Below are 144179 nucleotides of genomic sequence, written 5' to 3'. Positions count from 1 at the left end.
TTTAACTGTTGCGCGATCGGCTGTGACTGTTCAGCAACACTTGGCAGAGGAACCTTGGCGGGATCCATGGCCAGATCTTACTGTAACGGTCTGAGAAGTGGATCACTGTACCACTAGAGAAAGCCGCACCAGGGAGCGGAGTCTAAGGAGCCACTGCTTTTCACCAGAGCCCGCTGCAAAGCGGGATGCACTTGTTGTGGCAGGCGAACTCCCAGGTCGCTACTCCTGGTACAACTAAACCACAGTGGCGGCCGAGGTGAGCAAGATACAATTTAATAAGGAAACTCAGAGTCAGGGTCAGAAAGGAAGGTCAGGGCAGGCGGCTAGGTACGTGGTCAGGAAATATAGAAGAAATGGAACTGGTACACGGTATAGACTGGACACAGCAAGGAACGCTTTCTCAATGGCTACAAGGCAGCTGTCAGAGGAAGCTGAGGAGCCAGGAGCACGGAGAGGTAAGTAACTGCCGGGTGAAACAGTGCGCCCACAGCCTGACATGCGAGCCACAGCACTGCCCGTCCCTGAAACAGGACAGGGAAATGGGTAGAGAGTGCGCCCCCAGCCAGCATCACCAGCTGCGGCACGACATATAACAATACATAGGGACAGTTTCTGAATAGTTACACAATGAAGTACACCAGAAGTTTTATGTATCAGATAAAATAAAAAAAGAAGTAAACATATGAACCACAGAAAGTCTTAAAATTAGGTAAATACAACCTCAGATGAACAACACATGATAAATTACAATGTCACAATTTATTTAACAAAATCACAATTAATTTAACAAATGCTAAGCAAAAATGCAGAAGCAGTGTGTGAAAAATGTAGTACACCCTTACTGCAACATTACAAATTAAAAGGGTAAGTAGCAGCCAGGTGCCACTAAACAAATACCCATGATTAACTGATCAGCAGCAAGTGTGACCACCTCTATAAAAGCAGATGTTTGAAGCATTCAGGCAAGTGTTAATACAATGCCAAAAAGGAAAGTATCAGTAAGATCATAGACAAGCTATTGTTGCTACACATCAATCTGGAAAGGGTTATAAGTCCTTTTCCAAACAATTTAAAGTCCATCATTCTAGAGTGAGAAAGATGATTCACAAGTGAAAAACATTCAAGACAGCTGACAATCTTCTAAGGAGTGGACATCCCAGCAAATACACTCCAAAGTTGCACTTCATGGAACACAGAAAGAAAAAACAAGAGCTACAGGTGAGACTCTACAAGCCACAGTTAGCATTTAAAATGTTCAAATTCATGACAGTAAAATTAGAAAAAGACTGAACAAGTATGGCTTGCTTGCAGGGCTGGTGCAAGGATTTTTGCCACCCTAGATGAAAGTTAATATTGCCGCCCCCTTGACCCCGTCCATTGTGTCACGCTCCACCTTCCTACTTGGGTGACACACTGTAACAAACCCCCTCCACATGTAATCACCTTTCTACTAGGGTGACACACTGTAACTACTCCCCCCCCCATGTAATCTTCTTACTCTTAGGGTGAAACACTGTAACAAACCTCCTCATGTAATCACCCTACTATTATGGTGACACACTGTAACAAACCCCCTCCTCATGTAATCGTCGTTGGGAGTGGTGCTGGCTGTGAGCGGGTGGTTCAGATGCTGGCTGGCTAAGTTTCTTGCAGCAGGCAGAGCAGCACCCCCCTCAAGAGGGCGCCCTAGGCGGCTGCCTATCTTGCATATAGGCAGAACTGTCCCGGCTTGCTTGGAAAGGTTGTACCTGAGCCCGTACACCAACGCCAAGGTTTATCAAGTGGCACGGGACCTAGCACTAAACCTACCTGTGCTGTATGGGCAATACCAGGGGCCAGTTTGCAATTACAGCGACATTAGGTCGGATTCATAGTCTGCTCCCAGTTCACTCCAGTGTGGCTAAGCACACATACAGTGGGAGGAGGGAGGTATGTGTGCTTAACCATACTGGAGGTAACTGGGAGCAGGCTATGAGTCGGACCTAATGCTGCTGTAATTGCCCATATGGCACAGGTAGGTTTAGTGTTAGGTCCCGTGCCAGTTGAGAACCTTGGCATTGGTGTGCGGACTCAGATATGTCTTTCATATAAGGATATACTGGCTAATGTCTAAATTTTAACATCATTTTGAGGGTTAGTCATATGTCACTGTCTACATCTACCACAGTAGTGCACTTAAATTTATGTATTATTCTATATGTTACACATCCACACTTTTCATCGGGTGTAGGATGCCATTGTGGCACTTAAAGTCTGCTGCAGGCATCCCCCATTGTATGATGCTGGGGATTGTATTGTATGATGCTGGAGACCACAAGGGCAGGATCTGCTCCCCCAGTATAAATGCACAACTGCATTTGGGGTTTAGCATTTCTTGCCATTTGAAACCATGTTTTTTTCTTGTTGGAAAGGTTGGCAAGAGAAAGCCTCTTTTCATAAAAAAAAAAAAAGAACATGGCATCAAAGCTTAAGTTTGTACAGTTAAACCTAAACAAAGCACTTAATGTTTGGAACAATGGAGGAGATTTATCAAATGGATGCAGAGGGAAAGTTGTCCAGTTGCCCATAGTAACCAATCAGATCTCTTCTTTCATTTTTGAAAAAGCCTCTGAAAAATAAAAGAAACAATCTGATTGGTTGCTATGAGCAACTAGTCAACTTTTAGTTTGCACAGGTTTTGTTAAATCTCCCCAATGTCCTTTAGACAGATGAGACCAAAGTGGACATGTTCGGCCATAACACACATTGGAAAGCGGTGATGGCTTGGGCTTGTTATTTAGCCCCAAAACCTGGGTATTTCACAGTCATTGGCCTGAATTTATTAATCTGCCTGAAATCAAAACTGTTTTGCCCATGACAACCAATCGTAGCTCAGCTATCATATCTTATTGAGCTTTGGTAATATAAAAGCAGATCTGTGATTGGCTGTTATGAGCAAAAACAGGCAGTTTTGGCTTCAGGCAGATTAATAAATCTGGGACATTGAGTTAATCATGAATTACTTTATATACCAAAGTATTATAGAGACAAATGTGAGTCAATCTATCGCTAGGCTCTCTACACCCATGTGCACATGGCCTAAGAGAGCTGAGCATAAACAAATGTCCACAAACTTCAAAGTACTAAAGCAAACATTGTAAAGAAGAATGGGCCAAATTTTTTTTAGTATAATGTCAGTCACTGATAAAGTCATACTTAAAGAAGTTACATTCTCTACATAGGAAGCTTTATTATAGCATTGGACTGTATTATAGCAGTTATATTCTTGTATCTATGACACAATATTATACTAGTTACATTCTTGCAAATTTGGGACATTAAGTAGTTATAGTATTGTACATAAGAGAAGTATTCTGTATTTTTGCACATAAGGGACATTACATAGTAATTACATTCTCGTACCTATAGGCAGTATTCATGTAGTTATATTCTTGTTAAAATGGGGCAGTATTTTATACTAGTTATATTCTTGTCCCTTTCCTGTAGGCAGTACTGTCTGTTGGGTGGCTATTTATTGACATAGAAAAGTACTCTGCTACCTGCCCTTGTTGTGGCAGTAGGTTACCCATCGTGTAGACAGCTGTGACTTCCCATACATGAGTTATGCTTTCTACATCACCTTACCAAGAAAATATTGTATGGAAACATCAAAGACTTTGTGAAAGGAGCAATATCTTGGCCATATGAAAAGAAGGGAAAGTATCTGAAGTCTGACAAGGAAAACAAGACAGACTGGGCCAATTGGTTCCTATTTTCTGTCACTTTCCCTGTCGCAGGCTTGTGGATGCTGCAACCCTTGGTAAGACAGCACTCCTTTCATCTTGGCTGTATTGCCAGCTGATAATAAGCGCCCAAGAGAGGCTCCATGAATCCAAATGAAACATCCTTATTGAGATAAATCTACATACATGGCGCAGACATCACAAAAGGTGGGTTATCCTACTATGAAAAGAACAGAGAAGGAAGGCTTTCAACAGCGTATTTATTTTTATAACATGGGCCCGAGGGAAACAAGAATAAGAGAAGGAATAAGAGCTGTGAATAAGAATGAGGTCAGCAATAGAAAAATATAGGCTGTTAGCACCGTGTACTGGGCAGCCAGGATTAATTTGATGTATGAATTAACGTGAAGAAATGCCCTTATTTTTACATAAAAAGCAAATGCTGAAAGACGCAGAGCAAGGGAGACATTCTGATAATGGGGACTGGAGTCTTGGATGTGTTGTTTCAAGTCATCTGTGGTTGGTGTTAGAGCGCCCTCTTGAGGTTATTCATACAAATATATAGTTTCTTTATAAAGTGTCTCTTCCTTGTCTCATGTGAAAAAACAAAGACATACTTTATAAAAACATAAGTACATTGTCAATTCTTCATCCAGGTTCTGGAATATCTGAAAATAAGGCACTTGTTTCCAGTATGGAACTGCGATATGAAGTGGAATTTTACAAGATTAGAAACAGAAGTCTAAACAAAGACAATGGATTAGGTCATATCAAATCTGAAGGTTTTCCTACCGTTACAAGAAAGATTTATGTACTTTTGTATTGTTGTCCAAAAGTATGGCTACAACAAAACAAGAACAAAATATTTCTATATTTATAGGTATTATACAAGTACCACTTTTATATATCACTATTTAAGTCTATTTTTTTAGTAAACACAGTCAATGTATAAAAAAAAGTCTATAAAGATATCAGATCCCAGTGTAGGAGGATAAGTGATGGTACAAGGGGAACTGGATGAGCTCTGGTAATTACATGCCATATTGTGCCCTATATGTGACATGAGAGGTCTGAACACTGCAGGTATTATAATTCAGAAATTGCTCACCTTTGTCAACTTGCTGGCAACTCTAACATCTGATTTAAAAAATGACAACTACTGGCAACTTACTATATAACACCGGTATGGCAACATCTAACTAAATCTGCCAATCGCTGATAACATCTAACATTTCAGATTGACAACCTCTATCATGTAATTCAGAGGTCGACAACCACTGATTTAGAGATTAACAACCATTGACATCCCCTATGATCTAAATCAGAGATCAACAACCACTGACAACCTCTACCATCTAAATCATAGATTGACCCCTTAAGGACCCAGCCCATTTTCACCTTAAGGACCCGGGCTTTTTTTTCACATCTGACCACTGTCACTTTAAGCATTAATAACTCTGGAATGCTTTTACGTTTCATTCTGATGCCAAGATAGTTTTTTCATGACATATTCTACTTTATGTCAGTGATAAATTTTTGTCAACACTTGCATCATTTCTTGGTGAAAAATTCCAAAATTTTGCTTTTTTTTTCACTTTGAAACTCTCTGCTTATAAGGAAAATAGACATAACAAATAAATGATAGATTGATTCACATATACAATATGTCTACTTTATATGTGCATCATAATGTTGACATGCTGTTACTTTTGGAAGACATCAGAGGGCTTCATAGTTCAGCAGCAATTTTCCAATTTTTCAAAACATTTTCAAAATCTGAATTTTTCAGGGATCAGTTCAGATTTGAAGTGGATTTGAAGGGCCTTCATATTAGAAATACCCCATAAATGATCCCTTTATAAAAACTGCACCCCTCAAAGAATTCAAAATGACACTCAGAAAGCCCGTTAACCCTTTAGGTGTTTCACAGGAATAGAAGCAAGTGAAGGAAAAAATTCAAAATCTTAATTTTTTACACTCGCAGGTTCTTGTAGACAAAGTTTTTGAAATTTTACAAGGGGTAAAAGGAGAAAAAGACCCCCAAAATTTGTAACCCAATTTCTCTTGAGTAAGGAAATACCTCATATGTGTATGTAAAGTGTTCGGCGGGTGCAGTAGAGGGCTCAGAAGAGAAGGAGCGACAATGGGATTTTTTTTTTTCTGAAATGTTTTTGGGGGGCATGTCACATTTAGGAAGCCCCTATGGTGCCAGAACAGCAAAAACAAAAACATGGCATAATATTTTGGAAACTACACCCCTCAAGGAACGCAACAAGGGGTCCAGTGAGCCTTAACACCCCACAGGTGTTTGACGACTTTTCGTTAAAGTCGGATGTGTAAATTTTTCACTAAAATGCTGGTTTTCCCCAAATTTTACATTTTTACAAAGGGTAATTGGAGAAAAATCCCCCCAAAATTTGTAACCCCATCTCTTCTGAGTATAGAAATACCCCATGTGTGGACGTCAAGTGCACTCCGGGCACACTACAATGCTCAGAAGAGAAGGAGTCACATTTGGCTTTTGGAAAGCAAATTTTGCTGAAATGGTTTTTGTGGGGCATGTCGAATTTAGGAAGCCCCTATGGTGCCAGAACAGCAGAAGAAAAAAAAAACACATGGCATACTATTTTGGAAACTACACCCCTCAAAGAACGTAACAAGGGGTACAGTGAGCCTTAACAACCCACAGGTGTTTGACAAATTTCCTGTAAATTTGGATGTGAAAATGAAAAATTTGATTTTTTTCACTAAAATGCTGGTGTTATTTCCACAAGGGGTAATAGGAGAAAAAGCCTCCCAAAATTTGTAACCCCATTTCTTCCGAGTATGGAAATACCCCATATGTGGATGTAAAGTGCTCTGCAGGCTAACCACAATGCTCAGAAGGGAAGGAGCGCCATTGAGCTTTCGGAGAGAGAATTTGGTTGGAATAGAAGAGGCCAGAACAATGGACCCCCCCACATGTGACCCCATTTTGGAAACTACACCCCTCACAGAATTTAATAAGGGGTGCAGTGAGCATTTACACCCCACTGGCATTTGACAGATCTTTGGAACAGTGGGCTGTGCAAATGGAAACATTTTATTTAATTCTGTGAGGGGTGTAGTATCCAAAATGGGGTAACATGCATGGGGAGGGGGGCTTTGTTCTGGCTCTATGGGGGCTTTGTAAGCAAACTTGGCCTTCATTCTCTCAAAAAGCCCAATGGCGCTCCTTCTATTCTGAGCACTTTAATTCGTCTGCAGAGCACTTTACATCCACATATGGGGTATCTTACTCAGAAGAAATGGGGCTACAAATTTGGGGGAGCTGTTTACCTCTTCTCCCTAGTGAAAATGACAAATTTAGGGAAACACCAGCATTTTAGTGCAAAAATTTTTTTTTTCCATTTTCACATCCAACTAAAATTTGTCAAACACCTGTGGGGTGTTAAGGCTCACTATACCCTTGTTACATTCCATAAGGTGTGTAGTTTCCAAAATGGGGTCACATGTGGGTATTTATTGTTTTGCATTTATGTCAGAACCACTGTAAAATCATCTACCCCTGTGCAAATCACCAATTTAGACCTCAAATGTACATGGTGCGCTCTCTTTCCTGAGCCCTGTTGTAAGTCTGCAGAGCACTTTGCGTCCACATATGGGGTATTTCCGTATTCAGGAGAAATTGCGTTACAAATTTTGGGGGTCTTTTTTTTTCCTTTTACCGCTTGTGAAAATTAAAAGAATGGGGCAACCTCAGTATGCTAGTGTAAAAAAATTAAAAAAAATTACACTAACATGCTGGTGTAGACCCCAACTTTACCTTTTTATAAGGGGTAAAAAAGAAAAAGCCCCTCAAAATTTGTAACATTATTTCTCCCAAGTACGGAGATACCGCATATGTGGCACTAAACTGTTGCATTGAAATACAACAGGGCTTCAAAGCGAGAGCGCGCCATGAGGCCTATTTTGGGGATTTGCTTCCGCCCCCAAATTACCCTACGGCAGTGTTTCCCAAACAGTGTGTCTCCAGCTGCAAAACTCCCAGCATTCCTTGACAGTAAGTGGCGATCCGGCAATACTGGGAGTTTTCAACAGGTGAAGGCTCTGTTTTGTAAACAGTGCCGTACAAGACTTTAAAAATTTTTTATTGGGGGGGGGGGGGGGGGGTACTGTGTAAGGGGGTTTATATGTAGTGTTTTACCCTTTATTTTGTGTAGTGTAGTGTAGTGTTTTTAGGGTACATTCACACGGGCGAGGGTTTACAGCGAGTTTCTGACTGGGAATTTGAGCTGCGGCGGAAAATTTGCGGCATCTCAAACTTGCAGCAGAAAACTCGCTGTAAACCCGCCCATGTGAATGTACCCTGTACATTCACATGGGGGGGGGCAAACCTCCAGCTGTTGCAAATCTACAACTCCCATCATGCGCTGACAGACTATACATGCTGGGAGTTGTAGCTATGCAACAGCTGGGGGCACATTGGTTGTGCAACACTGAGAGTTTGTTACTTAACTCAGTGTTTCGCAACCAGTGTGCCTCCAGCTGTTGCAAAACTAGAACTCTCAGCATGTAGTCTCTCAGTGCATGCTGGAAGTTGTATTTTTGCCACAGCTGGAGGCACACTGGCTGCGAAACACTGAGTTAGGACACAAACTCTGTTTCACAACCAATGTATCTCCAGCTGTTCCAAAACTGCAACACTCAGCATGCATTGAAGGGCATGCTTAGAGTTGTAGTTTTGCAACAGCTGGAGGCACACTGCCACAACTCCCAGCATGCCCTTTGGTAGTCTGTGCATGCTGGGAGTTGTAGTTATTCAACAGCTGCATGCACACTTGCATAGAAAAAAATGTGACTCCAGTTGTTGCATGACTACAACCCCCAGCATGCACAGACTACCAAAGGGCATGTTGGTAGTTGTAGTTGGAACTCCAGCTGTAGCAAAACTACAACTCCCAGCATGCCATTTGGCTGTGCATGCTGAGAGTTGTTGCTAAGCAACAGCAGGAGGTGAACAGGCCTCACCTCCTACTGTATCCTGCTGCCGGGACCGCCGCTGCTACTGCCACTGCTCCTACCACCGGGACCGTTGTCGCCGCTCCTGAGGGGACCCCCCCAAGCCAGGGAGAAGGTAAGAGACCCCTGCCAGCCCAGAACACCGCTCCGATCACCGCCCAGCAGGGCAGTAATTGGTCGGTCGTTCCGTTTTTTTGCGGGTCACCGGAGATCCGATTGACCCGGAATTGCTGCAAATCACCAGTCTGAATTGACCGGCAATTTGCGGTGATCGCCGACATGGGGGTTCTGAGTTTGCACAGGGTGGTTCGTCAGGGACCGAAATTCCCACAGGCGTACAGGTACACCCCGGGTCATTAAGGGGTTAAAGGGGTATTCCAGTAAAAAATATTTTTTTTTTATATCAACTGGCTCCAGAAAGTTAAACAGGTTTGTAAATTATACAAAAAAAGAGGATTGCAGCAGCACACATTGGTCAAAAAATTGAGGCTCTTAGCGTACTTTTTGATCAAAACGTGTACCCCATCCACCACGGGGAAGTGGCCTCATTATGGATGGGAGCCTAGCACAAATTCTGAGCCTAACGCTCATATCCACTCACCTCTGCAGGGCATATAGCCTCTGACTGGGTGACATGCTGGATCCATATACAATTTAAAACCCCACCTGTGAGAAAGGGGGAGGGGTGCACAGCTAAAGAGGGTGCCATTCCCCCTGAGTTGTAAATACAAGCAAAAAGAAAAATAGCCAGCACAACAACCTAATACAAGGGTGCACACTGCTGTGGCAGATACAGAGTATACAAAAATGAGGATTGCAGCAGCACACATTGGTCAAAAATGTAGGCTCTTAGCGCACTTTTTGATCAAAATGTGTCACCCATCCACCACGGGGAAGTGGCCTCATTTAGGATGGGACCCTAGCACAAATTCTGAGCCTAACGCTCAGATACCAACTCACCTCTGCTGGGCATATAGCCTCTGACTGGGTGACATGCTGGATCCATATACAATTTAAAACACCACCTGTGAGAAAGGGGGAGGGGTCAGAGGCTATATGCCCAGCAGAGGTGAGTTGGTATCTGAGCGTAAGGCTCAGAATTTGTGCTAGGGTCCCCTCCTAAATGAGGCCACCTACCCGTGGTGGATAGGGGACACGTTTTGATCAAGATTTGTAAATTATTTCTATTAAAAATCTTAATCCTTCCAGTACTTATCAGCTGCAGAAGTTGAGTTTTTATTTTCTGTCTGACAATAGTGCCCTCTGCTGACACCTCTGTCTGTCTCAGGAACTGTCCAGAGCAGAAGAGGTTTGATATGGGGATTTGCTCCTACTCTAGACAGTTCATGAGACAGACAGAGGTGTCAAGAGTTTTTTTTTTTACTGGAATACCCCTTTAACCTTTTCAGGACACAGGGTGTATGCATACGTCCTGTATCCTGAGTCCTTAAGGACGTAGGGCATACAGCTACACCTGTGGGAATTCCGGTCCCCGACGCTAGTCGGTCGGGGATTGGACCAGGATGCCTGCTGAAATCATTCAGCAAGCATCCCGGCACATCGCAGAGGGGGGTCCTGAGACCAATTCAATTCAGACCGGCGATCTGTGGCGATTCTAGGTCATACGGGTCTCCGGTGACCCGGTGACCAGGAAAATAAGGGAGATCAGGGGTGCCACCCCTCCTATCCCTGCTATTGGTCGGTCAGAAGCGACCAACCAAAAGCAGATCGGGGGCGGGAGGGGGTTTAAAGTTCGGTTCCCCCGTTCCGCCCACCCACGGTACAGGGTACATTCACACAGGCGGGTTTACAGTGAGTTTCCTGCTTCAAGTTTGAGCTGCTGCAAGTTTTCCGCCACAGTGCAAACTCCTAGCGGGAAACTCACCGTAAACCCCCATCTGTGTAAATGTACCCTAAAAACACTGCACTATACTAACACAAAATAAAGGGTAAAACACTACGTATACATCCCCTTACACTGCCCCCCCTCCCAATAAAAATGAAAAACGTATCGTACGGCAGTGTTTCCAAAACGGAGCCTCCAGCTGTTGCAAAACAACAACTCCCAGCATTTACCAGACAGCCACTGACTGTCCAGGCATGCTGGGAGTTTAGCAACAGCTGAGGCACCCTGATTGGGAATCAATGGCGTAGAATACCCCTATGTCCACCCCTATGCAATCCATAATTTAGTCCTCAAATCCGCATGGCACTCTCTCACTTCAGAGCCCTGTCGTATTTCATGGAAACAGTTTAGGGCCACATATGGGGTATTTCCATACTCGGGAGCAATTGCGTTACAAATTTAGTTTTTTTTTTCTCCTTTTACCCCTTATGAAAAGGAAAAGTGTGGGTCAACACAGCCTATTAGTGTAAAAAAATAAGAAAATTTACACTAACATGCTGGGGAAAAAAAAACCAAAATTTGTAATGCAATTTCTCCTGAGTACGGAAATACCCCATATGTGGGCGTAAAATGCTCTGCGGGCGCACAACAAGGCTCAGGAGTGAGAGTGCACTATGTACATTAGAGGCCTAAATTGGTGATTTGCACAGGGGTGGCTGATTTTACAGCGGTTTTGACATAAATGCAAAAAAATAAATACCCACGTGTGAGCCCATTTTGGAAACTACACCCCTCAGAAAATGTAACAAGGGGTATAGTGAGCCCACAGGTGTTTGACGAATTTTCATTAAAGTTGGATGGGAAAATGAAAAAAAACTTTTTTTTACTAAAATGCTGGTGTTACCCTAAATAAGAGAAAATAGGAAAAAAAGCCCCCCCAAATTTGTAACCCCATTTCTTCTGGGTAAGAACATACCCCATATGTGGATGTAACGTGATCTGCGGGGGAACTACAATGCTCAGAAGAGAAGAAGTGCCATTGGGCTTTTGGAGAGAAAATTTGTCCGGAATTGAAGGCCACGTGTGTTTACAAAGCCCCCATAATGTCAGAACCATGGACCCCCCCCCCCTCCCACAAGTGAACCCATTTTGCAAACTGCACCCCTCACGGAATGTAATAAGGGGTGCAGTGAGCATTTACGCCCCACAGGTGTCCGACAGATTTTTGGAGCAGTGGTCCGAGAAAATGAAAAATGTAATTTTTCATCTGCACAGCCCACTGTTCCAAATGTCTGTCAAACGCCAGTGGAGTGTAAATGCTCAATGCACCCCATATTCAATTCTGTGAGGGGTGTAGTTTCCAAAATGGGTTCACATGTGGGGAGTCCACAGTTCTGGCACCACAGGGGGGCTTTGTAAATGCACAAAGCCCCCGACTTCTATTCCAACCAAATTCTCTCTCCAAAAGCTCAATGGTGCTCCTTCTCTTCTGAGCATTGTAGTGCGCCTGCAGTGCACTTGACGTCCACACATAGGGTATTTCCATACTCAGAAGAGATGGGGTTACAAATTTTGGGGGACATTTTCTCCTATTACCCCTTGTAAAAATGTAAAATTTGGGGGGAAAAATGCATTTTAGTAAAAAAAAAAATTCATTTACACATCCAAATTTAATGAAAAGTCGTCAAACACCTGCTAAGGCTCACTGGACCCCTTGTTACGTTCCTTGAGGGGTGTTGCTTCCAAAATAGTATGCCATGTGTTTTTTTTTTGTTTTTTTCTTTTTTGTTTTGTCACCATAGAGGCTCCCTAAATGTGACATGCCCCCCAAAAACCATTTCAGAAAAACTCACTCTCCAAAATACCATTGTCGCTCCTTCCCTTCTGTGCCCTCTAGTGCACCCACAGAGCACTTGACATACACATATGAGGTATTTCCTTACTCGAGAGAAATTGGATTACAAATTTTGGGGTCTTTTTCTCCTATTACCACTTGTAAAAATTTAAAAACTGGGTCCACAAGAACATGCAAGTGTAAAAAATGAAGATTTTGAATTTTCTCCTTCATTTTGCTGCTATTCCTGTGAAACACCTAAAGGGTTAGCACACTTACTGAATGTCATTTTTTAATACTTTGAGAGGTGCAGTTTTTATAATGGGGTCATTTATGAGGTATTTATAATATGAAGGCCCCTCAAATCCACTTCAAAACTGAACTGGTCCCTGAAAAATTTAAATTTTGAACATTTTTTGAAAAATTGGAAAATTGCTGCTGAACTTTGAAGCCCTCTGATGTCTTCCAGAAGTAAAAACATGTCAACTTTATGATGCAAAGATAAAGTAGATATCGTATATACTCGAGTATAAGCCGAGTTTTTCAGCACAATTTTTCGTGCTGAAAACACCCCCCTCGGCTTATACTCGAGTGAACTCTCCGCCCTCAGTGGTCTTCAACCTGCGGACCTCCAGATGTTTCAAAACTACAACTCCCACAACCTGCGGACCTCCAGATGTTTCAAAACTACAACTCCCAGCAAGCCCGGGCAGCCATCGGCTGTCCGTGCTTGCTGGGAGTTGTAGTTTTGAAACATCTGGAGGTCCGCAGGTTGAAGACCACTGCGGCCTTCGACAAGGGGATGATAAGGGGATGATGAAGCGGGGGTGTGGGATGATAAGGGGATGATGACAGGCGGTGATGATGAAAGGGGGGGTGGGATGATGACAGGCAGTGATGATGAAGGGGGGATGATGACAGGGTGATGATGATGAAGTTGTTAATGACAGGGGTCTGGATGATGACAGGGGGGATGATGTATTTCCCACCATAGGCTTATAGTCGAGTCAATAACTTTCCTGGGTTTTTGGGGTGAAATTAGGGGCCTCAGCTTATATTCGGGTCGGCTTATACTCGAGTATATATACGGTATATTGTATTTGTGAATAAATATATAATTTATTTGGAACATCCATTTTCCTTACAAGGAGAGAGTTTCAAAGTTAGAAAAATGCTAAATTTTCTAAATTGTCATGACATTTTGGAATTTTTCACCAAGAAAGGATGCAAGTAACAACGAAAATTTATCACTAAAGTAAAGTAGAATATGTCACAAAAAAAACAATCTCGGAATTAGAATGAAAAGTAAAAGCATCCCAGAGTTATTAATGCTTAAAGTTACAGCGTTATGATTTGCAAAAAAGGGCTGTGTCCTTAAGGGGTCAAAAACACCTGACTACCTCATGTCATCCAATTCAGAAATCGAAAACCACTGATCACACCTATCATATAATTCAGAAATCAAAAACAGATAACTACATCTATCATCTAATTCAGAGATCGACAACTGACAACCCCTATCATCTAATTCAGAGATCGACAACCACTGACAACTTCTGAAGACTTTACTTTTTTACAGGAAGGTCTGATTTACATTTCGCTCTCCTCGGTTCTGCCTGCTATCATTAAGCCAAAATCTAATCCTCTACTCCCCAGTTGCCTGGGTTAATCTTCACACAATTGAAATAAAATGCCTTAAAAACATTTGACCTCTTCCTGCCGTCCACAAATTAGGTTTTCCTTGCAATGCTTTCATATGGCTGCTGTGATAGATGATGTATCTTTCTAATTGTTCTCAGAAACCCAAAGATAACAAAATTAATTCACTAGCGATTCAGTCACCATATTATTTCCGACAAAATGCAAAAATATTGCACATTTATCATACTTACTGTCCTGTGTCATTTGCTTTCATCATTTAATGAAATTCTGAGCAGGTTAACTCAATGATCTCTCTACTATCTGAACTAGAACAATTCTACTTAATTGTTGTAGTGTATTGCTGCTCAGACAGTGCTAAGACTTTTTTTTTCTTTTAAAGGGCACCTTATCCAACTGGCCTCTTATCTGTGGCTGAGGAAAGAAGGTTTCTACTGCAGCAAACCACCTCCCAGCCAGAGACAGAGCAACCATGTCCCTTGTTTTAAAGTTCTTGTTTCCTATGTAGGGATGAACTGGAAATGGAAAGGGACTCAAAATGGATACCATCTCAAGAAGACATAGAAGGCCTGTGGTATAGGAACAGAACAGGATAAGGCACACAGAATATATCGGTCATGACCGACTGGGAGGACAGGGAGAGTTAGCCCTAAACTGACCCTAAAACATCTCTCCCTGCCTACTTGCCCTTCCATCCTAAACGATGGATCGACAACAGGGCGCTGGTCCCTTCATGCGCTAAAGTGGAGTGGTGTAAAAACACATAGGCCCTCATTTACTATACTAAACCCGACTTGTTTTGTCAGGTTTTTTTTTTGGCGCATCTTTGTCTGAAACATTTTTTCCCGACGGACCTGATGTGGATTCTCCCAAACCCGAAAAAGGGGCGTAACCCGACATTTCTGAGCTTTCCCACGTATTTATAAAGGTTTCCAACCAGAATTTGTTGAATTGTTGTGGATTTTTTCCTGACAACTCAGAGGAGTTGGAAACCAAAACCAACAAAACCCACATGCGACAAACAGGACACGACATAATAATAAATACCAGGGGGAAAAAGCAGTCGGGTAAGAAAGCAAGATAGACTTACAACCCGATTTTCTAAGTAAATGAGGGCCATAATATACATAGTCGGTCACAGACCAGAACAGAAACAGAAAACTACTAGACAACCAGACATACCAGACAGAATACAAATACTAACAGGGCAGAATATAAACTCACAAACAGAGCAGAAGATAGTGAATTAACAAACAGTTCATAAACTGGATATCAGATAAAAGGCAGACATGATAAAATGAACAAGACTAGGCATGATAAGAGTATACAGCAGAATCCAGGAGATGAAGGGGATTAACAGAAGAGCTGAGAGCCAAAACACTAAACTGAACAGGTAACATAGGACACTGTTCACAAACAGGTACAAGTACAAAGGACAAAGATCAGATCAACCAAACAGGATATAAATATAGGACACTGTTCACACTGGGAAACAGAACATACAAACTGGACTCCCCACTCCACTATAGGAGTAGCCATTTATAATAAAGCCAAATAGGCTACTGGCCAGCAGACACACTCCATCATGTGGACAAAATGCTGACCCAGTAGGAAAAGGAAATATAATACATGAAACACTAGACTAGAACCGGATGAGTCTGAATAGAATCCAGAATACCGAACAAGAATATAGAGTATAAGAATACGAATTACAGAGCACAGGGTACAAGCTAGACTCAGACACAGTGTGGACACAGACAGAGCAGAATGAACAAACATATCCTAAAACCGACTAATGAAACACAGACTAAAATACAAGGAGCATGCTATATAACCATGGCTAAAAACCCAGATAAAATGACAAGGTAAATGCTCAAGCAGACATAGTAGTATTGCACTCAATAACCAGCACCAGAATGCAGGAGAACTCTGGCTAAATAACTCCACCCGAGTTCTCATTCGTTCAGAGCATTAACTATTCCCTATTCAGGTAAAATAGCAAACTGCTCTGAACAATCTAGTGTGTGAATACACACCTAAACATAAAAATATAATAACAAATAAACGGACATTACAATTTCATGATAAGTATTGCTACTGTCACAATCGGGGGTGGACAGGGAGAGTGAACCCTAAGCTGTCCCTAGAAACACTCTCCCTCCCTACTTTCCCATCCGCCCTAAACGGCAGACCGACAACCACGGTGCTGGTCACTTCCTGCGCTAAAGTGCATTGGGCGTAAAGGTACTGTTACGCCGAGCGTTCCAGGTCCCTGCTCCTCCCCGGAGCGCTCGCGGCGTTCTTCTGTGTGCAGCGCTCTGGTCAGACCCGCTGACCGGGAGCGCTGCACTGTTATCGCCGGCAGGGATGCGATCCGCATAGCGGGACGCGCCCGCCCGCGGGTCGCATCCCAATCATCTCACCTGTCCCGTTCCCCTGCTGTCATGTCCCGACACACGCGGCCCCGCTCTCTAGGGCGCGCGTGCGCCGGCTCTCTGAAATTTAAAGGCCCAGTGCACCACTAATTGGTGTCTGGCCCAATCAGTTTTAATCACTCCCATCCCATATAAAAACCCACTTCCCCTTCCTGTCCATGCTGGATCTTGTTGCCTTGTGCCCTGTGAAAGCGTTATATTGTGTTCCCAAGCCTGTGTACCCAGACCGTCCGCTGTTGCCCCTGACTACGAACCTCGCTGCCTGCCCTGACCTTCTGCTACGTCTGACCTCGCCTCCGTCTAGTCCTTGTGTACCGCGCCTGTCTCAGCTGTCAGTGAGGTTGAGTCGCTATCGGGTGGAACGACCTGGGGGTTACCTGCCGCTGCAAGTCCATCCCGCTTTGCGGCAGGCTCTGGTGAAAACCAGTAACCTCTTAGACTCCGTTCCCCTGGTACGGCCAACGCCATCACCTCACTGACACAGAGGATCCACCACCAGTGTCCTCTCCGCATACCAGTCCGGATCCTGACAGGTACACAAATAATACTGTACATTGTTGGGGACAGGCCAGAAACATAACGGGAAAACAACTAAACCACCAGATAAACCAGAACAGATATAAATATACAAACAAGGCAGAATAAAGCGTACTAACATACAGTTCAGAAACTGGAATCAAGATAAACGGCATATATGAATAAATGAACAAGACTAGATATATAATAAGTATACAGCAGGAACCAGGAGATGCAGGGGATAAACAGATAAACTGAATGTAAAACACTAAACAGGTCAAGAAACAAAGAACACTTCACATTGGACACAGATCACAACAAACTAGACTCCCCACTCCAAACATGGAGGCACCTCAATCCTAATGCCAAATAGACTTCTAGCCAACAGGCACACTCCTCCGTTTGATCAGGATACTGGCCTAGAAGGAAACAGAAATATAACACACAGAATACTATACTAGAGAACCAGATGAATCTGAATAGACTCCAGAGAAAACATTAAAAGCCAAACTCAAAACGTGGAGGAATACAGGTCAGGACATTAAACAGGAATAATACAAACCCAACCTCCAAACAAATGAAGAAATACAAGCAAGACTCACAGTGTGAACACAGACTAAGCAGAACGGACATACATAATCATAAAAACTGACAGATGTACTTAAAAAACAATCAGACTAAAATCTATCATAAACAAGACTATTAACCATGGTTAAAACTCAGATATATCACAAGATAAATACAAGGTGCTAGATAAACCAGACATGGTCAGAATAGCACTAAAACTGCTCAGACATAAAAACTAGTGTCTGAACAGACCCCAAGACAGAAAAATAATAAAACACAAAAACAGACATTACAGCTACTTTTTATTTCAGTAAAGAAGCCCTCCATGCAAAACTATGAGACTGTGTCGTGCCCTTACTCTATTTGGAGACTTTTGGCTCTTTAGGAGAAATGTATCATTGTTCAAAAATGGGTGAAAAGCTCACACACATTCCTATGTTCCTATGCCAGCTGGCCACTGAAGTACAATTGTGCCAAAATTTGTGCAAGTATTAAATTCGGTGTACCAACCAGTGCATCTGCTAACCACACCTTCTGGAAGCGCTCAAGAAAAATTATGAATCCAACAAAAAAATTTAAAAAAATTGCACAAAATTGATTAGCTTTGGAAAAAAAAGCTGCAACAAAAAGCTTTTGCTGCAACAGTATCATGTTTATGTCAAGAAGGACCAGGATATAGAGACTGGTGTGGGACCTGTAAAGCATTCTGAATGGGGGCAATGGGGATCAGTAAAGTAGACTGTTTAAATAAGAAATAAAAAGTGCCACCTAGTGGTAACTTGTGCTGATGTGAATACACCTTTTTGTCAATAATTTGGAGGGAGATGCATAAATCTACATTTCCCGTAATGCCACCATCACCCTCACCCTCTAAACTAATTTATGTCTGCTTTCTAATTCTGATACTCTGGACTATCTTCAGCACAGCTCATACTATCTGCAGAATAGTTAATTCTCAATTGTTTTCCTTTCCCTCTCTTTAGAGATCCCTAAGGACAGAAATGCTAATATATTTTCTATGAAACAACTGTAGATTTTTTGTTGTCACTTTTTCAGATCTTCAGTTCTCATCTCATCTATGACAAGCTCTGGAATAAATCATAAATCCTCTATGCATGGAATCGCATTCCTGATCCGCACCCACTGCTGAGCTATTTTTCGCAGCTGAAGTGATGAGTAATAGAAGATTTATCGGTGAACACGAATAAAACACAAATGACGTCACCTGTCACAGCAGTTGTGCCTATCCATTAAAGAATATTTAATACACAGCATCAACAGGTCTCTATATCAGTAGGTATTATGATTTATCAGTATAAAAGATGTTATATCGCGGGGATCTCGCCGCCGGTAACCGCCGCGATCTCTCCTGCAGCACCCCATTTTTCAGCTGCACAGAGCAAGGATCGCTCTGTGGTTGATGAGGGTCGGTGCAGGGGACGGAGTATTGTGACGTCACCGCTACACCCCCTCGTGACATCACCCCCGCCCCTCAATGCAAGTCTATGGGAGGGGGCGTGGCAGCCGCCACTAACCCTCCCATAGACTTGCATTGAGGGGTTGGGGTGTGACGTCATGAGGGGGCTGGGCCATGATGTCACAATACTCCGTCCCCTGCACCGCCCGTCATCAACCACAGAGCGATCCTCACTCTGTGCACCTGAAAAACGGGGGTGCTGCAGGAGAGATTGCAGGGGTCCCCAGCAGCAGTATCCGTGCGATCAAACATCTTATCCCCTATCTTTTTGATAGGGGCTAAGATGTTTAGCACCGGAATACCCCTTTAAAGATCCGAGCAGCCTCTTTAATGCTTACATTTTCTCATAGTAGCGAATGACTTACGTCCAGTACTTACAGTCGTATGCAAACTTTGGGCACTCCTGACAATTTGCATGATTTTCACTGATAATAATTTTCATTTATAATGAAAATCATTATATCCGGATATGGGTCAAAAATAAGCTGACCGGTTGGCTCATTAAAATAAATGGATTTCAGCACTAGTCTGGCTGGGGTACGGGAGCACCCAGTTTTCCCCTCCCCCAGCCGGATTCGGCACCTGTACAGTGAAAACAAGGTGTGAATGCAGCCTTACTCCTCCAAATATTGTGCACCAACTGATGGGGCTACTGCAATGGGCATAGGTTGAGTTGAGAATGGATGATGTTCCCCACCTTGTGGAATCAGTTCCCTGACATCTGCAAGCTGTAATCCCCAAAAAGGTGAACCAGCCTATTATTGAGTAAGTGATAGTTCAGTGTATCTTACATTGTTCACTTTTTCCTAAAAATCAGAAGTATATGAAATGTCTTATCCAAAAAAACGTATGCTTCATAGTCAATTGGGCACTAGGTAGCACTGTTTCAATGCGATTTATGGGGTATATACAGTCTTCCTGGGTCAAGCCAATAGTATAGCAGCTCTAGCCCATACAAATAATAAAATAATATACAGGTAATATTGTTGTCACCATGATGTTATAAATGTATTATATTCAGTTCTTCAGGGCTTGATCTGCAGATATTTCCCTTGGGATTACAGCAGGCAGCAACTCAGCAGAAAAGAAATTATAGATTGGACAGTAAGAGTAGTACATGCTAAGAGTAGTAGTTTCACAACAGCTGAAGAGCCACAAATTGCAGACTGCAGGTCACTTTATATAGCGTTTGTCAGGAAGGTAAGAAAGCAGAATGTGCGACTTACAGGTTTTTCATTTGACGTGAGTGAACTACCTAGTATGGATTTAAAGTGAATGGCATAACCTCAGCCATTTATATATGTGCAGACAACTCAATAGAGTGTTGTGACCGGAAAAATGTGTCATCTGCTGCTGAGCTTTCATAAAATAAAGTGATTTATTTTTGGCAAATGTGTAACTACCACATTAGGAGGTCAGAACAATTTCTAACATGATTCACATAAAGAACACCAGAAATATTAAAGAAGTCCTGTCATTCTCATATATAGCTGTGTCACAGCAAGGACAATAATAGGTAGCTTGTCATGGATGATGTGGAAATATAAGTAACATCATTCCGCTCTCTACCATGTTTCATTTATCTCTCACATCCTGGTATTCATAGGACAAAAGAGACATGTCCTCCTTAGGCAGGGTTGTAGCTCAAGTAAAGAGTAGGTGGTTTTTAAGTGTCTAGTGCAGACATGGCTGACCAATGCTCAGTACAAGTTCAAGCAAAGACACTGTGGAACCACAGGTAACAGCATTCTATTGATAGGCCATATTTCCTCTCACAGTACTGTCTTTAATAGGTAGGGTTGCTACCCAGCCAGTAATTTACAGGCACAGCCGATATTTCAACCCTGCGGCCGGTAATTTCATAACACTAATGGCCGGTATTTTACATTAAGGAGCGCCACATGGCCGTCCCGGCTGGCAATAATGGAGTATTCCCCTGTCGGCCATCCCTCGGGGCAGCGCAGAAGCCACCGTCGCCGCCACTCACTGTGCTAAGTGGCCGCAGCCCAAGATTCCCTCTGCAGTCAGCGTGCGCTGCGGCCACTTTAAGGCTAAGTTTCCACTTGGTTTTTTTCTCTGGCAGCTTTTGGAAAACTGCCACTGCAGTTTTTGAGCCAAATCCAGAAGTGTATTCAAAAGGAATAGCACATATAAAGAAAGGACTTAAACTTCTCCTCCCTTGTGGATCCACTTCTGACTTTGGCTCAAAAACTGCAGTGGCATTATTCCAAAAACTGCCAGAAAAAAAACAAGTGGAAACTTAGCCTAAATGAGTGAGCTGCGGCCTGCGGCAGTGAGGAGTGATGCCCTCTTGCGCCGAGGAGCCGCACGGGAGGACGTCACACGTAACTGAAGGTGCCGCCCTCACCACCCACCGGCACCAACAGACTGCAGTGTGCTGAGAGAGAGGCTGCCTGCAGTGAAGAGGTACAGGCAGCACTCTAGACCGTGGCTCCAGCGGGTAATGAAGGAGGGAGGGGGGTCAATGTCTTTATGGTATTATGGTGAAGTGGGGACCGGACTGTGAGGATGGTGTTGTGGTGGGGTTTAATCAATTAAAATAGCACAAGGGGATCAGGGGGGTTTAAATTGAACCCCCCCTGTGTCATTTTAATACCTAGGGGGAGGGGGGTCAATTAAAATGGCACAGGGGGATCAGGGGCCAATTAAAATGGCACAGGGGGGATGGTCAATAAAAATTACAGAAGGGGGAAGGGGGATGTCAATTAAAATGGCACAGGAGGATCAGGGGTGGGGGGTTCTGAAATCGCACAGGGGCCCTGTGTCATTTCAATTCCCCCCTCTGATCCCCCCCATGCCATGTTAATTGACACCCCCAACCCCTTCTGCCATTTTAATTAAACCCCCCTGAATCATTACAATTGCCTCCGTCTGATCTCCATGTGCAATTTCAATACCCCCTGTGCCATTTCAATCCCCCCTCTGATCTATCTGTGCCATTTCAATCCCCCCCCCCCCTTTATCCTCCTGGGCCATTTTAATGTTCATTCTTTTGATGGAATCTGCTCAGACATGCATTGCCATCAATGGAGACAGCGCACGTCTGAGCAGTCATAGCACCGCCTGATGAAATTGATGCTTGCCATGCACAGAACATCCACCTGGAACACTCCTGCGCGAATATACCATCGTGTGAATGGGCTTTGAATGTCAATATATTGTCAGCATTTTTGGAATATTATTTATATATTTTTTTTTAAATAGAAACTGACTGCACAGTTGTAGAAAAGGCAACTTGTAATGCACTTAAAGTGATCATGCAGTCACTCAGCTATCCACAGATCTTTATGGGCATATAAATATACAAAGTTAGGGCCTTATTACATGGTCGACGCAGGCTGTAAATGATCTTGTAGACAAAGCTGTGCTACAAGGCTCAACTATCATGCCAGAAAGACCACAGGGACAATTGCTATCACATGGTGAAATGTGTGGCTTATCAGTGGCCCTATTACGCTGCAAGATATTGGCCTATCTCTATAATATCCTGTATAATAGGGCTCTATTAGACTGGGTGATCATCAGCTGACCAGGCTAGCATGCAAAAAACTCGACAGCTGGAACCTCATGTTATAGGGGATAGTGCAGTGAACTAATGATGTCAGCAAAGGGCCGCATGAACAATTCAATGTGGCCCTTTGCTGACCCGTTCCAGTGGCCCGTCCTGCATGACAGTCAAGTCTTGTAATTGGCTCTTTAAAGCAGTATTCGGCTGCTAGACATCTTATCCCCTATCCAAAGGTCTGATCGCAGGAGTCTTGTCGCTGGGGCCCCCCTCTTTCTCCCGCAGTGCTTGTTACATCCCCTCCAATAGACACGCATGGAGGGTGTGTGTCGTGGCACCATTGGGGCGTGGGCGTGATGTCATGATCACGGCCGCCCGCTCCAATCGTTCTGGGGTGGCCGTGATTGTGACCCGGGGCACGGGATACCCCTTTAAACAAGCCTCAATCTAAGACAGAGGTGTCCAAGTTTTTCTGTAGTGGGCCACTTCATCAGAAATGTATGTGTGTGGGGGCCACATTCCTTTTTTACCGACAAAAAATATGGAAGCTGTGTAATGCATGTTAATACCCTACAGAAAAGCTCCACAGCCATACAACACATATTAAATTTTTTCAATGCTATAAATACTTATTAGGAGTGGGAAATGTATATTGATATATCCCTTTCAAAATTGTTACACATAACATGCCATTATTTGCATATACTTGCATGGTAAAAGTATATGGTCATTGGGGCACTCACTTTAAAATATAAAGTGTAAGATCCATGTACTATTTTAGTTTTTTAAAGTTAGTGCCCTAAGAACATTATGATGAAAAAAGTATATGGTTCTTATACTATTTTAAATAATATATATTTGGCTAAGTGCTCCAATGACTAATATAATATGGTTGTTAGAGCACGCACTTAAAAAAAAACTATAAGGTCGTTGGGGGCTGTATATGGTCACTGGGGCTATCAAAATAATTTAAGACATTTTTTTATTGTCAATATACTTGGGGACTCTCTCGTTCATGCTTGCAGAAGGCAGCAATGTGAAGGGCAGGGTCACACACATGATGTCACATCATACGTAGCTTCTTTCACGTGTGACACAGCTGTTCTCATGTGAAGATGTCTCACACAGCACTTTGGGCATGCTACTCGGGAAGGCAGAGCTACATCATCATGCCCATGTTGCTGAGATGCTCTGCAGCAGTCAGTGCAGTGTCTCTTAGTGCGTTGTGTTAGAGGAGCAGTTACTGCTGGAGATCTCAAGCGGGCTGTGGGAAAATGGTTAATTGGGCCATATTTGGACATTTTCACTTAGGGGTGTAATCATTTTCGTTTAGACCAAGGTTTAGACATTTATGGCTGTATGATGAGCTATTTTAAGGGGACACAACATTAAACACTGTTATACAGGCTGTGCACCCTTTACATTGTAGCAAAGTGTCATTTCTTTAGTGTTGTCACATTAAAAGATATAACAAAGTATTTTCAAAAATGTGAGATGTACTTATTTGAGATACTGTACATGTATCGGTCTTCAAGAGTTTGTTGCACCTTAGCTATGAGGGAAGATTAATGGAAATTAATGACATTTGTTTAGTCTTTAGAAGAGACGTTTTAATGGGGTATCTCATTAACTTATTTAAGTATATAAATGTGTCATCAACTTATTTAAGTATATAAATGGCCAATACAAAAAAATGTGAGGACAGGTAAAATCATCTCAAAAAACAAGGCGGCATTCCCTCCGTGTAGAAAAGAAAAGGAAAAGAAAAGGTTTAGTCTCAAGGGGCGACAAGTCTTCTTTACCATAAGAACTGTGAATTTATGGCACAGTCTACCTCAGAAACTGGTCACAGCAGGAACAGTTGAGGTCTTCAAAACAGGGTTAGATACATTCCAAGAACAAAATAACATTAATACTTACGCAGAAATATAGAATACCTTCCATCTTTGTTTACCCATACCCCTTCTCTTCACCTTGGTTGAACTTGGTGAACATGTATCTTTTTTCAACCGTACTAACTATGTAACTATGTATGAGTTCGCCAATGTAAAGTAGTTATTTAAAATGACTGTTGGACACAAGTACAAAAATGAGTAAATTAATAATCTGTCTCCTCATAAAAGAACTTGGCTTTAGTACAAATCTATTTCCATCACACAGGGCATCTAATGGAATTCGTATGATGTGATTTATTACATAGCATCAAAATCAACATGATGTGATCATTGTCGGTGTATGAAAAATGTCTACTCTTCTGCCTTCTATAATGGTGGCTGGAATACACACAGATGACTAAATTAAACATAAACATAGACTCAAAACAAGACTTGCAGGGAAACTCGAATCAATAATAGTAAACCTCCTAAAAACAATTTTAAATATGGAATTTGTACATGTTATTTTATAATGCAACTCCAATAAAGCATCTCATTTTCTTAGGGTCACAAATGTGAAGCAATACGTTTTGCATGACCTGTCAAAAGCACTGGGGGAAGAAAAGTGACAAATGCTCTGATATAATTCTAGATTACAAATGTGGTTGTCTCTTTTAAGACCTTTTAGTTATGTTCGTGACAACCAGAAAAACACTATTTCTACTGTATAACTACCCCTAAAAACAAAAACATAACTAGTATTATGTAGTACTGCCCCCTACTGGTGCTGAGGTTCTGTCTCACAATTCCAGGATATTTTGAGTATCTTTTCATGTCTTTAGGATTTTGCAATACTCCTGCAGTGTTCCGAGAATTTGTGAATGACATTTTTAAAGACTTACTAGATTTCTCCATAGTGATTTACTTTAATAAAGTTCTAATATTCTCCCCACATTTATAATACCACCTATGCACCTTGCATGCATTGTACTTGCATGCCTCACACAAAACTAATTTTATTGGCTTTAAATACAAGGTCATCTTGTTGAGACGGAAATCAAAGTTGATGCAATCTTCTGTTTCCTTCGATTGAAGGCTAACTTCCACTCATCTCCCTCACATATAGAGATAGGATTATAGGGCACCACGAAGATTCAGTGAAGATCTTTCTTCCTTGAACACGGTCAATTAGCTTGCAAGATGAGTGGTACAGTGTACTAATATTTTACTGTAATCATTTATAGGCCTCTGTATTCGGCCGAAGAGACCCATCTTTCTTAGTAACAAAGAAGAAACCTGCACTGGCAAGAGACTTAAAAATGAAATTCGCAAATCCATAAACCCTGCCTCAGGGAAAAGTGGTGCCAGGCAGCAAATCTATGGGCCACTCATATAGGCAATGCCGAGTCTCTTCTTGCTTCTTTCTGAAAACACAGTCAGCATACTGTTTAGGGAGGTTAGCGTATTAAGGTGGAATCAAGCTAGCAGGGTTTCACTGAATTGCAGAGATACTTTACTGACAAACATTAATATAAATGCAATGAATATGGCATTTACTAGTGTTTATGGAGAGCAGAGTTTGGAATTTCTTGATCTGCGGCTATTCATTGAAGATAATCAATTAAAAGCTCAAGGCTTTAGGAAAGAAGTGGTGAAGAACGCTTTATTGCATTATGGGAGCTCTCATCCTGTGAATGTGAAAAATGTAATTCCATATGGCCAAATATTGCGCCTAAAGAGAGATAATTGCAAGGACTCTGACTATGTGGATGAAGCTGAGGACCTTTTAGAAAGATTCAGGCAACGACAATATCAGAATCATGTCCTATCAAAGGCTTACACAAGAGCAGCATCAAAAGACAGGGCGAGTCTATTGTATTATAAGAAACCTGTGGTTGCTACGAACGACAACAGCCGGAAACAATTCGTATTTGCTTTCAAGAATGGTCCTTTAAACAATACGATCAGAACAGCCATTACGCGGAATTGGCACTTATTACTAACTGATCCGGATATTTTATCAAATGCAAAAAAACAGACCTATAGTGACATTTTGAAAAAAAAAAAACGCACTATTGCGGACCATTTGAAAAAAATAGGTACAAAAAAGAAAGATTATTCGAACACTTCATGGCTTTCCTCTAACACCCAGAAGGGAAATAAAAAATGTGGCTTCTGTCCCCAATGTCCCCTCAATATAAACACTCCAGCAGGTAACTTAGGAGGATTTAATTATACAGTAAGAAGTCTTATAACGTGCCGTAGCTCTTTTGTTGTCAATTTCATGATTTGCGGCTGTAAGCTTTTTTATATAGGAAAAACGGAAAGCCAATTACGACTGAGAATTAGAGAACACCTCTACTGAGTTCGTAAAGGAGGTGGTTCTCCAAGATTTTTTAACCACATGAAACTATGTCATAACAGTGACTGTAGTTCTCTAAGGTTCGTAGGTTTAGAGTTAACCCCCAGGGATCCAAATAGAGAAGATAGGCGTCGGGCATTGCTACAAGCTGAAGCCCGGTGAATCCTTCATCTGGAAGCTCAGGGACCGTTAGGCTTAAATGACCGGCTGGACCTCTCCCCTTTTCTATAAATGAAAAATCAGTTAAGTCTTACATAGGTAGTTATAAGTATAGATGTATGTTACAGTGAGCACTCCGGTCCCCTCCTCTGGATCGGAGCGCTCGCTGCCTCTGCCCCAGTCTGCGGCTTCCATGCGTGTCCCGGTCAGACACGCTGACCGGGAGCGCAGGGTTTCCTCCATCGGGGATGCGGTTAGTGTGGCGACTAGTCCCCGCATCCCGTGTCCACTTACTCGCAGTCGGCCCCGCTCCTTAGGGCGCGCGCGCACCGGCTTCATGAAATTTAAAGGGCCAGCGCACCATTGATTGGTGCCTGGCCCTTACTGTCTTATATAAATCTCCAGCCCCTTCCTGCCCTCGCCGGATCTTTGTGCCTCGTGCCTCAGAGAAAGCGTTCCCATTATTAAAGTGTTCCCTGCCTGTTGCCAACCCTTGCCCGTGACCACCGCCTCTGAACCTGTGCTGCCTGCCTAGACCTGTTGCTAGTGACTACCACTTCTGAACCTGTGCCGCCTGCCCTGACCTTTGCTACGCAACTATCTCAGCAACCAGAGGGGTTGAGTCGCTATCTGGTGGAACGACCTGGGGGCTACCTGCCGCAGCAAGACCATCCCGCTTTGTGGCGGGCTCTGGTGAAGACCAGTAGCTCCTTAGACTCCGTTCCCTGGGTACGGCCCACGCCATCACTCCTCTGGTCCAGTAGATCCACCTCCAGTCACCTGTCCGGACCGTTACAATGTACTTACCAGTAAGATGCCTCTTCACGTATTTGGTATGCGGTATAAAGATCTTTTTTTTGTATGTACTAGCTCCGGTGTGAGCTCACCTATGGTCACATGATCATCAGCTGCACTATATTTTTCGCACAGCGCGATGACGTAAACGAGGCCAGACAAAGCGCTTTAATTGCGTGAAACCACCGGCAGTCACCTCTGAGCGCACCACGCTGTCTTGAAATCCCCACAGGTGGAGCGGCCCGAGATGGGAGCCGAGTGACCAGATCTTACACGGTGAGTGCAGGACGCCTGTCCTTTTCTACAGTATTCGTTTTCCTGACTTCTGTTTAAATGTCCTATCACCGCCGTGTTTGGTATTATCTGGTTTCCTTCCTAAGTGAGTATATCCATCTTGTGGTTCTGAGGGCTATTGGTATCGGTGCCACTGTTTTGTTCTTTGGTTTGGAGACTATAAATAGTATTTATAACACTAGCACAAATAGTGAAAAAGATGTGTGTCCAAACTGCAGCTATTTTGTACGTATGAGTCCCTGTATCTCATTAAAAAACTGTGATATACACTATATAAAACAAAGAACAAAATGCGCTGGATGGGACTTACAGTATATGCAATATAATTATAGCATACCTGGAAATGGTAGTGAAGTTGGCAGCTGGAAATAAAGTGCATATGTGACTTCATGGTTTTCTGAGGCTGGAAGAATATTCGTAAAATTACCAAAGAGTGACATAAAAAGTATAAAATAATGATTTATTATATATTTATTTATATATATATATATATATATATATATATATATATCTATATCCAAAAAGAAGCAGGGGCACCCCCGTTGATTCAGTGCAAAGTGATGTCTTTTATTCACTCCACCGTGAGCTCACGGTGGAGTGAATAAAAGACATCACTTTGCACTGAATCAACGGGAGTGCCCCTGCTTCTTTTTGGATATATACTTTATTGGACCTCTTACCAAGATTTACAGCAGGAGGCACCCACACACCTTATCATTCGGAGTGCTGCTTTCCTCTTCTATATATATATATATATATATATATATATATATATATATATTTAAAAAAGAGGTGCAAACCTGGCATATAGAGTGCATAGTATGGCGCAAGGCTGATATAAAGTGCATAAGATGGTGATGGTACTGAAGCCTAAATGGAAAACAATAGAATAAATAAATACGTATTATCCTAATGGCGTATTATAAGCAAGGTATTGCCTAGATGTTTCTAACTAATGTAATGTGGGGAACCAATATTTTATATAAATCTTGCTGCAAGGCATATAGTATATATTGCCTTGCTATGGTACGGCTCTATACTGTAATGAATAAATCCTCAGTAGGGCCGGGTTATGTATAATGTGCGCAGCAGTGTGGGCCTAGAGACAGTCAGTGTAAGTTCATAACAGTTAGTGTGCGCGCCAATATACTTGCCAGTATGTTCATCCAAGACCGGTCTGCAGATAAGTTTTCCGTTTGTGCGCAGTCCTATAATGCTGTGATGTTCCCAGTATTTTTCACATGTTCTCCCAGTCGTACTTTAAGGGCCCTTTTGGTGCGGCCTATATATAAATATATATAGGCCGCACCAAAAGGGCCCTCAAAGTGCGACTGGGAGAACATGTGAGCAGCATACGGAAGGGATTTGAGGGCATCCCCTATCCCACCACTACAAAGAAAAACACACACAAAATCTCAGGGGTACCCATTTTTTTGGTATAGAAAAAATTCATCCCCATTGGCGAGGAGGGAATTTTATATCTCGAATGTCTAGGGCCGAATCCAAATGGATTTTTTTACCTAAATACGATGATCCCACACTGACTGAATGCAGAGTTTTTGGTCCTCAACGATCCCTGTAGGGACGTCACTACATAGCCGGAAACATTGGGCAAAATTCTCAAGCCGGAGATACTTCGGTAGAGACGCCACCGGCCGGGGCGTACTTCCAGCCTCAGAAAACCACTAAGTCACGTATGCACTTTATTTCCAGCTGCCAACTTCACTACCATTTCCAGATATGCTATAATTATATCGCATATACTGTAAGTCCCATCCAGCACTTTTTGTTCTTTGTTTTATACATTATTTGGAAGACTGCCCAAGTCTATCCAGTTGCATGGGTACCTGATAAAAAAAAAAAACAAGGAGGCTAAAGTAATATCTGAAAATGTTAAGCACGTCAAAGAGAAAAATGTCAAGGTATGTGGGCAGGTTAATCAAAACATGTAGAGAGGGAGGTAGATCATGGCCAGTGAGATTATCCTAAAAGCAATCCAAGGGGACCTCCCAGAAGGAGGCTACCAAAGCTTCATTATTGCTAGCTACATTGAAGGCCAAGGTGAGAAACAGAGAGGTATAATAACTCATGGTGCTAGTACCTTAGCACAGACATAGTGTAGACAAGACAGCAGAGGAGGCTCTACTTGGTTCTAGACTCTGCAAAAGATAATTGCCATAAAGGCATTTCCAGGAACCAGGCTTCACCAGAGAGGAGTGAATCAATAAACATTTAGGAAAATATTTATTAAGACCAACATCATCGGTTTGAATCCATCTCCACCTGTGTAGGAGTTCACTGGATTTTTCATGGCACACGCAGAAATTTCATTATAATTTATGCCTGCCCAAAGCCATGACTTTGCCATAGGCCATGCCCACTTGGCAAGAACGCTGTAGACTGCCTAAAAGTTGCAAAAATTACGCAACGTTAGGGCAGTTTACACCTGGCTTAGGCATGATAAATACTTCCCTAATGTTAAGCACAGTCCATGTGAGAGGACTTCAAAATGGCTGGTGACTGAACACAATGAAAGGCTATGCATCATCTGTAAAAGCTGTTCCTGGCAGAACGTCTGATGATCAGCAGCAAGTTTGTGAACTTTAGGCATGAGCAAACTCTAAAGGTATGTTCCCACAAAGAAACTACTGAGCGGAGTCCACTAGAAAAATTCTGCTTGGAAATTCCCAGCATGCTCGGACATCCTTTTGGCTGTCAGGGCATGCTGGGTGTTGCAGTTTTGCAATAGCTGGAGGCACCCTGGTTTGTTGGAAAACAGAAACACAGAAACACTGGGTTAGACACTATAAAACACATATATAACATATTTTACATGTTCAAGAAAATGCACATTACATAAAAATAAATGTATTAACATTATTTATATATTAAAGTATAATAATAAAAGTATTAAAGTATAAGTATATATTAAAAACACATAATTTACTATAAATATCTACATAAAAAATACAATAAAAATAACCAATATGACATGCTATACATGTCATACATTCATGCAGCATTCCTTCATTCATTCCTTCAACATTACATCATGTATTAATAAATCTTACCTGTCTTCCAATGTTCCGATCTTTGCGGCTCTCCTCTTTTCCGTGCACCTGCTCTCCATAATGGTCCCCTGCTTCTAAACGAAAAATAATTTTGTTTAAAAAAAAATTTAATTTGTTTCTCACAATTTCGTAGGCATGTACAATTTGTTTTGTTATAAATTCGGATTCATTCAGATGAAAATATTTAGGAACAATTTGGACAAAAATTAATTTCTTATGAAACTAATTCCACATGTCTAATAAAGACTCCCCCTAAAATTGATAAATTTGTTCTGCTCCTTGGAGTCACTAATACTTATAAAGTAAATTAAAACCACAGCGATGGTTTAGTGATATATATACACCCGGGTGTGCTTCTCTCACCAGCTACACCCTTAGTGTATTGGTCACAGTGGAGTTTCATTTTATTTGTGATTTATAATCTGCAATCGATATGGCACTATAATGGCTTCTTCCACACTTAAAACTGCCAAAACAACCTCCTAAAGCATCTGCTGCTAGTTAAAAAAAACTGTATACCCTCCTCGACGTTTCGCCGACATGTCAGATTTGTCAAGGGCTATGATGCTGTGGATCCACACCAAAGTGCAAAGTATAAGGCAGGGTTCATACTAATAAATCTCGGTCCGAAAAAACTCAGTCCGGAGATTCAGCGCATGCTCAGCAACAACTGAATCAGTACATGCTAGGATGCTAGGGCATTGTCATCACCATAGACAGAAATGTATTCAGCTTGGACTCCCCCTAAAAAATGAGCAGGATCTTTCTTCTGATGGTGAAATTTTAGTGGTGGAAGGTCCGCCGCTGGAATTCCGTAGTCTGTACCATGCAGTGTATCCCATTGACAGCAATTGCATTCTGAAGCACCAGAATTTCCAGGCACAATTTCTAGGCAAAATTACGCTCAGAAATTCCATAGTGTGAATTTTTCTTGAAAATGAAATATTTCACACAGAAAAGGATTGCAGTAACACATGTGTTGCTATACACATGTTTATTCCCTTTGTGTGTATTGGAATTAAACCAAAAAAGGGAGGAAAAAAAGCAAATTTGACATAATGTCACACCAAACTCCAAAAATGGGCTGGACAAAATTATTGGCATCCTTAACTTAATATTTGGTTGCACACCCTTTGGAAAAAATAACTAAAATCAGCCGCTTCCTATAATCACCAATAAGCTTCTTACACCTCTCAGCCAGAATGTTGGACTACTCTTCCTTTGCAAACTTTTCCAGGTCTCTCTTATTGGAAGGGCGCCTTTTCCCAAAAACAATTTTAAGATCTCTCCACAGGTGTTTAATGGGATTTAGATCTGGACTCATTGCTGGCCACTTCAGAACTCTCCAGCCATCCATTTCTGGGTGCTTTTTGATGTATGTTTGGGGTCATTGTCCTGCTGGAAGACCCAAGATCTCAGACGCAAACCCAGCTTTCTGACACTGGGCTGTACAGTGCGACCCAAAATCGGTTGGTAATCCTCAGATTTCATAATGCCTTGCACACATTCAAGGCACCCAGTGCCAGAGGCAGCAAAACAACCCCAAAACATCATTGAACCTCCACCATATTTCACTGTAGGTACTGTGTTATTTTCTTTGTAGGCCTCATTCCGTTTTCGGTAAACAATAGAATGATGTGCTTTACCAAAAAGCTCTATCTTGGTCTCATCTGTCCACAAGATGTTTTCCCAGAAGGATTTTGGCTTACTCAAATTCATTTTGGCAAAATGTAGTCTTTCTTTTTTATGTCTCTGTATCAGCAGTGGGGTCCTCCTGGGTCCCCTGCCATAGCACTTAATTTCATTTAAATGTTGACGGATAGTTCGCGCTGACACTGATGCTCCCTGAGCCTGCAGGACAGCTTGAATATCTTTGGAGCTTGTTTGCGGCTGCTTATCCACCATCCGGACTATCCTGTGTTGACATATTTCATAAATTTTTCTCTTCTGTCCACGCTCAGGGAGATTAGCTACAGTGCCATGGGTTGCAAACTTCTTGAAGATGTTGCGCACTGTGGACAAAGGCAAATCTAGATCTCTGGAGATGGATTTGTAACCTTGAGATTGTTGATATTTTTCCAAAATGTTGGTTCTCCTGTCCTCAGACAGTCCTCTTCTCCTCTTTCTGTTGTCCATGCTTAGCGTGGCACACACAGACACACAATGCAAAGACTAAGTGAACTACTCTCCTTTTTATCTGCTTTCAGGTGTGATTTTTATATTGCCCACACCTGTTACTTGCCCCAGGTGAGTTTAAAGAAGCATCACATTCTTGAAACAATTTTATTTTTTCACAATTTTGAAAGAGTGTTAATAATTTTGTCCAGCCCATTTTGTGGAGGTGGTGTGACATTATGTACAATTTGCTCTTTTTCCTCCCTTTTTGTTTTAGTTCCAATACACACAAAGGGAACATGTGTATAGCAAAATTTGTGTACTGCAATTCTTTTCTGTGAGAAATACTTAATTTTCAAGAAAAATTTCAGGGGTGCCAACAATTACGGCCATGAATATAAATGAAAATAATATAGGGCCAGACTAGATGGACCAGTGGTCTTTTTGTGCTGACGATCTTCTTTGAGATGTGGTCATTCAGGCAGTAGGTCAGAGCTGAGAGAGTTCATACAGATAAAGAAGGTGGACAACAGGACAGGCACAGTTCAGAGCAGGAGAATGTCCAATAGGATACAGCACCAAAAAAGAATAAGCAGATTCAAAGCACACCTTCACAAATCAAAAGCTGGGTGACGTATGTAAAGTGCTATTATCTGGCCTAGGTTTTAATGGAATGAAGGCTTGGTTTGTAAGTGGTGCCTTTCATGCCCTTTCAAGGCCACTCCAAGTTTTTTAGATGACCAGATGAGCACAAGTGCTGAAGACAGCTTATCACTGGGGGGTTAAAAATAGGTAAGAGTCAGGCTGCAATTCAGTCTGTGAGTAACCTTTGATGGGAGTTAGAGTCCTGAGGTGGAAAGCCTCAAAGTATGTATGCCTGGCATGAGTAACACATTGTTTATGGATGTTTTGTTTGTTGGTAGTAAGATACCTGTATACTTGAGGAAGATTCCTGTTTAAATAGCACTGGTGTTAGGATCCGCGCTCCGGCCACACATGCTGGCCGTGAGCGCATGCCCCCGTTCCCTTCTGCTGCCAACAGGGCTGGGATTCGCATTGCGGGATGCGCCTGCATGCAAATCCCAGCCCGTCACTCACCTCCTGCTCCTCCTCTGTTTCTATGCTCCGGCATGCGTGCGCCCGTCCCCTAGGGCGCGCACGCGCCGGAGTGCTGAGATTTAAAGGGCAGGTGCCCCCCATTTATTAAGTAATCACCTGTGGCTCAGTTAATAAATTCATCCACCTCCCACACTTCCCTGCCAGATCTTTGTTGCCCTAGTGCCTGAGAGAAAGCATTCATGAGTATTGCCTTGCCGTGTATCGTACCCTTTGTTCTGTGACCTGACTTTACTCCTTTGCCACTTGCCTACTGACCACCTGCATTACTGTGCCGCCTGCCCTGACCTTCTGCTATCCTGACAATAAGTTGCCTTATCCTTCCTGTGCATTGAATTTCCTCAGCCGCCTGTGTGGTCGAGCCGAGCCAGGGGTAGTGACCTGGGTGCTGCCTGCCGCAGAAAGTCCATCCTTTGCGGCGGGCTCTGGTGAAAACCAGCTGTACCTTAGACTCCGCTCCCTGGTACGGTCCGTGTCATCTGCCACACAGGTCCAGCGGATCCACTACCACCAGTGTTCCTGTCTTCTGAAACGTGAGTGTTACTTCTGGACAAGCAAGATTTATTTTGTATTTGTTTATGCCTGAATCTTAAGGCTGTATTTTGTTTTGTGATGGAAAAATAAAGACAGCAAAAACACTGTTTGAATTATACATTTGCCTGGCTCTACATAAAGTGCTTTGGATGCAAGCAAAGAAACTTAATGGGGTTCTCTGCCCCTAGACATCTTATCCCCTATCCAAAGGATAGGAGATAAGATGCACCCCAGACATCCGGTGCACAGAGCAAACTTCACTCTGTGTCGGATGACTGGCGATGGGGTGGTGGAGGCTCGTGACGTCACGGTCATGCTTTGCTCGTGATGTCACGACCATGCCCCCTCAATGCAAGTCTATGGGAGGAGGCGTGACGGACATCATGCCCCCTACCATAGACTTCCATTGAGGGGGCATGGCCATGATGTCACAAGCGAGCATGGCCATGACGTCACAAGCCTCCGCCCCGCATCGCCAGTCATCCGACACAAAGCGTAATTCGCTACATTCACCGAATGTCTGGGGTGATGCAGCCGAGATTGCGGGGGTCCCCAGCGGCGGGACCCCTGTGATCAGACATCTTATCCCCTATCCTTTGGATAGGGGATAAGATGTCTAGGGGCAGAGTACCCATTTAACTCTGTACCATAGTGGTAGGATCGTCTTTTAACAGGTGATAGGTGTATTTATCACCGAACATTTTCCACACTTGATGTGGCCCTTTGTCCAATATAACCACTGATGCGACTTTGTCAGAAGCTTTTATTAACTATATTCTCATTAAATTGTTACTGTAGAAAAGAAACGCAGTCCATGTTCCAGCAAAGCCAGTTCCTTCTCAACCTAATGTGATGACTCTCTCTTGCAAATAGGTGCGGTTACAGTATAGAGGCAAGGAAACAGTACTTTTCAAATCAAAGTTCATTGTTTTATTCACACTTGGCACACAGCAAACAGTCTTTAAATGCAGAACCAAAGAAAACGTAACAAAAGTCCACCTGTAATCCTTAGGTGTTTGCTCACACCTGGGTCCATGGCATGCAGCATCAAGCAAGTCTTTTCCAGGCCTCCAGGCAGACTGTTTACCAGCTTCCAACCTTGGAGCAAACACAGGGAAGATCTCTACATACAGCTCTCTCTGGCAGTGTGAGCTGCAACTAGCAAATCCCCCTCAGCTGGTGAAACAGGTTGCCTTTAAGGCCAACAAATGGCGGCTGGATTGTGGGGAATGACCCCCACCCTGCACTTGGTCATTCCCAGTAAGAGCCGTGCCGGATTGGCCTTCCAGCCATACTATGGCCAGTGTCAGACTGCATCGCAGCACAGACACTGAATAAATGCCGGCTCTTACTTCACCAACGCCAGGAGCCTTGGTGACACCCATCCATCACAATGCCTTTCACCTTCTCACACTTCACAAATGTTGAAAGAGTCCATGCAGGGTGCACGAGAATTGGTAGGATAAAAGTTCTCGTTTGGGACTGAGATCTCCTCACTGAAGATGACTGTTCCTCTACTTTGTATGCAGATTCTGTAGCTCCACCAGTTCCATAACAGCTAGTTGTTTTTTAAAGGACAAATGTGATGGATTATCCATTACTCCTTTTTAATGTAATTTGTATCTTTTTACTGGATTATCCATTGTACTAATCTCATTAGTAAATTATAGGAAATACTGCTTTACTGTGAGAAGTCTTATTAAAGGATTGACATCCTATAGAGTTTGAGATGTCAATTTGGTAAATCTGGTAAAAAGTTCAATCCTTTAGCCAGTAAATCCAAATGGTCTTTGGTAAGCATGGTAGCTGAAATATTAATCACTGTGTAGGTTTTACTGTCTATTAGGGATGACATGCATTCCTGGTCTGCTATATATTTTGTGTACCTCTCTTTGTGTTTCAGTTCTGCCTTCCTTGTTTTTGACATTTTCTTTTTACTTTGGGCATTGCAGTAACTATTACAGTTTTTGACTGGGTACTACTCTGTGTGGCTGACACGGACACTGATGGTATGTAAGCAGCGCCATCATCAGATTCCTCTGACTCCTGTTCTGTAAGTAACTGAAAGACTGTTGGGTTTATACAGCATTTTTTTCAAGATAGATTTTAGTTTTTTTTTTTTATTATTTCTTTGTTTGTTTGTTCATCCAAATATACATCTCATCATTATATTCTGAACAGTCCTGAGCAAATGTATTCTTTTTAGTGGTAGTAATAAACTCTTCAAACGTATTCATGTTCCTCTCTATTTGCTCATTCAGCTTTTTATAAACATACTTTGTGTGTATTGATGAAGAGATTGTTGTACGTCAATTTTAATTTGCAGCTCATTCAGATTTTTTTCCTTATTTGTCATTATAATACAGATTAGCCTGAGGGAGCTTTCATATAATTGGAATTCATCATCATATGCCAAAGTTGGAGTTTTCTGTATGAACAACCCCCCAGGGATCATATTCCTATTCGAATAGTTAAGTAATGATGTAGAATCTCGCCACACACGTATTGATGACTCCTGTATAGTTCCAATACAGTCATTAAATCTTGTATATTTACATCAATAGACATAGATTCCTCAGCGGGACTGCAAGAAAAATATTAGACACTTTCTGAGCTCTAGTTTCCACCTCTAGTCGGTCTAGGGCCTTTAAACAGATTAAAGCTTTGGAAAATCTAAAGCTATAATGGCTTAAGTATTCTCAAGAGTCTACCTCTAGGGGACCTAAGGCCTTCAATAGGAATGAAGCTTTGACAACTATAAAAACTATGAATGCTGAAGAGGCACATCCTGAAGGACCAATGCTTATTGAAGGATTACATCTGTGTCACACTGAATGACATGGAACTTAAAGGGGTTTTCCAGGAATGGAAAAACAGAGATAGTTTCTTTGAAAGACCGCTCCCTGTGTGGTGGATGAGCGAAAATGTCTATTTGAGAACATGCTTGCTTAAAAGGCCACTCACCCCAACCCCCCCCCCCCTCCTCTGCACTCACTAACTCCGCCTTCCCATCGAGTATGAAAAAAATGTAGATAAGATAGCACATACGGAGAGGACTATGCCCCGGATGATGGGACCCACCTGTTGGACGAGGAAAGCCTACAGAGAGAAGAAACCAATCACAAACACATTTATTTATGATGTATTAGCTTTGCACACAGCATATTGCTGCTCATTATAAGACCCTTGTAACAGGAATATACAGGAAGTATCATCTTCTGAACTTGTCTCAGTGTGATTTCTTTCTCTCGAGCATATGCTGATTCTGACACCTAATTAGGAAGGGGGCAGAAACTCATCTCATACTGGGTCAGGTTGCGATCCATTTTAAGTGGCACCCCAGATGGGACTCCGGGTTGTGAGCCGACAAGCAGCTGTTAGATGAGTCACCGGGATGGATCAACATCGGACGCAGAACGAGAATGATCAACTCCAGAAGTACGATAGGGCAATTCCAGTTACCTAACCAGTACATGTCTTGTAAAAGCGTCAGAAACGAACACATGGGCAAGTGTTTTCTTCCAGATCCAGATAGTCCTGAAGGAATTCATAGTCTCCAGCCTGGTGATTGGGTGGTGATGAAGAGACACGTCCGAAAATCTTTTGGCTCTGATTTGATGGCCCATAACAGGAGTTACAGACTAACAGCACTTCTGTAAAGGTAGATGGAAAGGCTGGTCTTGATGCAGTGGTTACAATTAACTAATTACAGACAGTGATGATTGCTTTGCAGAAGTAAGCGCAGTGTGCCCATAGGAAGTTCCGACCCCCATGTCTATATAGCTGCTATTGGAGTCCCAAGGGGGGTGCCTAATATATTCAAAGCTAGTGGAACTGAAGAAGAACTCAGGTATAGATGATCCATGGGACCAGTATTTTAAATTGGATAAGCGGGTGGGAGAAGGTCCTGGCCTAGACAGTAAAAACCATACTTGTAATTTTGATTATTATATTGCTCTAATTATTTGTTGTGTCCTACCTTGCCTAAAGAAACTCTGCGAGAAGGCCATAGACAATACCACACCAGCCCTATTCAACTTTGCTATTAACTTGCTGTTAAAATTCTCAACTTTTATATGTTTTTAATGTGATTGAAAAATATGGCCACTAGGTGGCTCTGTTCTGTTCCCTGCCGCAAGTCAAACAGTTAGTTTGGTCTCCTCCCGGCCTAACAGGAGACCAAACTCAGGAAGTGTGTGTGGGGCATGGTGAAGCACAGCTCTCACAGGCTTCAGTGACGTTGCGCCTGCTGGGGAACGCCCACTTTCTCCTGCCAGGAGCTCACACAATGAGAGCAAGGGGAAAGGTATGATACAGAACTTTTTAAAGCTCGGCAAAAGGGCAGGAGGGGTGTTAGGAGTAGTTAGAGAATATAATCTGACTTAGTTTAGAAAATATAGTTTAACCCCCTGGGGACGGAGCCCATTATAACCCTAAGGACGGGAGCATTTTTTGCAAGTCTGACCACTGTCACTTTAAGCATTAATAACTCTGGGATGCATTTTACTTATAAATTTGATTCCGAGATCGTTTTTTCGTGACATATTCTACTTTATGGTAGTGGTACATTTTTGTCGATACTTGCATCATTTCTTGGTGAAAAATTCCAAAATTTTATGAAAAATTTGAAAATTTTGCATTTTTCTAACTTCAAATACAATATGTCTACTTTATATTTGCATCATAAAGTTGACATGTTTTTACTTTTGGAAGACATCAGAGGGCTTCAAAGTTCAGCAGCAATTCTCCAATTTTTCACAAAATTTTCAAAATCTGAATTTTTCAGGGACCAGTTCAGGTTTGAAGTGGATTTGAAGGGCCTTCCTATTAGAAATACCACACAAATGACCCAATTATAAAAACTGCACCCCTCAAAGTATCCACAATGACATTCAGTAAGTTTGTTAGCCCTTTAGGTGTTTCACAGGAATAGCAGCAAAGTGAAGGAGAAAATTCAAAATCTTCATTTTTTACACTCGCATGTTCTTGTAGACCCAGTTTTTGAATTTTTACAAGTGGTAATAGGAGAAAAAGCCTCCAAAAATTTGTAACCCAATTTCTCTCGAGTAAGGAAATACCTCATAAGTGTATGTCAAGTGTTCGGCAAGCGCAGTAGAGGGCTCAGAAGGGAGGGAGCAACAATGGGATTTTGGAGAGTAAATTTTGCTAAAATGGTTTTTGGGGGGCATGTCACATTTAGGAAGCCCCTATGGTGCCAGAACAACAGAAAACCCCACATGGCATACCATTTTGCAAACTACAACCCTCAAGGCACGTAACAAGGGGTCCAGTGAGCCTTAACACCACACAGGTGCTTGACGACTTTTCGTTAAAATCGGATGTGTAAATGAAAAAAACTAAATGTTCACTAAAGTGCAGTTTCTTCCCCAAATTTACCATTTTTACAAAGGGTTATGGGAGAGAATGCCCCCCATAATTTGTAACTCCATCTCTTCTGAGTATGGAAATACCCCATGTTAGGACGTAAAATGCTCCGGGGCGAAATACAATGCTCAGAAGAGGAGGAGCGCCATTGAGCTTTTGGAAAGAGAATTAGTTTGGAATGGTAGTCAGGGGCCATGTGCGTTTACAAAGCCCCCTGTGGTGTCAGAACAGTGGACCCCCACATGTGACCCCATTTTGGAAACTACACCCCTCACAGAATTTAATAAGGGGTGCAGTGAGTATTTACACCCCAGTCGCATTTGACAGATCTTTGGAACAGTGGACTGTGCAAATGAAAAATAAAAATTTTCATTTTCACGGACCACTGTTCCAAAAATCTGTCAGACACATGTGGGGCGTAAATGCTCACTGTACCCCTTATTACATTACACGAGGGGTGTAGTTTCCAAAATGGGGTCACATGTGGGGGGGGGGGGGGTCCATTGTTCTGGCACTATGGGGGCTTTGTAAACTCATGTGGCCTTTAATTCCGGACACATTTTCTCTTCAAAATCCCAATGGCTCTCCTTCTCTTCTGAGCATTGTAGTGCGCCCGCCGAGCACTTTACATCCATATATGGGGTATGTTCTTACTCAGAGGAAATGGGGTTACAAATTTTGGGGGGCTTTTTTCCTATTTTCCCATGTGAAAATGAAAAATTTAGGGTAACACCAGCATTTTAGTGAAAACATTTTTTTTTTCACTTTCCCATCCAAATTTAATGAAAATTCGTCAAACACCTGTGGGGTGTTCAGGCTCACTATACCCCTTGTTACGTTCCGTGGGGAGTGTAGTTTCCAAAATGGGGTCACATGTGGGTATTTATCTTTTTGCGTTTATGTCAGAACCACTGTAAAATCAGCCACCCCTGTGCAAATCATCAATTTAGGCCTCAAATGTACATGGTGCGCTCTCACTCCTGAGCCTTGTTGTGCATCCGCAGAGCATTTTACGCCCACATATGGGGTATTTTCATACTCAGGAGAAATTGCGTTACTAATTTTGGGGGGCTATTTTTCCGTTTACTGCGTGTGAAAATAAAAAGTATGGGGCAACACCAGCATGTTAGTGTAAAATTAGTTTTTGTGGAGGCACACTGGTTGGAAAATACTGTTAGGTAACAGAACCTAACTGAAGGTTTTCCAAACAGTATTTTCCAACCAGTGTGCCTCCAGCTGTTGCAAAACTACAACTTCCAGCATGTACTGACATACCGTGCATGCTGGGAGTTGTACTTTTGCTACAGCTGGAGGCACACTGGTTGGAAAACCTTCAGGTTCTGTTACCTAACTCAGAATTTTCCAACCAGTGTGCCTCCAGCTGTTGCAAAACTACAACTCCCAGCATGTGCTAATCGCCGAAGGGCATGCTGGGAGATGTAGTTATGCAACAGCTGGAGGTTACGCAACTACAACTCCCAGCATGGCGAGACAGCTGTTTGCTGTTTGAGCATGCTGGGATTTGCTGTTTTGCAACATCTGGAGGGCTACATTTTATAGACCACTGCACAGTGATTTCCAAACTGTGACCCTCCAGATGTTGCAAAACTACAAATCCCAGCATGCCCAGACAGCAAAGAGCTGTTTGAGCATGCTAGGAGTTGTAGTTTTGCAAGATCTGGAGGGATACAGTTTAGAGACCACTATATAGTGGTCTCAAACTGCAGCCCTCCAGCTGTTGCAAAACTATATATTCCAGCATGCCCAAACAGCAAACAGCTGTCTGGGCATGCTGGGAGTTGTAGTTTTAATTTAGCCAAACAACAAAACGGCAAAACAATAAGCGCCGTATGTAGGTCCCGGGGGTACCGATATATAGCCAAAAACAAAGAGACCCACAATACTAATATTATTTCAAAAAGTATAACAATCTTTATTAGACAATAAAAAACAAACCATTTAAAAATAATAAAAGGCAGAGGATGACCTTACGCAGGAGACAACAAGTGCCAGTGGACCTGGTATGGGCGATATAGGCATTCAGTCAAGAGCATACATAATGTAAGACTGGCACGGCTGCACACTTATGATATCGTAACAATAGATATAATATCTAACATACATTGATGTAACATAGGGAGCAGCAATGCAATATAACAAACATAAATAGGGACCCAAGATGGGTGATACCTAAAGAGACTACCTGTCATATACCCAAAGGCCAGGAACACCAAGCACCAACACCCCGTGTAGTTTTGCAACATCTGGAGGGCTACAGTCTCAGACTGTAGCCCTCCAGATGTTGCTAGGCAACTTACCGGCATCTGTAGGATCCAGGGAGCTGTCTTCTTCTACCGCACGCCGCCCGCGCCGATCTCCGTCGCCGCAGCCTCCAGAGGGGTAAGTGGACCTTCGGCGTTCGGTCCCTGTTGTTTCCCCTGTCCTGCCCCGCCTATTGTGGGTGGGCAGGACGGGGAAAATGAAAGTAAACCCCTCCGCCCCCGATCTGCTATTGGTGGTCGCGTCTAGACCACCAATAGCAGGGATAGGAGGGGTGGCCACCTCACTCCTATCGCTTCAGGGGGATCGTAGTTGTCTTAGACAACCGCGATCCCCCTTCTATTCCGGGTCACCATAGACCCGTAATGACCCGGAATGGGCCCAAATCGTAAGTGTGAATTCACTTGCGATTTGCGCCGATCACCGACATGGGGGAGTCTAATGACTCCCCTGGGCATTTGCACGGGGTGCCTGCTGATAGATATCAGCAGTCACCCCGGTTCGGTCCCCGCCCCGCGTGCGGCGGGGACTGAAATTTCCACGGGCGTATGGATACGCCCTTCATCCTTAAGTACCAGGACGAAAGGGTGTATGCATACGCCCTTCGTCCCCAACAGGTTAATGACAGATCCTATTTAACCCCTTAAGGACCAGGGCCATTTTGGCCTAAAGGACCCAACCAATTTTATTTTTGCATCTTCGTTTCTTCCTCCTCGCCTTCTAAAAATCATAATTATTTTACATTTCCATCCACAGACCCATATGAGGGCTTGTTTTTTGCGACACCAATTGTACTTTGTAATTATATCACTTATTTTACCATGAAATGTACGGCGCAACCAAACAAATATTATTTATGTGGGAAAAATGAAAATAAAACTGCAATTTATAACATTTTGGAAGGTTTTGTTTTCACTCTGTACACTTTCTGGTAAAAATTACATGTTTTCTTTATTCTCTGGGTCAATACGATTAAAATGATACCCATGATTATATTTTTTTCTATAATTGTACCGCTTAAAAAACAATTTCAAACCATTTTAACAAAATTTGTATGTTTGAAATTGCCCTATTTTGACCACCTATAACTTTCAAATTTTTCGATATATGGGGTGGTATGAAGGCTCATTTTTTGCGCCATGATCTGTAGTTTTTATCAGTACCACTTTTGCTTAGGTTTTACTTTTTATAAATTTTTTGGGGAATAAAATGTGACAAAAAAGCAGCAATTTTTTGATTTTTTTTTACGTTTATGCCGTTCACCGTACGGGATAATTAACAATATATTTTAATAGTTCAGACTTTTACGCACGCGGCAAAACAAAATATGTGTATTAATTGGTTTTTTTACGCTTTTTGGGGGGTAAAATGGGAAAAACGTGCATTGTACTTTTTCTAATTTTTGTACTTTTTAAATTTTTCAAATTTTTGTACTTTTTTATTTTACTTTTTTTTTTTTTATGTTTACACTTAAATTGTCCCCATAGGGGACTATTTATTGCAATCATTCAATTGCTAATACTGTTCAGTACTATGCATAGAGCATAGCACTGATCAGTGTTATCAGTGATCTTCTGCTCAGGTCTGCTCGATCTCAGACCAGAGCAGAAGATCCCAGGAGACAGTCGGAGCTAGGTGAGGGGACCTCCGACTGCCATGTTGGATGATCGGATTCCCGCGGCAGCGCTGCGGGTGATCCGATCATCCAATCAAAGTGCCGCAAATGCCGTGATCTGTATTGATCACGGCATCTGAGGGGTTAAAGGGGTACTCCGCCCCTAGATATCTTATCCCCTATCCAAAGTGTGACGGACTGACTCCGCCAAAAGTGACTTCTCCTTCCGGATGACAAGCCCCAGCATATCACAGGCAATATCCCCAGGCAGAACTAGAGATTATTGCATCCTTGTACCCAAAGAACCAGTCTTCAGGTATAAAATCAGAACTCTTTATTGTGGAACAAGTGTCTTCTTTTATAGGAAGGACATCACAGGAGGAAGGGTCAGTAAAGACAATATAGGTGACAGTGAGTCTGGGAGATAATCCAATAAAGGTGATTAGCTCTCCCTATACAGTGCCTTGAGTGCAAAAGGTGGAGATGTGCAGAAGTTGGACTGTGTGCAAAAAGGAGAAGCATGTGTAGAATTAGTGCATTGTACAAAAGGTGAACCGTGTGCAAAAAGTGGACCGTGTGCAAAATGTGAACCATGTGCAAAAGGTGTATTGTGTAAAGGAGGTGGACAGTGTGCAAAAGGTCGACACTGTGCAAAAGGTAGACCATGTGCAAAAAGGTGTATTGTGCACAGAAAGTGGACCGTGTGCAGAAAGTGTAGGAAAACAGTAAATAAAAGTATTTTAACTCTGAGCTTTATGTCACTGGACAACATCAACTGAGGGGTACAAATAGTGATGTCCTAAAGTCCATCAAAGTAGTTAGGGTGACTCTAGGATCCGTCACACAAAGGATAGGGGATAAGATGTCAGATCGCCGGGGTCCCGCTGCTGGGGACCCCTGGATCTACCATGCAGCACCCACCTGTAGCGGCTTCCAGAACCGCTGGAGGTCCTCAGGCTGAGTCCATCTCGACCACCGGGACGGAAGATCGTGACGTCACGACTCCGCCCCCGTGTGACGTCACACCCGCCCCTAAATGCAAGTCTATGGGAGGGGACCTAACACAAATAGTATTTTTTGGTTGCGCCATACATTTTATGGTAAAATTTGTGATGTCATTACGCAGGACAACTGGTTGCGGAAAAAACAAGCCCTCATACTAGTCTGTGGATGAAAATGTAAAAGACTTACGATTTTTAGAAGACGAGGAGGAAAAAACGAAAATGCAGAAATAAAATTGGCCTGGTCCTTAAGGTCAAAATGGGCTTGGTCCTTAAGGGGTTAAGGAATGTAGATTCTTCTAAAGTTCATTCTCCTCAGTCTAGTGCTGACTAGTTGATAGCTGTGCCCATAAGACTATGCACAGCTTTACTAAGGTGGAGTCTTCTATAGTTGCCTTTATAGAACACAGAGGATACCTGTAGTTCCTAAACTGGAAAAATGGCTAATCAAAGTCTTGTCTGAAAACTTTCTAATGTTGTATTAGGGCTTATTTTTTGTGGGACAAGTTGTATTTTTAATTGCCGCGCTTTATTTTATCATATAACGTATTGCAGAGCCAGAAAAAAAAACGGGAGAGAAAAAGAGTAGAAACGGTGCTATAGTGCGGTTAATCCCAGATGATATGGGATGCAAGTATAGGTAAATTTCGCTCACTTTAGCGTGTTGAGCGGGCATATGCACTTGTACAAAGTGTTCCGATGTCGGGAGGCAGTTGGCCATCGGTACCGCTGGGGCAGCGGTGCAGATGCAGAAGGGAACAGCTGGAGAGAGGGCAGCCTGGCAGGGCTGACCTCTGGACCAGGGAGGAGAATCCGACTATATGGCTCAAATAGTGCACTCCCGGAGACTTCAGAATTGAGAATCAATGCCAAGAATGGCAGTTTTCAGTAGGACAACGCATTTCAAAGATTACAACTTCTTCAGGTCCAGCTGTTCCCTTCTGCAGAGACAGAAAAAAATATATAAGGCAAAATTGAAAAAAACAAATATGGGATTGTGCAATTTTTAGGGGCAAGTTTACAATACGGTAAATCTGGCATTCTAATACTGCATGGAATTCTGCATGAATTTATAGCCAATTCACTTTAATGGAATTCCTACAGCGGAAATTCTGCAGCAGAAATTCTGTTGCGTGAATAGGACAGCGGAATCCCATTGCAGTGCATTGGCTATAAATTCATGCAAAAGATCCATGCAGAATTCCATGCAGAAATCCTGGCATGTAAACATAACCTAACTTTATTCTATGGGTCAGTACAATTCCAATGACACCAAACTTGAATCTTTTTTTGTTTTTGTTTTTTGTTCGTTTTTTCTAGGACGTGATGTGACCAAAAATCAGCAATTTTTTTGTGCTTACGCCATACACCGTGCAGGATCAGTAACATTATCATTTAATAGTTTGGACAATTATGCACATATTTGTTTTTTTTTTTGCATTGTTTTATTTGAAAAATGGGAAAAGGGGGTTATTTAAATTTTTATTAGGGGGTGGGGTTACATTTTTAAAAACAGTTGTTAACTTTTTGCTTTTTTACCCATTTCTGGGCTGTTTGGAGTGCAGCAGTGACAGGACCTGGGGACATATTAGGGTTGCCACCTTTCTTGCAAAAAAAAAAAATTACCAGCTAATTTGAATAAATAATGATATATGCGTAACATCACAGGATACACATACTTTTTTATTTCTCCTTATACGGGCTTTTACGAGGAATCATTTTTTGCTCCCCGATCTGTAGTTTTTAACAGTACCATTTTTGTTTTGATGTGACTATTTGATAGCTTTTTTTTATTACATTTGTGAATTGTAGTTAGTTGCTAACTACAACTCCCAGCATGCCCTGATACAGCCTGTGGCTCAGCAGTTGCCCCAAACGAAAACTACGACTCCCAGCATGTTGGACTATATAGTAGTATATAACTATATATAGTATAGGTCAGTGTTTCCCAATCAGGGGTGTCTCCAGCTGTTGCAAAACTACAACTCCAAGCATGCCCGGACAGCCTCCGGCTGTCCGGGCATGCTGGGAGTTGTAGTTTTGCAACAGCTGGAAGTGCTTTGGTTGGGAAACACTGGTATAGGTTATGGTGCAACATTCCAAGAGTTGGAGGATTGGTTGGATACATTGCATTGCCGGTATTTTAATATAAAAAATACCGGCAGGTTGGCCAAAATACCGTCTGTGCCAATAAAATACCAGTCAGGTGGCAACCCTAGAACAGATAGAAGACCTCTTAGGTGTCGGGGGACCACCACATCTTCTGTAGTGACAAGTGTCACACAGTAACTAGTTGTTAGGGTGCGTTGTAACAGTAACTAGTTGTTAGGGTGCGTTGTAACAGTAACTAGTTGTTAGGGTGCGTTGTAACAGTAACTAGTTGTTAGGGTGCGTTGTAACAGTAACTAGTTGTTAGGGTGCGTTGTAACAGTAACTAGTTGTTAGGGTGCGTTGTAACAGTAACTAGTTGTTAGGGTGCGTTGTAACAGTAACTAGTTGTTAGGGTGCGTTGTAACAGTAACTAGTTGTTAGGGTGCGTTCACACTGCGGAATCTCCGCTCGCTGATTCCGTCTGGCGGCCGCCCCCGGAAATACTTTGGCTCTAGGGCCGCGGGGCACTGAGCCATCACCATTAATGGCTATACAGTGCTCGCGGAATCCGCGCAAAGAATGAGCATGAAATTCCGCAGTGTGAACGGGTCTCACGGAAGACCCATTCACACTAATGTTAAGTTCACACCGCGGAATCAGCCAGTGGAATTCAGTCGGAATTCCGTAGTGTGAACGTACCCTTATGAGGATTTTTGCCTCTGTGAACAGGAACCTGCGCAAAGAGATAGAGGGGAAGAGTGGTGCTGTTGCCCATAGCAACCAGATTGCTTCTTTTTCATATTTTAGGCTTTTAAAAAAAAATAGCAATCAGATTGGTTGTTATTGGCAACTGCACCACTGTTCCTTATGTTTTAATAAATCTCCCCAAGAGAGAGCATTTTAGGGGTAGAGGAGGTCTATGGAAAACGTTCCTGCCGATCGCCTGGCAGTGAAGGGGTTACTGACCTGTATATACCGCAGTTTCCCATGTGGCTTTTACGTCTACTATCAGCCCCATCATCCTTTCATGGGAACTGTTTATGCTTCTCACGCTCGCACATGTTTTCACGTAAACAAACTTCCGAGGAACTTGGTCTCCATGGCGACAGATTGACGTTTAATGATTGCGACGCCGCCGATGACGTTGCCTCCTAGAAGCCGGAAGTGAGTTCTGTTTGGCCGCACACGTGACCTCCCAGAGATGGACCGTGAGTGTGTTCCTTCCCGGGTTATGTACTGAGTGAAGCGACTACAATGCCCAGCGTCCTCTCCTGATGGGCATGCTGGACTTTGTAGTTCTACTGTGTGTAAAGCAATGCTTCTGTACGCCCAGAATAAAATGCCTTTACATTTGTAGTTATAACTCCCTACGGTTTTTGAGGGGGGCATGCTGGGACTTGTAGTGGTGCAGTTATTTTCATAAGAAATAGCTTGTATAAAGACCAGACTTAAAGACTGCATTTTTGCTGATGGTGGTGGTTGTAGTTCTCCAGTGTGTGCAATGCTAAGGCCCCTTTCACACTATAGAATTCGTTATAATCCGTTAACAAAACCCTTTAAAAACGATTTTTACATTATATGTTTTAGCCTATTATTAATAACGGACTTTATTTTGTGATGGGAGAATAGTGCATGCACTGGCTACTATTCCTGCTGTGCATTATGTTATCATGCTGGGACCTGTAGTTCTGCACTCTGTAATAGTATTTTCCTACCCATATTCCTCCATGTTGTAGATTTGCAGCAGTTGGAGACACACTGGTTAATGGAGTAACCTTGTAAAGATATAACGTATCCGGTATTGATCCGGAGTTACTGTATTAGGGTTCACACAGGTCAGATTTGATTAATCTGTCCAGGAGTCAAATCCGACAGATCAGCCGGCCATTGTAAAAGAAAACGATATATCTTCTGCACAGCTGTGCTGATATGTCCCTATATTGATCAGAAATCATTGTGCTTGGTCCTAGCGCTGACGACATCAGCCACCCTCTGCATCTATGCCCCGAATACATCTAGACGAGATTTTGTAGTGTGCATGGGCCACGAGAGTTGACCAAACAATGACACACTCCAATGTGTTTTGCACCTCTGTGAACCACACATGAATGGCCTGGTTTAGAACAGTGTTTCCCAACCAGGGTGCCTCCAGCTGTTGCAAAACTACAACTCCAAGCATGCCAAGACAGCCTTTGGCTTGAAGTTGTAGTTTTGCAGCAGCTGGAGGCACCCTGGTTGGGAAACACTGGTTTAGAAGAATGTCTTTATTTACTGACAGCAACCAGAGGTCTTGTTGGTCAGAATGTTTTATTAGAGTTTATCAATCAAAACATTGTTATGAAACCTCTTATAAGAAACTTGTTCTTTAACCCGTACAGGACCTAGGGCGTATGGATACACCTTCTGTACCTGGGTATTAAGGACCCAGGGCGTACCTGTACGCCCGTGGGAATTTTGGTCCGTACACCCGTGGGGGACCGGACTGGGGTGACTGCTGATATCTATCAGCAGGCACCCCGTGCAAAAGCCCAGGGGGGGGGTCATCAGACCCCCCCCCCCCCCATGTCGGCGATCGGCGCAAATCGCAAGTGAATTCACACTTGCGATTTGCGCCGATTCCGGGTCATACAGGACTATGGTGACCCGGAATATAAGGGGGATCGCGGTTGTCTAAGACACCCACGATCCCCCTGTAGCGATAGGAGTGAGGTGGCAGAGGTGCCACCCCTCCTATCCCGGCTATTGGTGGTCTAGACGCGACCACCAATAGCAGATCGGGGGCGGGGGGGTTTACTTTCGTTTTCCCCGTTCTGCCCACCCACAATAGGCGGGCCAAAACGGGGAAACGACGGGGACCGAAAGCCAAAGATCCACTTACCCGTCGGTGGAAGCTGCGGGACGGGATCGGCGGCGGTGATCGGCGCGGGCGGCGATGTCGTGCGGCAGAAGAGGACGGCTCCCTGGATCCGGCGGAAGCTGATAAGTTGCCTAGCAACATCTAGAGGGCTACAGTCTGAGACTGTAGCCCTCCAGATGTTGCAAAACTACAACTCCCAGCATGCCCAGACAGCTGCTGGGATTTGCAGTTTTGCAACATCTGGAGGTCTACAGTTTAGAGACCACTGCACAGTGATCTCTATACTGTAGCACTCTAGATCTTGCAAAACTACAACTCCTAGCATGCCCACACTGCAGTTTGCTGTCTGTGCATGCTGAGATTTGTAGTTTTGCAACATCTGGAGGTCCACAGTTTGGAGATCACAGTGCAGTGGTCTCTATCTGTAGCCCTCCAGATGTTGCAAAACTGCAAATCCCAGCATGCCGAAACAGCTGTCTCGGCATGCTGGGAGTTGTAGTTGCGTACCTCTAGCTGTTGCATAACTAGATCTCCCAGCATGCCCTTCGGCGATCAGTACATGCTTGGAGTTGTAGTTTCAACAGCTATAGGCACACTGGTTGGAAAATACTGAGTTAGGTAACAGAACCTAACTGAAGGTTTTCCAACCAGTGTGCCTCCAGCTGTTGCAAAACTACAACTCCCAGCATGCACGGTCTGTCAGTACATGCTGGGAGTTGTAGTTTTGAAACAGCTGGAGGTTTGCCATTCACACAGACAGGTTTACAGTAAGTTTCCTGCTTCAAGTATGAGCTGCGGCAAATTTTTTGCCGCAGCGCAAATTTCTAGCGGGAAGCTCACTGTAAACCTGCGCCCATGTGAACGAACCCTAAAAACACTACACTAACACATAATAAAGGGTTAAACACCCCCTTACACTGTCCCCCCCCCCCCCCCCCCCCCCAATAAAAATGAAAAACGTATTGTACAGCAGTGTTTCCAAAACGGAGCCTCCAGCTGTGGCAAAACAACAACAACTCCCAGCATTTCCAGACAGTCACTGACTGTCCAGGCATGCTGGGAATTTAGCAACAGCTGGAGACACCCTGTTAGGGATATTCTACGCCAGTGATTCCCAATGTCCACCCCTATGCAAATCCCTAATTTAGTCCTCAAATGCGCATGGCGCTCTCTCACTTCAGAGCCCTGTCGTATTTCAAGGAAACAGTTTAGGGCCACATATGGGGTATCTCTGTACTCGGGAGAAATTGCGTTACAAATTTTGGGGGGCTTTTTCTCCTTTTACCCCTTATGAAAAGGAAAAGTTGGGGGCTACACCAGCCTGTCAGTGTAAAAAAATTAAATATTTTACACTAACATGCTGGTGTTGTCCTTTACTTTTTATGTTCACAAGTGTTAAAAGGAAAAAAAGACCCCCAAAATTTGTAACGCAATTTCTCCTGAGTACAGAAATACCCCATATGTGGGCGTAAAATGCTCTGCGGGCGCACAACAAGGCTCAGGAGTGAGAGCTCACTATATGTACATTTGATGCCTAAATTGGTGATTTGCACAGGGGTGGCTGATTTTACAGCGGTTCTGCCATAAACGCAAAAAAAGAAATACCCACATGTGACCCCATTTTGGAAACTACACCCCTCACATAATGTAATAAGGGGTACAGTGAGCATTTACGCCCCACAGCATTTACAGCCCACTGTTCCAAAGATCTGTCAAACGCCAGTGGGGTGTAAATACTCACTGCACACCTTGTTAAATTCTGTGAGGGGTGTAGTTTCCAAAATGGGGTCACATGGGGGGGCTCCACTGTTCTGTCAACACAGGAGGCTTTGTAAATGCACAAGGCCCCCGACTTCTATTCCAACCAAATTCTGTCTTCAAAAGCTCAATGGTGCTCCTTCTCTTCTGAGCATTGTAGTGCGCGAGCAGAGCACTTGACATCCACACATTGGGTATTTCCATACTCATAAGAAATGGGGTTACAAATTTTGGGGGTTATTTTCTCCAATTACCCCTTGTAAAAAGATAAAATGTGGGGGAAAACCAGCATTTTAGTGAAAAAATTTTTTTTCATTTACACATCCGACTTAAGCAAAAAGTCGTCAAACACCTGTGAGGTTTTAAGACTCTTGTTGTGTTCCTTGAGGGGTGTAGTTTCTAAAATAGTATGCCATGTGTATTTTTTTTTATTTTTTTGCTGTTCTGGCACCATAGGGGCTTCCTAAATGCAACATGCCCCCCAAAAACCATTTCAGCAAAATTCGCTTTTCAAAAGCCAAATGTGACTCCTTCTCTTCTGAGCATTGTAGTGCGCCAGCAGAGCACTTGACGTTCACACTTGGGGTATTTCCATACTCGGAAGAGATGGGGTTACAAATTTTGGGGGATATTTTGTCCTATTATCCCTTGTAAACATTAAAAAATTTTTGGGAAAACTAGCATTTTAGTGGAAAAAACTAAATAAATCATTTACACATCCAACTTTAACAAAAAGTTGTGAAGCACCTGTGGGGTGTTAAGGCTCACTGGACCCCTTGTTATGTGCCTTAAGGGGTGTAGTTTCCAAAATAGTATGCCATGTGTTTTTTTTTTTTTTTTGTTTTTTGCTGTTCTGGCACCATAGGGGCTTCCTAAATGGGACATGCCCCACAAAAACCATTTCAGAAAAACTCACTCTCCAAAATCCCATTGTCGCTCCTTCCCTTCTGAGCCCTCTACTGCGCCCGCCGAACACTTGACATAGACATGAGGCATTTTCTTACTCAAGAGAAATTGGGTTACACATTTTAGGAAGATTTCTCTCCTTTTACCCCTTGTAAAAATTCAAAAACTGGGTCTACAAGAACATGCCAGTGAAAAAATGAAGATTTTGAATTTTCTCCTTCAATTTGCTGCTATTCCTGTGAAACACCTAAAGGGTTAACAAACCTTTTGAATGTAATTTTGAATACTTTGAGGGGTGCAGTTTTTATAACGGGGTCATTTGTGGGGCATTTCTAATATGAAGGCCCTTCAAATCCACTTCAAAACAGAACTGGTCCCTGAAAAATTTTGATTTTGAAAATTTTGTGGAAAATTGCTGCTGAACTTTGAAGCCCTCTGATCTCTTCCAAAAGTAAAAACATGTCAACGTTATGATGCAATCATAAAGTAGACATGTTGTATATGTGAATCAATATATCATTTATTTGGAATATTCATTTTCCTTATAAGCAGAGAGCTTCAAAGTTTAAAAAAAATGCAAAATTTTCATTTTTTTCATCAAATTTTGGAATTTTTCACTAAGAAATGATGCAAGTATTGACAAAATTTTACCACTAACATAAAGTAGAATATGTCACGAAAAAACAAGCTCGGAATCAGAATGAAAGGTAAAAGCATCCCAGAGTTATTAATGCTTGAAGTGACAGTGGTCAGATGTGCAAAAAATGGCCGGGTCCTACTGTGAAAATTGGCTGGGTCCTTAAGGGTTTAAAGGGATTATTGGCCTTTTGGCAATTGCACAGTCATTTTAAAAAACAAACCTTTACTCTCCAGCATTCCCGCCGTGACTCCGGTGTCCTGCTCCGGTCTGCTTCCTCCCAGAAATTGAGACGTCTTGGCCCATAGTGTCATACTGTCTGTCCCTCAGCCGATCACTAGCCGCGATGATATCCTGCCTTGGCCAATGATTGCCTGAGAGCAGTTTGACACTCTGGGCCCAAGCATCATGATTTCTGACATGAAGAGGATTGGGGCCGGGGACCAGAGCAGGAAGCCAGAGGCACCGTGGGAACTCTGGAGGGGAGTAAAGGTTTGTTATTTTAATTTACTCCCTGCTGGATAACCCCTTTAAGGAAATGATAATGTGAACATTGTTTAGTGTTCTTGTGACGATGATGAGGCTTGTAGTTCTACAGCACATCAAGGTGTTCAGGTTATACATGCTGTTTCTTGTGAGCAGAACTTTGGGGTCATCTCTTATACCTGTTCCCTGCATAGTTACCAGGAAAATGGTCAAAACAGTGCCAAGTCCACTTATCTTACAATTAGCCAGCATAGATTATTTATAGAAACAGTACATGTAGAAATGAATCCTGTGTCTTTGTGCTGCCTAGCTAAATGCAGAATACTGCTCTCTGTTTTTAGTCATTTCAGATGGGTGGGAAGTCTAAAGGTGCCCAAGTGCATGACATAAAAGAAGGGAGAACTAGCCAGCTGTCTCATGGTATTTTGACTGTTCCCCCAATGGCAGATGTTTGGAAAGAAGGCCATGTTGGATTTCAGGATGCCTGATCTTTGTTCCCATGGTTAATAAACTGCCGCTCGAGTCTTATGATTCCCCAGTCTTTAGTGTAAAGGAATAGCTTTTGGGTGGACATACTTTTTACTGATGCTGTTGTATGTGGATAAGCAGCTTAAAGGGGTTATCCAGGAAAAAAAAAAATGTTTATATATCAACTGGCTGCAGAAAGTTAAAGGGGTAGTCCAGTGGTGAAAAATTTATCCCCTATCCTAAGGATAGGGGATAAGTTTGAGATCGCGGGGGGTCCGACCGCTGGGGCCCCCCACGATCTCTCTGTACGGGGCCCCGGCTCTCCGCCGAGATAGCGGGTGTCGACCCCCGCACGAAGCGGCGGCCGACACGCCCCCTCAATACATCTCAATGGCAGAGCCGGAGATTGCCGAAGGCAGCGCTTCGGCTCTGCCATAGAGTTCTATGGAGGGGGCGTGTCGGCCGCCGCTTCGTGCGGGGGTCGACACCCGCTATCTCGGCGGAGAGCCGGGGCCCCGTACAGAGAGATCGTGGGGGGCCCCAGCGGTCGGACCCCCCGCGATCTCAAACTTATCCCCTATCCTTAAGATAGGGGATAAGTTGTAAACCACTGAATCACCACTGGACTACTCCTTTAAACAGATTTGTAAATTACTTCTATTGAACAATCTTAATCCTTTCAGTACTTATGAGCTGCTGAAGTGGAGTTGTTCTTTTCTGTCTATGTCCTCTCTGATGACACATGTCTTGGGAACTATCCAGAGTAGAAGCAAATCCCCATAGCAAACCTATTTTACTGTGCAGTTCCCGAGACAAGCAGAGATGTCAGCAGAGAGCACTGTTACCAGACAGAAAACAACAACTCAACTTCAGCAGCTGATAATTATTGGAAGGATTAAGATTTTTTAATAGAAGTAATTTACAAATCTGTTTAACTTTCTAAAGCCAGTTTATATATAAAAAACGTTTTTTTCCTGGAATACCCCTTTAACTCTAACTCTATTGATTTGTCTTACAACCAAATGCTCACTTGTAGCTGCATGTACAGGCAATTGTTATATTTGTCTGGAACACCACAATGACTGGAGACAATTGAAAATGACTGGTAAATTTCTTCACTCCAGATATTATCTACAATAAGTTGCCTCAAAGAGATGCCAAAGAGCTGGGATTAGAGGTAAGAAATTAATAAAAATGAAACATAATCTAGTAATACCTTGACTAATGTTCTGAAATAGAACTAAAGCTTCATGTAATGTTTGTCTAACAGTTGTCTCACTCGGTCACTACTGAATGGCAGATCTGCCTACTTTGCGTTTACATCTCCTACTCGCCTATTCGTGACCATCTTAGTTGTCCTCACATGGCAGATAAACACTCACAAAACACATAATTGCATTATGTCGTATAATCCTAGAATTCAATTCATTCATTCCTTTTCATAGATTCAAAGCACAAAGAAATCGGAAGCGTTCGTCAATGCCTTTCTTAAACGCTGCATCCCCTCTTTGAAGACATTGAACGCAGAGGAGTTTTTAAGCAGGAGGGCGGTGGTGCTGGAGCATTACCAAAAGAAGAGGAAACGGAAGTCACACAAGGCAAAGGGCTTCACAGCCAAGGAGCGCAGGGAGCTGAGGCTCTTCAAGATTAACCCAGATCAGCAAAGGTGAAATATCTGTGTGTTGTGTTCTATGCCAGGGTCACTCCATCACCATGCCCAATAATTGCCATCTGCTCCCTTCCTCCCATACAGGTATAACATGTACCTCCCATTGCATGAGCTCTGGAAACAATATATTAGAGACTTGTGCCATGGACTACGACCAGACATGTGAGTATGCAGCACAAGTGATGAATTTCCCCTGTATTCATAACAGCTTTTCTGACAAGTTGTTTTGTTCAGATTTTTGTATAACAATAAAAAAGTTGCTAGTATGGCTGGCACTATAGCTTCCAAAGAAATTGTCACCCAGCTTTCCCTTACTCCTGAATAGCCACCTTGTCTGTTATGCAGAAATGTATTTATAACTCTGTATTTTTCTCCCCTCTTGTGGTTGTAGTGTTACCATAATCTCATCTTTTATTATTAATATCAATGTTTTAGGCAACCACAGATGATCCAGAATAAGCTCCTGAAGGCGGATCTGCATGGAGCAATGATTACAGGTGAGAGCATGGTCCCATCATAAATATCCTAACATAACAATGTGTGATTGAGCCTGTGTATTAAAGCCTGAAGAATGGATATAACCCTAAGGCTGGGCCAATTTTAATTTTTATGTTATCATTTTTTTTTCCTCTTAAATTTTTGCTTTATTCTGGTAAAAATTGTAATATGGGCCTGCTTGATTTATTTTATTTTTTAATTTCCCCTTTGGGGGGGGGGGGGGGGCATTGCTTGGATCAGTTAAATCTGTACTCTAGTACAGCTTACCTGAGGCAGGCTTTATTAGCACATTTAACAAGGCAGACAGTAAAGGCCTCCAGCACGATTATTAGTGGTAAGTGTTGGTTGATAAGTCATTGCTTGTTCACTATGTATGAAGCATGCTCCGCTTCTAAGCACGCTTTATGCACCCAAGCATGCATCCACCATACGTGTATAATAGATTTGGCAAAGGAGATAAACCGCACTCTCTTGTACAGAAATGGGTGCAGGTGCCCTGTTAGACCTGCAAAAGTAAGGGGATATTTTTCACATAAAGAGAGTCTGCAGGTGGAAATACTTGTTTAAATCTTCCGGCAACTATGCAGGCAGCATAGGACTTCCTGCAAGGAAATTTTTCAGGTTCTGGATGCTGCAAGAACCAGAGGGAGCATAAAACGGGCGCAAAACACCTGTCACCTGTGTACACACTGGCATCCATGCCCATTCATCTGCACGATGTTAGCACGTCATTTTAAATAGTCTGTGTCCCCTTCACTAACTTATTGGTACAGGCTGGTAGTGCGGGTGACACTGATGATAATGATACTTGCCTATCCCAGATCTGTGGTCCCGTTTGACAGTTATTCTCCTCGTTCGGGCAGGATGCTTGGTGGATTTGCGAAGCTCCGGGAGCATGTTGACCTCACCACTGCTGCTTCCCCAAGCCTGCTCGCACCTGGGCTGAATGAGTAAACTGTAGCGGTTAGGTGCAGTAAAAAATAAAAAGCAAGCATACTCTCCTGTCCCAAATCCCACAGCTGGTGTTCCAATGGTCCTCACTGCTCTCTGCAGGAAACGGCAATAAGCATTGGGCAGCATTAAGCATTGGGTAGGCGAGTATAGTTGTTTGTGAAATATAACACATTTTACATTGTATTGCTGCTATAGAGAAAAATGGAGGTTCTTAGCTTACCATTTGGCCAAATAGTGTGTACCATCCTACCACGATAAGGTGACCTCATTTGGGACTGATCCTACTCTAGAGTCTGCCCAAATGAGCACCTTATCGTGGTGGGATGCTACACACTATTTGGCCGGATGGTAAGCTAAGAACCACTGATTTTCTCTATGGCAGTATTGCAATGTAAAACATATTTCACATACCTTATAGCGCTAGCAGTGTGCTGCTGTAATCCACTGTTTGTATGTGCTAGTGAGAAGGTCTGTATGTGCTGCCAAAATCAGTTAGTGTGGTTGACCCTGGTGACATTAATGAATCACCACTTTGTTACGTGTTTTTACTAACATACTACGGCTGCAGGTAAGCGAGAACTTTTAAAGGACAACTGCAGCAGAAACAACTTATCCCCTATGCTGCAGATAGGGGATAAGTGTTTGATCGCGGGGTTCGACCGCTGGGACCCCCGCAATCTCTTTCACGGGGCCCCGGCATTAGCGCTCAGTGTGAGCGCTAATGCGCGTAGCATCGACCTAGAGAGGTCGAGGGTTACGCACCCTCCCCATACAGTTATAGGAGGCGTGACGGCCGCAGCATGACGTTGTGGCTGGCATGCCTCCTGCATGGGAGAACCGTGGCAGAGCCGTGGCCAGTGCAGCAGATCACGGGGGGTCCCAGCAATCAAATAGGGGATAAATTGTTTTCGGCCACAGATGGCCTTTAAGAAGAAGAATAACTAGCTAAAGCACAGGATTTCATAATGGAACTTTTCATTTGTTTTAGGAAATGATTACTTCATGTTCCAGATTACAACCGTAGAGTAATGTGGCGCAATTTTTATAGTTATCGAAATCATTCTGAGGAAAGTTTTGTGTACAACCCAAGATCACCAAACATTTAGTACCTCCTAGGCTGGTGTATCTAAGCCTGTCATGTGTGATACAATCTCCTAAACCAGCATATATCAAACCTGTTTATGAGTGCCTCAGAACTACGTTCGGTCATATATATAGCTTTGAGTTACTTTTGACTCTCACACTTTCTTTTGTTTTGTCCATAGTATTTAAATCAAAATGTCCATCGTATGTAGGACTTACAGGAATCCTCCTACAAGAATCGAAACACATCTTTAAAATAATCACTAAAGAGGATAAATTAAAAGGTAAGAACAAATAAGTCAAGAAATCGTCCATTTAATGCTCATCCCTATGGCCATAGACGGTACATTTAATCTCTGATCATAGCTCAGTTATCCTGTATCTGCGAAGTTGAGGCACCTCCATTATCAATTTGTTAATCTCATTGGATATTCTCTCTATTGAGCTCTTTGTAGGGGCATGGGCACTGCGCAGAGCCACAATATTTGTTCTCAACAGAGGTCACCCCCTCTTTAACTAAATATGCCCCACCCCAAAAAAATTATGGTTGTACTCCCTCCTCTCACTTTAAAGTGGTGTTAACACCTTAATGTTATTGGAACAAAAGTTGCAGTCTGATGATTAAGCTTGACATAACTGGAAACTCCCTTTTAATGGCAAAGTCTAAGGAAGCACTGAGTCTCATGTAAGGGAACTTTGGGTTAGGCTTATTATGCAGCCTAGTGGCCGGTTATCCGCCATGAGGTGATTTTAGTTCTTACCTGTTGCATTTTGTTCCATGCTTGAAAGTTTGAGATCACTTTCCTTCCTCCCACACATCAGCTACCCCACCCATTGTTTTCTAACCAGGGGGCCTACAGCTGTTGCAAAGTTGAAGCAGGATAAGCTCCCTCCTATCACCTGATTAGTGATGTCAGGCTTCAATGCATTGCAATCTGGGAAATCCCAAGAAATTATTAGTAATTTTGTATGCTGTTAAAAATAAATATTGATAATCACAGAAGAATTGTCAGACCACCATCACACACAGGTACAGACACTTTATGAATTACACTAACTTTACAGCCCCTGTAGCATAGTCAAATAAAATACCCCTTTTCTAAAATACCTCTTTAATAATTTGGGATCTCAGTGCCTGGTGCAAAGATAGGCTAAAAAAAATATCTCCCTGTAGACTGCACGGGCTCCATTAATTTCCAAGTACAGCACTTGGACATCATCGACACTCTCATAGAAATGAATGGAGCACGTGCTGCGCTCCTCACTGAGGGAGCCGGGGTCCCAGTAATCAGCTTCTTATGCCCTATTCATCTTTGCTGGAGTTCTCCTTCAAAGATGGTTGTCCAGACCTAGAAGAAAGTAACTAACCCAGGGTAATAGAAAAATAAAAAAAGGAATCCTACTTACCTGCCCTGACTTCTAACAGCTGCTGGTCTGAAGTCTCCCGGTCCTGTCACCCAGCGCTGACATTGAACCCGCTCAAACTGTCCCCTTAGCCAATCACTTGCCGAGGCAGGTCACTGCTGCTGGTGACCAGGAGCGAGACAATCCCTTCTCATAGGTTACCTGTTTACAAACTATGCTACACTTTAGTGTCTAAGATAGAAGCAGGGAGATGTACACTGCAGACAAGAATGCAGAGAGTTAGGGGGTGATTACAATATTGGTTCCAGGACTATCATTGTAAGTTGAAAAAATTGTATCTTGGGACTGTAACTAGTAATTGGTTCTGAAGCTGCCCCCCCCCCCCCCCCCCCATACAGTTGCAAGAAAAAGTATGTGAACCCTTTGGAATTATATGGATTTCTGCACAAATTGGTCATAAAATGTGATCTGATCTTCATCTAAGTCACAACAATAGACAATCAGTCTGCTTAAACTAATAACACACAGAAGTAAATGTTAACATGTTTTTATTGAACACACCGTGTAAACATTCACAGTGCAGGTGGAAAAAGTATGTGAACCCTTGGATTTAATAACTGGTTGAACCTCCTTTGGCAGCAATAACTTCAACCAAACGTTTCCTGTAGTTGCAGATCAGACGTGAACAACGGTCAGGAGTAATTCTTGACCATTCCTCTTTACAGAACCGTTTCAGTTCAGCAATATTCTTGGGATGTCTGGTGTGAATCGCTTTCTTGAGGTCATGCCACAGCATCTCAATCGGGTTGAGGTCAGGACTCTGACTGGGCCAATCCAGAAGGTGTATTTTCTTCTATTTAAGTCATTCTGTTGTTGATTTACTTCTATGCTTTGTCCGTCCAGGCCCTGATGCAGCAAAGCAGCCCCAAACCATGATTCCCCCACCACCATACTTCACAGTTGGGATGAGGTTTTGATGTTGGTGTGCTGTGCCTCTTTCTCCACACACAGTGTTGTGTGTTTCTTCCAAACAACTCAACTTAGGTTTCATCTGTCCACTGATTATTTTGCCAGTACTGCTGTGGAACATCCAGGTGCTCTTGTGCAAACTGTAAACATGCAGCAATGTTGTTTTTGGACAGCAGTGGCTTCCTCTGTTGTATTCTCCCATGAAATCCATTCTTGTTTAGTGTTTTACGTATCGTAGAGGCGCTAAAAGGGGTGTTAGCATATACCAGAGACTTTTGTAAGTCTTTAGCAGACACTCTAGGATTCTTCTTCACCTCATTGAGCAGTCTGCGCTGTGCTCTTGCAGTCATCTTTACAGGACGGCCACTCCTAGGGAAAGTAGTAGCACTCCATTTATAGACAATTTGTCTTACCGTGGACTGATGAACAGCAAGGCTTTTGGAGATACTTTTTATGACCCTTTCCAGTTTTATGCAAGTCAACAATTCTTAATCGTAGGTCTTCTGAGAGCTCTTTTGTACAAGGCATCACTCACATCAGGCAATGCTTCTTGTGAAAAGCAAACCCAGAACTTTTTTTTTTTTTTTTAATAGGGCAGGCCAGCTGTAACAAACACCTGCAATCTCCTCTCATTGATTTAACTCCAGTTGGATGACACCTCACTCCAATTAGCTTTTGGAGATGTCATTAGTCTAGGGGTTCACATACTTTTTCCACCTGCACTGTGAATGTTTACATAGTGTGTTCAATAAAAACATGGTAACATTTTAATTCTTTGTGTGTTATTAGTTTAATCAGAGTTTGATTGTCTATTGTTGTGACTTAGATGATCAGATCACATTTTATGACCAATTTGTGCAGAAATCCATATAATTCCAAAGGGTTCACATACTTTTTCTTGCAACTGTATGTCAACCTAAAATAGGAAAATTGAGGATTAAAAGAAAAATAAGCAGATAACTAATGCAGATAAAGTTAGTCCTTAACCAATTAAGGATACCGCCCATTTTGGTCTTGAACACAGCCAATTTTAATTTCTGCGTTTACGTATTTTCTTTTTAAGCGCTATAACTTTTATTTTTCTATCTACAGAGCCATTTAAGGACTTATTTTTGCACAACCAACTGTTCTTTGTAAAGGCACCTTCCCCTTTCCCCATAAATTGTACGACACAACCAAAAACCTATTTGTGAGGGGAAATTAAAAAGAACAACATTTTGAAGGGTTTTGTTTTTACACAGTGTACCTTACGGTAAAACTGACAAGTTATTTGTATTCTCTGGGTCAATACAATTAACCCTGGACATTACGTGGGCCTGCGGGTCAGGTCATCTGGCGGTAATGATGGACATGGATGACCGTCATTAAACTGGTTAAATGCTGCTATTCCCTGGTGTCTAGTGGTCCCATTAATAAACCCTAACACCTCCATAGGTGGAAAAATAAGAAAGTTATAGAGGTCAAAACATGCCAATGAACAGTTTTTTTATTTATTTATTTTTTTACCAGTAAACAAAAAAAAAATGATCCACGTTTGATATAATTGGAATCATACTGACCCATACAATAATGTTTGCATGTTAGTTTTACTTTATGGTGAACTCTGAAAAAAATTTTGCCCAACAAAATTGCTCAATTCCATATTTCTTAAATTTTTTTCCCCTACATACAATTTTCTTTCTGGCTTCATAATACATTATATGATAAAATTGCGTACCAATGAAAAGTACGAAAAGTACGAAAAATAAAAGTACGAAAAATAAGCCCTAATACAACTTTATCAGTGGAAAAATAAAAAAATGATGGGTCTTAAGAAGCTGAGCAGTAAAAAAAAAAGTGAGCCAGACATCAAAATTTGCTGAGTCATGAAGGGGTTAAAATGGTTAACCATGTTTACATAGCTTTTCGATTATTGTACCGCTTTTAAAGAAAAGTCTAACTTTTCTACCGAGATAAGTGTTTAAAATTGCCCTATTCTGACCTTTCTAACTTTTCTGTATACGTGACTATTTGAGGGCTCATGTTTGCGGCATGAGTTGTGTGCATGTGTGACTTTTCAATCACTTTTTATTTCATTTTCTGGGATGTGATGTGAACATAAATCAACAATTCTGGTGTTTTTTTTTATTTTTTTTTGTTTTTTAACGTATACATTGTTAATCATACGGTATTATCAATATAATATTTTTATAGTTTGGACACTTTATGCACGCAGCGATACCAAATATGTAATTAACATTTGTAAAATGGGGGGAAAAAGGGGTCGCATAGGGGACTATTTATAGCACTCTTTTTAGATGCCGCAATATAGATCATGGCATCTAAAGGGTTAATGGAAGGCGTCAGCGTAATCGCTGATGTCCGCCATTAGCGGCAAGGCCCAGCTTCTGATAGCAGACGGGACCTGCCATCTACGAAGCGAGCACAGCTCCTGCACTTGCAGAGTTGGGATGCCTCTCAGGACATAACTGTTCATCCTGGTGCGTTTGGGTTCTCCTGGCACCAGGACATGTGGCATAAATGTACAGCGCTGCTTAGCACACAGTTAAATAGTATGGTTGAAAAAAGACATACGTCCATCAAGTCCAACCAGGGAATTGAAGTGAAGGGTGTAAGGGGATAAGGGGAAGGGATGTAGTTTTATAATTCTGCATAAGCATTAATGTTGTTTTGTTCCAGGAATGTATCCAACCCTGTTTTTAAAGCTGTTAATTGTTCCTGCTGTGACCAGTTCCTGAGGTAAGATTCAAAATGTGTTACCCATAATCCGGGACACAGAAAATGGGGATTTGATTCCAAAGCGCTTCTCCTCCGGTTAGTAAATGGTAAGTCCAGGCAGGAAGATTCTTAGGTATATAAGGAATTTATTGCTTTATTAGCAATAAATTCCTTTTATACCTAAGAATCTTCCTGCCTGGACTTACCATTTACTAATCGGAGGAGAAGCGCTTTGGAATCAAATCCCCATTTTCTGTGTCCCGGATTATGGGACACACATTTTGAATCTTACCTTGATACTGAGCGTTTAGGACACTCAGAGGGGATCCTGGAGCAGCTGACCTCACGTCCATTGAGTGATTCTACATGCCTGCATAGGTGTTGTGCCCTCAGCACAACGCCCTCCGGTAAGCCTTACACTTGGTTTCCTAAGGGGCTCACCTATTCTGACATATTACACTAGGAGCGCATCTCTTTCCTTTTTTTCATACACAGTTCCTGAGGTAGACCGCTCCATAAATTCACAGTCCTCACGGTAAAGAAGGCGTGTCGCCCCTTTAGACTAAACCTTTTCTTCTCCAGACGGAGGGAGTGTCCCCTCGTCCTTTGGGGGGGTTTAACCTGGAACAGTTTTTCTCCATATTTTTTGTATGGGCCATTAATATACTTATATACGTTTATCATATCCCCCCTTAAACGTCTCTTCTCAAGACTTAACAATTGTAACTCCTTTAATCGCTCCTCATAGCTAAGATGTTCCATGCCCCATATTAGTTTAGTCGCGCATCTCTGCACCCTTTCCAACTCCGCACTGTCCCTTTTATGGACAGGTGCCCAAAACTGAACAGCATATTCCAGGTGAGGCCGTACCAATGATTTATAAAGGGGGAGTATTATGTCCCTGTCCCTTGAGTCCATGCCTCTTTTGATACATGACACTATCCTGCTGGCTTTGGAAGCAGCAGCCTGACATTGCACGCTATTCTGTAGTCTGTGATATACAAGTACACCCAGATCCTTCTCTACCAGTGACTCTGCCAGTTTAATCCCCCCTAAGACATACGACGCATGCAGGTTATTAGTACCCAGATGCATAACTTTACATTTATCCACATTGAACCTCATTTGCCAAGTGGATGCCCAGACACTTAGTCTATCAAAGTCATCTTGTAACTTATGCACATCCTCTATAGACTGTACCGTGCTACAAAGCTTGGTGTCATCTGCAAAGATAGAAACAGAGCTGTTAATGCCATCCTCTATATCATTGATAAATAAATTAAACAGCGGGCCCAGTACTGAACCTTGGGGTACACCACTAATAACCGGGGACCAATCAGAGTATGAATCATTGACCACCACTCTCTGGGTACGGTCCATGAGCCAGTGTTCAATCCAGTTACAAACTAAAGTTTCCAAGCCCAAAGACCTTAACTTACCTGTCAGACGTCTGTGAGGGACAGTATCAAACGCCTTGGCAAAATCCAGAAACACTATATCCACAGCCATTCCTCTGTCAAGGCTTCTACTCACCTCTTCATAAAAGCAAATTAGATTGGTTTGACAACTTCTATCCTTAGTAAACCCATGCTGGCTATCACTTATAATACAATTATCCCCTATGTATTCCTGTATGTAATCCCTTATAAGTCCTTCAAACAATTTACCCACAATGCACGTTAGACTTACCGGTCTATAATTGCCTGGTGAAGACCTAGAGCCCTTCTTGAAGATTGGTACCACATTAGCCTTGCGCCAGTCCCTTGGCACAATACCAGACACCATAGAATCTCTAAATATCATGAACAGGGGTACAGATATTACTGAACTTACCTCTCTAAGAACTCTTGGGTGTAGTCCATCCGGCCCTGGAGATTTGCTTACATTTACTTTACTTAACTTACCTTGTACCATCTCTACATTAAGCCAGTTCAGTACATTACATGATGTGTTACCAGCACTGACCTGGCCAATGTCAGCTCCTTTTTCCATAGTGTATACAGAACTAAAGAACCCATTCAGTAGCTCCGCTTTCTCTTGATCGCCTGTGACAACCTCCCCATGATCATTATTAAGGGGTCCTACATGCTCGCTCCTTGTTTTTTTTGTATTTATATATCTAAAAAAAATATTTAGGATTACTTTTGCTTTCTTTGGCCACCTGTCTCTCATTTTCAATTTTTGCTGTTTTTATTACATTTTTACAGTGACTTACATTTAAGGCGCAGCTGTGACACGAGTGCAGGAGCTGCGTTCGCTTAATTTGTAGCGGGTCCCAGCGGTTGTCAGCAGCCGCGGACCCACCGATAATGGCGTACATCAGTGATGTCTGCTATTAACCCCTCAGATGCCGTGATCAGTACAGATCACGGCATTAGCAGCAGTGCAGCATTTAAAATGGCTGATCTGATCGCCTGCGGCACTTCTGTGGGGATCAGTCAAGATGGCGGAAGGAGGTCCCCTCACCTGCCTCGATCCATCTCCTGGGGTCTTCTGCACTGATATGCCTTTCAGCAGACCAGAGCAGAAGATCGCCAATAATACTGATCAGTGCTTTGCCCTATGTATAGCACTGAACAGTATTAGCAATCTGATGATGTCCTTTGGGGACACAAAAAGTGTGAAATAAATGTAAAAAGAAAATTTTAAAAAGTGAAAAAGCCCCTCCCCCAATACAGTTTTAAATCACTCCACCTTTTCCCCATATTAATACAAAAAAGCGTAAAAAACGATAAATAATAAACATATTTGGTATCGTCGTGTGCATAAATGTCCGAACTATAAAAATATTATGTTAATGATCCCCTATGGTGAATGGCGTAAACATAAAAAAATAATACTGCTTTTTTGTCACATCAAACTGCAAAAAGAAAATTTATAAAAAGTGATCAAAATGTCACATATATACTAAAATGGTACTAAAACAAACTATAGATCATGGCTAAAAAAAATTAGCCCTCCCACATCCCTGAATACACAAAAATTATAAAGTTAGAGGTGGTCGAAATAGGGCAATTTTAAACATACTGATTTTGTGTAAATAAATAAATATAAAAAAAATTAAAAGTTTGAGATTTTTTTAAAAAGCAGTACAATAATAGAATGTTACCATGGGTATGATTTTAATCGTATTAACCTAGAGAATAAAGAAAACATGTAATTTTTACCGTAAAGTGTATTGCGTGAAAACTAAACCACCCCCCATTAGCAAAATTATGAATTCCGTTAAAATTTCTTACAAATATTTTTTTTTTTTTTTTTTTACCATAGATTTTAGGGTAAAATGAGTCATGTCATTACAAAGTACAACTGGTTACGCTAAAACACAAGCCCTCATATGGGTCTGTGAATGGAAATATAAAAAGTTATGGATTTTTGAAGGCGAAGAGGAAAAAATGAAAACACTAAAATTGGCTGTGTCCTAAACTTTTCTAATATACGGTACTTCATAAGAAAATATTTCCTTTTTATAGAAATCATGGCTTTGTCAAAGCTGAAACACAGGTATGGGCAAAGTCCAGTGAGTGAGCATGGACTAGCACTTCTGTGTTCTGTCTGATAATACTCCTCTGTGCTCTCTCCTATCTGATAGTACTCCTCTCTGCTCTCTCCTGTCTGATAGGACTCCTCTGTGCTCTCTCCTGTCTGATAGGACTCCTCTGTGCTCTCTCCTGTCTGATAGTACTCCTCTGTGCTCTCTCCTATCTGATAGTACTCCTCTCTGCTCTCTCCTGTCTGATAGGACTCCTCTGTGCTCTCTCCTGTCTGATAGGACTCCTCTGTGCTCTCTCCTGTCTGATAGGACTCCTCTGTGCTCTCTCCTGTCTGATAGGACTCCTCTCTGCTCTCTCCTGTCTGATAGGACTCCTCTCTGCTCTCTCCTGTCTGATAGTACTCCTCTGTGCTCTCTCCTGTCTGATAGGACTCCTCTGTGCTCTCTCCTGTCTGACAGGACTCCTCTGTGCTCTCTCCTGTCTGACAGGACTCCTCTGTGCTCTCTCCTGTCTGATAGGACTCCTCTGTGCTCTCTCCTGTCTGATAGGACTCCTCTGTGCTCTCTCCTGTCTGATAGGACTCCTCTGTGCTCTCTCCTGTCTGATAGTACTCCTCTGTGCTCTCTCCTGTCTGATAGTACTCCTCTGTGCTCTCTCCTATCTGATAGTACTCCTCTCTGCTCTCTCCTGTCTGATAGGACTCCTCTGTGCTCTCTCCTGTCTGATAGGACTCCTCTGTGCTCTCTCCTGTCTGATAGGACTCCTCTGTGCTCTCTCCTGTCTGATAGGACTCCTCTGTGCTCTCTCCTGTCTGATAGTACTCCTCTGTGCTCTCTCCTGTCTGATAGGACTCCTCTGTGCTCTCTCCTGTCTGACAGGACTCCTCTGTGCTCTCTCCTGTCTGATAGGACTCCTCTGTGCTCTCTTCTGTCTGATAGGACTCCTCTGTGCTCTCTCCTGTCTGATAGGACTCCTCTGTGCTCTCTCCTGTTCTATCAGACAGGAGAGAGCACAGAGGAGTCCTATCAGACAGGAGAGAGCACAGATGAGTCCTATCAGACAGGAGAGAGCACAGAGGAGTGCTATCAGACAGGAGAGAGCACAGAGGAGTGCTATCAGACAGCACAGAGGAGTGGTAGCCCACCCTCACTTACTGGACTGTGTCCATGTCTGAGCTTCAGCTTGGACAAAGCCATGATTTTATAAGCCATGATCTCTATAAAAAGGAAATAAAATGTTCTTATGAAGGTTAATGTTTTGCCAAGCTGTAAAACATAAAAAGTTTTTGTATCTGACCGTGTCCATTTATGGGGTTAAATATGAGAATTAAAAAAAAGCTGCTATTAGCTGTAAATCGCAGTCTATGTAGAGGACAGGAGTGTCTTTAGGGTCTTGTATACTATACAGTTTCACAGAAAAGTAAAACAAAATGATCCACCTTACCTGTCCAAGGTGTCAGCTCGCCCAGGTAAAGGGGATGTATAAGATATTTAGTACCGTACTGTAGACAGCCTGTCAGTGTATGCAGTTCAATAATAAAGGGGTTTTACCAATCTGGACTGGCCATAGTATTGTATGTAGAATATGGTTTCAGGTTACAATGGTCCAGAAAAGACCATTGTATGCTAAAAATATTGTAACCTGAGGGATCACTGTACGTGGATACAAGCCTGTATTACTGCCAGTATTTTGCGTTGCCTTCCACTTTAACATCTGACTGTTCACTTTATTACTAAGAACCTCTCTCCCTCTCTGAAAATTGATATTCATCCATTAAATTAATCTAGGTTTTATCTGTGGCCCAAGTAAAAGGCTATAATAATGTTACCTTGAAGAAAACCATAACCGAGCCATTTCTCACCATGATCTCGGCAATATCTCCAAAGACACTTTTACTGGGGTCTCATTTCCCACATCTTAATTTACGGGAATCTCGCTCACTCTTTTTTCTTTTCTTCCTGACAGTTGTTCCCAAGTTGAACTGCGTCTTCAGCATGGAAATTGACGGATTTATTTCATACATCTACGGGAGTAAGCTTCAGATGAAAGCCAGTGAGCGATCAGCCAAAAAATTCAAAGCAAAAGGAAGTATAGACTTGTAACTGTGTCATAAAGGCAAAACTGAGTAGATTTGAGTTATTTCAGACGTTATTTTCAATTTGATTTGACTTTACAATTTTTTTTTTTTACTTATTTTTTTTTTCTTTTTGTATTTTATTTTTTCAAATTTTATTTTTTTCATATGAAGATATGTGGAAAGCCTCAGATAACCAGATAAAAATCACCAAGTCGTACGGGAGTGATATCGTATATATTGCGGCTTTTGGATGCGTTTCAAGAGCTGCTGGAATTGAGTAATGATGGAACTCTCATATAACTAATAACTCCCACGAAAGTAAAACATTTTTATTTCCTGGAGATGACACATAATATCCTGTACCATTAAACTGCTGCCTTTCTTTACGATGTCCTAAAATGTTTGGAATGTAAGAATTTTCAGTGTTCTAATAAGACGGCAAAGAGTGAAAATTTAAGGGGCTGAAGCTCTGCTGCCTCTTCTAATGAGAGGAACAAGGAGGGGGTGGTTCTGAGGAAGCAATTAACAACGGCGGAGATTTAGTGCCACAAACTATTGAAAGGATTTTTTTTTTTTTTTTTGGGCTTCAGCTTTGATAGCAAATTGTGCTCTAGTATGTGTATATGTTTACAAAAAATAAATAAATTAAAGGTCATACATTTGTGTGCAGTAATAATTAATAAGAGTGCTGGAGTTTATGAAAAATTTATTAGTTTTTTTTTTCTGTAGTGTTTTATTATGGCATTAGTAACAGTAGTGCAACTTATATAAATATAAAAGATTCTTAGAAATGGGCAGGGTTTAGTTTACATTGGTTTAATATTTTATAAATTACAATATAATAGATCTTGTATTTATCAGGGTATACCACGCACCGGCCTAAAACACGCACCCTCATTTTACCAAGGATATTTGGGTAAAAAAAGTTTCTTACCCAAATAGCCTTGGTAAAATGAGGGTGCATGTGTATACTCCGATACACTGTTTCTGACCCCGCAGAAGCCCCCAGGAAAGGCAGGGGGAGAGAGGGCGTCGCTGCCCGCTTCCCTCGCTCTGCCTTTCCTGGGGTCTAGAGCCCTGCTGCCGCCGCTTCTCTCCTCTTGCTGTCAGCGCTGCTGCCCCTTCTCTCCCCCCGGCTATTTGCACTGCTGCCCCATTGCCGGCGCCGATAGCCAGGGGGAGAGAAGGGGTGGCGGCACCCGTTGCTACGTCGCAGGGGACGCCACACCGGAGGCTAGAAGCAGCGCAGACCCGACCCCGGTAACAGGTAATTATACAACCGGGGATGGGGGAGGCAGCGGCGCCGATAGCCAGGGGGAGAGAAGCGGTGGCAGCAGGGCTCTAGACCCCAGGAAAGGCAGGGGAAGAGAAGCGGGCAGCGACGGCCTCTCTCCCCCTGCCTTTCCTGGGGGCTTCTGCGGGGTCAGAAAAACTGGGGGGCGGCGCCGGCAGTCTCTGGACCCCAGGACAGGCAAGCGCAGAGATGCCGGCAGCGACGGCAGGTCTCTGGACCTGCAAAAGCCGCTGCAGTTCATTGATTTAAAGTGCCCGCTTTAAATAATTGAACTGCAGCGGCTTATCGGCGTATAACACGCAGATAGACTTTAGACTAAAAAATGCGTGTTATACGCCGATAAATACACATAGATATATATATATCTATCTCTTATCGTGTAACTAAATGTGTGGCACAATACCCCTTTAAAATATAACTTTTATTAAGATCATAATATTATTTATGACCAATGAAACCACCAATTGAGTCTGTTGGGTGTGTATCAGGGCACAATAATAGATCGGTAAACCTAGTATATAGATCAAAATAGAGGTATGCTTAAGGCAAGACAAAACATAGCCAAAAGATATGTATATCAAATCACTATTTGTATCAATATGGTGATATATAAAAGCTCTGTAGCCTGCACATATATAGCAAAGCCTAAAGCCAATATAACAATACGCAATATATAGAGAGATACAGCAAGAGTAGATAGTAAATAACACTTTGCCAAATGCAGCAGGACAGACTGGTCAGCTTGAGGATGTTTTTAGGGTGTCCTCTGTTGGAATGATGGTATAAAAATATAAACCACACAATAATAGTACTGTCCCTATAGTCACAATCATATACTAGCCCTGCCTCACAGTGGAGGATGAGCCCCCACTTCAAGCATTGACTGTCCGCTATATGACCCTATATCACCCTATTTAATAATAGGAATGGTCCCTAATGATGATGCATCACCACTTACAGACTAAAGATAAAATACAGTGCAATAAATGTTAGGGATGCACCGATATATCGGCGGCCGATACATATCAGCCGAAAATAGCTATTTTGGGGAAATGCTGCATCAACAAAAAATTTGCCGATAATGACCCACCTCCCCTGCCCGCACAAGCACAGCACAAGTTACGAACACTGCCAGTGCCAGAGGCGTAGCGTGGGGGGTGCAGGGGGGGCGGTCGCACCGGGCGCAACATCTGGGGGGGGGGGCTGGGGCGCGCTCTCCGGGATAGGAATACTTCTTTTTATGTGCCCGGGCCGGCTCCCGTATGTCGCTGCAGGCGGGGGCTGGCAGAGCATATAAAAACTAATACTGTATACTAAAAACCAGGGGGCCTCCAGCTGTTGTGAAACTACAACTCCCAGCATGCCCGGACCGGCAAAGGCTGTCCGGGCATGCTGGGAGTTGTAGTTTCACAACAGCTGGAGGCCCCCTGGTTTTTAGTATACAGTATTAGTTTTTATATGCTCTGCCAGCCCCCGCCTGCAGCCACACACGGGAGCCGGCCCGGGCACATAAAAAGAAGTATTCCTATCCTGGACATCCCTGTGTCCCGAAAAATCTTTTCGGGACATAAGGATGCCCGCGATCACTCACCATTCCCCGGCCAGCACGCTTCCTCCTTCGGTCCTTTGCTTCTCCGCCTCTATGGTTGTACGCACGGCACGGGACGTCCCGTGCGTACAACCATAGAGACGCAGGATCGTCGCAGGAGTACGCGCGCTGGCCGGGGCCTGGTAAGTGACCGGCGGCGAGTCATCATCTTCAGTGTTCCGGTCACTGCTCCTCCAGTCCCGGCACCTACTGCTATGGTCCATAGGCCATAGCAGTAGATGTGACCCCGGGCCGGAGGAGCGGTGACTGGATCACCGTGGGGGCAGCAGTGCAGACATACAGCCTCCAGCCATACACTGTATATGGCTGGAAGCTGTATATCTGTGGGGTGGGGGGAAGCTGCCTACTATTGTGGGGGAACTGCTGACCTAATGTGGGGGGGAGCTGCCTAATATTGTGGGGGAAATGCTGACCTAATGTGGGGGAGCTGTGTAATATTGTGGGGGAGCTGCCTATTAATGTGGGGGAACTCCCGACATAATGTGGGGGAGCTGGCAATCTAATGTGGGGGAATCTAATTTATTGAGCGGAGCGCTGCATTTTACCAGAAGACGGGGAGAAGTCAGTTTCGGTATCGGTTTCGGCCGGACATTCTTTTTTATTTCGGTTTCTGAAATTTCCATTTCGGTGCACCTCTAATAAATGTGCTCAAAACAATAATGATAATAACAAAAGGATAAAACCATAAACTTCCTCTACGCGTTTCCCCCCCCCCATTCTCAATATTTTGGGGTTCTTCAGGAGGGAGAAAAATAGATACAAGTTAAATGCTATGTGAGAAGCTGATGAAATAGATGCTACAATGAGAACTCTCCATAGCTGAGGTGCACATAGATGCCGTGCGTCCCTAACACTGGGAGCAGCAAAGATCTTTTTATAAATAGATAGGGGAGGGATTAATTAAAAAGTTACACACCTGTATCATCCCAAAGTCCTGATGGAAACATATTTAGTCCAATAGGCATATCGCTCCAATGTTGATACCATATGGAATGCCATCCGAGCGGAGTCCGGAAGTGTATATCACCCATGCGCTCAGTGTATACTGAGAGTCATGCCAGCTAGTCATCGCCGGACATTACGTGCGCTCTATTGAATCTAGCGCACGTGCACAAGGTGTAATCTCCGCCGTATATAGTATGCGTTCCAAAACAGTTCCTTGGAAGTGATGTGTGCGCGTCACAGACTACCGGGTTGGAACGCAAGCAGAAATGAATGTGCTTAAGTGTGGAGGATCAACACTGCCGGAAATGATGCATGCGTGCCATTTATTGTGGGAGGCATACTGCCATGCAAAAAGAATACTTGATACATATGATTACTAAAATAATACCATAAGACTAAGTAGATAACAAAGCATGTCCATAAAAAAGGGGAAATGTATTGATTGGTATAGCTTGCCAACTATCATATGCCAAGAGGTGGCCATATTATATGTAGAAATGATAATGGCCAGATATCCATATATGGCATACCTAAAAAAAAAAAATATATATATATATATATATACTATATATATATAGTATATGCATATGTAATAATAGTATACATGCTTAAAATAAATAGAATGTATATCAACAGCTTAAATAGGTTATGATGTCAATCCCAGATCACAAACAGGTATACCCCAATATATAACAGAATAATAGGATGCCCTATCCAACACCCACTCATAGATAATTATGGATATTGCCAAGCCTTATAGAATATGTAGCCATTAGCCCACAATAATTAATTAGCACATACATGTCTATACAGTATAAACCAAAGCATAAACAATGAATTATCCGACTAGGAGGGCACTATTATATAAACGAGTGGGGTGTGTGTAACAAAGTTTATAATCCACTATCTCTACCCTTTATTATTAAATTAGGCATCTATGGACTAGTGCACGGAAAATATTTGGATCTCATAGATCTAATGTGGGTGTCCACAAATGATTTGGCACAGAACGGACAAAAACCCACTACCATCTGTCACCCACTCTATAGATAACCATATATCCCATATTATTTAACTAGGATTCATCAGTTTCACCACTATTGATTTAACCAACAGTCACCACAAGAAGCAGAAACTAAAATTAATCAATAAAATATTGGAATGATAATTGGTCATTAAGACCATGAGGTGACACACAGCCTAACCTCAATTGAATGGGTGATAAATGGTAGATCAGAGGAGGATCCCTACCATAGCTAGTACAGAGAAACCCCAGTCCCTCCCCATTAGCACGTCCGCATTATCTCTCGGCTATTTCTTTATTTTTTATTATATATAATATATATATATATATATATATATATATATATATATATATATATATATATATATAGTTGTGCTGAGTGGCAGAATTTGGGCTTAACTGACACCCTGTACAAATGCTCCTTAAAGAAGACATACCGATTACAAGTGACAAGACTAAGATTGCCCTGTATTAGGTATTTGTGGGGTTCTACTGATCAGACCTCTACCATCTCCTGTTTCATAGATATGTCATGAATGTTAACAGCTGGGGTACCCCTTACCCCTTTAAGCCATTAACGATCTGGATTTAAACAGGTATTCCCATCTGAAGAAGTTCTCCTCCATCCACAGCATATGGGATAACAAACTGATCCGTGATGGTCCGACTGCTGGAATCCCCCCCAAGCCAGAGAATAGCAATAGAAGTGCTGCCACCCATAGTTCTGTGCTTACTGATCTTCTGGTTCCATAGATAAAGTCCTCAGCTGGTAATAACCCTTTAAAGATCAATATGTGCTTGAAAAGAAAAATACATTTATTAGGAATTTTTAGTTATTAATCTAAGACTTTGTCATCAGCATTGTAAAACATGCTGTTCAGTTCTTTCTGATGAAGCTGGGTTGCCAACACTACACATCACCCTACTACCTTTATTCTGTTTGCTATGTCATACTTGCATTAAAGTGCACCTGTCACATAAAATTTGGTTGGTAAACTGGCCACATACTGTAAGGTATTGCTATCTATATTCCAGGCATACTTTTCTTCTACAATTTCCTTGCTTTATGTCAGATTTTTCTATAGTCAGGGATCGTCGAGGAGGCATGGTCCTGCAATGCCTTTACCTGCTGACATCACAGCATATCCTATGATTGACACATAGGGCTCCTACACACTGAGTCTCCGAGCAATCCTGGAGAGAAAACTTGGCAGCCATATTATCTGTCCCCATCTTTCCTACAAATACATATGACTACTTCGGAACCACAAGACAGGACAAGTTTGCAGAAATCTGACATCATAAGGGAACTCTGAGCATCTTCAAAGTTCTAGTTATTGATTCTGCAAGGACCTAGATATGCCAGATTCTATGTGACGTGTAATGGGTTATCAAAGGTACCTGCTGAGAACTGAATGAAGAATTTTAACAATTGCTATGCTTGAGCTTTTGGTCATCAGTTTCACTATTTTATGTAGGTTTTTAAGTGCATTCATGTAAGAACAGTAAATCATTTTCAATATTTTTATAAAGTGTGAAAAAATATTCAGGTGTATATGAAACGTCTGTTTTTCTTGGTTATATTTTCTTGCATGTACTTTACAAATGACTTTATTACAGTGCAAAGTCACAGAACACGGACCTTTACCCTAATGTCAGTCCAGCAGCGTTCCACTGATGTCATTTCTGTGTGTTGCCACTAGAGAGCAGCAGAGTTGCAACTCATAGTCTTATAAGATGACGTTTGTCCTGGAGCAGTGGTTCACAACCTTTTTTTGCCTGAGTACCCCTTGACATCCCATTCCCAAAAAACTTGTACCCCATATTAGAGACATTTTGTAATGATTATAGTATAATTCATATGCTTTACTTTCCTCTATAACAGGCCTCGTGTTCCTCTCCCTATCTCCCCAGTCCCCCCAATTTGCAGGTGACGTCTTCTCTAACCCGAGTTGTTTACTTTTCTTTTCTTCACTATCTGGCCTAGACCTCCATTAAGATTTCTCCCATACAAGACTTCTCCACAGAACAAGCCAAACTAACATTTTAGGCTCCTTTCTGCAGTACAATACCCTCCTATTTACAAACTCCCCATGTTTAATGTCACACACAGTAATAGTACCTGCTTTGTGTCCCCATAAAGTTGTTAGGCACCCTCTGTGCCCCCCCCGGCCCCCAAACTGCCCCCATATATAGTTGTGGGCCACCATACTGTCCCGTTTTGTTGCTCCACTGGTCTGGGGACCTATTACTATGGCACATAGCAGTAGGTCCCCAGTCTGCAGGGGCAGTGGAGCAACAAAGCTGATTGTAGTTACTGCACACAGCAGCCCAGTGCCCGCGCTTCCTTTTTGCTGTCCTCCGGCTCCTCGGTGCAGTGATGTCAGCCAACCATTTCTTTCAAAGTGGTCCAGACCAGTAGCCAGTGGCTGTGGCCGCCATTACTGATTTTTTTTCAAGTACCCCCTGGAGAACTGCTAAGTTCCCCTGGGGGTACTTGTACCCCAGGTTGAGAACTACTGTCCTGGAGGGTCACTAAGAACATGCAGTCTAGTGGTAACAATAAGGCTACATTCACATCACAATTTTGCAATACAGGAAACAACTGACCGTGGCTCACCACGATTTTGTGCACTGGAAAAAAAAAACTTACCTATACAAACATTTTTTTTATGGGTGGTCAATGAATATGGTTTTCTATACGATTGTATACGGTTTTAAAAAAAAGTATACACATCATGTACATGCACCCTTAGACTTTTTGAAATAGCTCTTAGGCTGCATTCACACCTCGTTTTTACGTTACGGGTGCCAGATCAGGTTGGGGGAGGGGCAAACCGGGCTCTCCCGTACCCCAGCCGGACCAGCGCTGAAATCCATTTACTTTAATGAGCCGTATCCGGTTTTGTGACCGGACCTAAAACTGTAGTATACTACGGTTTTAGGTCCGGTCAGGAAACCGCATAGGGGTCAAAAATGAGCCAACTGGAGTCACTGTTTGACTACGGTCGGCTCATTAAAGTGAATGGATTTCAGCGCTGGTCCGGCTGGTGTACGGGAGAGCCCGGTTTGCCCCTCCCCTAAATGGATCCGTCACCCGTAACGTAAAAATGAGGTGTGAATGCAGCCATAGTCATGGCGATGTCTGTGAGAACAGTGCTTGCGTATATACTGTAATAAGGAAATGAAAATATAAGGTGGAAGAAAAACATCCAAATGACAGACAGGTAATTGTAGGTACAGCAGGTGAATAACCAGCTCATATACAAATGCAAACGTAAATTGTAACACCACATCATGTCCGCTACTTACATAGACCAAACACATCATTTAAGCATTAATATCAGTAAAAAATAACCAACATGGGTATTTTTACTGATATTAATGCTTAAATGACAAGTTTGGTAACTAGCGGACATGATGTGGTGTTACAATTTACGTTTGTGAGCTGGTGACAGGTATGATACAGAGCTTTTTAAAGCTTGAAAAACTTTTTAAGGGCAGGATGGTTGTTAGGAGTAGTTAGGGAATGTACCATATTTTTTGCCCTATAGGATGCACCGGCGTATAAGACGCACCCAATTTATAGGTGCAAAATCAAAAAAAAAAAGATTTTGAACCCAATAGTGGTCTTCAACCTGCGGACCTCCAGATGTTGGCTGTCCGGGCATGCTGGGAGTTGTAGTTTTGCAACATCTGGAGGTCCGCAGATTGAAGACCACTGCATAGGAGGTAATACTCACGTGCCCCCTTCGCTCCGGACCCGTCACCGCTGCCCTGGATGTCGCTCCATCGCTGTCGCCGTGTCCCCGTTGCTCCGAAACGTCTCTGCTGCCGGCCGGGTATCCTTGCTCTCCGTCGCCGCCATCACGTCGTGACGCACGTACGCGACGACGTGATGACGAGGAAGGAGAGCGCCGGCCATTCAGGGGATCCCTGAACGGAGAAGACACCGAGGAGGCAGGTAAGGTTCCTCCCGGTGTCCTGTAAGCACTAACCCGGCTATTCAGTTGGGCTGTTCGGGACCGCCGCGGTGAAATCGCGGCGGTCCCGAACAGCCCGACTGAACAGCCGGGTTAGTGTCACTTTCCCGTCAGACGCGGCGGTCAGCTTTGATCGCCGTGTCTGAAGGGTTAATACAGGGCATCACCGCGATCAGTGATGTCCTGTATTAGCCGCGGGTCCCGGCCGTTGATGGCCGCAGGGACCGCCGCGATAGGGGTGTATTCGCCGTATAAGACGCACCGACTTTTCCCCCCCAGTTTTGGGGAAGAAAAAGTGTGTCTTATACGGCGAAAAATACGGTAATCTGAGTTAGTTTAGAAAATATGGTTTGATGACAGGTACTCTTTAACAGGTAAATTCATCAGTTCCCAAACAGTTAGAACATGTAATTTTTAAGCGTTAAGTCTTTTGCTACAGCTGAAAAACAAGGCAGCAAAAATAGTGGCTAAAAGTACATCTGTAGTTTGTTTTTCAATAAAAAGATCCTGAGCCAGCACCCTTCTCTCTTTCTGGCATTATGCTGTACCTATATATTAATAAATATGGCTAAGGTATATGTAAACCTATTGGGGGAGATTGATAAAAACTTGTGCAAAGCAATAGTTGCTAAGTTGCCCATAGTAACCAATCAGATCGCTTCTTTCATTTTGCAGAGGCCTTGGTAAAAATGAAAGAAGTGAGCTGATTGGTTGCTATGGGCAACTGGGCAACTTTTCCTCTGGACAGGTTTTGATAAATCTCCCCCAAATTGTCTCCAACAGTATATTCTATGTATTGTGTCTTTGTTCTTGGAATACACACCAACATCCATACCACAAACCACAACAACCATATCACAAACGTCAATAGGTTTCTCAAGAAGTAAGGATGGGTGAATCAGAGAATAAAATCCAGTCCTTAGAACCCGTGGGTGGAAACTACCCTTGAACCTAAAATGAATATAAAAATATATAGTGTTCCCTGTTATCAGCCATTTCAAACCTTTGGTCAGTTTAATATCCAGATTACAGACACAAGAAGTGGACCAAGACTTTACAAGTAGGAGACCTTTACGTTTAGGGGCAGGTAAAGCTAAGTTCACACTGCGTTAGCAGTATACATTAGGGAGGAAACTTGCATTGGTCATACATAGTACCATATCAAATATATGTATACTCCATGGTATACATTTTTCTTTACATTTTTTAATAGGATCTAACTGAATGGAATCATTTTGTAGGATGCACTATTTCATCTAGCGAACCCCAATGTATATTTCTTTAACAGGCAAAAATTACACATTTGACCTCTTGTTAGGTAAATGTGGATATATGGATCTGTTTATCAGATGCGCTGGGACTATCCTAGCACTTTAGTTGTACAGAAGCTGCTAAATCACTGCTAAATGCAGCGTGAACCGAGCCTAAGCTGCTGCTTCCACCTAAATATTGTCCACAAAATACATGACAGCCTGTATTTAGTAAATGGGAAGTGCATAAGGGCTCCTCTAATGTGTGTAAAAGTGACAGCTATCCCACTCCACTGGGGTGTATTGGGTGAATGCAGGGTACCCCACTCAGCAAGGACATATATACCATAGATAGGCAGTGTGGCTGCTCTGGGGGGGCTAGCCCTTGTTGGCCCCATTCCTTTTTCTGTTGGTAGAAAACTGTAAATAACTCCTCTTTCCTTCTCACCTCTCCTTTAGTCTGTAGGCTTATCATTAGCAGCAGCAGTTCAGTGCTTAGTGTAACCTCTTCCTTGATTCTTTTCTTTCCGCTCATATAGTACCTTGTGGACCCAATGCATCAATAAACACACACTTTCACTCTCTCTGTCTTATAATAAGGCTAGTGTACTTTCATTAGAACTATGTCATGGCATAGCAAAGAGGAGTAGGTGCTTTCCTATGATTGGTCAGACAAGTTAAAGTAAGGAAGTTCCTTTGTTCGTACTGTTGGTAAACAGTCCACCTCTGGTCTCACCCTCTGAAATGGAGAACATGAGGAATAATGGTGTACCATGGATTCAGGGGTTCAATAACAGAGGTGATAGCACCTTGGCACCTTGTTTAACCCCTTAATGACCAAGCCCATTTTCACCTTAGGACCAGGCAAATTTTATTTTTGCGTTTTTGTTTTTTCCTCCTCTCCTTCTAAAATCCATAACTCTTTTATATTTCCATCTAAAGACCCACATAAGGGCTTGTTTTTTGCGTGACAAATTGTACTTTGTAATGAAACCTCTCATTTTACCATAAAATGTACGGCGAAACCAAAAAAAAATCTTTTTTAGGGAGGAAATTTAAATGAAAACCAAAATTTTGCACATTTTGGAGAGTTTTGTTTTCATACTGTACAGTTTACGGTAAAAATTATATGTGTTCTTTATTTTGTGAGTCAATACGATAAAAATGATACCCATGGCTAGATACTTTTATATTTTTGTACCGCTTAAAAAAAAATCTAAAATCGCCCTATTTTGACCACCTATAACTTTTTTATATTTCCGTATATAGGGCGGTATGAGGGCTACTTTTTTGCGCCGTCATCTGTACTTTTTCTAGATACCACATTTGCATATATAAAACTTTTAGATCATTTTTTATAATTTTTTTTAAATAAAATATGACAAAAAAGCAGCATTTTTGGACTTTTTTATTTTTTACGTTTACTCCATTCACCGTACAGGATCATTAACATTATATTTTGATAGTTCGGACATTCACGCACGCGGCGATACCATATATGTTTATTTTTTTAAAAAATTACGCTTTTTGGGGGTAAAATGGGAAAAACTGACAATTTTTATTGGGGGAGGGGATTTTTCACTTTTTTTTACTTTTTATTTTTACATTTTTCAACTTTTTTTTAACACTTTTTATGTCCCCATAGGGGACTATCTATAGCAATCCTTTGATTGCTAATACTGTGCAGTGCTCTGCATAGGACACAGCACTGCTCAGTATTATCGGTGATCTTCTGCTCTAGTCTTCTCGATCACAGACCAGAGCAGAAGACCCCGGGAGACGGCCGGAGCTAGGTAAGGGGACTTCTGGCTGTCATGCTGGATGAACGGATCCCTGCGGCAGCTCTGCCGGTGATCTGATCATCCAATCAAAGTGCCGCAGATGCCGTGATCTGTATTGATCATGGCATCTGAGGGGTTAATGGCGGACATCCGCGCGATTGCGGATGTCGGCCATTACGGGCGGGTCCCCGGCTGCTGCTAGCAGCCGGAACCTGCCATGTATGACGCGAGCACCCTTCCGATGCTCGCGGTCATATACAGGATGTAAATGTACGTTCTGGTGCGGGAAGTCCCGCCAAACCAGGACGTACATTTACGTCCGTGGTCATTAAGGGGTTAATGTAACAAAACCACACAGGTTTTCAAGTCTTGAAATTAGAGGTATGCTTTAAAGTGTGATGAGGCTTAACTTTAATTTTATGCTTCTGATATGTAAAGTCATCGCTCCAAGAGCAATAATGTGTAAATGACAGTCATCCTATTAATTAAGGGGTTATGAATTAGTTGAGTCTGACTGCTGCGACCCTCCAGCTATCTCCTGTAGAGGCCATGGCTCTAACCTCAACATGCAGGCTCTGCCACTTCTCTACAGTACGCACCAGCACCACCTTTAGAGAAGCGCTTTTGCAGTACAAAAGTGACAGATCGCTCAGCCAATCACCAGGCAAGACAGGGTCCTGTCACAGCCAGTGATTGGCAGAGCAGGCTGTCACTTTTATTTAGCACCATTGCCTCCCTAAATGTGTAGCGAGAAGAAGCGGACCCTGCATACTCAGGTGAGAGCCATGGCCTTGCATAAGAGATAGCTTGGGGGCCCACTGGTCTGACCCCCACGATCAGTAACATATCCTCTAACATTTGGAAACAGGATACGTTTTTACAAAGTACATAACCCCTTTAAGTGATAGGAGAGTTTTAATCAATGAGGCCCTCCCTCCTTTGTGCCTCCCTGGTTTCATTGGTCTTAGATATTACTACTATATCTAGTTACAGCTCTTGGTCGAGTCTCTAGCGTGAACTCTTGAGGAAGCCATAATCTATTCTATTAAAAAAAAAACATCTTAATCCTTCCACTACTTAACAGCTGCTATGTTCCATAGGAAGTTTCATAGTTCTTTTTTGTCTGACCAGAGTGCTCTCTGCTGACACCTTTGTCCATATCAGGAACTGTCCAGAGAAAGAGCAAATCCCCATAGCAAACTTCTCCTCCTCTGGACAGTTCCTGACATGGACAGAGGTGTCAGCAGAGAGCACTGGGTCAGACTGAAAAGAACTTCACAACTTCCTCTGGAGAATACAGCAGCTAAGTACTAGAAGGATTAAGATTTTTTAATAGAAGTAATTTACAAATCTGTTTAACTTTCCCATTTGAAAAAATAATTGTTTTCCACCGGAGTACCCCTTTGATTTACAAATCTGTTTAACTTTCTGGCACCAGATCATTTAAAAAGAAAAAGTTTTCCACGGGAGTATTCCTTTCAGACATATGGTAAAGAAGTAGGTTCTGTAATTACATGATTCTGAATGTGTCTCCTATCACTGTGATGTAGCCCAGATTCATTTTCTCTGGGAAGAACTGGGAAGGTTCCCGCTGCCGAGTAAGGTGCATTCACACCACGTTTTGGATATACGGCAGCCGGATCTGGCTGCTGTATACCCAGAATGTGGTGTGAGTGCACCCTAATACTTTTTATGAGCTGTCAAGGGGAAGAAGGGAGATAGGTGAGTGTCTATAAGGGCACGTTCCCACGTGCCGTATTTTGCTGCGTATTTGCTTCTGCGTATTTTCTATCCCATTGAAGTTCAATGGGAAAGAAAATATACGCAGCAAAATACGGCACGTGGGAATGTGTCCTAATGGAGTAAAGAAGTCATGGAAAGCTTTAATCCTCCATGCATGCCTCAGCAGATAGCTGGATTTACCGAACAAGCATCAGGGCAAAGGAAACCGTAATGGACAGAAGAATTTGATTCTATCCGACATCTTTCCAATATGCATGTTTTGCTTACACTTTAAAAACACAAAAGACATGCCAAAGTCCTCATGCGGCAGAGGTTGAAACATGACACCCATAAGACAAGGGTCATGGTCAGGACTGTATGTGGGTGTTCAGCAATGCTGCTGTGCTGCTAACTATGGGCGGGATGGAAGAACTTTTCTACGCAAGAAAAGGGCAGTATTAACCAGAGAGAGAGCCATTTCCCCAGCCAGCCCACTGCTATAAAGAGTCTAGCACAGTGTAGTGTCTGTAGACAGACACCATATCAGGATATACTGACTTGTCACCTCGGAAATGTGCAGCTGGTCGTGAATGGTCCCAGTACAGACTGATCCAATACCAGAACAGAACTTCTAACAGTAAGTGGAATCTGTTGTAAGAGTTAATATGTCTTTCTGAAATGTTTCTAAAGTTCTATAGAAATAGTCTGGATACACCTTTAACAAGTAACTTACATAGCATACATGTCCTGACTCGCTGGGAGTTGTAGTCTCACAACAGCTGGAAAAAAGAAGGTTGCAGATTACTGATATACACTATGGGGGGTATTTATCATTGTAGGTGTAAGTGAAGCATTTATCATTGTATGTGTTAGGCTGGGTTCACACTACCTTTTTGCCATACTGTTTTCAATCCGTTTTTCTAAAGAAAACCGTATGGCAAAAAAAAACGGATGGAAAAGTATGGAAAAACGTAAACCGTATGCGTTTTAAAGCAGTATACTGTTTTTAAAAGTGCATACAGTTCCGTCAGTTTTTCTTTTAAAAAAAACATACATTTTTGAAATTTTTTTAATGGGAGGGGTCTTGGGTGGGGACTTTAGGATTCAAATGCACATGTGCAAAGTAAAAACGTATACGTTTTTCCCGTATGGAACCGTATACATATGCATTTGCCATTGACGTCCATGTTAAAAAAACGTATGCGGTTTCAGTACGGTTTTTAAACCGGAGACAAAATCGTGGTCATACGGGAAAAACGTATACATTTTGACACCTTTTGTGTGTGTGCTGGGAATGTGTAGTAGCACCAAATTTATTAAATGGTCACAGAGCATTTGATACATTTTGTGCAGGTAAAAATTTTCAGAAATTTCTCTCTTCACATACAGCAAAAAGCTAAGCTAAGCCTGGGCTGGTGTTGTTTTAGAGACTTTTCAGTGGCTCTGCGCCTTTTTTACGCAGTTCATAAAACCCTTCCATATTTTGTGTATTGCCAAAATCAGTGGATTGCAACTGAAAATCTGCAGAAATATGTAAACCAAAAGGCGCAAAAAAGGCGCATATAACAACTTTTTTGTGCCTTTTGAAGACACAAAAAACAGTCTAAAGACAATGATAAATGTTAGCTTATATGCAGTAGTGCTTTAATATATGGGATGTAAATAAGATTAGTAATGAATAGAGATGAGCGAACTTACAGTAAATTCGATTCGTCACAAACTTCTCGGCTCAGCAGTTGATGACTTTTCCTGCATAAATTAGTTCAGCTTTCAGGTGCTCCGGTGGGCTGGAAAAGGTGGATACTGTAAGTTCGCTCATCTCTAGTAACGAACAATGGTGAGATAACATAAAATGTATCCTTTACATTATTAGAAGTTCTTAGTATGGCATATTCTACTGTGGTGAGGAATGGGTGTGTAATGGTACCTGTACAGAGAAAGCTCCACTATATCTGCGAGTGTCGTAAACTGCATGCAAATGTGGGCATTTTATTTTAGTGAATGAAGGGTTAACTGTAATCATGTAATACCAAAGCAAAACAGTCACTGCCACAATATCACTGCCATTTGTATCCAGTATGCAAGGTAGATAGGGGAATAGACCATCAATTCCAGGCGCCGCTGGCTCAAACATCAGAATCACAACATTTCTTGTAAAAGATCCACGTATGGATCACAGATACCACCTCTCTGTGGCACTGCCTGGAAGTGAATGCAAAGGGAATTTGTATCCAGTAGGGCAGTGGTCTTCAACCTGCGGACCTCCAGATGTTGCAGAAATACAACTCCCAGCATGCCCGGACAGCCTTCGGCTGTCCGAGCATGCTGGGAGTTGTGGTTTTGCAACATCTGGAGGTCCGCAGGTTGGAGACCACTGCAGTAGGGTTTCATAGGGATCCATTATTGCACTGTAAAAAAAAGTGTGTAAATAGTTTGTAGAAATATATCATTTGTGTTTATTCCAGGGATCGACCGATATCGTTTTTTTAGGGCCGATACCGATAATCGGTGGAGGTTAGGGCCGATAGCCAATAACTTATACCGATATTCCAGTATAAGTAAGTTAACAGCTATTCATCCCCCCCAGCGACACCACCTGTAACACCACATGGCAACCACAGTACCCCTCCCCCCCCCCCCACACCGCTCCGGCCAGAGACCACCGCCGCTGCCCCATTGCCTCCCCCATTCCCGGTTTTATAGTTACCTGTTCCCGAGGCCCGGACGTGCAGAAGCCAGAAATAACGTGGACCCCGGGCCCTGGGAACAGGTAATTATAAAACCGGGGATGGGGGAGGCAATGGGGCAGCAGCCGGGGCAGTACGGCGCGGTGGGTGGTGCGGAGGTGGGGGGTGCGGCGCGGTGGGGGCGGTAATATCGGCCAAACCGATAATCGGTCGATCCCTAGTTTATTCATGTTATTATATATTATTATCTGAAATGTATTTTTATTATTTTTAGATCAGTTTAGTTCTGCTACAGTCATCTTGGTTGTTATGTTATCCTTAATTTATTTAGGATGCAGTATCTTTTATTTTACAAAATATTCCTCCCCCATGCTTTGCACTAAAGCTCTGCTTATTCAGGTGTGTTGTGTATAAATTAAAACTCAGCAGAAAACCACTAAAGAAACTATAGCAAGTCAGTAACCAAGAAAAGGAAAAAAACTGCTACACGTAAACCAGCTGGCAAGTAACATTAAATGAATGTCAGCCAAACTTGCCAATTCGAGTGGGACGGTCTAATCATGTGTATGGATGTCTTGTGACTCTCCCCTAAAGGCAGATGTCAGGAAACGGGGAGGGGGGGGGGATTGGGCTGTTGTATTTCAGCATACCCAATCCTTGTTCTGAAGGGTAGTAATCCGTGCCAGAGGTGTGTGACAGTGACCTACTCTACTTACCTGATTCGGAATACATGTATGCGTGGCCAAGTGTGTATGTACACTGCTCGAAAAAATAAAGGGAACACTTAAACAACACAATGTAACTCCAAGTCAATCACACTTCTGTGAAATCACACAGTCCACTCAGGAAGCAACACTGATTGACAATCAATTTCACATGCTGTTGTGCAAATGGAACAGACAACAGGTGGAAATTATAGGCAATTAGCAAGATGCCCCCCCAATAAAGGAGTGGTTCTGCAGATGGTAACCACAGACCACTTCTCAGTTACTATGCTTCCTGGCTGATGTTTTGGTCACTTTTGAATGCCAACGGTGCTTTCACTCTAGTGGTAGCATGAGATGGAGTCTACAACCCACACAAGTTTCTCAGGTAGTGCAGCTCATCCAGGATGGCACATCAATGTGAGCTTGGGCAAGAAGGTCTGCTGTGTCTGTCAGCGTAGTGTCCAGAGCATGGAGGCGCTACCAGGAGACGTGGAGGAGGCCGTAGGAGGGCAAAAACCCAGCAGCAGGACCACTACCTCTGCCTTTGTGCAAGGAGGACCACTGCCAGAGTCCTGCAAAATGACCTGCAGCAGGCCACAAATGTGTCCACTCAAACGGTCAGAAACAGACTCCATGAGGGTGGTATGAGGGCCCGACGTCCACAGGTGGGGGTTGTTCTTACAGCCCAACACTGTGCAGGACGTTTGGCATTTGCCAGAGAACACCAAAATTGGCAAATTCGCCACTGGCGCCCTGTGCTCTTCACAGATGAAAGCAGGTTCACACTGAGCACATGTGACAGATGTGACAGTCTGGAGACTCCGTGGAGAACGTTCTGCTGCCTGCAACATCCTCCAGCATGACCGGTTTGGCGGTGGGTCAGTAATGGTGTGGGGAGACATTTCTTTGGGAGGCCGCACAGCCCTCCATGTGCTTGCCAGAGGTAACCTGACTGCCATTAGGTACCGAGATGAGATCCTCAGATCCCTTGTGAGACCATATGCTGATGCGGTTGGCCCTGGGTTCCTCCTAATGCAAGACAATGCTAGACCTCATGTGGCTGGAGTGTGTCAGCAGTTCCTGCAAGAGGAAGGCATTAATGTTATGGTCTGGCGCACCCATTCCCCAGACCTGAATCCGATTGAGCACATCTGGGACATCATGTCTCGTTCCATCCACCAACACCACGTTGGACCACAGACTGTCCAGGAGTTGGCGGATGCTTTAGTCCAGGTCTGGGAGAACATCCCTCAGGAGACCATCTGCCACCTCATCAGGAGCATGCCCAGGCATTGTAGGGAGGTCATACGGTCACGAGGAGGCCACACACAGTACTGAACCTCATTTTGACTTGTTTTAAGGACATTACATCAAAGTTGGATCAGCCTGCAGTGTGGTTTTCCACTTTGATTTTGAGTGTGACTTCATATCCAGACCTCCATGGGTTGATAAATTTGATTTCCATTGATAATTTTTGTGTGATTTTGTTGTCAACACATTCAACTATGTAAACGTTTAGTTCATTTATTCAGATCTAGGATGTGTTATCTTATTGTTCCCTTTATTTTTTTTGAGCAGTGTATATGGTAGGGTTGAGAGAGAAAGCTGTCCAAGCATTCTGGCATTCAATGTGTATAGCAACCTATGCGAAATTAGCTTCAATGATGTAAGAAGTCCGGAGAACAGCGTTAAAGGGGTTCATACCTTATTAGGGAATTTTGAGATAAACGGTGAGGCATGTAGGAGAGTAGAGAACAATACAATAGTAACTCTTGGGGAGAATCCAAAACTTCTTGAAGATTGCATTGACAGGCTATTGATTTCAATGAGAACTGTGTAATGCTTTATTTCCTCTGTGGTGTGCACTTAAAGGGGAAGGGACGGCGACCGCAGTGTCAGATCTGACTGCTAGTCAGCATATTTAAGTTTCACAATACAAGGAAAAAGAACATGCAAACAAGGACTCCTTGTAAGAAAGACTCCACTCAATTATTGGAGAGGCGACCATTTAACAAAAAAGTGCACAATCCCTTTAAATTTCAATCACTCCAGGCATATGCTGGCATTGAACGAGCTCCCAAGCTCACTCAGTTTATGACTCTCCATAATAGTTGTCACCTTCCAGTATAGGCAGAGATATCAAAAGTGGGGAACAGTACGGCAATGCCGCCGAGCTTCCTGCACTCACCGCTACAGCTTTCGAAGGTAAGCTCCTAGACGGACTCCTCCAGCGGGGACCTCAGATGACAGGGGCGCTCAGACTTGAGGCGACTGCCGGCGGTTTCGCACAGAGCGTGCTTCGTCCGGCCTCAAGGCCGGACGAAGCACGCTCTGTGCGAAACCGCCGGCAGTCGCCTCAAGTCTGAGCACCCCTGTCATCTGAGGTCCCCGATGGAGGAGTGCGTCTAGGAGCTTACCTTCGAAAGCTGTAGCATTGCATGCAGGAAGCTCGGCGACATTGCCGTACTCTTCCCCACTTTTGATACTGTGTTTTCTATTATTTCCTAGCACCATCGGAAAGCGTATTTGACTCAAGGAATTCTATACAGTGCTGGTTGTCTCGCTATTCCCATTAGGCTTGCAAATCAGTGGTGCCATCCAGTTATTCTTTTTTTGTATATAGGCAGAGATATATTTAAAGGAGTGATAAATCAAGCTATATATCAGATGGGTATCAAATAGTTCTTAGGCAAGTTAATGGGAAAACTGCAGCTGGCCTTATAATAGTACAGCCTATGGGACTGCACAGATGTCCTGTACTGGTCCTGCCCTAGGTTATCTCTATTTTAGATTAAATCTTTTTCCATGACCCCAGATTATACTAAACTTTTCTTTTTTTTCCTTTCCGTCATTCTGTTTTTATGGGAAAGATTTTTTTTTATTGCTATACAAACATGATTCCAAAAGTTCAGGGAAAAGTTAAAAAATGTTAAAAGAGGAGGAGTTCTAAGCAACCATGTATTCTATTGATACATAAGCACATGCCATACATAACACAAAGATGCCTCAATACTACATGGATAGATACAACATTGATTGAAATTGATATACAGTATAGGCAACACAAATACAGATGTGCTTAGATAGATACATAAATGATAGGGAATGTTAGGTACATACATGTATAAATAGATATCACATAGATTGATACATACATAAATAGATAAGACGTAAGTAAATATATCCATGAATAAATATACCGGTATGCTGTTGATACATTCACATGAAACAGATTGATAGTTACATATATGTAAGTAGATAGATATGACTTTGATAATAAAAAGAGAAATTATATACAATAGACAGAAAAAATGCATATTGAAATATGGAGGAAACTAAAAATTAAAAATAATGGAGAGAGCGTAAAGACTCCTTGTCGATAGATTTGAACCCTATACTTCATTATTTGCTTTGTTTTGTTGAGTACAATGGGTTAATTGCCTGGCCTGAAAAGAATTTTATAGAAGAAGGAGAAAATTTACTGCTGAAAAAAATCTTTCTTTTGTTTTGTTTAGCGGTCAGGCAATGTTCCCAGACCCTGAGAGGAATGTCTGCATTATAGGAAGATATACAATGTAACTAGTATGGGATGAGGCTCACTGGCAGAATACATAGCTGATGTGGCAGGGAAGGGCTGTCATAAGCAAGCCTATCCTAGTCCTCTCCAGGTGTAGGAATACATGATTCCAACCTACAAACCAGTTCCAGTCGAATCATTTTAATGGTGTGCCCTCTTTAGATATAAGGATGTCTTACTGATAGGGTGGCATGATCTAGTCCTCCAGCATCATGCAACATTGTTATTACCAGGTCAACCCACAAGTTACTGGGCTCACCCTCTCTATGTATGCAGTGTTACTATACTGCCCATAGGCGTGCGCACAGGATGTGCCTGGGCACACCCTAATCAAGCCTCAAACTTGAGGCTCTATCACCTCCATGCCCCATCCCCCAGGGAGCCCCCTGCGGGCTGCTCAGTGGCTGATCAAGGGGGGGATCCACCATTGAGCGGCCCGCAGGGGGCCCCGTCACATTCGGGGCACCCCTGTGTCCCGAAAGATCTTTTCGGGACACAAGGATGTCCCGGTTACCTTTCTACGGACCCGCGTTAAGTTTAAAAATGCAGGGGCCGCCCGGAGGTAGCGCACGCAGGGATGTCACTGACATCCCGTGCGTGCGCCCATAGGAACAGAGGAGCGGAGCATCAAGGAGGGGGACACGCACGCATGGTAAGTTACCTGCATGTTATCTTCAGTGCTTATAGGCCATAGCAGTAGATCGTGACCCCTGACCATAGGAGCCGTGGTTGGAGCATACAGCCTCCAGCCATACACTGTATATGGCCGAAGGCTGTATGTCTGTGGGGGAGCTATACTGCACCTAATGTGGGGGAACTATACTAACAACCTAATGTGGGGGGAACTATACTGACAACCTAATGTGGGGGAACTACAACCTAATGTGGGGGAACTATACTGTCAGCCTAATGTGGGGGAACTACAACCTAATGTGGGGGAACTATACTGACAAACTAATGTGGGGGAACTATACTGACAACCTAATGTGGGGGGACTACAACCTAATGTGGGGGAACTATACTGCCAACCTAATGTGGGGGAACTATACTGCCAACCTAATGTGGGGGAACTACACTGCCAACCTAATGTGGGGAACTATACTGCCAACCTAATGTGGGGGAACTATACAAAAATATTACTATTCTGATCCCTATAACTCTTTTATTTTTCTGTATATGGGGATGTATGAGGGTCATTTTTTGTACTGTGATTTTCAGTTTTTATACCATTTTTGTTTTGATGGGACTTTTCAATTACTTTTTAGATATTTGTTTATGGTATTTGAAGTGACCAAAAATGCGCAAATCTGGTTAGTGCACTATTACGACTTTTGGGGCCCCACTTTTTTTGCCCAGGGTAACGCTAAGCCTAAAACCGGCCCTGATGCGAGTGATATCCAGGTGGTTACTGTGCAATACCAGCGGCATTATTCTCGGTATCCCACTCTCCCAGAACGGCAGCCAATATCTGCTAGAGGTGATTTTTTCATTTATAAATCATCAATCTGTAATAAAGTGTGTAATTTATTGGTTATATAATAATTATTATTATGATAGTGTATGCTAGCTTTACCATCTTTCTATGGATTCTCTAGTTCAGGCATAGGCAACCTTCGGCACTGCAGATGTTTTGGACTACATCACCCATGATACCCTTATAGCGGTTATGCTTAGGACGTAAATGTACGTCCTGGTGCGTTAAGTACCAGCTCACCAGGACGTACATTTACGTCCTTCGTCGTTAAGGGGCTAAGGGGGAGATTTATCAAAACCTGTGCAGAGGCAACCAATCACATCGCTTCTTTCATTTTTCACAGGCCTTGTTAGGAATGTAAGAAGCAAGCTGATTGGTTGCTATGGGCAACTGGGCAACTTTGACTCTACACAGGTTTTGATAAATCTCCCCCTAAGAGTTTATTTCTTCTTCCTTCATGCTGCATTTTTATTTCATTTACTCATTCATTCAGCCTCAGTCAGACCCATCTGAGTCACATATTAAAGGGGCAAATGGCTACCTACTGATAGTTTAGATTCAAATACAGATTGTTCTGATTTATTGTTTTAAACTTGCATTATACTCTATATTGTTCACATAGAGCACCTGAGCTGGGCTGGTTTACTGAGTGCAATTCACATAGAGATCATGAGCAAATTGTGCAGGTCTGTTTATGTATGTGTGCATGCTAGCAAGAGTGTATTTGTGTGTATATGTGTATATATATATATATATATATATATATATATATATATATATAGTAAATTTGAGTAGCCGTATTGGTCCAGTAATGCAGATGCAAATCAAAAAATGTTGCAGTATCTTGTAATACCTTTTTTTATTGGACTAACAGAATTTTGTAGAGACAAGCTTTTGGGATTCCTCCCTTTATCAAGTCTAAAGCAAATCTAAGCTCCCAAGCAGAAGACACAGGTTACATCACAAATATGCCGGGGTTAAGACAATAGATGTGGAGAATTCACACTAAGATGGGCCATAAATTGTCTGCTCCCCCCTCCCTCCCCCTTTTTCTCATCCTTATCTATTTAGTCTGTGTTCCTATAGCAGGACAATTTATGACCTATCAATGTGAATTCAGTAGAGGTAGAGGGCTCAGAAGGGAAGGAGCGACAAACGGTTTTTGGGGGGCATGTCACCTTTAGGAAGCCCCTATGGTGCCAGAACAGCAAAAAAAAAAAAAACACATGGCATACCATTTTGGAAACTAGACCCCTCGGGGAACATAACAAGGGGTAATGTGAACCTTAATACCCCACGACTTTTGCCCCTATCAGCCAGTAATTCTGGGCCACCGGGTCACTGGAGACCCGATTGACCCGGAATCGCCGCAGATCGCTGGACTGAATTGTCCAGCGATCTGCGGCCATCGCCGACATGGGGGTGGCATAATGACCCCCCTGGGCGATATGCCGCAATGCCTGCTGAATGATTTCAGCAGGCATCGGGCACCGGCTCCCCTCCGGCTAGCGGCGGGGGTCGGGAATGGACAGGACGTACTCCTACGTATTCGGTCCTTAAGGACTCGGAAACGGGGGCGTAGGAGTACGTCCATTGTCCTTAACGGGTTAAAGGAGTTGTCCAGTCTAAAAAAAAAAACGTATTATCTGCAGGATATGGGATAAGTGTCAGATCGTGGAGGGGGGGATGTCTGGGGGACACCGACCACTGGGACCACCCGTGATCTCCTGAATGCAGTGGGTCGACAACAGCACAAAGTGTTGGCCGACACGCCCCCCTCCATGCATGTCTATGGGAGAGCCGAAGACACGATGGGGGAGATTTCTCAAAACCTGCCCAGAGGAAAAGCTGCTGAGTTGCCCATAACAACCAATCACATTGCTTCTTTCATTTTACAGAGGCCTTGTTAGAAATGAAATAAGCAAACTGATTGGTTGTTATGGGCAACTCAGACACTTTTCCTCTGGACAGGTTTTGATAAATCTTCCCCATTGTTCGTGTATCTCTGGCTCTCCCATAGAGAAACATGGAGGGGGCGTGTTGGCCACTGCTTCGATTTTGGGGGCTGTGGTTCTTCTGCAAGAAACTGACTACTGTTTTTGCTCCGGCTTATCTACACAGATGATTTTTTACTTTTTCCTTATTGTCCTCTTTGGAGAAGAAGAGATGGGTTGCCATCTGTCTATCTAATCAGGTCTTATTAACTCTTTATAATACAATTAGGGATCTGCTTGTTTCGGGCAAACTCCTTGATTCAGTAGTCATCAGGTGCGCTTTTTTCATGACATGCTTAATACTTTGCTTTCTCACATGGAGGAAACTAGGTGGTGGCTTTATCCCGGCACTAGATCACGGCATAGGCAAATCAGACTCTGGCATCTCCAAATATTGTCCTCCCACTAAACCAGGCAACCAGTTAGGCTGCATTCACATCTCATTTTTGCAATACGGTTCCCGTATCCGGTTTCAGTGTGAAAACCGTATGGAACCGTATTGCAAACCGTATGTATAGATATGTCAAACGTAGCATCCAGTTGTGTACGTTTTGCATCATTTACGGTTTTATCCGTTTTTTTCCCGTACACAAAAGTAGTCTACTACGGTTTTATGTCCGCATGAAAAACTGCATACAACCCGTATACGTTTTTTTAAAAATGGTGGTCAATGGGAACCGTACAGAATCGTATATGTGTACGGTTTCATCCGGTTTGCACAATACGGTTTTGAAGATTGCACATGCGCAGTGTACGCCGAAAGTTCTTCCAACAAATAGAACAAGAAGAACTTTATTTAATTAAGGACAAACATAAAACCATATCCGTTTTTTTTGTTTTTTTTCAAAAAAAATTATTAAACCGTATGCAACCGGACATCCGTTTTCAAACCGTGTACGGTTTATAACTGTACAGAGGTATATACGGTTGTATCCAGTTCGGTTCGGTTTTGAGACATACGTTTGTTTTACAAAAAACCTGATACGGGAACTGTATTGCAAAAACGAGATGTGAATGCAGCCTTAGCTAAACTTGTGTCTAAGTATGACCTTACAGACATCTGATACTTGTTTTTGCCCTGCAGAGGTGGTGCTTTGGGCTCATCTTTCCAGACATTGAAACCCATGTACACTTTTTTGACTGCTAAGATCAGTGTCAGGGAATATGAATCTGAGACCATGAGATCTATGTGTGAAAAAGAAAGACACAACAGCAACCATCCTTCCCCCCCCCCCCAACCCCCCAACCCCCGAACCCTGGTCGCCCTGGCTATTAAGCCCTTGGAGGCTGTTATTCTAGGATTCCTAGACATCCGGGGTAGGGTGGGTGCATGGGAGCATAAGAAGGCCCTTTTTGTGGATAATCTTCTTTTGATCCTCTTTTTGCCTCTTACTTGGCTTACCAATTTGTTTCATCTGTTGTATTAATTTATAGAAATTTATGGCTTGGAACTCTACCAAGTCTGGAGCGCTAAACATTAATTTGTCGCAATGTACAATGAAGCTGTTAGATTTTCAGTGGCATAGAGATAAACTTACCGTATTTATCGGGGTATACCACGCACCGGCCTATAACACGCACCCTCATTTTACCACGGATATTTGGGTAAAAAAAGTTTTTTACCCAAATATCCATGAAAAAATGAGGGTGCGTGTGTGCGCGTGTATACCCCGATATACCCCCAGGAAAGGCAGGGGGAGAGAGGCCGTCGCTGCCCGCTTCTCTCCCCCTGCCTTTCCTGGGGTCTAGAGCGCTGCTGTCGGCCCTTCTCACCCCCTGGTTATCGGCGCCGCTGCCCGTTCTGTCCCCCTGACTATCGGTGCCGGCGCCGATAGCCAGGGGGGGAGAAGCGGCGCCGACAGCCAGGGGGAGAGAAGGGGCAGCGGCACCCATTGCCGGCGCCGCTGCCCCGTTGCCTCCCCCCATCCCCGGTGGCATAATTACCTGAGTCCGGTCTGCGCTGCTCCAGGCCTCCGTCGTGCGTCCCCAGCGTCGTTGCTATGCACGGCGCGGCGCTCTGACGTCATGCGCCGCGCCGTTCAGCGCATAGCAATGACGCCGGGGACGCACGACGGAGGCCTGGAGCAGCGGAGCAGCGCGGACCGGACTCAGGTAATTATGCCACCGGGGATGGGGGGAGGCAACGGGGCAGCGGCGCCGGCAATGGGTGCCGCTGCCCCTTCTCTCCCCCTGGCTGTCGGCGCCGCTTCTCTCTCCCTGGCTATCGGCGCCGGCACCGATAGTCAGGGGGTGAAAAGGGCCGACAGCAGCGCTCTAGACCCCAGGAAAGGCAGGGGGAGAGAAGCGGGCAGCGACGGCCTCTCTCCCCCTGCCTTTCCTGGGGGTGTATCGGCGTATAACACGCACACAGACTTTAGGCTAAAAATTTTAGCCTAAAAAGTGCGTGTTATACGCCGATAAATACGGTACTTACTGGGGGATCACACTTACACCAACCATTTCATCGTTTTATGTAGCCATGAATATCCTGCCACGTTTACGATATGTCTTTCGTACCTTACTAATTATGGTGTCTATCCTGGCTTAGAACTTCTTTTAGGCTAAGTTTCCACTTGGTTTTTTTTCTGGCAGTTTTTGGATATCTGCCACCGCAGTTTTTGAGCCAAAGCCAGAAGTGTATTCAAAAGGAATAGGACATATAAAGGAAGGACTTACACTTCTCCTCCCTTATGGATCCAATTCTGACTTTGGCTCAAAAACTGCAGTGGCAGTTTTCCAAAAACTGCCAGAAAAATAACCAAGTAGAAACTTTTAGGGAGATCTCTTGAATTTTGTTTGGTGTACCTAGGTCAGACAAGTAGGTTTTACAACTTTTCATGCTGTTTGCCATCAAGGGGGCTGGCTATGCCAAATCAAGCAGCTAGGTTGGCTTAATCAGCACAGATGCAGTGGGGGAAAAAAGTATTTAGTCAGCCACCAATTGTGCAAGTTCTCCCACTCAAAAAGATGAGAGGCCTGTAATTTTCATCATAGGTATACCTCAACTATGAGAGACATAATGAGAAAAAAATCCATAAAATTACATTGTTTGATTTTTAAAGAATGTATTCGCAAATTATAATTTAAAATAAGTATTTGGTCAATAACAAAACATCATCTCAATACTTTGTTCTATACCCTTTGTTGGCAATGACAGAGGTCAAACATTTTCTGTAAGTCTTCACAAGGTTTTCACACACTGTTGCTGGTATTTTGGCCCATTCCTCCATGCAGATCTCCTCTAGAGCAGTGATGTTTTGGGGCTGTCGCTGGACAACACAGACTTTCAACTCCCTCCAAAGGTTTTCTATGGGGTGGCTAGGCCACTCCAGGACCTTGAAATGCTTCTTACGAAGCCACTCCTTCGTTGCCTGGGCAGCATGTTTGGGATCATTTTCATGCTGAAAGACCCAGACACGTTTTATCTTCAATGCCCTTGCTGATGGAAGGAAGTTTTTACTCAAAATTTCATGATACATGGCCCCATTCATTCTTTCCTTTACATCAGTTTTCATGGTCCCTTTGCTGAAAAACATCCCCAAAGCACAATGTTTCCACCCCCATGCTTCACAGTAGGTATGGTGTTCTTTGGATGCAACTCAGTTCTCCTCCAAACACGACGAGTTGAGTTTTTACTAAAAAGTTCTACTTTGGTTTCATCTGACCATATGACATTCTCCCAATACTCTTCTGGATCATCCAAATGCTCTCTAGCAAACTTCAGAGGGGCCTGGAAATGTACTGGCTTAAGAAGGGGGACATGTCTGGCACTGCATGATTTGAGTCCCTGGCGGCATAGTGTGTTACTGATGGTAGCCTTTGTTACTTTGGTCTCAGCTCTCATTGATGAAGAGGTGCAAGACCTCGAAACGCGTCTGATACGGCAATAAAGAACATTTTTGAAATAACTGAGACTCACCACATCTTTATTCCATCCACGGTTGGCGCCGAACATCCCGGGAACCTTTTTTCCAGACCCTGCAAACTCATCTTTTTAAGTGGAAGAACTTGCACAATTGATGACTGACTAAATACTTTTTTGCCCCACAGTACATTTAGGTGTCCAGATTTCCCAGTGGGTTACTTTTGATGCATCTGTGGTTCCACCTTGCCCTATTAATGCATTTCCCTTGGACATTGCCCCCTATGTTGTCTCTATCTTTGTTGCACACCTTAGGGTTATGGGTTAGTTTCTTAAACACACTTTTACCTCCGAACTCCACATACCCCGGCTCCTATTTTTTTTACATTTTGACTTTCCTCACAGTGTAGTGCTCTCTGCTCATGGTTGATAAATAAAGAGTTTCCTCACATAGGTGACTTTATTGACTTCAGTTTGTGAGTATTTTTGCTTTTTGAATTGCTTTGTATGCATTCTCTGGGGAGCAAGGGCTTTTTTTTCCTGCCAATAATGGGGAGCTCATGGATTTTACATGCAAACTTCCACATATGCTGAGTTGGGAATCAGTTTTAGGTAGGACCTTTAAAACCTAGGAGTGAAATGACCTTTGCCACTGCTAAACTGTTTAATAATGGGGTACTCTGGTAAATTTAAATCTTCTGAAATTAAAAGCATCATCAAAAGTTACAAAATAGTGTAAAATATCTGCATTACCTGTTCTCAGACATTCCTGCCTTTTCCAGCATGTGCAGCCGCCCAGAAGTACTGTTGTCTATAAGTTTCCTTACTACGGTCAATCCCCCGCCCCCTCCCCCCCTCCTCTTCTTGGTCCAGCGGCCATTTTAGGGTCAATACGTCACTTTATCATGTGACTTTGGGAAGTTTGCTCTCTACTATGCCCAACCCATCTCGTAACCAGCCAGGATTGGCTGAGCATACCTCCCATGGCTGGAAACAAGTACAGTGACTCATGGGATGTGTAGTTCTAGGGTAGGGTCACACAGAACGGATCCGCAGTGTATTTTACGCTGTGGATCCGCCAATGATGGACCCTACAGTGTGCCTCTAGCTGTGTCTGCTCATAGCAGCAATCCGCCACTACGAGCAGACGCATAGCGATCTGCGAGTCGCAGTGTACTCGCAGACATCCCGCCCGCTCCCTCTGCTCCCTGAGCTAGGTTGAGAGCAGCCGCGTTGTGTGCAAGTACACTGCACATGTGCACTGTGACTTGCAGAGCATGTACAGCTAGAGGCACACTGTAGGGTCAGTCATCGGCATATTTTACGCTGCGGATCCATTCCGTGTGACCCTACCCTTAAGCAGCACTGCCTAAACCAGTAAATTAATGCATTTTGCGACAACTGAAAAGATGCATTTGGGCTGCATGGTAAGTATATATAACTGTGTTAAAGCCCTTTTTTGGGCTAACTATTGAAAACCACCTTTTAATGTTTCTTTGCCAGAGGCGGGTTAAAAGCTTTTTGTTAGTGAGAATTTTACCCTCTGACTTTCCCCTATGTTTTCGGAAGTGTAAGAATAGAGGTACTATGCTCCATAGGAGTACTAAGAAGCTTATTTTTTTTTTTATTTTGTTGCCAGCCAAACTTGCTATTGCAAGAAGTGGGAAAACTCAATCTATACCTCTAGAACTGATCCAAATTGAATCGGATTATGGCAAATGATAGGTTAACTAGTCTTGTCACAGATTCATGGAAAGCTTTTGGTGTGACTTAGCAGCCTTGGATTACTTACCAAGATAACTTTTCTTAACACTCTCTGTTGGACCTCCTAGCTATATATAGGGTTTCTCCTTTTTGTTCTTCTTCCCTTCCCTTTGTGAGACTTGCCTGTCTTTCCCTCATGTGTCTATCTTCTGGGAGTTTTTCTTTTTCAATGTTATTGATTTATCTCTTATGTTACCTGCTTAGTGCTTTAAATGTGAGATCACCTGCTTTTTCTCTTTTATTACCTTTATAGGAAAAACATCAGTAAACACAACGGTTCTTTTTGGAATATGTTATTGTTTATTTGATAAAAAATGCTTTTTGTACTGTATGGCACATGCTTTTAAGAAACTGTTTGTTCCTTAATGAGACATTTTAATAAAATTCTTGAAAATAATTAATATAGTGTGCATTACTACACTTCCTCCTTTGCCTTCTTTAGTTTTGGGGTAAACCACCCTCTTAGGTTTAGTCACATGCGACTTCCTTACTCTAGCCCTCAAAAACGACTTATGGCTTTCTGCATGTGTTGCAGTGTAGTTAGACATTTAACTCCTTAGATTCCTGTACAGCAAACAATGTCTGCCAGCATTGTAAAACACAATAAATTATGCAGATGGTTACATATATATAAACATATATATCAGTCTTGCAAGTCTGCTTGTAGCAAAGCTATTGATCTGTTATCTGCCGTTTCAGGCTGGGAAGATGTTGCCTGTAGTCCAGCATCATTCTTGTCTGCATGATCACAACTTGAGGACCTCCACCAGCATTTATTAACATTGATATGACCCATATAATGACCTGTTGTTGCTGTCAGACCACACACTGTATTTCTCCTATTTCACAATTTTACCACAATGTTATATAACTGGATCACTCCTTCTTATTGGGCCATGCACAGAGTATTATTATTTAGTATATTGCATCATACTAAACATAGATCCATGTATACAAGCCATAGTGCACATAAAACAAAACAGACTTCATAACAACTAAATGCATTCCTATCCCTCTTTTCTGTCATGTTGGTGTCGGTTCATACCATAGCACTGTTATACCTAGATTGGTCATAGAGTGCAGTATCACCCTCTGGCCCCGTTGGTTGCCTCTATATAGTGTGGATGTCCTTGTGTGCTCCTTAAAAGGGGTATTCCAGGATCTTTTTTTTTTTTTATTTGACTATGCTACAGGGGCTGTAAAGTTAGTGTAGTTCATAATATAGTGTCTGTACCTGTGTGTGACGGTTTTCTCACAACTCTTCTGTGATTATCGGCCCAATATTTATTTTTTACAGCATACAAAATTACTCATGTCTCGGGATTTCCCAGGTTGCAGTGCGTCAATACCTGACATCCCTAGTCAGGTGATCAGAGGGAGCCTGCCCTGCTTCAATTTTGCAGCAGCTGTAGCCCCCTGGTTAGAAAACACTGTGTTTCAATGGGTGGGGTGGCAGATGTGTGGGAGGAAGGAAAGTGATCTCAAACTTTCAAGCATGGAACTGTGGGATGTGTAGTTTAGAGAACAAAATGCAACAGGAAATACCCAGTTCTGGCAGGTAAGTACTAAAATCACCTTATGGTGTATAACCTCTTTAATCTCTTGTGATTAAAGGCATGATATGCACATTAAACAAGACTAATACTAGGAATCTAATGAAATTAGAAGTAGATGCAGCAAGCTCCACCATCAACCTATGTGGTCTGTGGAATGTTGGGTCACAATCCCAATGGGCAAAGTAATGGGCAGTTGTCACCTATCATCTGCACCTGAACAGAATAGAATATGATAAGGTCACACAACTTGTTCTATGAATGCCTACTAATTTGTGTCTGTATTTTTCAGGTATTCAAGGCAACATGGTGGATCATCTTGCATACACAGAAATCAACAACCAAAGGATAACATCTGTGGAAACATGCTTTGGTTCTGCAGGCCAGCCCCTTCTTCTCCCAGGAAGAGTCCTTGTAGGGGAAGGAATATTGACCAAAGAGTGTCGGAAAAAACCCAAGCTAAGAGTATTCTTCCTCTTTAGTGATATCCTTGTCTATGGAACCATTGTGATTAATAAAGTTAAATACAGTTGCCAGCACATAATCCCCTTGGAAGATGTGACCACTGAGAAACTTCCTGACAATGGAGAAATGAGGAATCGGTGGATGCTGAAGACCTCCAAGAAGTCTTTTGTGGTTTGTGCTGCCTCTTACACTGAAAGGGAAGAGTGGATCAGTCACATCAAGGAATGTTCCAGTAGGCTGTTGGCCAAGACTGGAAGACGGCCATCCACCAATCATGCGGCACCCTGGATACCAGACAAGGCCACCGATATCTGCATGAGATGCACCAAAACGAAATTCACAACATTAACTCGTAGGCACCATTGTCGCAACTGTGGATTTGTTGTATGTCAAGATTGTTCCCAGCATAGGTTTGTAATCCGATCTTTATCTTCAAAGCCCTTAAGAGTCTGTTCTCTGTGTTATCGAAAGCTGATGTCTGATAAATTAGCTGAAGAAAATGAGAGAAGAGCTGACGAGACTCAAAGGGAAATGCCAGAATATGAACCTTCAAGTGATGAAGACAGTGACGAAGACAAGAACATTGACATTATTTCCAATGAAGACTTTTACTCATCTTCATGGTCAGCATTCCATGACTGATTTTTCAATGTCATTTTAATGTAGACAATAATGTATACCCTCACAAGCGTTGCTTTCCAGTTTTGTTGTACAAGTGGTGGACGCCTTGGAGACATATCAAGCCATTAAAAACATTAGAGATTTGGCTAACTTCCGAGAAACATATAATAGCACAGATCTAGGTGCACTCTTGTTTTAAGTCTGGTGGGCAAAGTCACGAGATGATACCTTCTAATGGAGACTCGAGGAGGACTTTTCTTCAAAAACTTAATCTAACCATTCTAATCAAAAACATTTAAATCTAACTGGTCGAATAATGCTTGATTAGGACAGGACTGGGCTAAAATAAAAAATAAAAAGGCTCCAGGGTGTTGACCTGGGGTTACGGGGCATGAAAAACAATTGGTGTGGTTAGCCATCAAGTTTTCTGTAGACATTTCCAGTAGGCACATTATGATGGCTCTTTGGTAGCCCAAACTACCAGTCCAAATAATCTTAAATATTCTGTAGCCAAACATCTGCTTTTCTCTCAACAAAACTGCCATAAATGTATTATTTGGCAATAAATGGACTTTATAGAGGCACATATACTTTGTAGCCTCAGACATATAGATGGTGGATGATGTTTATAACGCTAAGGACTCTATTGAGATATACCCTGATGTTTTCTATGTGTAATGTATTAACTTTCACAGTCTGATATAGAGAAACTGTGATACAAATGCTACATGGAGTGTGACATATTAATTTATTGGAGAAAAAATAAATGATTATTTAAAAAACTAGTGAAACATATTGTCACGATCACACCCTATCGGTCCAGCCAAGAAGCTAGAGAGAGTGTGATGGTACAAGGGTTATAGCCACCAGCCATTTGGGCATCCACTAGTCCCAGCAAGTCACCAAATTAACTCTTTCATAAATGTGTTTCGCCAGAGCTCATATATTTAGAGGTCAAAGACCAGAGCAGATTAATTAAACATTTAATATGATAAAAGGTATCACAATGCTACGTATAAAATAAACAAATGACATACAGGTAAAAAAAATATATAAAAGAGTTCAGCAAGACAAGTTCAGAAAACAAAAAGAAAGTCCTTACAGCATAATGGTACAGCAGTCCTTGTGAGTGAGAGTCCAGCTGTATTTTAGGATGTCTTGTCAGCTTTTGCCACAGGCTTGAACAAAGTTTGTACCAACATCTCAGTTTTATAGTGTTTTTTTTTTTTAGGAGGGAAAAGGGAATTCATCTGACCCCACAAGGTGTGTGTGTGTGTGTGTGTGTGTGTGGGGGGGGGGGATGTCTGCCATCCCTCTTTCCTGGTCCCTTATCTTTGTTTTTTGATGGCCAGAGTGCCTGACTTCAAAGGAGGTATAATTAACAGAGACAGACAGACCCCCCAATAAAACTGGAATAAACAAAAACAAATACACAGTCTGAATGAACCCTCACCCAAGTCTTAGATTATACATTATACACAAATACAATTATAATACACATGTATGATTCCATAATCAGGCCTTGGCCCTGACACCTCTCCCTTAAGATGGGGACAGAGAGATCTTGCCTCTCCAGGCTGATAGATCTGTCTCCATTAGCCATCTATTTCTTTTTTGACACCAAATGCCCAGCATTCCCAGGCAAAGATGGCACTAAAGGGGCCTAGTAGCTGATTTAGCTGCCTCTTTCTTTCCTCTGAAAGTGGTGGATTGATCTCCACATCCTGAAGGGATCCCTGGCTCTTAGCTTCCTCCACTAGGTCCAGTGGGGGATCACTACTCAGCCCTTCCTCTCGTGCACTGCATACACTGAGTACCACCTCCTCTCGGTCATAGTATTAACGTGGTACAATCTCTGCCTCAGACCTTTCTCATCAATGGCAACTAAATATGTGGTGGGTTCTAAGCGCTGCAAAATGGGGAAGGGACCCTCCCAGGCAGTCTGCAACTTATTCTTGCTGATGGGGTTCAGAACCATTACCTTCCGTCCCACTTCATAGACCCGGTCCCTTGCATTGTGATCATACCAGTACTTCTGCCTGGACTGTGCTGCTGTGAGGTTGTCATGTACCAGCCCAGGCAATGCCTGCATCCTGTCCCTGAATCTCAGAACATACTCCACCACAAAAGCTACCAGGTTGTTACGCCTAGCGCTCCGGGTCCCCGCTCCTCCCCGGAGCGCGTACGGCGTCTCTCTCTCCGCAGCGCCCCGGTCGGTCCCGCTGACCGGGAGCGCTGCACTGTCATGGCCGTCGGGGATGCGATTCGCACAGCGGGACGCGCCCGCTCGCGAATCGCATCCCAGGTCACTTACCCGTTCCCGTCCCCTGCTGTCATGTGCTGGCGCGCGCGGCTCCGCTCTCTAGGGCGCGCGCGCGCCAGCTACCTGAGACTTAAAGGGCCAGTGCACCAATGATTGGTGCCTGGCCCAATTAGCTTAATTGGCTTCCATCTGCTCCCTGCCTTTATCTGACCTCCTCCCATGCACTCCCTTGCCGGATCTTGTTGCCTTGTGCCAGTGAAAGCGTTTTGTGTGTCCTAAAGCCTGTGTACCAGTACTTCTGCTATCCACCCTGACTACGAACCTTGCCGCCTGCCCCCGACCTTCTGCTACGTCCGACCTTGCTTCTGTCTACTCCCTTGTACCGCGCCTATCTTTAGCAGCCAGAGAGGTTGAGCCGTTGCTAGTGGATACGACCTGGTCACTACCGCCGCAGCAAGTCCATCCCGCTTTGCGGCGGGCTCTGGTGAAAACCAGTAGTGACTTAGAACCGGTCCACTAGCACGGTCCACGCCAATCCCTCTCTGGCACAGAGGATCCACCTCCTGCCAGCCGGCATCGTGACAGTAGATCCGGCCATGGATCCCGCTGAAGTTCCTCTGCCTGTTGTCGCCGACCTCCCCACACTGGTCGCCCAGCAAGCCCGACAGATTGCCCAACAAGATCACCAGCTGTCGTACTTGACCACCATGACTCAGCAACTCCAGTCGCAGCTACAGCAGATTCAGTCTCAGCTACAGCAGCAGCAACCATCTCCTCCGCCAGCTCCTGCACCTCTTTCGCAGCGAGTGGCCACTCCTAGCCTCCGCCTGTCCTTGCCGGACAAATTTAATGGGGACTCTAAGTTTTGCCGTGGCTTTCTTTCGCAATGTTCCCTGCATTTGGAGATGATGTCGGATCAGTTTCCTACTGAAAGGTCTAAGGTGGCTTTCGTAGTCAGCCTTCTGTCTGGAAAAGCCCTGTCATGGGCCACACCGCTCTGGGACCGCAATGACCCCGTCACTGCCTCTGTACACTCCTTCTTCTCGGAAATTCGAAGTGTGTTTGAGGAACCTGCCCGAGCCTCTTCTGCTGAGACTGCCCTGTTGAACCTGGTCCAGGGTAATTCTTCCGTTGGCGAGTACGCCATACAATTCCGTACTCTTGCTTCTGAACTTTCCTGGAATAATGAGGCCCTCTGCGCGACCTTTAAAAAAGGCCTATCCAGCAACATTAAAGATGTTCTGGCCGCACGAGATACTCCTACCAACCTGCATGAACTCATTCATCTAGCCACTCGCATTGACATGCGTTTTTCTGAGAGGCATCAAGAGCTCCGCCAGGAAAAAGACTTAGATCTCTGGACACCTCTCCCACAGTCTCCATTGCAATCTGCGCCTAGGCCTCCCGCCGAGGAGGCCATGCAAGTGGATCGGTCTCGCCTGACCCTGGAAGAGAGGAATCGCCGTAAGGAAGAGAATCTTTGTCTGTACTGTGCCAGTACCGAACATTTTTTGGTGGATTGCCCCATCCGTCCTCCACGTCTGGGAAACGCACGCTCGCACCCAGCTCTCGTGGGTGTGGCGTCTCTTAATGCTAAGTCGGCTTCTCCACGTCTCACGGTGCCTGTACGGATTTCTTCTTCAGCCAGCTCTTCCCTCTCAGCCGTGGCCTGCCTGGACTCTGGTGCCTCTGGGAATTTTATTCGGGAGTCCTTGGTGAATAAATTCCGCATCCCGGTGACCCGTCTTGTCAAGCCACTCCACATTTCCGCGGTCAACGGAGCCAGGTTGGATTGCACCGTGCGTTTCCGCACGAAGCCCCTCCTAATGTGCATCGGACCTCATCATGAGAAAATTGAGTTTTTGGTCCTCCCCAATTGCACTTCTGAAGTTCTCCTTGGACTACCCTGGCTTCTACACCATTCCCCAACCCTGGATTGGTCCACAGGGGAGATCAAGAGCTGGGGTACCTCTTGCTTCAAGGACTGCCTTAAACCGGTTACCAGTACTCCCTGCCGTGACCCTGTGGTTCCTCCTGTATCCGGTCTCCCTAAGGTCGTTATGGACTCTGCCCGCCTTAAGAAGTGCCTCTCCCCCCCTCCCAGTCCAGTCAGGCAAGCCTCGGTGCCTCCTCATGGCCCTCGTCCTGGTGTCACACTGCCCCGTGCCAGGCCTCGCCCTCTGCCATCCCTCCCCATTCCCACTCCTGCTGTACTGCCTGCCGTTGAGGAATCCCTCCATCCTTTCCCGGTGTCCTCATCCCAGGGGAGGCAGTTACCGGACAAAGAGAAGGGGAGACCTAAGGGGGGGGGTACTGTTACGCCTAGCGCTCCGGGTCCCCGCTCCTCCCCGGAGCGCGTACGGCGTCTCTCTCTCCGCAGCGCCCCGGTCGGTCCCGCTGACCGGGAGCGCTGCACTGTCATGGCCGTCGGGGATGCGATTCGCACAGCGGGACGCGCCCGCTCGCGAATCGCATCCCAGGTCACTTACCCGTTCCCGTCCCCTGCTGTCATGTGCTGGCGCGCGCGGCTCCGCTCTCTAGGGCGCGCGCGCGCCAGCTCCCTGAGACTTAAAGGGCCAGTGCACCAATGATTGGTGCCTGGCCCAATTAGCTTAATTGGCTTCCATCTGCTCCCTGCCTTTATCTGACCTCCTCCCATGCACTCCCTTGCCGGATCTTGTTGCCTTGTGCCAGTGAAAGCGTTTTGTGTGTCCTAAAGCCTGTGTACCAGTACTTCTGCTATCCACCCTGACTACGAACCTTGCCGCCTGCCCCCGACCTTCTGCTACGTCCGACCTTGCTTCTGTCTACTCCCTTGTACCGCGCCTATCTTCAGCAGCCAGAGAGGTTGAGCCGTTGCTAGTGGATACGACCTGGTCACTACCGCCGCAGCAAGTCCATCCCGCTTTGCGGCGGGCTCTGGTGAAAACCAGTAGTGACTTAGAACCGGTCCACTAGCACGGTCCACGCCAATCCCTCTCTGGCACAGAGGATCCACCTCCTGCCAGCCGGCATCGTGACACAGGTACTGTACATTCACCTTCTTACAGAGGCTTTGCATTAGATTGGACATGAACTGTGTGCCCTGATCAGTGAGCATTTCTCTGGGGAACCCCACCCTGCAGAATATACTGATCAGCATCTGCCTCCTTATCTGCCCAGACAGAGGATAAGGCAACAGCCTCAGGGTACCTGGTTGCATAATCCACCACAGTAAGAATAAATAGTTTCCCTGTGCTGCTGAGTATAGCTAGAGGCCCCAAAATATCCACTGCCACTCATTCAAAAGGTACAGATATGACTGGTAGGGACACTAGGGGAACACAAGTAACATCCCCAGACTTACCCACCCTATGGCAGACACAACAGGATCTACAGTAATTTGCAACAGCAGTACCCATACCTGGCCAGTAGAAATTGTGTGCCAACCTGGACTTTGTCTTGGCCACTCCCAAATGTCCTGCCAGGGGGGTCTTATGGACTAACCTCAGCAGCTCTTTCCTGTACTGCCTAGGAACTACTAACTGCCTGTCTCTCTCCTGGGGCCCTAGCATGCCTTGGGAAAGGGACTCCCAGTACAAGATATTGTTTTCCCAATATACCCGGTACCCATCTGTGTCAGCACCTGGCTGTGTCAGCACCTGGCTGTTCAGCACGTTGTCTCAGCCCTTCAAGGGAAGGGTCACTGTGCAGAGCTTCCCGGAAATGCTCATTGTCCTCCCCCCATCTTGTGGCATCAGGGAGCACATTTCCCTCAGGTGAACTAGCATCTCCACCTTCCTCTGCTTTGGCTTGCAAGTCACACAGCTTGACCCTTTCATCACCATCCTCCCTTCTTTTTACAGCTTCAGCCCTGGCACGCTGCTGATGTGTTACCACTGCCACCTCCCTGGGGTTTACCTTCCTCCCCCTCAGTCCCAGACATAACAATGCTACAGGCATCATACACAGGGCTATCACTCCTTCCCTCCTCCTCCTTAGCCATGTTATGCTCACATGGTTGGGACATATCACTCACTGTTGGTCCCTCATCCTTACATTTCACCAGGGGCACACCAAACCCTCCCCCTAGCCCATCTCCACTAGGTTTTGGCATTGGTAATTCATTGTCATCACATTTTACAATACACCCCATTTCACTTTTGGAAAACATCACTGGTTCAGTAACAGGTAAACATTTATCAATCCCCTGCACTCCCTCTCAGTTATCAAATTTCCCAGTGTCTCCTAAAGTCTCGCACAGTACCTCAGAATGAACCCGGCTCTCTCCTAGCCCATCTGGTGTGCAGGTAGTGTCCTCCGGAGTATAATGACAGAGCAGGCTGCAAGTGAGGCTCCAGAATCTCGTAAACCCACTGTTACCCGGTCACCCACAGTTACACTCTGTAGGTTATAGCCTCTTTTCTCCACCGCTCCGGACATCAGAATAACGGCTGTGTGTCCTCCAGCTGCCGGTGGAGAATTCTTCTTGTTGGGGCAAGTGGTGCAGGGCCAGATTAAGGCTGCCTGGAAGACGGAGCACTTCATTATTAGCCCCCCCCCCCCCCCCCCCCCCGACAGTTCCCCCATGTTAGGTGCAGTATAGTTCCCTTGCATTAGATTGTAGTTCCCCCACATTAGGTTGGCAGTATAAGTCCCCGCACATTAGGTTGGCAGTATAAGTTCCCCCACATTAGGTTGGCAGTACAGTTCCCCCACATTAGGTTGGCAGTACAGTTCCACCACATTAGGTTGACAGTACAGTTCCCCCACATTAGGTGCAGTACAGTTCCCCCACATTAGGTGCATTATAGTTCCCCACATCAGGTGCAGTACAGTTCCTCCACATTAGGTGCAGTACAGTTCCCCCACATTAGGAGCAGTACAGTTCCCCCACATTAGGTGCAGTACAGTTCCTCCACATTAGGTGCAGTATAGTTCACCACATTAGGTGTAGTATATTTCTCCACATTAGGCGCAGTATAGTTCTCCACATTAGGTGCAGTACAGTCCCCCCACATTAGGTGCAGTATAGTTTCCACATTAGGCGCAGTATAGTTCCCCCACATTAGGTGCAGTATAGTTTCCCCCACATTAGGTGCAGTATAGTTCCCCCACATTAGGTGCAGTATAGTTCCCCCGTATTAGGTGTAGTATAGTTCCCCACATTAGGTGCAGTATAGTTCCCCACATTAGGTGCAGTATAGTTCCCCACATTAGGTGCAGTATAGTTCCCCCAAATTAGGTGCAGTAAAGTTCCCCACATTAGGTGTAGTACAGTTCCCCCCATTAAGTGCAGTATAGTTCCCCCACATTAGGTGCAGTATAGTTCCCCCACATTAGGTGCAGTATAGTTCCCCCACATTAGGTGCAGTATAGTTCCTCACATTAGGTGCAGTACAGTTCCCCCACAGACATACAGCCTTCAGCCATATACAGAGTATGGCTGGAGGCTGTATGCCTGTTCACTGCCCCACTTCAGTGTTCCGACCACCGCTCCACCTGTCCAAGGACCCCGGGGACCGGGGTCACGATCTACTGCTATGGCCTATGAGCCATAGCAGTAGATCCTGGGACTGGAGGAGCGGAGGTGGGAACACTGAAGATGACGTGCCGCTGGTAACTTACCATGCGCGCGCGTCCTCCTCAATGCTCCGCTCCGCTCTGCTGTTGCTATGGGCGCACGCACGGGACGTGCGTGCGCTACCTCCCGGTGGCCCCTGCGTTTTTAAAATTAACGCGGGGGCCGCCGCAGAGAGGTAACCGCCGGGACATTGTGTCTGAAAAGATTTTTCGGGACACAGGTGTTACGCCTAGCGCTCCGGGTCCCCGCTCCTCCCCGGAGCGCGTACGGCGTCTCTCTCTCCGCAGCGCCCCGGTCGGTCCCGCTGACCGGGAGCGCTGCACTGTCATGGCCGTCGGGGATGCGATTCGCACAGCGGGACGCTCCCGCTCGCGAATCGCATCCCAGGTCACTTACCCGTTCCCGTCCCCTGCTGTCATGTGCTGGCGCGCGCGGCTCCGCTCTCTAGGGCGCGCGCGCGCCAGCTCCCTGAGACTTAAAGGGCCAGTGCACCAATGATTGGTGCCTGGCCCAATTAGCTTAATTGCCTTCCACCTGGTCCCTGACTATATCTGACCTCCTCCCATGCACTCCCTTGCCGGATCTTGTTGCCCTTGTGCCTAGTGAAAGCGTTTTGTGTGTCCAAAGCCTGTGTACCAGAACTTCTGCTATCCACCCTGACTACGAACCTTGCTGCCTGCCCCGACCTTCTGCTACGTCTGACCTTGCTTCTGTCTACTCCCTTGTACCGCGCCTATCTTCAGCAGCCAGAGAGGTTGAGCCGTTGCTAGTGGATACGACCTGGTCACTACCGCCGCAGCAAGACCATCCCGCTTTGCGGCGGGCTCTGGTGAAAACCAGTAGTGACTTAGAACCGGTCCACTAGCACGGTCCACGCCAATCCCTCTCTGGCACAGAGGATCCACCTCCTGCCAGCCGGCATCGTGACAGTAGATCCGGCCATGGATCCCGCTGAAGTTCCTCTGCCTGTTGTCGCCGACCTCCCCACGGTTGTCGCCCAGCAAGCCCGACAGATCGCCCATCTAACCCACCAGCTGTCGGAAGTGTCCACCATAGTGCAACAACTTCAGTCGCAACTTCTGCTACAGCAGCAACCATCTCCTCCGCCAGCTCCTGCACCCCTTCCGCAGCGAGTGGCCACTCCTAGCCTCCGCTTGTCCCTGCCGGACAAATTTGATGGGGACTCTAAGTTTTGCCGTGGCTTTCTTTCGCAATGTTCCCTGCACTTGGAGATGATGTCGGATCAGTTTCCTACTGAAAGGTCTAAGGTGGCTTTCGTAGTCAGCCTTCTGTCTGGAAAAGCTCTGTCATGGGCCACACCGCTCTGGGACCGCAATGACCCCGTCACTGCCTCTGTACACTCCTTCTTCTCGGAAATTCGAAGTGTCTTTGAGGAACCTGCCCGAGCCTCTTCTGCTGAGACTGCCCTGCTGAACCTGGTCCAGGGTAATTCTTCCGTTGGCGAGTACGCCATACAATTCCGTACTCTTGCTTCTGAACTTTCCTGGAATAATGAGGCCCTCTGCGCGACCTTTAAAAAAGGCCTATCCAGCAACATTAAAGATGTTCTGGCCGCACGAGAAACTCCTGCTAACCTGCATGAACTCATTCATCTAGCCACTCGCATTGACATGCGTTTTTCTGAGAGGCATCAAGAGCTCCGCCAGGAAAAAGACTTAGATCTCTGGACACCTCTCCCACAGTCTCCATTGCAATCTGCGCCTAGGCCTCCCGCCGAGGAGGCCATGCAAGTGGATCGGTCTCGCCTGACCCTGGAAGAGAGGAATCGCCGTAAAGAAGAGAATCTTTGTCTGTACTGTGCCAGTACCGAACATTTTTTAGTGGATTGCCCTATCCGTCCTCCACGTCTGGGAAACGCACGCTCGCACCCAGCTCTCGTGGGTGTGGCGTCTCTTGATGCTAAGTCGGCTTCTCCACGTCTCACGGTGCCTGTACGGATTTCGCCTTCAGCCAGCTCTTCCCTCTCAGCCGTGGCCTGCCTGGACTCTGGTGCCTCTGGGAATTTTATTCGGGAGTCCTTGGTGAATAAATTCCGCATCCCGGTGACCCGTCTTGTCAAGCCACTCCACATTTCCGCGGTCAACGGAGCCAGGTTGGATTGCACCGTGCGTTTCCGCACGAAGCCCCTCCTAATGTGCATCGGACCTCATCATGAGAAAATTGAGTTTTTGGTCCTCTCCAATTGCACTTCTGAAATTCTCCTTGGACTACCCTGGCTTCAACACCATTCCCCAACCCTGGATTGGTCCACAGGGGAGATCAAGAGCTGGGGTACCTCTTGCTTCAAGGACTGCCTTAAACCGGTTCCCAGTACTCCCTGCCGTGATCCTGTGGTTCCTCCTGTATCCGGTCTCCCTAAGGTCGTTATGGACTCTGCCCGCCTTAAGAAGTGCCTCTCCCCCCCTCCCAGTCCAGTCAGGCAAGCCTCGGTGCCTCCTCATGGCCCTCGTCCTGGTGTCACACTGCCCCGTGCCAGGCCTCGCCCTCTGCCCTCCCTCCCCATTCCCACTCCTGCGGTACTGCCTGCCGTTGAGGAATCCCTCCACCCTTTCCCGGTGTCCTCATCCCAGGGGGGGCAGTTACCGGACAAAGAGAAGGGGAGACCTAAGGGGGGGGGGTACTGTTACGCCTAGCGCTCCGGGTCCCCGCTCCTCCCCGGAGCGCGTACGGCGTCTCTCTCTCCGCAGCGCCCCGGTCGGTCCCGCTGACCGGGAGCGCTGCACTGTCATGGCCGTCGGGGATGCGATTCGCACAGCGGGACGCTCCCGCTCGCGAATCGCATCCCAGGTCACTTACCCGTTCCCGTCCCCTGCTGTCATGTGCTGGCGCGCGCGGCTCCGCTCTCTAGGGCGCGCGCGCGCCAGCTCCCTGAGACTTAAAGGGCCAGTGCACCAATGATTGGTGCCTGGCCCAATTAGCTTAATTGCCTTCCACCTGGTCCCTGACTATATCTGACCTCCTCCCATGCACTCCCTTGCCGGATCTTGTTGCCCTTGTGCCTAGTGAAAGCGTTTTGTGTGTCCAAAGCCTGTGTACCAGAACTTCTGCTATCCACCCTGACTACGAACCTTGCTGCCTGCCCCGACCTTCTGCTACGTCTGACCTTGCTTCTGTCTACTCCCTTGTACCGCGCCTATCTTCAGCAGCCAGAGAGGTTGAGCCGTTGCTAGTGGATACGACCTGGTCACTACCGCCGCAGCAAGACCATCCCGCTTTGCGGCGGGCTCTGGTGAAAACCAGTAGTGACTTAGAACCGGTCCACTAGCACGGTCCACGCCAATCCCTCTCTGGCACAGAGGATCCACCTCCTGCCAGCCGGCATCGTGACAACAGGGAAGTCCCGAATGTGACGGGGGCCCCGTGCAGGCACGGGGCCCGGAGCAGGCGCTCCAATGATGATCCGGCCCTGCTCAGGTGCCCAATCTTATTGCATCTGTAACATCAGCGGGTGTCCCTCTGACCCAATGTGGCTCCTATTGCTTTTGGTGATTATGGCAAGAATTTACCGGCTGGCCTGGTAGTGCTTTGTGGTTGTGTGGCTCCCCTCCAGGTACTTACTCCAGCTTGTGCAGATCCATGCTTTGCTGCTGGCACCCTGTTATATGCAAAGTCATCTCCTAGTTCTGCTGCTTCCGCTGCTGTCTTGGGCTTGCGGTCCAAAATCCACTCTCTGGCTTCAAAGCTCCGTGTTTGGAGAAACTCATCCAGGACCATCAAGTCCTCCAGGGCCTCATAAGTAGTGACTTGTAGGCCTCCAGTCCATTGCCTGAATGCAGTCCTTAGCTGACCTGCATGTTCAGTGCAGCTTTCTGTGGCGCTTTGTTGCAAAGTCCGAAATCTTTTCCGATAAGCCTCTGGAGTCAGATTAAAACTTTTTAGCAGGGCAGATTTTATTGCCTCATAGTCCTGGTCACTTTTAGAGGGAAGAGAAGCAAACACATCCAGAGCTTTCCCTCGCAACCATGGGGTTAGATATCATCCCCACTGTTCCTTAGGTAGATGGAACTGCCGGCAAACCTTTTCAAATCCCCTCAGGAACACAACCAGATCACCATCGGGTTAAGGGCCCGCCGCTGCTGCTACTGAGGATCTGGGACACTCGTCCCAGATCCCCAGCAGACAGCGCTGCCTTCTCCGGTATGTGCGATACACGCACATACAGGAGAAGGCGTCCCCTCTGTCTGAGCCGCATCTGTCGCTTACACAGAGAGACGTGACCTCCGCCCACACGCAGTTCAGGCGCCGATGATGTCACTCATCAGCGCCTGTACTGTCGAGGGGAGAAGACGCGGGCCCTGCTGCTGAGGAGATCACTGCGTGGGACATCAGGTGAGCATAATTTCTTTTTTTTCTTTTAACACTGCCTATACCTTTGGGGAAAGGGGGGGTGGTAACTCTGCCTATATCTATGGGGAAGGGGGGGTAACTCTGCCTATACCTATGGGGAAGAGGGGGGTAACTCTGCCTATACCTATAGGGAAAAGGGGGGGGTAACTCTGTCTATACCTATGGGGTAGGAGGGGTAACTCTGCCTATACCTATGGGGAAGAGGGGGGGGGGGTAACTCTGCCTATACCTATGGGGAAGAGGGGGGTAACTCTGTCTATACCTATGGGGAAGGAGGGGTAACTCTGCCTATACCTATGGGGAAGGGGGGGTAACTCTGCCTATGCTTATACCTGTGGGGAAGAGGGGGGTAGCTCTGCCTATACCTATGGGGAAGAGGGGGGGGGGGGGTAACTCTGCCTATACCTATGGGGAAGAGGTGGGTGGTAACTCTGCCTATACCTATGGGGAACGAGGAGTAACTCTGCCTATACCTATGGCAAATGGGGGGGTAACTCTGCCTTTACCTATGGGGAAAGGGGGGATTAACTCTGCCTATACCTATGGGGAATGGGGGGCTTGACTCTGCCTATACCTACGGGGAAGGGGGGGCACTCTGCTGTTTATACCTAAGGAGAAAGGGAGGGTTATTTATGTTCCTATACCTATTGGGAAGGGGGGTTAACTCTGTTGCCTATACCTTATTGGGATGGGGATTACGTCTGCTGCCTATACCTATGGGGAAGGGTGGGGGGCTAACTCTGCTGCCTATATCTACAGGGAAGGGGAGGGGTAAACTCTGTCTGCTATCTATACCTACAGGGAAGGGGGGGTTAACTCTGTTGCCTATACCTACAGGGAAGGGGGGTTAACTCTGCTGCCTATACCTACGGGGAAGGGGGGGGCTACCTAACTTTATACCTGGATGACATACCAGGCTATCTAACTACCTACGTACCCAGCTACCTAACTATGTACATACCTGGCCTTCATACATGGCTGCCTAACTATCTAGCAAGCCCCCTACCTACCTGGCTTGTCACCTACCTACATATCTGGCTTCCTAATCTACCTACCTAGTTAACTATTTACCTGGCTACCTACCTACCTACCCTTTTACTGTGCAGGACACCAAGGAGGGCATTATTACAGTTTGTGGGCCTATAGACGGAAAGATTGTGTAGAGGAGGGGAGGGCACTGGAAAAATGTAAAGTCTGACATGTTTGTCCTGCAGATGTTAAGAGATCCCCATGGCGGTCTTATCCGGACAGAGAAGAAAAGGAAAGAGGACGCAGCTGATCAGAAAATATGTAATTGTGAGTCTCAAAATGTAACTGTAATCACTTATATGGTGTACAGATCCTGTGTACAGCTGATATATACTGCCATATGGTCCTGTATATAATCACTTATATTGTATACAGATCCTATATAGCATACTGGTCTGTGTATAGTGGTTTTATTCAGTACAGTATGGCGGTATAATCCAGTTATTGTGTGGTGGTATATATTTACTCCTTGTACACCAGTATTATTGGTCATGGAAATTTACTTACGTTAAAGTTATTCTTACATATATAAATTTTAGTTTATTGTGTGTGGGATTTGGGTGGAATAGGGGCGTGGCAGAACATTGACGAGCTGCAGAGCCTAGCAGGGGCCCTTGCATTTTTTTGGTCTGGGGGCCCCGAGTGTTGTCAGTCCGCCCTGGTTCCAAGCGAGGTTTGTTGTCTCCTTGATCTTGCACATCACTGCGTGCAGATAAAGCATCCCCTTTCAGCCTCAGACCCTCCAGTTCATGCCTCCGCTGGGCCTCTCTTTCTGCCGCCTCTCTCTCTGCAGCTTGTGCCTCTCTCTGTGCAGTTTGGTACTGGAGAAGCAGTTGGAGTTTAATATTTCATATTCCCAATGTGTTGTAAGGCAGTCCGCGTATAAGAATCCCAGGCCTCATGTGGAGTACTGTCCTGATAGGGAGTATTGTTGCTATGTTCCCCAGGAGATATCAGTCCTTGGATGGCAGTTTCAGCTGTAGGACTTTGTCTCATTCACTCAGCTCTGCTGCACGGGCATCAAACTCCACAAGATCAGCAATAAGTTGTTCCTTGTTCTTTTCCGCAGTAGGGATCTCCAATGCAGGCTTGGACTGCTTGCGATATGCCTCCATATTTCCGAGATGAGACAGAGGAGGTAAAACAGGAGATAGGGAGGGCAGAACTATCTTGCACTCTTTTTGTATGTCTTTTAAACCTGCACTGATCTCTGTCTTTGGAATTTACACACAAGAATATGTATGCAATTTCTTTTAGTGCTAAGATTTCCTTACAGGTAAAATCCAGCAAGCACTAAAAATCTCTAAACATATCCCGACGCTGCAACTAGTTGTCACGATCACACCCTATCGGTTCAGCCAAGACGCTAGAGAGGATGTGATGGTGCAAGGGTTAAACCCACCAGGCCTCTGGGTGTCCACTACTAGTCCCAGAAAGTCACTAAATTAACCCTTTGATAAACATGTTTCAGCAGAGCTTCCTTCAGAAAGGTAAGCTCCTATTTTTAGAGATCAAAGACCAGAGATAATTAATTAAACATTTAATCTGAAAAAAGGTATCACAGTGCTATGTATAAAATAAACAAAAGACATGATTCAGGAACAAAAATATATAAAAGAGTTCAGCAAGACAAGTTCAGAAAACAAAAAGAAAGTCCTTACAGCATGATGGTATAGCAGTCCTTGTGAGTTAGAGTCCAGCTGTATCTTAGGATGTCTTGTTAGCTTTTGCCACAGGCTTGAACAAAGGTTTGTCCAGCATTTCAGTTTTATAGTGGCTTTTTGCAGGGAAAAGGGAATTTATCTGACCCCACAAAGGGAGGGTGAACTGTCATCCCTCTTTCCTGGTCCCTTATCTTAATTTGTTTTATGATCGGACCAGAGTGCCTGACTTCAGAGGAGGTACAGTGACCCTCCGACTTACGATGGCCCGACATATGATCAAATCGACATACGATGGCCTCTCAGAGGCCATCGCATGTCGATGTCAGCATCGACATACGATGCTTTTTTATGTCGGGGCCATCGCATCAAGTGCTATCCGGCAGCGCAAAATGCTTAAGCTGCTGCCGGATAGCAGCTTAATGTTCCCCGTGTGGTGCGGTAAGTATTACTTACCCCTCCACGATGCTCCGAAGTGCCCTTCGGGTCCAGCGCTGGTCCTCCGGTGTCTTCTCGGCCCTCTCCGTTGTGTCAATACGCTGTTGCGCACGCTGTTCATCCAATAGGAATGGCATATGCAGCGGCGTAATGACGTCGCTACGCAGGCCCAGTAAGGCCTTGCGGAAGACAGCAGAGGACCGGAGAAGACCAGGAGAGCCCAAAGGAGGACCGGAAAAGACCAGGAGAGCCCAGCGGAGGCCCAGGGTCACCATCAGGAGCGGCGGGACGCGGTCCGCAGCAGCAGGGACAGGTGAGTACAGCTTCCTATACTTTACATTGCACGAATCCCTCAACATAAGGTGGATTTGACAAACGATGGCTCGTTTGGAACGAATTACCATCGTATGTTGAGGGACCACTGTATAACTAACACAGACAGATAGACCCCCAATAAAACTGGAGTACACTAAAACAAGTACACAGTCTGAATGAACCCTCACCTATACCTTAGATTATACATTATACACAAATACAATTATAAAACACATGTATGATTCCATAATCAGGCCTTGGGCCTGACACATATCATTATTATAACTATATGTAATAAAGTACAATGTCATCAATTGTAACAGAACTAGCTCATGAGGACTTTTTAGGTTTTTCATCCATGACCTAAGCAGCTATACCATAGCAGTCAACATTCATACCTGCCCAAAAAAAAGGAATTTTACAATCAATAGCACAGGGCCCCATACTTTCAGCAAATATTCCCCCAGTACCAGCCAGAGTCTCCAGTCATTTATAGCCTAAGAAGGACATTAAGCTGTAAACTTCTGCTCCTTTGTCAAACTGCATGGGAAAATGTCTTCCTGGAGGAGGGGGTCTGTAATAGATTTATAACAGATCAGTTTAATAGAGCAAAAGTGTTACAAAATAGTGCTGCCTGTAGCCAGATTATGATGTCAGCAGGAGAGGTGTGTGCTGGTTTTGTGGGAGGCAGTGACCTCAGGAGACAGTAATCTCTCCAAACATGTGATGCCAGGACAAGGCTACATGCAACAGGGACAATAATGTGGGAACAAATTTCATGTACACTCTTTCCCATGACTGGTTACCTACATGATGTACATTGTAGTCCCTGTATATGATAATTGTTCCTCTTTTTACCAAACTTGTGACAAAAAAAGATGAAGAGTCAAATATTTCTTGGTTGGTAATAGATGAATCAGCTGCATTATGGTGTGTTAACCCTTTACAAGCTGAAAGTCATTTTTACAACAACTCTTGGAAGTAGAATTCCAATTTGTGTGTCAATAAGTGGAGGAGTAGCTAGTACCCCTTGTGCACCTGATAAAGTGCACAACGAACACAACCCCCCTCCCCTCCCCCCCGCATGCATGTGTCGCCACCCTTCCCCTTCTTACCCATACAGTTAAATCATTAAATCAAGTGACTCACAGGTGATGTCTTCTCTGCTCAGCTTTGTCCTTTTCCCTTTCCTTCTCTATCCGGCTCAGAACGCCATGTCGACTTCCAGCCAAAGCTTCATCTCTTCAGCATCTGCAGGCCACATATGTTAGTCTCCACATTTTCCAGTGCCAAAAACAGATTTTGGTGAATAGTCACTGTCGCTGACTTTAAGGCAATTGTGGGACTTGTAGTATGCTTCTAACTGACTTAGTGACAGAATTTAGACTGGATTTATCTGGTGGGTTTCAATTAAAGTGCGCACCACTGAGATCCTTACAGGGGGTGTCTGTGACAACAAGAAAAGTCCTCCCCCTCATCTACGTTTCCTTGGTATAGTCGAGACACCACTGACTGGAGAGCATCAGACAGAGGGACCCCAGGTGTTAGTCTGTCACAGATCCCTGCGGCCCAGAAGATAACCTGTATCTTCATCCTAAAGTTATAGGCCCCTTCACCAATGCTATTTTCCCTAAAAACGCCGCTTGAGTTGTAGTACTATCTCAGTGGTGAGATCCGATAGAGAGGACTGCAGCTTGGTCTGGATTAGCAATAAAGTTATTTGGGCCTATCCTCATTTAACCCCTTGCCGCATAATGACGTTTATAAACGACGCAGTGGCACGGCAGGGGTATGAAGCAAGCTCGAGCTCAGGAGCTGAGCTCACATCATACCCGCATGGTCCCGGTTGCTATCAGCAGCCAGGACCTGCGGCTAATGCCAGACATCGCTGATCAGACCAATGTCCGGCATTAACCCTTTAGACGACGCGATCATAGTTGATCATGGCGTCTAAAAGTGCCGAAATTGCGATGTCCCGACCAGCTGTACAGACGGAGGGAAGCCTCTCACCACCTTCCTTGCCATCCGATCGGTGCTCCTTTGCTGCTGCCAATTGTACACAGTGAAACTTATTCTGCATAAACCGGGAAGAACCAAGTCACCATAGGGCAATACACAGGGCAAATGTACCAGGATATCGAGACGTTGGGGTAGCTCTTTAGAACAATAAATGTTGTTACAAATGTTTATAAAGGCAGAAAGCATCGGTAGGTGCTTGATTTTATACATCTGTGGCAATAAGGTGGCTGAAACACTTGAGGTTAATAAATAAAGTATACATATTTTGACAATATTTTATAAAAAAAAAACACCTGCATGATTTCATTAAAATAATCCTTCAGAGTGCTGATAAGGTGATTTTAGAGCGCTCCCTGTTGTTATAAAAGGGGTATTCTAGGATTTTTCTATTTGACTATGCTACAGGGGCTGTAAAGTTAGTGGAGTTCACAATATATTGTCTGTACCTGTCTCTGATGGCCGGTCTCGCATTCTTATTAGTGTTGCTCGCGAATATTCGCAATTCGAATATTATTCGCGAATATCGCATATTCGCGAATTCGCGAATTTCGCGAATATAGCGCTATATATTCGTAATTACGAATATTCGTTTGTTTTTTTTTTCCTTCACAGTACACATCACAGTGATCACCCCTCTCTGCTTCCAGCTTGTGTGGTGTAAAGAAGGCTGTAATACTACTGTGTGAGACCGGCGTGCGAAAATTCGCATATGCGAACATTCGTGTATGCTAATCTTCGCATATGCGAATTTTCTCCCATGTTAATTTCTGTATATGCAAATTTTCGTATATGTAAATTTTCGCATGCGCGAATATTCGCATATGCGAAAATAAAACCAGAATATTATGAATATGCGAATATTCGCGAATATGGCGAATATTCGTCCATATATTCGCGAATATAAGCAAATTCGAATATGGCCTATGCCGCTCAACACTAATTCTTATGTGATTTTTGCTCTGGATGTTTATTTTTAACAGCATACGAAATGACTCCTGTCTCAGGTATTCCCAAGATGCTGAGACACTATCTCACTAGTCAGGTGATGACAGGGAGCCTGTTCTGCTTCAATGGGTGGAGCGACCATAAGGAATTTGCAAGAGCTGGAGGCACCCTGTTTAGAAAGCACTGGTCTTTTGCATGGATTTCAGCTCGTTTGTGGTTCAATGGGTGGGGTGGATGATGTGTGGGAGGAATTATGGGATTTGTAGTAAAAGAGAAAACTCAAGTACCCAGTTGACAAAAAGAAAGCCACAGCTTTATGGTAATCTTACAACATAGCCATTAACCCAAAGACAAGCGCGGATCCTTCCTAAACATGTCCATTATTATCTGGCAGGTAAGTGCTAAAATCACCTTATGGTGGATAACCCCTTTAAGTCCCTTTTTCTATTAATAGGGGTGGGATCGAAGCTAGGCTGTTTGCCAGTGCCACACACACAGTTACCTCCTACCTTACTCCTTTAACCAATCACAGCACTGCACAACACATCGAATACTCCTCCCTGCTATGACATGACATAGTGCTGGTAAAAGTGTACTAAACTTGGGGCTTGCACTGTGTTTAGGGTTATACAGTATACTACTATGGATGTCATGTGGAGAGAAAAGTAACATAAAAGAACCATAACCAGAAAAGAAAGAAACAGCAGTAACAAGGCAAGGAAGGGCTTACATTAAGCATAGGTGTTGCTGAGATGAGAAGGAAGCCTTGATTTACCTTGCATGGAGATTGCATATCCTCTGGACACACGCTCACAGATACAGGTTACATCATCTTTCTCTCTCTCCAGCACAGAGTACATGGATAAGCCCCATCCCACTGCTACTAAAACAGATTTCGCCAACCAGCAGGAAGTGAACAGAAGATTGCATGGAAGGAAGACGCCTAGTGGCCAAGACTTTAGAGCTGTCTTTCTGTGATGAAGAGTCATTTTTTGGTTAATTATGTGATTTACAAAAATATTAGGAATCACATAAACTATCACATGGAGGTAAGTTTTTTTTTTTTTATGAGATTGACCATTTAAGGTATATTCTCACATAGAGCATCCTAAGCATATTTGATGTGCAGGATTTAATGCTGCAGATTTAAATGTAAACTAAATGACTGAACACAGTTTCAAATCTGCAGCTTTAAATCCTGAGCATCAAATATGCGCAGGGTACTGTATGTATGAATATACCCTCAAACGATAAATCCTGATATATTTGATCATATAGTGTAGCTGAGGATTGTACTTTGTTATGTTTAGAAGTCGGACACCCCGCGATCAGCTACTTATCCCCCTATCCTGTGGATAGGGGATCAGTTCATTTTCACTAGCGTTATCCTTTAGATACAGGATAACCCTATACAGTGGTCCCTCAACATACAATGGTAATTCGTTCCAAATGGACCATCGTTTGTTGAAACCATCGTATGTTGAGGGATCCGTGCAATGAAAAGAATAGAAAGTTATACTCACCTGTCCCAGCCGCTCCGGACCGTCACTGCATCCGTCGCCCTCCATCGCTGTCACCGCGTCCCCGGGGTGTCCCCGCCACTCCGGACTTTCTCTGCTGCCTGGGATCGTCGCTCTTCATCACTCTTCATGACGACGACGGAGAGCGACGGCGATGCAGGGGATTGCGAAGAGGACGTTTCCGGAACGTCGGGGACAGGTGAGGGATCATCACCGGACCACACGGGGCACCTTAAACAGCTATCCAGCGGCAGCTGAAGTAGTCTGCGCTGCCGGATAGCCGTTTATGCAATGGCCCCGGCATACAGAAGCATCGTATGTCGATGCTGCCTTCAACATACGATGGCCTCTGAGAGACCATCGCATGTTGAAATTATCGTATGTTGGGGCCATCGTAGGTCGGGGGGTCACTGTACATGCATAGCTGCAATGACTCAATGGTCCAATACTTTACAGAAAGAGATTCATCAATCAATTCATCATCAATCCTACAAACAGTACTCAGCTCTTCAATGCACATATGAGCCAGCACAGATGCTACAATGGTCCTTATTTATTTAGTGTACAGGCTTTCAGCAATGACATACTGTATTGACATGTGATGCCAGTCACTGGCCTAAGCAGGCATGTGCCATATTTATGGGCATCATTACTGAGTGCTCAAAGGCCTGGGTGCTACTCCTACCCTTGCACCTTCTGGAGCTACACCTCTGGTCCCACTACAGGAAAACCATTATGATCAACTGTTATCATTGTGGTTAGAGATGAGGGAACTTACAGTAAATTCGATTCGTCACGAACTTCTCGGCTCGGCAGTTGATGTCTTATCCTGCGTAAATTAGTTCAGCCTTCAGGTGCTCCGGTGGGCTGGAAAAGGTGGAAACATTCCTAGGAAAGAGTCTCCTAGGACTGTATCCACCTTTTCCAGCCCACCGGGGCACCTGAAAGCTGAACTAGTTTATGCAGGAAAAGTCAGCAACTGCCGAGCCGAGAAGTTCGTGTCGAATCGAATTTACTGTAAGTTTGCTCATCTCTAATTGTGGTGTATGGACATGACTGCTTTGTACAGCTGCTGCACTCTAGATACCACTGTTTCCCAACCAGGGTGCCTTCAGCTGTTGCAAAACTACAACTCCCAGCATGCTCGGACAGCCTTTGGCTGTCCGAGCATGCTGGGAGTTGTAGTTTTGCAACAGCTGGAGGCACCCTGGTTGGGAAACACTGCTCTAGATACTGCAGACCCCTTCTATTATCTCCACAGAGCTCTCATAAAGGTCAACTACTACTTTTCCACACACAGCTCTAAGTAGAAGATTGAAATGGAAATGATGCATTTGATGCATTCGGGTTATGAGAAGAATGTCACAAGAAATATATATATACAATAGATTCCCTTCTAACTCCCACACACCTTTTGTCAAGGAAACTGTTCCCGTATGCAAAGTGCAGGAACGAGACCTCTGCACGCTAGAATTCTGGAAAACAACTTTACTTAGACTTTTTTGTGCAAATGAAAGATGATACAGCTCGGAAAGTTATAGCTTTTTAGCCAGATGAACAGATAATTAGTTACTGTCCCTTTAAATGTTGCTGTTAGCAGCTTCCTGAATTTAGCAAATCTTGAGGTGCTCACAGAAGAATATGGTCTCAGTCCAAAGTTACTTTTATCTTTACAGTTTATCTTATTTCTTTACTTACCCAACAGGACAGGAAAATATTCATGACATGGTAGCCAAGCAGTACTTACTCCACCAATGAAGAGATAAGCGTATGGCAGAGAGACCTATGTGTAACTTCTCTTTGACGAAAATGCTCTTTCCTTCTTAAAAATGATGAATTTAAGCCTGATATACACGCAGTGTGAACAGGAACAGGAACAATATTTCGATTGTAGACAGTCATGGCCGTAAATGTTGGCACCCTTGACATTTTTCTAGAAAATTAAAGGGGTACTCCGGTGAAAAACTAATTTTTTTTTTTTTTTTTAATCAACTGGTGCCAGAAAGTTAAACAGATTTGTAAATTACTTCTATTAAAAAATCTTAATCCTTCCTGTACTTATTAGCTGCTGAATACTACAGTGGAAATTCTTTTCAGTGTGAAACACAGAGCTGTCTGCTGAATCACAAGCGCAGTGCTCTCTGCTGACATCTCTGTCCATTTTTAGGAACTGTCCAGGGTAAAAGGAAATCCCCATAGCAAACATATGCTGTTCTGGACAGTTCATAAAATGGACAGAGATGTCAGCAGAGAGCACTGTGGTCATGATGTCAGCAGACAGTTCTGTGTTTCAAAAAGAAAAGAATTTCCTCTGTAGTATTCAGCAGCTAATAAGTACAGGAAGGATTAAGATTTTTTAATACAAGTAATTTACAAATCTGTTTAACTTTCTGGCACCAGCTGATTTAAAAAAAAAAAAAAAGTTTTTCACCGGAGTACCCCTTTAAGTATTTCTCACAGAACAGGATTTCAGTAACACGTGTTTTGCTATACACATGTTTATTCCCTTTGTGTGTATTGGAACTAAACCTAACTAACTAAACCTAACTAAATTGCACACCCTTTGTAAAAAATAATTGAAATCAGTCATTCCGATGACCATCAATAAGCTTCTTACACCTCTCAGCCGGAATGTTGGACCACTCTTCCTTTGCAAACTGCTCCAGGTCTCTTATTGGAAGGCGCCTTTTCCCAACAGCAATTTTAAGATCTCTCCACAGGTGTTCAATGGGATTTAGATCTGGACTCAGCCCTGGCCAATTCAGAACTCTCCAGCACTTTGTTTCCATCCATTTCTGGGTGCTTTTTGACATATGTTTGGGATCATTGTCCTGCTGGAAGACCCAAGATCTCGGACACAAACCCAGCTTTCTGACACTGGACTGTACAGTGTGACCCAAAATCCATTGGTAATCCAGATTTCATGATGCCTTGCACACATTCAAGGCACCCAGTGCCAGAGGCAGCAAGGCAACCTCAAAACATCATTGAACCTCCACCACATTTCACTGTAGGTACTGTGTTCTTTTCTTTGTAGGCCTCATTCTGTTTTCGGTAAACAGTAGAATGATGTGCTTTACCAAAAAGCTTTATCTTGGTCTCATCTGTCCACAAGATGTTTTCCCAGAAGGATTTTGGCTTACTCAAGTTCATTTTGGCAAAATGTAGTCTTGCTTTTTTATGTCTCTGTGTCAGCAGTGGGGTCCTCCTGGGCAGGGCCGGATTAAGAGCATCATGGGCCTGGATCTGAAGATTTTGGTGGGCCTAAAGTTGACAGGACACAACAGCTGGGTTGCGGCTATTTGTGGGTTTTAGTGCAATGCCATTTACTTACATTATGTGCAAACAGCATGATACACAGAGTCTGACGTAGGTAGGTATTTAATTGGGTTGTTGGCTGGCTAGATAGCTTGCTGGGTAAGTAGTTAGGTAAGTAGCTAGCTAGGTAGCCATGTAGGTAGCTAGCCAGGTACGTAGATAGGCAGGTAGGTAGCTAGTTAGCTATAATACCTATCAGAGCCGTTTTTACACATTGGTCGGCCCAGTGCAAGACTGGAGAGGAAGAGTGGTGCAGTTGCACATAACAACCAATCAGATCACTTCTTGCCTTTTGAGAAATAAAAGAAGCGTTCTGATTGGTTGCTATGGGCAACTGCACCACTCTTCCTCTGCACAGGTAATCTGCTTATAGGCCTGTATGTTTATAATAGTTGATCTATTATAACCCTTGCCAGATTAAGGCTGCCTGGTAGACGGAGCACTTCATTATGTTGGTACAGTTCCCCACATTAGGTGCAGTATAGTTCCCCACATTAGGTGCAGTATAGTTCCCCCACATTAGGTGCAGTACAGTTCCCCACATTAGGTGCAGTACAGTTCCCCACATTAGGTGCAGTACAGTTCCCCACATTAGGCGCAGTACAGTTCCCCAGCTTTAGGTGCAGTACAGTACCCCCACATTAGGTGCAGTACAGTTGACCCACATTAGGTGCAGTACAGTTCCCCACATTAGGTGCAGTACAGTTCCCCAGCTTTAGGTGCAGTACAGTACCCCCACATTAGGTGCAGTACAGTTGACCCACATTAGGTGCAGTACAGTTGCCCCACATTAGGTGCAGTATAGTTCCCCCACATTAGGTGCAGTATAGTTCCCCCACATTAGGTGCAGTATAGTTCCCCCACATTAGGTGCAGTACAGTTCCCAACATTAGGTGCAGTACAGTTCCCCCACATTAGGTGCCGTATAGTTCCCCCACATTAGGTGCAGCATAGTTCCCTCACATTAGGTACAGTATAGTTCCCCATATTAGGTGCATTATAGTTCCCCCACATTAGGTGCAGTACAGTTCCCCACATTAGGTGCAGTACAGTTCCCAACATTAGGTGCAGTACAATTCCCCCACATTAAGTGCAGTACAGTTCCCCCACATTAGGTGCAGTACAGTACCCCCACATTAGGTGCAATATAGCTCCCCACATTAGGTGCAGTACAGTTGCCCCACATTAGGTGCAGTATAGTTCCCCCACATTAGGTGCAGTATAGTTCCCCACATTAGGTGCAGTGTAGTTCCCCACATTAGGTGCAGTAGTTTCCCCATATTAGGTGCATTATAGTTCCCCCACATTAGGTGCAGTATAGCTCCCCACATTAGGTGCAGTATAGTTCCCCACATTAGGTGCAGTATAGTTACCCACATTAGGTGCAGTATAGTTACCCACATTAGGTGCAGTATAGTTCCCCACATTAGGTGCAGTATAGTTCCCCACATTAGGTGCAGTATAGTTACTCAAATTAGGTGCAGTATAGTTCCCCATATTAGGTGCCGTATAGTTCCCCCACATTGGGTGCAGTACAGTTCCCCCACATTAGGTGCAGTATAGTTCTCCCACATTAGGTGCAGTACAGTTCCCCCACATTAGGTGCAGTATAGTTCCTCACATTAGGTGCAGTATAGTTCCCCATATTAGGTGCCGTATAGTTCCCCCACATTAGGTGCAGTACAGTTCCCCCACATTAGGTGCAGTATAGTTCTCCCACATTAGGTGCAGTACAGTTCCCCCACATTAGGTGCAGTATAGTTCCTCACATTAGGTGCAGTATAGTTCCCCATATTAGGTGCAGTACAGTTCCCCACATTAGGTGCAGTATAGCTCCCCCACATTAGGTGCAGTACAGTTCCCCCACAGACATATAGCCTTCAGCCATATACAGTGCATGGCTGGAGGCTGTATGTCTGTGTAGTGCCCCACTTCAGTGTTCCGACCACCGGTCCTCTGATCCGGGGTCACGATCTACTGCTATGGCCTATAGACCATAGCAGTAGATCCCGGGACCGGAGGACCGGCGGTTGGAGCACCGAAGAGGACGTGCTGCCAACTGGTGGTGGTGACTTTCCATTCCGGCCGACACTCGTCCTCCTCACAGCTCCGCTCCTCCGTTGCTATGGGCGCACGCACGGGACGTCAATGATGTCCCTGCGTGCGCTAACTCCAGGCGGCCCCTGTGTTTTTAAAGTTAACGAGGGTACCGCCGCAGAAAGGTAACAGGGACATCCTTGTGTCCCAAAAAGATTTTTTGGGACACAGGGATGTCCAGAATGTGACGGGAGCCCCCTGCTTGCTGCTTAGTCGCAGCCACGGATCCCCCACAGGCTTGATTAGGCCTATGCTGAGCAGCCAGCAGGGGGCTCCCTGGGGGATGGGGGCCCTAGGCAATTGCCTGGTTTGCCCCGCCCTAACGCCGGCCCTGGTCGCGGGCTGCCCGTGATATTCACTGGGCCTATTTTAACGTAGGGGCCTGGAGCGGCAGCTCCATCCGCCCCTACGTTAATCCGGCCCTGCTCCTGGGCCTCCTGCTATAGTTTTTCATTTCATTTAAATGTCGACGGATAGTTCGCGCTGACACTGATGCTGACACTGGAGTCGGCAGGACAGCTTGAATATCTTTGGAACTTGTTCGGGGCTGCTTATCCTGCATTGGCATCTTTCATCTTCCGTCCATGCCCAGGGAGATTAGCTACAGTGCCATGGGTTGCAAACTTCTTGATAATGTTGCGCACTGTGGACAAAGGCAAATCTAGATCTCTGGAGATGGACTTGTAACCTTGAGATTGTTGATATTTTTCCACAATTTTGGTTCTCAAGTCCTCAGAATTCTCCTCTTTCTGTTGTCCATGCTTAATGTGGCACACACAGACACACAATGCAAAGACTAAGTGAACTCCTCTCCTTTTTATCTACTTTCAGGTGGGACTTTTATATTGCCCACACATGTTACGTGCCCCAGGTGAGTTTAAAGGAGCGTCACATGCTTGAATCTATCTTATTTTTCCACAATTTTGAAAGGGTGCCAATAATTTTGTCCCGCCCATTTTTGGAATTTGGTGGGAAAGTATGTCCAATTTGCTTTCTTTCCTCCTTTTTTGGTTTAGTTCCAATACACAGAAAGGGAATAAACATGTGTATAGCAAAACATGTGTTACTGCAATCCTTTTCTGTGAGAAATACTTAATTTTCTTGAAAAATTTCAGGGATGCCAACATTTACGGCCATGACTGTAATTAGAAGAAATGTGGCCTAGGTGTAGGTAGGCACAATAGCACAATAGCACACTTTGCTGACTAACTCAAATACTTAGCAAGTGCAGAGCTAGGAGATGTTGCTCTGGAAAACGTCAGACCTTGACTGATTCTAACAGGTTTGGCTCCACCTTTCTCCTGGGATTGAGAGGGTGAACTAGGGACTTCTTAAAACATTGGTTGGGAGGATCATATGACCAAAGCATCATTCATCTGAGTACAGTAAGGCAGAATTATTGACCATTTACACTCTTGTAAGACCTCAGTGTATGCAACTAAAGTGGTGCAATGAACATAAACACATGTGCAATAACTTCCAGTACCTCAAACACATTTAGTCATTATGCCAAACTTTTTACTCGCAGCCACATGACAACCTCTTGCGGAAAGTAGCTGCCCAATGACAAAGTAGCTTTACTAAATCAGAACTTTCCCCTGTACACAACCTCAACACGCATTATTTGGTAACTTTGTCATAACAAGACTATTTTAATATGTTTGCACAGTAAATTCCCATTCTAGACATTGTGCAAAAAATTGTGAAAAATGCTATATGTTCCACATACTGACGTCTTGCGGAATCCAGCTGTAGACTTTTTCCCGTAACTGTATGTCTTGTTACAAAATTATTGAGAAAGGGCAACAGGTATAACAGGTTTGTAAGAGCAATATAAAATTTTCCTTTTTCTGAATATGGTAACTGCACTACAGGAATTTCCATCTTTAAAAACCCCTATTTAGGAAAATAAGAGTTGTGACTTAACAGATCCATTATCATTACCCATTATCACTTTATGTGACGTCTACATTCAATGTATACATTCGTGCATGAACAAAACACTGCACATGCCACATAATGTGACTAAAGTAAATATTATATAACAAAAAGGAAAAAGATATTAAAAAAAACAGTACACATACCCACTTGGGTGTATTGTAATTAGTATTTCAACATCTGCATCATTTGTCTGTACAGTGATCCCTCAACTTACAATGGCCTCAACATACAATAGTTTCAACATACAATGATCTTTTCTGGACCATCGTAAGTTGAAACCAGACTCAACATACAATGTACAGACAGTCCAGATCTGTGAAACATGTCAATGGCTGGAAGAACCGACCAATCATAATGGGCATTCACTGGTAAATCACCTGTATTACTGAAGTGCATGCACTGACTGGTGTCTGATAGTGCCCCCTACAGTACAGGAAGGTATTACATGTTCTGTACTCTTTACCTGTATTACTGAAGTGCATGCACCGACTGGTGTCTGGTAGTGCCCCGTACAGTACAGGAAGGTATTACATGTTCTGTACTCTTTACCTGTATTACTGAAGTGCATGCACTGACTGGTGTTTAGTAGTGCCCCGTACAGTACAGGGAGGTATTACATGTTCTGTACTCTTTACCTGTATCAGGGTTAGCTGCTCCTTCGGACACCAGGTGAGGGCGACTCCATTACTTTATTAGGACATTGTGTGTACTGTACAGGACCCCAAAGAAGCTCCTGTCCTCTACATAGACCAGTGTTTCCCAAGCAGGGTGCCCCCAGCTGTTGCAAAACTACAACTCCCAGCATGCCCGGACAGCCAACGGCTGTCCGGGCATGCTGGGAGTTGTAGTTTTGCAACAGCTGGAGGCTCCCTGCTTGGGAAACACTGACATAGACAGTGATTTACAGCTCCCAGCAGATCTTTATTACTTTTATATGTAAGGATTTGCTTTATCTATATTAGTTATCTATTAATTTTTCTTTAATTCTCACTTTTTCCTATGGATCACTATATTGAGCTATTTATTATGTATTGTGTTGTTTCAATATACTACTTATTAGCACAGTCCTATACAGTCTGCCCAGTGGGTGGGGCCGTGACCAGGTGACACTATGTACTATTGGGTATAATTTGAATTGTTTTCAGAGCTCTTTCATACATGTTCATGATTTTACATATGCATTCATTTTCTATTGTGGGATGTCCGACTATAGGATTTTCTCATTGAACATGTATAATGTTTTATTTTTGCTAGCCCGTTCCCCCCCACCCCTTCCCCACGCTACGGCACTAGTCCGTTCCCTCCTCCCCCCCCCTGCGCCGCATACCCCGTTCCCTCATTACACTTACTGCAGAGTCCGGCGGCGGGCGTGCAGGGACAGTGGCGGCAACGAGGCGGCGGCGATGTGCGGGAGGAGTGGCCGGGGAGCCAATGCGCTTGCTCCCGCCTGTCTGATTGACAGGCAGGGAGCGAGTGCAGCCTAACTGAAAAAGGACCGATTGCCACTCCAAAATCAGTCCTTTTTCAGTGGCCGGTTTTTAAATGTAAATTAAACCTTTTTAATGAAAAAAAAAATAATACAAGTATATTAGAGATATGTTGTAGTACATAAGTACTACAACATATCAAAAAATAAAGTTGGTGACAGTGTCCATTTAAGTATAGACAACCTTTTGTTTATGCATGAATGCTTTCTTTGTTAGGAATATCTGCTCTTTCATGTAGACCGGCACTCCTTTAGTGTAATTGTCTACAATGAAGGTAGTGCTCATTCATATATGAATGTTTTGGATTTTATATTAGGCCTGCATGAGGGTCTGTTGATCGGGGACAACTTGCTTTTATGGAAAAAGAGAGAGAGATGGAGATTAAAGGGATACTCTGCTGCTCAGCATTTGGAACAAACTGTTCCAGGAGCTCGTGACTTCATAGCCCTGCCCCCTCATGATGTCACGCCCACCCCCTCAATGCAAGTCTATGGGAGGGAGCATAGGCTTGCATTGAGGTGGTGTGGTCATGACGTCATGGGGCGCAGCCGACCCCTGCAGCGCGAAAACAGCGTTCGGAACATTTAGTTCTGAACGCTTGCCAGTGAAGTACACCTTTAATGGAAATCTGTCACCAGTGTCACCTGCACTAACCTGTTGGTACCAACAGGAAGTGCAGGTGACACTGATGACAACGGTACTCACCTTGTCTCGTTCCCTGCAGGGGATCTCCGGTAATCTTGTCCGTTAGCTTCAGCTCCGGGCCCGGCTTGGGACACAGGCGGAGCTTAGTGACATCACCGCTGCTGTTCTCTAGCAGCGAGACTCAGGAGAGAACAGCAGTGGCTTGGGCATGGGCGGAGCTTAGTGACGTCACCTCTGCTGGGTCCCGCTCTAGCAGCGGTGACGTCACTAAGCTCTATTTCTATGGCTCCCAGCCTATTGTGGATGAATCTGAGTCTAAAGATTTGCAGCCAGATGATAAATCTACTGGATAAAGAAGAAGAAAAGTTTTGGCCTCTCTGATATCCCCTGTAATAATTCAGTTATTGCTTATTACTGTTGTAACCTAGTAAATAATTAAGAGGTGTCAGGTCTGTGACCTTTTCAATGTTCACACTGAGGAATTGATGATGAATCATTTCAGTCAGGAAATTCAGCCAATCTGCTATCTTATGCTTTGCACAGAATTGGCGCAGAATTTGAAGAAAAATTTTGATGCAGAATTTGAAGAGAAAATCTGGAGGAGTATTAGTAGTACTACAATCACCAATGGGCTGACTCTCAATTCTCCTTTAATAAATTCCTAGTGAAAACTCAAACTCCAAAACTCCAATTCTGTGTCAATTGCTCTTCATACTCAATTTTGTCAGTCTCATTGACTTCAATGGACTTTTACATGTGGACGCTGCAAAAAGAATGAACATGTTCAATCTTCTGGTGGAATACGATTTTGCTTAGAATTTCATCCACAAAAATTCTGCAGTGTGAACAGAGCATCAGAAAGACCATTAAAGTTAATGGAACTTACTTTTAAGGCGGAATTGGAGCATAATACTGGTGCAGAATTACACTAATAAATTCCTCGTCAATTCCTCAGTGATTAAACATACCCTAAGGTTAAGTTTCCACTAGTTTTTTTTTTTTTTTTCTGGCAGTTTTGGGATATCTGCCACTGCAGTTTTTGAGCCAAAGTCAGAAGTGGATCCATAAGGGAGGAGAAGTATAAGTCCTTCCTTTATATGTCCTATTGCTTTTGAATACACTTCTGGCTTTGGCTCAAAAACTGCAGTGTCAGTATTCCAAAAACTGCCATAAAATAAAACAAGTGGAAAATTAGCCTTAGGGTATCTAAACAAGAACTGAAAGATGGCACTCACCCGAGCAGTTCTGGTTCTGTGAACTTTATTCAGAATATTCTCTTCAGTGCATAAGACAGACACATAGGGGGAGATTTATCAAAGGATTTAGACTGGTTTTTCTTGTCTAAATTTGTCGCACAGAAAGTCGCAGTCTAAATATGTGCGACTTTTCTGCGACTTGCGCTCTAGGTGGCTGCCTATTTTGCCTATAGGCAGAGCCTGCCCTGGCTGGGGCCCCCTGAGATGTAAAACTTATCCCCAGATAGGGGATAAGTTTTTATGCATGACACTTCTCCTTTAACAATGGTGTCTGTATACAGTGTGAATCTCTTGAACTGGACTATGGATCTGGTGAGGTATACCTCTTTTTAATCAGGTTCACCCTCACTATAACTCTGTTTCTTGGGTTTAGTGCAGGCAAACAAGCTCCCCCTGTAGCCTCCGGTATTGCTGCTTCCGGTCTCTGCCATGTTTCACTTTCTGGTGGTCAATACTTTAGAGTGCTGGTCCAGTGCCCGCGGTCATGTACGTGATGTAAATGTACATCATGGTGCGTTAAGTCCCACCATACCATAACGTGGCTTAGAGAGCTTACTCCCATGAATATTTCATTGCTGGGCAGGCCTGAATCAGGCAGAGAAAGTGCAGCTAACAGACAGGGATGTTACAAAATGACGTGTTGGGTCCAATATGACCGCTGAACCAAAGTGGTGCCCAACAGTCATCATGTTTGCTAAGATCTACCGGACTTTCTGCCTGGAGGACAAGTTGAGAGAAACAGGGTATGTGCTTAGCAAAAATCACATTTGTACATTACAAAGATATATAACTTCAACATGTGCAGTTATATAAAGGTAATTTCATGCGGCTGGAGTTTCTCTTTAAGCAGGCAGCCTGGCCATGTTTTCAGAAAAACAATTCTATCCAGACAACCGATTAAATACATTTTTCCAAATTTTCTGTCAGACTTTTAAATATAGAAAGATCATACCAGTGCCATAGACTGTTTCTATCCCTTTGTCTCCATTATTCTAGCAAGAATCCATTGTGTCTATTTGTAGAGCAGTCTAGATCTCAGTCTGCCTCACTGTGCAATGTTCCAGCTCTGACGTTAGCACAGAACGTACTAGCTAACCCTTACTGGCAGATGTATTATTTAGTGTTGTCAACAAATGTATTTTTACAACTGCAGTCATTACAATTTATGAGGAAAAGAACGATGCAGCATCCAAACACTCACACACTAGAAAATGTTATTTTAAAACTTTACAGAAACAAAGGAGCAGGGCTGCTTCCTTACAAAAACCGTGCCACACCTGTCCACAGGTGTGCTGCAGTAACCCCGTGCCACCACAGCACAAATCATTTCTTCTGGCTGTCCATTGTGTATGTACCGAAGCCCCAGAATTGCCGAAAAGCTGTTTGACAGGGGTTCCACGTGTCGGCAATCACACATTGATGGCCTATCCTGTAGATAGGCCATGAATGCTAAATTCCTGGAAAACCCCTTTTAGGTTAATCATGATGGAGCCTGCTTATGGGACCTAGCCACCACGTGCTGAGTTGTATACAGTACGTGCCTATGCTACCTAGTGTCAAGATCTTGCAAGCACTGCAGCCAATGCAGACAAAGTCCAGATTCTAGCCATGTAAGATTAGTAACATCATGTTGGCGGCCCACTGGGTATCCTACTAGAGGGGCCCACTAGGAAAATGCCCACTTGGGCAGATTGCATATCTGGACCTGTGTCAGCCTCCCCAAACTAAGTTATCGGGGGAGAAGGGCCTTGCTAAGAGAGGTACTCACTCCAAACAACAAAAATCCCTATGGGTTCCCATGGTCATTGAACACTCTATTTACAATTCCCTTTTGGGGCTTCTGCCCCTAATGGACTAATACCCCTAAACTAGGGACCCCCTTATAAAATGTATACTTTATTATTTTCTGTTTAAAATGTAATACTATGAATCCCGTGAATAAATAATACTATCAGTGGCTTAAAAACACAACCTATCACTAAACCATAGGTTGTGTTTTTTAAGCCACTGATATAATTATTTCTTCATGGGATTTGTAGTATTAAATTTTAAACAGAAAATAATAAAGTATTAATTTTATAAGGGGGTCTCTAGTTTAGGGGTATTAGTCTCTTAGGTGCAGAATCCCCAAAAGGGAATTGTAAATAGAATTTTTGCTAAGAGAGGTGACCAATAACCCAATGGTCACTCTGGCTGAGCTCCAAAGATCATGGGGGGAATATTCAAAAGCTACTGTACTTTCTGGTAAAGCAATGTCAATCACACAGTTTTTTGGTCAACTTTTCCTCTACACAGGTTTTGATAAATTGTCCCCTACATCTCTATTATAGCTTTTTGCTTTAGCAATAAATAATGAAATCATATTTATAGAGAACAAATGTGTCATCATTATTATATCCACAGCATAGTTTATATAAATCTAAAGTTTAAATATAAACTTTGGGCAGATTATTAATAGCAATTAACCCTTTATTTTATTTTATTAATATTATAATTATTATTGATGTATTAGCGTTATGCTTTCTATAAGTCACTGCTAATGGAATACATATAACATATTTTGCTTGTGGGAATTTATATATATGGGGGGAGACCTTCATGTGAGTGTTTTTGGGCACCAGGTCCTAAGGGGCTGGCAGCACCACAGGTTCTTTGTATGTAGTAGTAGATAGACCTCAGGCCACAAGGTACCGTGTATGGCAGGCAGAGACAATTCCAGAAACTTGATAATTTTACTTATGAACTTGGCAACAAGTCCAAATGAGAAAATCAGCTCCTCATGTGGTCAACCTGAAGCACTCTATCTACAGGGGGGCTATGACTGATTGTCCAATACATTTAATCCAAACACTGGGCTTCTCTGTTTGTATTGCTTTTATGTTTGGAATCAAATATGATGTTTTTCCTGGACATTCCACTTTGTTGCTGGACATTGTGGTGGTTTGATGCTGTATATTCTGTATACTGCACAAAGGGGCTATAGGAGTAGGGAGTCCTGTCAGTCTGGTGACAGGATTCCCGGCTCCTGTATAGTATACACGGGCACACTCTGCCCCCTTTTTACTATACGGCCGGGGGAGGTGAGTAGTGATGCTGCTCCTTACACTCTCTGGACCGGGCGCTCAGCATCCGACCCACAGAGTGGTACCCAGAAGACAGTGAGAAAACTGACACAGGGGCCAAATTTGGCTGTTTCCACACACCTGGGAAAATGCCAGAAAAAATGCCAGAAAAACTGCCAAAACTCAGGAAAAACCTGTGGCAGTTTTTCTGGCGTTTTTGCTGGCATTTTTTTTGGTGTACAAAAAAAACCAAGTGGAAACCTAGCCTTACTGAACTGGAGATGGAAAGAGGAATGGTCCAAAATCCCTTCATCCAAAATTCAGTCTAGAGAATGTTATTTCTGAAATAGGAGGCTCAACTAAATATTGATGAGATATTTCTGTTGGGGTGCCCAAATTTATGCACTTGTCCACTTTTGTTTTGATGCAGATTGCACATTTTCTGTTCATCCAATAAACCTCTTTTCGCTATGGAAATATCACTGTGTCTTTCAGATATTTGACAGCTCAAAATTTTATTGCTGATCCAAACACCAAATTATCTAAATTAAATGAAATAATAGATGATAATAAATAAATGAAAATCATGGAAATTGTCAGGAGTTCCTAAACTTTTGCATACAACTGAATTATTGTGTATATGAGGTGGTATGATAATAGATATATTTTTGTTTATATGGAGCAGTATGATAGTAGTAACATTCTTGTGTATATAAGGTAGTATAAGGGTAGGGTCATACATAGCGTATCTGCAGTGCGGATGCACTGATGCCAGTCACAAGAGTGAGCTCCCTGCTGCGGCTTTGTCACTCTGTGTGTCCACTCATAGTAGCGGATTTCCTGCTGCGCATCTGCTGTGAGCAGGCACTTTGTCTACAGCAGGAAATCTGCCACTACGAGCGGACACACAGAGCGACCCAGCCGCAGCAGGGAGCTTGCTCATGTCATTGCTGTCGGTGCATCTGCAACATGAAATATGCTGCGGATGCGCTACATGTGAATAGACCCTAATAGGAGATATATTCTTGTGTAAATGGAGCAGTATGATAGTATATTATTGTACATATGGAGCAGTATGATTGTAAATATATTCTTGTGCATATGGACCAGTATGATTGTAGTTATATTCTTGTGCATATGGGGCAGTTATATAATAGTTATATTCTTGTGTATGTGGAGCAGTATGATGGTAGTTATATTCTTATGTATATGGGGCAGTATGATGGCAGTTATATTCTCGTTTATATTAAGCAGCATCATAAGTCGATATATTTTTTTTTACATAGCGGGCAGTACTATAGTAGTTATATTCTTTTGTATATGGGGCAGTATAATACAGTGACCCCCTGACCTACGATGGCCCCGACATACGATAATTTCAACATACGATGGCCTCTCAGAGGCCATCACATGTTGAAGGCAGCATCAATATACGATGCTTTGTATGTCAGGGCCATCGCATAAACGGCTATCCGGCAGCGCAAACTGCTTCAGCTGCCGCCGGATAGCCATTTAAGGTGCCCCGTGTGGTCCGGTGATGATCACTCACCTGTCCTGGCGCTCCGGACCGTCCTCGTCAGGAGCCCCTGCATCGCCGTCGCTCTCCTTCGTCGTCATCATGTCGCCGCGCACACGGCGTCCCGTCATCCAATAGGAGCGGCGTGTGCAGCGACGTGATGATGGCGATGAAGAGTGACGATCCCAGGCAGCATAGATCGTACGGAGCGGCGGGGACAGCCCCGGGGATGAGGCAACAGCAATGGAAGGCGACATCCAGGGCAGTGGTGCAGCGGGGACAGGTGAGTATAACTTCCTATACTTAACATTGCACGGATCCCTCAATATACAATGGTTTCAACTAACGATGGTTCATTTGGAACGAATTGCCATCGTATGTTGAGGGTACACTGTAGTAGTTAGTGGTGATGTAAAGGTATACATACTAGTTTATGTGGAAAACAATTGCTTAGGCTTAACACCTGTTTTTCTGAGCCAAAATGTTATTCAGAGTCGTTGTCACTTCCCTTCCCCCACTCATTTTGTAGCTCCTCACAGAGAAAATTATTTTGTGTTCTACCCTGAGGAATAAATGCAGCAAAATTCAGTCTAAAACCAATTGGCACCTAACAAGATATGTTTTTCACCTCTGCCATATGACTTAGGAGTCTTTATTGTCCTTTGATGATGAGATCAGTAGTGACAGGATCGCTGTGAATCTTGCCCTCTTTGTTCTGTATTTGTATCAGCAGCTCCATAAACTTGTTTTGTTTTGCAGAGAACTGGCTGGGATTACATGTGTCACAAGATCTGCTCTATGAAAGAGATTTTGGCCGATACGGCTTAGGCTCCGCGCCAGGTCAACATCACCCTGAGAACTTTCCAGATGAATCCCACCGAGGATTGTATGGATTAGTATGAGAAGTTAACCCTGCTTTCCAGAGCTATAAAAAAAATCGAAACATTGGGATCATACTCATGCTACCGGACATGAATTCTTGTGAAGAGCATATTAGGCAGTGGACTAGTTATTGGGTCGGCAGAGGTGGTTACAGTGGCTGCTTAGAGAGGGCCTGTGGTATTTTTAAAATTGATATGAAAAAGGTATGAATAGAATCCATAGGGGGCGCTGATCACAAACCTTTTTACGGTTAATCGATCTGCCCCTCCCCATTTATGAGTTATGCAGTGTTGATAGATTCAAGAATCAAATGGATTCCTGAATCCGTCAGAAGGGCATGCAGAATTATGATGCACTGGAGGTATAAGTGGGCTTATTGGGCCAGGGGTGTGAATAGCTTACTTCCCTGCAGTACGTGCCACCCTCGCTTCCTTCTGACATAGTCAGTCTCGTGAGATCCTGCTGACTACATCAGGAAGTGAGGAGAGGGCAAGTTATTCATGTCCCCGGCCTGATAAGTCAAGTGCATTGTAAAAGCGCGTCCATCTGACGTCAGGAAGGAGTCAGGAATCAATCAGATGGGTCAGGTGAATCAGCTAACTGTAAAAAGGTTTGTGATCATCCCCCTGTAAGGAATCTTTACATCCTAGTACATAGTGATTTTAGAAATGACCACGGGTTCTGTTTATGAGGACAGCAGTACTAATAGTATGTATTAGTTGGGGCTCCAAGTATAGGCTTGACATTGGGTCGATCAATCTACAGGCTCTTCCTTTCTTCCTGATAGCACAGGCCTAAAGTATATAAGGTTATAGCCAGTCTATCAACCATTCTCGTAAACCAGGCCCCATCTCCATTTCAAAACAAGGGTGTTTCTTCTGAAACTCCCTTTTTACCACTTGTTCCATCATATCTGTGCCCTATTAGGAGGATTGGATTAACAGGTCATGTAGAACTTTTTTTTTTTTTTTCCATAATTGAAATTTTATATAATTGTTCTTCTAGTTTTGGAACAAGAAGCTTTGTCTTTAAAACATGCAATATATTTTTTTTCTAGATAAAGTCCCAAGGTATCAATTTGTATGATTTCATAACTGTACCTAAACTTTAAAAACTTTTTTTTTTCTGGGAACTCAGGGGTTAACTATAAAAATGTTAAATTTCCAATAAAAAGAAAAGACAAAAAAAAAAAAAAAACCAGGAGAATTCGCCCCATCTGCTGCATTCCATCGAGACCCAAGCTCATAAATGACAGAGAAACAGATGGTTGTGTTTTATAAACAGCGTGTGGACTTTCCCGAGGATGGCGGCTGTGCTGCGGTTGGCGATTTTTTTGCCCGTTTCCAAGGCAATGACTGTTCTTCCCAACTAGCTCCGGCACTGAACAGCTGGACAGGTATTTAGGAGCTGTCTGCTCCCAGTGCCAGAGCTTGCATCCAGCACTGCAGATCTCTCCGGGCAGATGCTTAGTACATAGAAGATGCTGGGAATGATAAATGTTTACAAATTGCTTTTTTATCGTCTTTTTTTTTTCCTTATCAAATCTAAAAAGAAGAGACTTTCCACTAAATCAGAGGGTCATGTACATAGGATTCACCATGGTAATATGGTATTCAGGGGTGCACATAGAGCATTGCATACTACAGAACAGGTAAAAGGAAGAGGAGTGGTGTGACCAACCCTCTACTTTTAACTACTGGAGTGTGACGCAGGGGAGGAGCAGTCCAGGGCCCGCCCGGCCTCAGGGGGGGTTCATTTAATGCGGTTTCTGACAGCCATCACTGATGACCCACAACATCCAGAATAATTAGCATGTTGCCCACAACCACTCAAGACTTACACTTCATTTCTTCAGATGGGTTGTATAAAACCAGCCCCATTCTTGTCCATAGGCCATAAGTGGTGCAGCTCAGCTCCATTCCAATAAGAGGTTCTCCAAGATAAGAATACTGGCACCCCCACCCATCAGCTCTTTGAAGCTGCTGCATGCAGTCTTCTTTGTTGAATTCAGTCCATACACTTGGTGGTTGCTGTGCAGGGAATTGCAGTGTTGTACCATTCACTTGACAGTGGCTGTTCTGGGTATTGCATCTTTGTCCCAATTACTTTATTTGCAGCCAGTACCAAGCATATGTTGCAAAGAATAGGACCTCCAACGTGATGACGGGATTCAAAGCGCAGGACACACAAGTAAAGTGATCTGAGGTGTATTAGCCCATGGGTGAATGAACCTCAGATCCCTTTATTTGTATGTCCTGCGCTTTGAATCCCGTCGTCACTTTGGAGGTTCTTTGTTACATTTACTTGGATGTGGAGTAGCTGCAGACGCCTCACTATCAATGCCTTTTTCCATTGTTGCCCTTGGTTGAGTGTAACCTGCTGTGGTAAGCGCAACCTTTGCTCAAGTTAAATCTGTGCAACAACGATATCACACTACGGAGCGCTGTCTGTCTTTTGTTCAAGCATATGTTGGGAAGGAGTACTACCGGAACAAAGAAAAAGCCATTGTGCTCATCCAAACAGCTGGTTGGCAAAGTTGCAGAAAGTTCACTTCCAATCTGATATTAATGGACAATCTTTACAATGATCCATTCATATTCTTATCTTGGAAAAACTCTTACAATTTGATAATTTTTTTTATTTTAACTATAAATTTACAACCAGACATGAGAAATATAAGTCTATTTTTATTGAGGTATCAAACAATATGATGTATGTAGCACACAAATCAAAAAGGCAGTTCATGGTGTCCACATAATAACTGCTGTACAGCTGCTGCCTTAGTCCAGTCAAGAAATTATACGAAGCAGAAATCCATTATTATACTTCACATTCTGATCAGGAGCTTATATGGACAACTGACCCGGTGCTCAATTTCTAACCTCCCTATTTAACCCATTACGAACACAGCAATTCTTTTTTTTATCCTCACCTTCCAAGAACCGTAACTTTATTTTTGCAGTAACATCTGACGGCTGACAGCTTGTGTTTTGCTGTTGGACAAGTTGTATTTTTTAAAGGCTTGATTTACCGTATATACTCGAGTATAAGCCAACCCGAATATAAGCCGAGGCCCCCTAATTTCACCCCACAAACCCATGAAAAGTTATTGACTCGACTATAAGCCTAGGGTGGGAAATACATCATCCCCCCATGTCATCATTCCCCCCCCCCCATCATTAACACCCCGTCATCATCACCCTGTCATTTTCACTCCCTATTATCATCGACCCGTCATCACTCCCCCCCCCCCCCTTCATCATCACCGCCTGTCAATCCCTTTCAGTGGTCTTCAACCTGCGGACCTCCAGATGTTGCAAAACTACAACTCCCAGCATGCCTGGACAGCCATCGGCTGTCCGGGCATGCTGGGAGTTGCAGTTTTGAAACAACTGGAGGTCCGCAGGTTGAAGACCACTGCGGCCTTTGTCATCATCCAGACTCCCCCCTTTAGTTTTCTACTCACCTCCCTTCGGTGGGAAGGAAAGGTGAGCTGGTCTGGGCCATCTATGCTGCAGGGACCGTCCTGTGGGGATGGTTAGTCGTTCCGGGCTGTGCGTTTTCACCGGGAGGCCCTCTTCTCCGCTCCAGGCCCGGCCCCGGACTAGTGACGTTGCCTTGACGATGATGCACAGGGACGTTCATGTGCATGTATGTCTGCTGCGCATGGACGTCCCTGTGCGTCATCGCCAAGGCAACGTAGAAGAGGGCCTCCCGGTGAAGATTGACAGCCCTGAACGACTAACCATCCCCATCGAACGGTCCCTGCAGCATAGATGGCCCGGACCAGCTCACCCTTCCTTCCCACCGAGGGGAGGCGAGTAGAAAACTAAAGGGGGGGGGGTCTGGATGATGACGAAGGCCGCAGTGGTCTTCAACCTGCGGACCTCCAGATGTTTCAAAACTACAACTCCCCGCATGCCCGGACAGCCGATGGCTGTCCGGGAATGCTGGGAGTTGTAGTTTTGCAACATCTGGAGGTCCGCAGGTTGAAGACCCATGAGAAGGGATTGACAGGCAGAGAGTTCACTCGAGTATAAGCCGAGGGGGGGCGTTTTCAGCACGAAAAATCGTGCTGAAAAACTCGGCCATCGGCTGTCCGGGCATGCTGGGAGTTGCAGTTTTAAAACAACTGGAGGTCCGCAGGTTGAAGACCACTGCGGCCTTTGTCATCATCCAGACTCCCCCCTTTAGTTTTCTACTCACCTCCCTTCGGTGGGAAGGAAAGGTGAGCTGGTCCGGGCCATCTATGCTGCAGGGACCGTCCTGTGGGGATGGTTAGTCGTTCCGGGCTGTGCGTTTTCACCGGGAGGCCCTCTTCTCCGCTCCAGGCCCGGCCCCGGACTAGTGACGTTGCCTTGACGATGATGCACAGGGACGTTCATGTGCATGTATGTCTGCTGCGCATGGACGTCCCTGTGCGTCATCGCCAAGGCAACGTAGAAGAGGGCCTCCCGGTGAAGATTGACAGCCCTGAACGACTAACCATCCCCATCGAACGGTCCCTGCAGCATAGATGGCCCGGACCAGCTCACCCTTCCTTCCCACCGAGGGGAGGCGAGTAGAAAACTAAAGGGGGGGGGGTCTGGATGATGACGAAGGCCGCAGTGGTCTTCAACCTGCGGACCTCCAGATGTTTCAAAACTACAACTCCCCGCATGCCCGGACAGCCGATGGCTGTCCGGGAATGCTGGGAGTTGTAGTTTTGCAACATCTGGAGGTCCGCAGGTTGAAGACCCATGAGAAGGGATTGACAGGCAGAGAGTTCACTCGAGTATAAGCCGAGGGGGGGCGTTTTCAGCACGAAAAATCGTGCTGAAAAACTCGGCCATCGGCTGTCCGGGCATGCTGGGAGTTGCAGTTTTAAAACAACTGGAGGTCCGCAGGTTGAAGACCACTGCGGCCTTTGTCATCATCCAGACTCCCCCCTTTAGTTTTCTACTCACCTCCCTTCGGTGGGAAGGAAAGGTGAGCTGGTCCGGGCCATCTATGCTGCAGGGACCGTCCTGTGGGGATGGTTAGTCGTTCCGGGCTGTGCGTTTTCACCGGGAGGCCCTCTTCTCCGCTCCAGGCCCGGCCCCGGACTAGTGACGTTGCCTTGACGATGATGCACAGGGACGTTCATGTGCATGTATGTCTGCTGCGCACGGACGTCCCTGTGCGTCATCGCCAAGGCAACGTAGAAGAGGGCCTCCCGGTGAAGATTGACAGCCCTGAACGACTAACCATCCCCATCGAACGGTCCCTGCAGCATAGATGGCCCGGACCAGCTCACCCTTCCTTCCCACCGAGGGGAGGCGAGTAGAAAACTAAAGGGTGGGGGGGGGGGGTCTGGATGATGACGAAGGCCGCAGTGGTCTTCAACCTGCGGACCTCCAGATGTTTCAAAACTACAACTCCCCGCATGCCCGGACAGCCGATGGCTGTCCGGGAATGCTGGGAGTTGTAGTTTTGCAACATCTGGAGGTCCGCAGGTTGAAGACCCATGAGAAGGGATTGACAGGCAGAGAGTTCACTCGAGTATAAGCCGAGGGGGGGCGTTTTCAGCACGAAAAATCGTGCTGAAAAACTCGGCTTATACTCTAGTATATACGGTAATATACCATATAACTGTATGGAGAGGATTTCAGTGAATCTGCCATCTCATCAGTATGACCAGCACTAACCTGACAATGAATAAAGTGATATATACTGATCCGTGCTGGCGATATTCTTTTTCTTGATATGCTGAGAAGCCATCTTCAATCTTCATAAGAAATACATCCTCCCATGTGCTAAGGCTTCTATGCTGCAGAATGGAGCTCCACTCTGCAGCTTTCCTCCGCTGTGAGGATCTCTCGTGAGAAGAAAGATTTCACTTCATGCCTTCTGTGGCCAGCTGCACATGCGGAGGAGAGGCCTTTCTGCAACAAAGGAACCTGAGCACATGGTGAGGAAGTGCTTCCCATGAAGATCCTTTCTACAGGTAGGTGCTAACTGTATGAACCAATTGGGAACCCTTTAGGGACTTCTGAGCTGACAAAAAGCAGATCCTTCGTTCAGGACCCTCATCCACTAGAAAGAACAAAGAGAGGACACAAAGAGGGTCACTCTATAGGACCATTACATGGACAGCTCATTCAATAATCACAGTGTAATACTTGCTGTTAGTTTTCCCTACAGATTATAACTGATTCGTGGACATCCTGTGATCAGCTTTTTAATGCAGGACCCTATTAACAAAATGGGATAGTCCACATACAACAACATACTAAACTATGCCATTGCAGCCCTTGGGGTCCATTAAAATACATCCAGAATGCTCCTTTATTTTAACATGACAGTCTAT

General features: G+C 44.1%; 2 protein-coding genes across 9 annotated transcripts; both read left to right on the top strand.

Moving 5' to 3' along the window:
* The first annotated feature begins 48391 nt into the window (after positions 1-48391).
* POP4 (POP4 homolog, ribonuclease P/MRP subunit) lies at positions 48392-69863 on the top strand. Of its 4 annotated transcripts, XM_056525691.1 has the most exons (8): positions 48469-48483; positions 54261-54339; positions 55512-55564; positions 55833-56053; positions 56141-56218; positions 56492-56553; positions 58774-58875; positions 69103-69863. In XM_056525691.1, the coding sequence occupies exons 2-8, from the start codon at positions 54270-54272 to the stop codon at positions 69237-69239; spliced, it is 723 nt and encodes a 240-aa protein (XP_056381666.1). In that variant the 5' UTR covers positions 48469-48483; positions 54261-54269; the 3' UTR covers positions 69240-69863. The 4 variants fall into 4 exon arrangements, with proteins under 4 accessions (XP_056381669.1, XP_056381666.1, XP_056381668.1 ...); XM_056525694.1 differs by lacking the exon at positions 54261-54339 and having other exon boundaries at positions 48392-48483; XM_056525693.1 differs by lacking the exons at positions 48469-48483; positions 54261-54339 and adding an exon at positions 48535-48598.
* A 4844-nt stretch (positions 69864-74707) lies between these two features.
* PLEKHF1 (pleckstrin homology and FYVE domain containing 1) lies at positions 74708-121108 on the top strand. Of its 5 annotated transcripts, none has more exons than XM_056528379.1 (2): positions 74708-74855; positions 100733-102284. In XM_056528379.1, the coding sequence occupies exon 2, from the start codon at positions 100747-100749 to the stop codon at positions 101545-101547; it is 801 nt and encodes a 266-aa protein (XP_056384354.1). In that variant the 5' UTR covers positions 74708-74855; positions 100733-100746; the 3' UTR covers positions 101548-102284. The 5 variants fall into 5 exon arrangements, 4 of the variants coding, with proteins under 4 accessions (XP_056384354.1, XP_056384355.1, XP_056384353.1 ...); XM_056528380.1 differs by lacking the exon at positions 74708-74855 and adding an exon at positions 75186-75483; XR_008845508.1 differs by lacking the exons at positions 74708-74855; positions 100733-102284 and adding exons at positions 82942-83459; positions 120976-121108.
* Positions 121109-144179: the final 23071 nt, after the last annotated feature.

Source organism: Hyla sarda, chromosome 6, assembly GCF_029499605.1.
Source record: "Hyla sarda isolate aHylSar1 chromosome 6, aHylSar1.hap1, whole genome shotgun sequence".
Lineage (NCBI taxonomy): Eukaryota > Metazoa > Chordata > Amphibia > Anura > Hylidae > Hyla > Hyla sarda.
The sequence above is the reverse complement of the archived record's forward strand: the minus strand, read 5'-3'. Positions and strand labels throughout refer to the sequence as shown.

Coding starts and splice junctions, on each gene's coding strand:
- PLEKHF1 (XM_056528379.1), top strand. CDS start 100,747: ATGGTGGATCATCTTGCATACACAGAAATCAACAACCAAAGGATAACA.
- POP4 (XM_056525691.1), top strand. CDS start 54,270: ATGGGTGGGAAGTCTAAAGGTGCCCAAGTGCATGACATAAAAGAAGGG. Junction 54,340..55,511: donor AACTAGCCAGCTGTCTCATG/GTATTTTGACTG, acceptor TCTTCACTCCAG/ATATTATCTACAATAAGTTG. Junction 56,054..56,140: donor ATTAACCCAGATCAGCAAAG/GTGAAATATCTG, acceptor CCTCCCATACAG/GTATAACATGTACCTCCCAT.